The sequence below is a fragment of the Phocoena phocoena genome, chromosome 18 (genome assembly GCF_963924675.1).
Source record: "Phocoena phocoena chromosome 18, mPhoPho1.1, whole genome shotgun sequence".
NCBI classification, from domain to species: Eukaryota; Metazoa; Chordata; class Mammalia; order Artiodactyla; family Phocoenidae; genus Phocoena; species Phocoena phocoena.
The window spans coordinates 21,702,726-21,846,904 of record NC_089236.1 but is presented as its reverse complement, the minus strand read 5'-3'; the positions used below and the strand labels follow the sequence as shown (position 1 = coordinate 21,846,904).

The window sequence follows — 144,179 nt, the reverse complement described above, 5'->3', positions numbered from 1 at the left end:
AAATAAACCCATACATACATGAACAACTGATTTATGACAAAGGAGCAAAGAAAATATAATGGAGAAAGGATAGTCTCTTCAATAAATGGTGTTGAGAAAACTGTACAGCCACATGCAAAAGAATGAAACTAGACCACTATCTCACACCAGACACAAAAATAAACTACCTCAAACTGGAATACTACTCAGCCCTAAAAAAAATTAAATCTTGCCATTTGCAACAACATGATGGACCTTGAGAATATTACGCTGAGTGAAATAAGTCAGACAGAGAAAGACAAATACTGTATGACTTCACTCATATGTGGAATTGAAAACAAAACAAAACAGACAAACAAGCAAAAAAACAAAATAAATGTCCAAATCATACCAAACAAAAACAAACACATAGAGGAAGGGGAGTGGGGGGGGGAAATTGGTAAAGGGGGTCAATTGTATGATGACAGATGGAAACTAAACTTTTGATGATGAGCACGTTCTAATGTATGCAGAAGTTGAAATATAACACTGTACACATAAAACATGTTATAAACCATTAAAAACAAACAAATAAATAAGGCCCTGGGGTCTTGGATCCTGCGCCCCAGGCTTGTGCAGTAGCTCACACCAGTTACATTCACTTCCATGTCTTTCGCAATTGCTATGTGTGTAAGCACGTGAATGGCTTTTAGCTGTACTGATTTAGGTGTTACTGGTACTGAGTTTCTCGCCTCTCCATAAGAATCAGGGTTACCCTCAAACGGCCCCATTTTTAGAGAGGGTCTCCCGGCAGTCTCTCTGGGGCAGCCAGCAGCAACAGGACACACACTGCTGGAAAAGTACCATTTCTCCCCTGGCTGGATGGCCAAGGACCCAGTGTTCCCGGAAGCCACTGGCTGCTAGAATAATATCAGATCCCTTCTCTGCAGCCCGATGACCACCTGCTTGGCCTTGGGTGGTAGGAAACTGTAACCCTAAATCTGCTCTTTGGCTGGAAGTTCTCATCTTTCTTTCCACTGGGTCTCAGGAGGACGGCAGACACCACTGCAGCTTTCTCATGTCTTACTTGTATGTCGTGTGTCTGTGCTCCCCGTGCAGAGGGAAGCCCCTCCTGGTTCACCCGGGGACCAGGAGTCAGGTTTCAATCAGATAGGCATGAAGACAAATGGCACATACCTTTCTTCCCTAAAGTGGCACAAAGCTCCCTAAGAAGAGGCCAAGTGGGTGGGGCTAAACTTTGGTACTCCTATACTTCTTAGTCATGTGGGGAGGCCACTTACAGGTGAGTTTGTTGTGGGGAATAGGAAATGGAAAGCTATTTGAAGTAAGATGTAGGTAACGCTCTACAACTTACCTCCCAGCCTCAGGTCACAGACCCACAGCTTTCCACTCCATCTCCGTGTGCCTTGTCCTTAACTCAAAACCACAAAGCACATGTGCACACCAGGTGTGCTGGCTGTCCCAAAAGACTCTGAATGAATATGAGATTATTCAGACCTCGCCACCTGTCTCAGCTAGGATTCCCCAGAAAGTAGACTCTGAGGCAGAGGGCTCAGATGCTTCAAAACTCTGTTAGGGAGTATAATCTTCTAAGGATTATAGGAAGCAAGATGGAGGGAGAAGAGGGGAGGGTCAATTTAAGGATATCAGTCACTGAGTTGCCTACCAGTCACTAAGTGCAAGATGGCTATATATGTGGCATTCATTCAAATATATTTCTTTAATACTCATTAAACCCCAGGTATTATGCAAAAAGCTATAGAGTTTGTCCCTGTCCTCAAAGAGAAATCATGCAAACAGCATCTAAAGTCCGCGCATGTTAGTGTGGGGAGGGGGGAGAGTTTATTTATCAGCTCTTGCCTCCCACTGGTCGAAGGTGAGCCGCAAAGGGCACTGACTCTCCCACGCTTCCAGCTTGCCCTTGTGTGTGGGCACCAGGCAGGTCTCATGGAAGCATCAGCAGGGATGCCCTGTGTGGGGAGGTGAGAGGTGACTGGTGTGCATATAGGCGAAGGACTGCTGGACCCACCCGAAGTCCACAGGAGCCCATGTGCCATGGCACTGGGACAAGAGACAGGAAAGGCCAAAAGGATCTGAAACTCCAGCCACGGGAAGAGTTAGAAGGACGGGATTGTAGCAACTGTCTGCAACTCCACATTGGGACCTCTAGAGCTCTGTGTCTCAGTGGCAGCCAGCGCAATGTCAAAGGGCCGGACTGTCCTAAAGACACGGAAGTGACGGCAAGCACATACCAAGTCAGGGAAGTGAATGGGATTTCACAGGCCGCCAGGATCTTCTAAAAACATTCTATGCTCTGATTCATAATCCACATCCTCCCCCGTTTGGGAACTCAGCAAAATCACAGCCCCCTCTCTTCCAGGGGAGGCAAGCAACAAGGAAGCCTTACAAGTTTGCAGTCTATGTTCAAGTCCCAGGTCTGCCACCTACTGGCTTTAGGACCTTCTGCAAGATTCCTAAACTCCCCCAGCCTCAGTTTCTCCACCTGTCAAAGGGGAAATGGAGATATCAAATGAGAGCAATTCAATGTCATGTTTAGCTGGTTCCTGGCGCACGATAAATTCTGCATAAATAGAAGCTACTGTGGTTACAAGGCCACCAAACTCTGCGTGCCTCCAGAAATATCCTGTTTCTCTGGGGGAAATTAGGATGGTATGACACTCTGAAAGGGTCCTAAAGCCTGAAATATATCAACAACTGTTGCTATTTTAACACCCATGGGAGCAAAGAGAAAACTTGGCAACAGCAAAATGGCCTAAAAGAGAAATAAAATCAAGTAGTAAAATTAGCATCCCATTCCATCTTCACTCCAGGGCACAAGTTCTCCCTAGCCCCCCAAGAGTGAGTCAGTTCTGGCAGAAGAGAAATGAATTCATCCTAAAAGAATTTGTTATTCTTTCCCCACTAATCCTTCTCTTTCAGACTCAGTGTTTCAGCCTTGAGGTGGATGCTTGTGAATGACTACTTAGGCTTATAAAAAAAGGTCCTGTGTGCTTAAGTTTCCGTAAGCAGATGTACTCTACCCTAAATGCTCCCACTTCACTTTGCTTGAGACTCTTCTTACAGCTTTTTTCTTGCAGGTCTATTGCTGATCAGACTTTAGCACTCTATTAGTCCCCCAAATGTCTGTGGAGTCTCAAATTTGTGCCAGACCCTGCGCTGGCCTTGGGGATAAAAAGGTGAGTCTCTAGGGGAAAACTGCTTAGACGGGGAAACACATCACAGGACAGGTGAGCACAGAGGTTCAAGCATTTGTTCATCAGATATTACTGAGCACTTATCAAGCCCAAGTGATGTGCTAAAAGCTATAGACTTGATGCCTGACCTCCAGAAGCTTGCCATCTGGAAAAGGAGACTGACAAAAAGCAGACGGTTACCATACAAGGAGACTGACAGTGTGAATGGGAGAACACACCAACATGCCCTTTCTAGATTACTCCAGGGGTCTACACCAAGCTGCACTGCAATTGAAGCCGCCCTACGCTCAACTACAAGACACCCCTCAATCTTCCTGTCTCTGGGTATCCTTCAAACCACTCCTCTCACTTCAATGACATTTTTATGTTTATCAGATAGGGCATAAGTTTTTTAAGGGTTGAAAAGCATTCCTCTACAAGATTCTTTCCTGTCTAGCTTAAAAGCCACCAAGCTGGATTACCAAAATGTCTCAGCGCCCAGTACCGTAAGGTCTAGAAAAGCGGGTGAGTTTCTTCCACCTCACAGAAGGCGTGCCTAGTAAATTTCCTATTTCCGGCCCCAAAACTACCTCTTCCCTGGTGATGACAGTGGGAAAGCCCACTCCCTTCAGTGGACACCTCCACTCCACGCTAAGCCTATATCAGTCTAAGTAATACTCATGCAGTGGTGGAAACGAAGGGTGTGTCCCTATCTCCCTAAATTAGCAAAACATTACCAAAGGAACGGACAGCTCTTTTCCTAATTTTATAAACTTTTTGTTGATATACAATATACCTAGAGAAAACTGCACAAATCATAAGGCATATCTGGATGAATTATCTCAAAGGAATACCCCCCCTCCCATGACAACTACATACGTCAACAGCTGTGTTTTCCATTTTAATATGTTTTAAAGTCTAGATTATTCTAGATTCGGAGGACCAGTGCATGTTTGCCAAACCCAGTCCAACTCTTTGTTATGGCCCCTTCTCCAGCATAAGGCCAAGGTGATGTCAGCATGCCCTTCCCGTGGTCTTGGGGTCTCAGCTCCTTGTGTCCTGCAGGCAACTGAGCCAGACCTAACACACACAGCACCCTGTGCATGCACAGCACAGGGTGGGTCCACAGGTGGAAAGGAAGCCCTGTCCCAAAGGAAACATGGGCTGCAGAGATACACCTCTGCCCACCACAAAGACAGCCTTTATATACCGTTATACAGAGCAGCACGTCACTGCTCTGGCTTCTCAAGTTAACAGCCCAGTCAGGTGGATCTCCCTAAAAAAGCAATGGTTTCCATCAAAGGCACAGTCAAGATCCTACCTCGTGCACGAGCAAAAGCAGCTCAGAGCACTGAAATGCTCTTTTCCCCATCTCAAACGTCTCAAAGACCTGCCATTAAATTCCACTTTCCCCCGGAGGGCTCTGAAAGAAGGATGCTTCTGTCCAGCATGTGGCCAAGGACGGAGAGCTTCACCAGGAGATGGGGGCAGCGGAAAAGCCATCTCACTGGGACACTGGGACAAGCTGCTATCTCCACAAACAAGCTCTTCCCTTCAAAATCAGCTCAAACTCCATCTCTGCTCTGCCTTCTGTGCCCACTCCAAGGGCCGCATCTGGGATTTGTCATCTACTTTCTCACGTGCCATACCGTCACACTTGCCCTGGCACCTGATGGCCATCTAGGGCTCAGATAAAATAATTCACACCAAAGACCTCTTAAACATCAACTGGTGTCAGACACTGGGTCAGGAGCTAGGAATACAAAGAAAAATATGCCTAGGATAGCTAACTGACCAGATCAAGGGGAAATATCATTAACAAATGCAAAAAACAAAGAAGCAAAAAAAACTTTAAACTGGTCACTTGCTCCCATTTACGTCTCACCTGAAATCCTAGTCTTCTGTTTGCAACATTATAATTCTCTCCAGTGGTGACTAATTGTGGCGTCACAAAGGATTCTAACTCTAGTTGAGGAATAAGCAGTAGAAGGAGAGGAAAGATTCTGTTTCCATGTCAGGGTTTCTGGCAAATTTGTTTTCAGAGGCGCAAAATAGACCGTCCACTTTTGCGGTACGCGGGCCTCCCACTACTGTGGCCTCTCTCGTTGCGGAACACAGGCTCCGGACGCACAGGCTCAGCGTCCGTGGCTCACGGGCCCAGCCGCTCCGCGGCATGTGAGATCTTCCCGGACCGGGGCACGAACCCGTGTCCCCTGCATCGGCAGGTGGACTCTCAACCACTGCGCCACCAGGGAAGCCCTAGACTGTCCACTTTATTCTCACATTTGATGATAACAAGAATGTCTCACATCTCTTGAGTTTCTTGGTGAGTACTTCACTGAGTACTTCTTCTCATATGTGATCCTGGTAGAAAGATGCCTTTCTGCATCTTGAGGCTTGTATCCTCTGCTCTCAGGCACCCAGAAAAAAAAGTCTCTTTCCCCAAAGTTCCCAGAAGTTCTGGAATGTTGTCTCCCCTGCCTCTGACTGGCCTGTGTCCATTGCTGAGCCAACCACGGAGGACAGTACAGCAGTCACATTCCCCGTCAGCTCCACCCAAACCACAAAGACAGTGAATGCAGGATAGCGAGTTTCTCAAGGAAAATCAGGATGCTACTTCCTACCAGAGGGAGGTGGAAAGGAAACAAGAGATGTCTATTGAAGGGTGAAATCCGCAGCCTAGCCTAGGCCCCCATCAGTTGCAACAGAGGTTAAAAATAAGTCATCATATGATACATAAATATCATATACATAAATACATAAATATACATATGATAAGTAAAGAAGCCCCCAGACTCAGAGCCCTGTCTCCCATCTTCTTTTATTTTTTTTTAAGATTTTTTTTGATGTGGACTATTTTTTAAAGTCTTTATTGCATTTTTTACAATGTTGCTTCTGTTTTATGTTTTGGATTTTTGGCTGTGAGGCATGTGGGATCTTAGCTCCCCGACCAGGGATCGAACCCACACCCCCCGCACTAGAAGACGAAGTCAACCACTGGACTGCCAGGGAAGTCCCCCCCTTTTTCTTTTTTAAAGATTTTTTTGACGTGGGCCATTTTTTAAAGTCTTTATTGAATTTGTTACAATATTGCTTGTCTCCCACCTTCTGTGAAGCTTGGCGTTTCATCCACAATACAGACCTGAACATTCATCTAAAAAAATTAAGACACAGTTTGATGTAGTAGAACAGGGTTTCTCAACTTCCTCACTATTGACCTGGGACTGGATAATTCTTGGCTGTAAGAGGTCTGTTATGGGCATTGTAGGATGTGTAGCAGCATCCCTGGTCTCTACGCACTAGACCCTATCCCCGACCCACCCCCAGCTGTGAAATTAAAAATGTCTCCAGACATTGCCAAATGCTTCCTGAGAGGCAAAATCGGCTCCCAGTTAAAAGCCACCATGTTAGAAGGCATGAGGACAGAAAAGAAGGGTTTTCAAAACTCACCAGGAAGGACAAACCCAAGTCATCTGGTCCAGCTGGGTCCCTCTGCAGCCCTGGGGCCTGCCCAGTTGGAATTCTGGGCAGGAGAATTGGGTTCTCTGGACACTAGGTGCCAGAGACAGAGATTTTCCAGTCCTCTTTCAAAACTTTGCTCAGAGCTGGCCTCAGAGGGGCCAGGGTCTCCCCTCTAGTTCAAGTTTCATGTAGTCATAAATCTTACCCCTTACTGAGCACCTACTGCATACAAGGCACCACTGGGTGCTTATATGTATACATTTTCTCACTTTGTCACCACATCAACATTCCAATACAGATGTTAGCTTCACATCACAGAGGAGGAAAGTGAAGCTCTGAGAAATTAGCTGCCCCCAAATCACACTTAGTGAACACTAAAGCTGGGATGCAAAACTGTCTGGCAGAGTCCAGAGTCCCCACCTTTTCTAATACGCTTTGCGGCCTCCCTGCATGTCCACTTGTTACCAAAAGCGGGGTCCGGTTGCTCTCCACTCAAAAGCCAATAAAGAGGCAAGGTTGGTATAAAGGAAAGTTTGCTTTATTTCGGATGCTGACAAACGGGGGGATGGGGGGCGGAGCAGACACCTGTCCAAAGGCCAACTCCCCCCAACTGACAATCAGGGGCAAGAGCTTTTATAGACGGAAGGAGGGGGCTCCATGCAGAAACAGCACAGCCAGCTCTGACAGTCACCTTGATGTTGGTCATGTGGTGGTCTGACGAGCATCATCTTGATTGTTTTAAGTACAATTAACCTTCAGCTCCAGGGCCGGTTTGTTCCCATTTCCTTGAGGACAGTTTTCGGAATCGTGGCAGCTTATGTCATGGCTACAGTCTGGTCATCAAGTAGTTAACTTCTTCCACCTGATGGGGGTTTCAGTATCTACAACAGCTCACAGGATACGGCTCAGAATATTATCTACAGCCCTTGAGGAGGAACTAAAGGTCCTTGACTTTGCTTCGCAACTAAACTAGTATTATTTGGTCTCGTTTGACTGTTTTCCTTTGTTACTGCACTTCCTCACTTGTCTGATTAAACTTATTCTTTGGCTAAACTTTTTCTCAGACAAAAGGCAGGCTGAGGACATGGGGGGCAAGGACCACAGGGTCCTGCTCTGTTTCACACTCCTGATGGCTTTCTGCAGCCAAGCTCCCGTGACTTACCATTTCTATTCCAGTTTCTCTTTTCTTTGAGACATTATTTTATATTTTGTCTCATTCTTCTTCCTGCGCTCTGGGTTTCCACTCTGAGAGTTTAATCGCTTCATCTCTACAGGTCTAACGGAACAAAGGAACTGAATAACAGTAACTATTGCTCACCCTTAGGTGAATGACTGTACTTAACTATTCTCTTGAATATTTGGTCATTTTAGAGATTGGTTTCATGACTTAATTCTGTCTGAATTTAAGTTTATCATTTTAAAGACCTCATAGTATGATGAAGGGGCCTATGTTTGAGACTCAGAAGACCTGGGTTTTCCTTTTGACCCTGCTACAAACTTGCTGTGTGACCTTGGGAAACTGATTCAGTGTCTCTGAATCTCAAATTGGGTGCCTAGATTTATTCATCTACAAGAACTCTTCTAGCAATTTGATAAAGGCACTAAATCTAAAATTAATTCCACGGCCATTTAAAAAGTCTGAAATATTTAGAATAGGTTTCAGATAGGTAGCAAGTACTGTTTCTCCGGGAGGTGGCCGGAGAGAGTCCCACCGTGCGGAATAACAGCTCACAGCTGACTTCAGCTGTGTTCCGTGAGGACAGAGAAGGCAGCAGACCTGTGTCACCTGAGTCTCGAGAGAAAATGTCATTAAAAATGCATGCCCAGGCTGCAGGAGGACACCTAGTGAATTAGTGATGGCCCTCAGATGTCTGCGTTGCATGGTGATGGTGAGACAGGAGGCGGGGCCCTGAGTGAGGCCCAGCGGAGGATGGGTGTAAACAGAGCACCCAGCTCAGAAGCCCTCCAGCCTGGTTCTGGGTGTAGCCACGGCACGGAAGGCGCCACCTCCGAGTTTTAGGTGAACACGATTCATTTGGCAGGAGAAGCAGGGCAAGCACGGTGCCTCTCACACCACCAGAGCGTGCACTGGCCAAGCCTCCAGCCTTCCGTCTCCCAGGCTGCTGGCTGCCCAGAAAACAGTGGCACTGTGGTCAAAACGGGGAGCCCCAGAGCAGGAAGGGGGACCCTGCAGAGATGACAGAGTGGCCTGAACCCCTGCCAGGAGCCATAGACCTTTCAGGCCAGGAGGGAGTTTGTACAGTGGATGCCCCCTTCCTCCTCAGAGGGAGTCTCCAATGGATCCCCACAGCTGAAGAATTAGAAACCCACTGAGCTGGGGGAACCCACCCGAGCTTCGTAGTAAAGGTGGTCTGAGAGCTTGAGAAGAAAACCTCCAGGGAGTGGCCAGGGAAAGGAGCCCCTTTCTCTCTCTGCCCATGCCAGGTGCCATGTGCCAGGTACCAGGTGTACTACTGTTGGGGGGACGGCCCAGAGGATGCTGGGGAAACACCCAGTGCCTCCCCTGGCCCCTCAAGTCCTGGGCAGATACAGAGGCCAAATAGGTAAGGACAGGCTTCTGCCCTGGTCCTGTGGACAGCAGCGGAGATGAGGACACAGCTCAGAGAAGAATTTAGCATAAGGGGAGGGAGAAGTTTGTCCTTGGGCTGCAGGCTGGGCAGTGTGTCTGGGAGACCCTGGTCACCGAGGTTGGGAAGTGGACACATCCAGCCAGAGGTAGACAGAAGACTTGGAGCTCAGGGGTCATGCATTTGGGGTCATCAGAGAGCAGGAAGGAGCTGACACTTGGAGGGTGGATGAGTATGCAGAGCAGAAATGTGTAGACTGAGCAGAAAACACCATTTTAAAATGTCTTTTGTGGAGAGGCTGGGTTTCCTGAGCCAGGTCACTTTTGAGTTATTAGAAAGTGCAGAGGTGGGCTTCCCTGGTGGCGCAGTGGTTGAGAATCTGCCTGCCGATGCAGGGGACACAGGTTCGAGCCCTGGTCTGGGAGGATCCCACATGCCGCAGAGCAACTGGGCCCGTGAACCACAACTACTGAGCCTGCGCGTCTGGAGCCTGTGCTCCGCAACAAGAGAGGCCGCCATAGTGAGAGGCCCGCACACCGCGATGAAGAGTAGCCCCCGCTTGCCGCAACTAGAGAAAGCCCTCGCACAGAAACGAAGACCCAACACAGCAAAAATTAATTAATTAATTAATAGAAAGTGCAGTGGTGATGATCACCACACATAAACTTCACATAACTTTAAAGTCACAATTAAAAGAACAGTCACAGGACTTCTCAGTGGGTAAGACGCCGAGCTCCCAACACGGGGGACCTGGGTTCGATCCCTGGTTAGGGAACTAGATCCCATGTGCATGCCGCAACTAAGAGTCTGCATGCCACAAATAAAGATCCCTCGTGCCACAACTAAGACCCGGTGCAGCCAAAATAAATAAAATTTTAAAAAATAATAAAAGAAGAGTCAGCAGTCCTCCTCGGCACCACCCAAGCTTTTACAGATAGTTGTGCTGAGAAAGCTTCCTCGGCAACTCCAGGCTGAATGCACGCCTCCTCCATCCACTGGAAGCGTGCCTCAGCTATCTCACCCAGAGAGGGCAGGAACTTCATCGGCTCGGTTTACCCTTGTACCCTAAGTGCTAGAACAGTCTCTAGCACATGGATGACACTCAGTAACTGTTTGATAAATGAATGAATGATTTACTCAGCAGTCTTTCTAGTAAAGAGTAGACCCCCTTTAAAAAAATCATTTCTATATCCAAAGCCCCTATACCAGTGCTTGACACACAGTAGGTGCTAAATAAATGTTTTTGAATAAAGTGAAAGTTTCCAATGCCAACAGCAGGCAATATTTGCTCCCTGGCTGCCCTGGGAATCATTTACACAACACCTCCACACCACCACCACCCATCCCTCACCTAAAATTTAGATGAATTTCTGAGTTGTTCTCTAGACAAGCAATACAGTCACTTCTTCTCTAAAAATGTGTGTGCAAACCTTTTTTCTTTTTCTTTGTTGTTGTTTTGTTTTGTTTTGGCTAAAAACAAGCCCAGCAAATGTCTAGCCTCCTCTAACAGCAGAAAAATAAACACAGGACATAGTAAGGACATGGCTTAGAGGAAGAGAAAATGGCTACCTGTTTTAGTTAATTTGAGGAGATGATTTTATAAGAAACTTTGTGTATTTGTCAGATTACAAATGAGAGCTTCCAGACCTCATGGTCTCTCTTTGATGATGCTGAACCTCCCGCATCAATCCCCTCAGGAGTAGGCTGGCAGGACGGCACCTTAACCACCAAATCTGCATAATAGACGTAATTGCTACCATCAGGGTGAGTGACAGAAACACTGTCATTAACGATGTGTAATCTTCCTTTTTTGTTTTGGCCTATGGTAAATTAAGATCATTTCCCTGTCCTCTGAAAGGATTCAGCTGTCCTGCTTCTCTTTCTCTCCCCTCCCCCAGCTGCTCCCCTCATCCCTCACTCTTTTGTCCTCCCTCCTATTCCCACACCCATTATCCACTGACTCACCTCCCCCTGTTTTCCTCTGGGATCTGACCAGAAGCCTCCCCCTTTCCCTTTTAATTTAGGTTGTGACATCTCTGGCTAACCTTTATTTAGGAGACTGGGAGCCATTACCCACCACTGCAGAGCGCCGCCCAGCCCTCTAGTCTTGGAATTTGGTCCAAAGGAAGCATCGCTTCCACGTGTGGGCTTCCAGTAGGAAAACTGTTTGGTGCACAGAATTCTTGGCAGTGGTTTTTGGGTGCAGTGGGAACTAAAGTTTAAGTGGTCATGTTTGAAGCCACTCTGGTGGTGGCAAAGCACGGGGCAGAGACCAACTTTTTGCTGCAAATTGATTCCAGTTCTGAAGAACAAGGAGTTCCAGGCAGGAACTAGCAAGCTCCAGCGTTACTAAAAAACTAAAAGCAATAATAAAATTACCATTTGAAGTAGTCTCCTAGGGCTGCGATGACTACCAATTGCCACAAACTGGATAATTTAAAACAACAGAAATTTATTTTCTCACAGTTCTGGAGGCTAGAAGTCCAAAATCAACATACTCTCTTCCAAAGCTTTTGGGGAGGATACTTCCCTGCCTCCGCATAGTTTCTGGAGACACCAGCCATCCTTCATGTTGTCTTGTAGATGCATCACTCCAATCCCTGCCTCCATCTCCACGTGGCCTTCTTCTCAGTGTGTCTCTGTGTTCTCTCCTGTCCTTTAAGGACACCGTCCAGGTTCTTCCCTTGGGGCGCAGTGGTTAAGAATCTTCCCTGGTCCGGGAAGATCCCACATGCTGCGGAGCAACTAAGCCCATGCACCACAACCACTGAGCCTGCGCTCTGGAGCCCACGAGACACAACTACTGAGTCCATGCGCCACAACTACCGAAGCCCACGCACCTAGAGCCCGTGCTCCGCAACAAGAGAAGCCACCGCAATGAGAAACCCGCACACCGCAATGAAGAGCAGCCCTCGCTCACTGCGACTAAAAGAAAGCCCGCGTGCAGCAACGAGGACCCAACACAGCCAAAAATAAATAAACTAATTTTTTTTTAAAAGGACACCGTTCACTGGGGTTAGGATCCACTTTAATCCAGTATGCTCTCATCTGAACTAATCGCACCTGCGAAGACTATTTCCAAATCTGAGATTCCAAGTGGACATGAATCTGGGGAGGACACTATTCAACCCAGTACATGATTTTAAAGACATAGGAAGATATATTTTTTAAAACATTTCTGGATTTCTTCATATTCTCTTGCACATCTTTCAAATACCATCTAGGGGAGAAGGGAAGCAATGAAACAATATAGTATTTTAATTCGGGGGGTTTTTTAATCCCAAAGAGTTCTCACAAAGCTAATTTAAACTTCGGGGCCTCAAGAAGAGCAAATTTCACAACAATCCTCCTTAATGTTTATTTTTCAGATGAATATACACATCTCCTCTTTTTTCAGATGAATATACACATCTCCTTTTTGGAAGAGGGCCTTTCCCTCTCTCGCGTCCCAAATTCAGGGGCTGCTTTAGGGTGCCTCCTTATCAGAAAAGAGAGGTACATGTTGTAAGAACAGCAAAAATATCAACGTGAGATGTGGAAGAAATACCCCTTAGGACTTTCAAAGCCTCATTTTAGAATTAAAACTTATTTGTATAAACATCGTGTGAGATTTTCTTAAATTTTCAAATAGAATTCAGGAAGTAGAACTAAGGTGGCCTTCCTACTACTTAAATTTCCAGTTCCTATGTCCACACAATTACAGTGAAAGAAACAAAGTCAATAACCAAGATACTTCAAGACCAAAAATCTGATTAAAAAAAAAACATAAAAATAGCCTAAACCAATTTTGTTAAAGCATTGGTTCTCAACCAGGAGCAATTTTGCCCCCCCAGGGGACATTCGGTAATATCTGGAGACGTTTTTTTGTTGTCATGCCTGGAGGGGTTCTACTGGCCTCTAGAGACCAGGGATGCCCAGGAAGGCCCTTCACCACAAAGCACGATCTAGCCCCAAACATCAACAGTACCAAGATCGAGAAGCCTTGGTGTAGCACCAAGAATGTCTTTCCGAAACCTTATTTTGATCATGTTTTGTTCCTGCTCAAATGGCTGAACGTTATCTTTGAGAATTCAACCTCCTTGACCTTTAAGACCTTCTAGAACTTACCCCGGTTCCCTTTCCAGCCTTCTCTCACTACTCCCAATATGAACCCTTCTTATCTACTACCTTGAGTCTGCACTTACACTGCTCAAGCCCTTCATAGCTCACCCTACTTTGAAAATGTTTCCCCCTCGCTCAGACTCAAACCTCATCTGTCATTCAAGGACCAGCTCATGACCCCCACTTTCCAGAAACTCGCTGGGACCAGCCCTCTCCTCTCCGTCTCATCTTTCGTCCCTCTGTCCTCACTCAGTACACTCCAGCCACACTGGTCTCCTTGCTGGCCCACTCATACCCCAAGCTCTTTTTCCCCGCTCTCTTCACCTGGCTGGTTGTACGACTGGCTTCTTATTCTTTAGGTTTTAGCTTAAATGTCGTCACCTCAGAATGGCCCTCGCTGAGCTTCCTATTCACTGCCCAATTTCTCTGTCATCACTCTGTTTGGTTCCTTCATGATATTTATCACTACGTAGTATCCTGCCTATTCACAGCCTTGCTTACTTCTTTCCTGTCTTTTTTTTTTTTCACACTAGGATGTGCACTTTGAGGGCAGGAACCTTGACTAGCTTTTCAGCAATATTTCCCAGCCCTTTCACAATGAGTCTGACTCATAATACGTGTTCAGTAAATATTTGTTGACTTAATGGATGAACTCCTGGGCCGGTGTTTTGTTATTGAACTCTTGAGAATCTCTCTCATTCTCAAGACCAGAGTTGCCCCACCCCCATAGTACAGCATGACGCTTTGGGGAAGTTTCTAGTAATTGTGCACTGGATGAATAAGTGCCTGCCACAAATTTAATACTTATAGAGCTTACATCCCAGTAGTTCTAGAGGTAGACTCCGCAATGGACCTGCTTTATAGTTAATTCTAAGTGGCTGAGGGAGGATGCAGGAAGCAGTATTCTGACTGATTAGCCAAATTACGTGATAGCCACTACATTCTCATGAACATTTCAAAATTGCTCCAGTTCTGTTCTATGGCACTAACACGCCTTGCTTATTATCACTGGGCTTCATACTCTTTCTAGGAATAAATTTCCATTGATTTGTTTATCAAAATCCGAGCGGTTCCTTGCTCTGCAAAGACCTGGCAGAGAACTTCTCAATCCCCATTTGATTCTCCTCCCCTGGGGCAGTCGCAAAGGAGAACGAACATTGCACTTACAAGGCATTTTGCCACATTTCCCCCAGTCACCTATGGCAGAGGTGCTAACTATCTCCTGATACTGCTTTTCCTCATGTTTGTAGAATGTTAGTTGGGGTGTTGCCACCCTGGTTAAAGCCCACATGTCCCAGATTCCTTTGCACTGAGGTTTAGCCATGAGACAAAGCTCTGGCCAACGGGATGTGAATGGCAGGTGTGTGTGAGCTTGAAAGGTGAGTGCCTTCCCCTTCTCTCTCTTTTCTTGCTTAAATATGGATTAGGTAGTATCCACCATGCAGATGAGGGCAGTATTCCAAAGATGGCAGAACAAGAAAATGGAAGGCAATTGGGTCAATGACTCCATCACTGCACGCCAGCCATTCATGCTTAGGCTCAGAAGTTTCCATGAGAGAGAACGCTTTCTATCTTGTTTAACTGACTGTTATTTGGGGCCTTGCTCCAAAAGATGACCTGATAGCCTCAACCTTTCCTACCTTCCCCACTAAGAAAGTCAGCAACACCATCCCCGTTTTGCCAAACCAAGATAAAGAGGCGGTGCACCCACGCCATTCAATAAAATCGGCAGAAATGCCAGATTTGAGCCAGTACCTCCTGGGACGTGTTTTTCTCTGCCACTCAAGCTCCTCACTGCTGCCTATCCCTGGCCTTGTCTTAGCTCGTTCCAACCTTGATGTCGCCCATGGGCACCAATCAGGTGGTGCGACACAATCTAAATAAAGGATATTTTGAGAGACCCTGAGCAGGCTTATCTCCAGTCGGCAGTGCTTTTTACATTCCCAGAGGGAACTCACCCCATTCCTTTTTCTCAGCTTTCCCGGAGGTTCCATTTACTGCACAAAGACAGAGCACAGTTCCTTCGACTTAAGGATGCCTCCAGAACTTGTGATCTAAGCCTGCCACTGTGGATTGCTTTCAGGTTATCAGAGAGCCCTGAAATGTGAATACTCTTTGCCAATATCAAAGTGCTTTCCAGTGGTCTCCACTGACCTTCCCCCTTTCACCATTTGTTGAAAATAGATGATCCTAGTGTCCTAAAGTGTTCTCAACGGAAGTAGCCAAGAAAGAAGGTAAGTGAATCAACTTGTTCACGCAACATACATGTGTAGAGCACCTGCTCAGCTGCCATCCTAGACACTGAGAATCCATCAGAGAGCTCCCATTTTAGTAGGGGAGACAGATGAGGAAGGAAACCAGGAGGAACCGAGAAGGAGAGAGAGGAAAAGGGGAGCTAGAACAAGGAGAAGGAAAAGTAGGTTCATATTGTGATGAAAGTGCTATTAAGAAAATACAATGCGGGGGCTTCCCTGGTGGTGCAGTGGTTGAGAGTCCACCTGCCGATGCAGGGGACACGGGTTCGTGCCCCGGTCCGGGAAGATCCCACATACCGCGGAGCGGCTGGGCCCGTGAGCCATGGCCGCTGAGCCTGCGCGTCCGGAGCCTGTGCTCCGCAACGGGAGAGGCCACAACAGTGAGAGGCCGGCGTACCGCAAAAAAAAAAAAAAGAAAATACGATGGGGAGTGGGTCAGGCAGGCCTCTCCCAGAGGAGACTGATTGAGCTGAGGCTTGAATGACACCAAGCCAGTCGTGGGGATAATGATGTGGGGAGGAATTCTGGAAGAGGGAACAGCAGATGCCAATGCCTGGGGGTGGGAACATGCCAAGTTTGTTGAGGGGCAGACAGAAGACCCTTCTTGACTACAGTGACATGAGTGAGGAGGAGAGCATGACGTGGGTTTAGCTCAGGGTCCTTCCAGCTCTCAAAGTCCACACGTGGAGTTGGAAAGTGGGCCTGGAGGTCAGGAAAAGAGGAAATGGGAGGCTCACCCTTAATCAATGTCCTTCCCGTGGAGAGAGGGGCTGAAGAAATCTCTGAACATCTATTTCAATTGTACCCAGTCCCTCACTATCTCAATGTCCTTTAGAGAGGACTCTGCCTGTGTTTACACTTGGACGTGTGGTAACTATGCTGTGATGAGGGTATTGACAATTGAAAGCTTTGCTAAAGCTTGGTGTTAAATGTATCTGCTTCCAACTTCTCCAAAATATGTACCTTCCAGCACAAGCAGAAAGTAAAACTTCCTCTTCTAAGACTAAATACTTAATGGAACAACCCACCATGAAAGTAAGATCTAAAGCCTAAAAAAAGAAGATTCTTGCCTTGAAATCCTGCTTTTCTGCATTTATGACACACTGTGGACCGGATAGCCGCACCTCAGCCTTGAGTGAGTGACCCAAAACAAAGGTTCTGATCAGGTCTCTGGGATGAATGAGATGGGTTCACGTGACTTGCTTTATGCCTTTGGGCCTCAGTTTTATCTTTGAAATGAATATAAATACCTCGAGACTAATGTCAGCTAATTGGTAAGTAGACTCTAGAATCTACCTTTCTCATTTTTGTAAACCATGATGACTTCTGCCTCTCTCTGTAGCATACCTCCCATAATTTCCCAGAAATGACTGCTCACAGGTCTACGGTCACTCCCTCATTGTCTGGGCAGTCAATGGCCATACCATGATAGACAAGATGACCATGGTCCCTGCCTTCAAGAACCTAAGTCTACTGGGGAACACAGACACTGAGCAAGTAATTTCTGGAGTAAGGGCCATGCAGGGGAAATTCAGGTCCCTGTGGAAACAGCCATCTACAATGTCTAGGCCTAAGGCTTGGAGAACTCAACTCTCCTTGAGGGTCGCATCCATCTTGAGAAATTTTTTCTAGCCTTTGAAGACTGTTTTGCTTTGTGATGCACTGGAGAGAATATAGGACCATCTGGTTTTGCTTTCTATCACCTGCCTGAGGTACGCTACCCCATCTTCCTCTATATACACTTTTGAACAGGGTAACAGAAAGTGATGCGGGATAGTGGAAAGACGCGGCATTTGGCCTCAAATGATCTGGGCTCAGATCCCAGCTTGGCCTCTGAGAAGTCCCCACACACTCTGAGGATAATAACTCCTACCCACCCCGCCCCCCAAGGATTATTGTGAGGATCCATGCGATCATTTACATGAAAATGCTTTGCATACTATGGAGCATTATTCTCATGTCAGCTGCTATTTCACAAGTCTTAGCATATTCTGGACTTCAGCTTTCCTGACGCTAATATAGATTCCTGCTATTCTTTTGTGACACCCTTCATTACATGCCCCTCCTTCCATCTTTTGTTTGTGTTCATTTAAAATTAAAGCTCTAACAGCCTTCCCTCACCACCATGTTGGTTCTTTTAGCTGCCTCTTCCTTTTTTTCCTCGTGATATTTTGGAACTGGTGTCATTTAAAGCTTCATAACCTCCCTGGGTCCTTTCACCCTCAAATCCAAATCTCAGACATCACTCTATTTCGCTTACCAACTTGGAAAATCAGAAACCTTTTAGTCCAGATCAAAATGATTGTTCTCAGCCTGATGTCAAGTGTAGCCTCAGCTTCTCCATGAAATCTCTCCCGTTTGGTGGTGGCCCTGGAGGAACTGTATGGAAGCATAGGGGTCAAAATTCCCTTGAGGGGGCTTCCCTGGTGGCGCAGTGGTTGAGAGTCCGCCTACCGATGCAGGGGACGCGGGTTCGTGCCCCGGTCCGGGAAGATCCCACGTGCCGCGGAGCGGCTGGGCCCGTGAGCCATGGCCGCTGAGCCCGCGCGTCCGGAGCCTGTGCTCCGCGACGGGAGAGGCCACAACAGTGAGAGGCCCGCGTACCGCAAAAAAAAAAAAAAAAAAAATTCCCTTGAGGGTCTAATATGGTGGTTCAGAGAACTTAGCAGCTGTTTATCTAGGGACTCCTCCTCATACCCCAGAGTTTTCTTAGGGCTCCCAGACTCACCCCACAACTGGCCTCATCAAACCAAAGAGCTGGGTCTCTGTTCGCTGGTCACCACCACAGCCTCCCAGGCGGTTCTTGGCAGGATGGGGACAAGCTGGCCTGGGAGCAAGTCGTTCCTCCCAGGACCCGCCAGAGGCAGCTCAGGCACGAGCTTCCCTTCCTCGTCCAGACAAGCCGCCACTGACCCTGGTGGCAATCCACCAGCAGCGTCACTGTCCTCTCTGTTCCTAACCATCACCAAGGACTATGCATTCAGGCACTTGGAGTCAGAACAAGAGGGTCCTAATCTTCCACTCAGGAAGTTCCAGCGGTTGCCAGGTGACATCACAGGTGAGGACTGGGGAGAACTCCTGAGGCAGGCAAACAAGGAGACTGTGGATTGATCCAGTGTCTAAGTACAAACACGTGAAAACTCAAGCACACAGAAAGGAAATTAACATCACTTTTTGCCCCACTTCAGTGGAAAAGGAAGCTGGGTAATTGCAGTTCAGATGCAGCTTCTTTATTGGAAGTGTCTTGCTGCCAATGACAATAAACAGGGAAGCAGGTAGGAGGGATGACAAGCCCCTGGGCTGTTGCCATGAGGGGAGGAGCCACCGGTGGTGCCAGCAAGGACGCTGCTATGGCAGCAGCCCTTTCCAAGCTGTGGGCACCTTGGCCGGGGTCCTCAGCCCAAAGTCCACAGCTTGCTTCCCTGACTGAGGCAGTGTGGTTTCTGGAAACACAAAGAAACACACACAAAGGGCAGCCCATTAAAAAGGATGAGGCTCTTGGAGCAAAGAACCAAAGCATGGCGGGGCTGTGGCCACTCCCCAGCTCCCAGACCTCTGCTTTACCAGGTGACAGTAGCTTTCTTCCGAGTGACTTATGAGGAATCCCGGGAGTGTGCATGTGTTTTCAAACAAAGACGCCAGAGCTCTTTGGATACTGTGCAGGACTCAGTCTTTCTTCTTTCTTTCTTTTTTTTTTTTTTAAAACCCTTCTTAATTCAATCTACCCATCTTCCATAGTCATCACCAAATGTCACCGAATCTCCCGTGTCAGATGGAAATAACTACTGTTTGCTTTAAACACAGGTTCGTTTATATGCTGGAATATGACACATCTTAGAAACGGCAAAATCAAGAGGCATTCTGAAAAATAAGCACTAGCAAAAAAAAAAAAAAAAAGTAACTTTATATTGTTCAAAACACTCAACTGGGAAATACCATCGTTTTCACATGCTGCAATTAGAGCCATTAAGTGAACTTCATCTTTGTAATTCTGAGTACTTTTTAAAAGAATGTGTGCCCCCATGGGTTCTGGCAAGGCTGAGGGTATTATCGTTGCTTTGGTGATGATTTCAGAACTGTTTAAGGGTATCTTAGAGTCTTTTAAGAAAGTTTTCCTTTTTTCTTCCCCCTCCCGCCTTTTTTCTTTTTCTTTTTTTTTTGGTTTTATGGAAATATTGACCCATGAGGATTTACTTAAATCCTCCTTGGTTATAGGCCTCCAAAGACAAAGCCATATCCATAGCAACCACAGGCCGCCCAGCAGAAGGGAGAACACATCAGACCCAGAGCATAATAGCTCTGTTTACTGATGACTAAGATCTTGAAAGCACCACTGTACATTCCGACTCCCGGCTCAGGGCAGGACTCCAGGCTGTCCTCACCCTTCAGACTCAGCAATCTATAATCAGAGCCACAGAAAGGGAGAGAAGCCCTTTTCGCAGCCCTTGGGTGTTCCTCCTCCCTAGAAGGGAGGAATGTGCCACTTCTCTCAAGGCCCGGAATGTGCCTGTAGGAAAGGAAATCGCGAACCAGCAGGAGAAGGAGGCGGGGCCAGGGCCAGTCACGTGGGGTGGGGTGCAGCTGCACCCGCTGGAACTTCATGGCCCTTGGGGGGTAGGGGACCTGCCTAGCTGCAGGCCCTCTAAGGCCAGCCGCATGCCGAGGCCACCTCACCTCCGGAGGCAGAGGCACAACCAGCAGTAGCAGGCCCTACTGGAGCCCGGATTCCCAGGTCACAGCCAAGTGTTTCGTGATTTACCCTTTAACCCCGCTTCTTGCACCAGCAGGGCTAATTCCATCAGTCTTTTCCAGGCGCCAACACACATCTGGTAAACACACAAAGCCAAGTAAAGGATTGTGCACACCAAGCACCTCCCCTGCTTTCTGACACACGGACACCAAACAGGAGCTCACACAGCTCCCATCCCGCGGCTGAATCAGTCAAGTCTCTGGCTTGCTAAGAACCCTCAGGCAGCTAGCCATGCCTTCCTTCCAGAAAGTGAGTTCATCAGAGAAACCACCAAAGGGAAAAGAACTCCAGCCCCGAATGCATTAATTTCAACCCCAATCACACCGGAGCCCTCCCTGGGAAGATTTCAGGTGCCCGGACCTGGTGGGGGAGGGGCAGTGGAAGGGGAGAAGCATCGCAGGGCCCAGCGATCCAATCCTCTTCCTGTGCTCCCCCACCCCCGCAGGGTCTCCTGGTAATGGAGAAAGGCCATCCCCACGCACTTAAATTGCAGAAAACTTCTTCCGAGGAGAGAAAGACAGGAGGAACCTGGCGCTTCCTTCGTAGCAGCCTGGGGGTTTTATCTATTTTCTATGCCTGACTTCTACATACATGTTTATTTGAATGTTTTAAAAGTTCCAGATGTTAAAACAGATTGAAAGTCACAGCTCTAGAGACAAGCAAAGGGGATGGAGGGCAGTAGGATGAGAGAGGGTAGGGGAAGGGTTTTGTAATGCTTATTGAACACCTTTATGTTAGTTTATTTGGTCATTCTTTCATTGACCTTATCACATAGGCATTGCATTTGCTATTGGTTTTTAGATGAAGAACTGGGATTTGAAGAAAATACAGAATCCCCCCCCCCCCCCCCCCCCGCCCCACGTCACACGTTGGCAGTAAAATCGATTCCAAGTCTATGTCAAGTTGAAGCTTCGCCCCAGGGCTGTTTGATTCACCCCCAGCTTTATTCCTCTATAAAACTAGTAGCTGTTTACATACGATTACAGATAACAAAATAAAGAAAGCTTACGCTGTCAGCCAAGTTTTGACAAGAAATTCGAAATATTTGTGGCCTCGCAGGCCCCAAATTGAAGCAATCACTGTGACCAAACCTTCGGTGCCAGATTTATTCTAAAAGCTCTCTGCTGAAAAGGGGGACTCTGTTTCTTGTCACCAGTGCCCCTGGTGCTTTTTGTTTTAGATCCCAGTACTTTGGAGATGTTTAGACTGCTCCATTTTTACCATCAAAGAAGAGAGAACCTCATAGAATTGCTAGGAAATGGAGCCAGCTCTCTATATACAGGGAATTGTGCAGTGTCCTTGCCAGAAAGGGAGCATGAGCTCGGGCTATGAGGCGAAGTGGGAAGGATTTGGGAAGGACTCCATTCAGAGCTGTGCGCGGGGCAACCGCTAACTGCATGGAATCAGTTTTTGTGCTCAAAAAGGCTCATGGAAGCAGCCAAGGTTCTTTGACCAGACCTACTGGCTTTTTAAAATTGGGGGCAAAAAAACTGGGTGGGGGGCCAGTTGGGAATCTCGCCAGAAAAGGTTGGCTCTAGCCTCAGCGTCCAGGGCAAACAGAACCAGTGAAGGAATATTGCCCCATGTGCACTGCATCTGATCACTGAGATCATTTTATTCACCAGTGGCTTGTGGCCTAAGCAGAAGTTGGAGAATGAATCCATGATACCACCTTAAAAAAGAATCTTACACTGGCTGCACACTTCATCCCTCAGAACATCTCCAGAAATTGTTGAACTTGTTTGACCTAACTCAGCCCTGGGCAGACCAGGCAAGCAGTTGGTGGTGAAGGAAAGGACAGAGGACCTCGGGTGTCCACAATGGAATTCAACAGCAATGCCAGGGGCGCATATCTACACCTAGTCATCTAAAATTAAACAACCCAACCAAAATAAAGCAAAACAAAAAACCCCCGCACAACCAACTTTAGCCTTGCCTCTCTCTCCCATCACACCGCCTCCCAAAATAGTCACCGAAATACAACTGCTTCTTCCTCTGTCCAGTAGCGGTGGTGGAACAGGGGAACCCTAGATTGTCTCTTCTAGTCTCTCTGTATCCCCTGTACCCGCTACTCCCAAGCCAGTTACCCTCCGCTCACCAGCATCTAACTTCACCTTTACGTCATGTTCCTAGGGATGGTGGCAAAAGTTATTATAATGAAGCTACAGTGCTTAGGCTCCTAATGTTTCTCATTCTCACTTAATTTCTTTTAACTTTCTATTTTGAAATAATTGTCCACTCACAAAAAGCTGCAAAACATTTAAATTTTAATGGTCGTTTATCCAAGAGCTGTAGTCACACTTGCTATGTCCCCCTTCCTACAGGTCTCTGCCCTTTGGGGAACTCAACCTGAGGACAAGAGTCATTGGAGGGCTTCCCTGGTGGTGCAGTGGTTAAGAATCTGCCGGCCAATGCAGGGGACACGGGTTCGAGCCCTGGTCCGGGAAGATCCCACATGCCACGGAGCAAATAAGCCCGTGTGCCACAACTACTGAAGCCGGCGCACCTAGAGCCCGTGCTCCGCAACAAGAGAAGCCACTGCGATGAGAAGTCTGTGCACCGCAACGAAGAGGAACCTCCGCTCGCCGCAACTGGAGGAAGCCCGCATGCAGCAACGAAGACCCAATGCAGCCAAAAATAAAAATAAATAAAATAAATTTATTTTAAAAAAAGTCATTGGAGACTGGAGATTTATGAAGTCTTGCAAGGGGGGGTCTAACTTTCTTGGAAGCAGAATGACTTTCTACATACATATGTCTATGTATATTTATACCACATCTTCAGAAGATCATGTTTAAAAGATAGAGAGCTCTCTCTAAATATCCAAGTTACTATGCTTTTGTTATTGCTGAGCCTAATAGAAATGAATTCTGTTTTCTCTTTTTACTATTTTATTTGTCATATCTGACACTGGCCTCTTCCCAGCTTGTTAAAGTACCTGTTGTTTCTGCTAACCCGCAAATAAGAATTCAAATTATTGTGATTCTTGATATAGAATCTCACTGTGAGAAATCGATCAGGGATTTCCACACCCAGCAGATCAAAACTCCAACTAAAAAAAAATTTTTTTTAAGCCACTCTGATTTTCATTTGCAAAACAGCAATAAGGAAAGGAAGCACTCTGACAAGAGGGAAGTTACCAGATGGAGAAGACTAATGGGACCTAGGTTGTGCGCTTAAAAAGTCTTTAAATGCTAGAGACGAGCTTTCAGTGAACGGTTCACAGTCTTGGTTCACTAAAAGAAATGTCACTTACGGCTAAAATGGCATTTCCCGTGCAAGACCCAGGGCATCCAGGTTTTGTTTTCCGATGAGAAGATGGACCAGCCACATCACCCTGGATGAGGGCATGAATGGGAGGTTAGTGGGCCTGGGGCCTTGTCCCTTCAGTGTCAACCCTGCCCACTGCAGGGGTCAGCCCAGAGCCCATGTCTAAAGGGTGAGAGCACCACGTAGAGGCTCACAAAAGGTTGGATGGCTCTGAAATGCCCTTGTGCTGGGGGTAGCTGAGAGCACACTATAGGGCATCTCATAGCACTCAACCCAAACTCCCAAGCTACATGGATTTACTTGGGGGCGGGGGGGAAGTTCCTGACTATGCTCATGTCAAAAATAATTTGGAAACTTGAAATAAGTACAAGGAAAAAAATTAAATGTAACTGCACCACCCAGAAATAGCTACTGTTAACTTTTTGGTATATTTCCTTCCCGTTTTTAGGTATGTGTGTATTGTCTTCTATACAAAGTTGGACTCAAACTATACATAGAGTTTGGGATTCTGCTTTTTTCTGTGTCATTAGATAATCTTGGCTGTAAATAATCGACTCTACAATATTCCACCATATGGATGTACCGTTTGTTCATTCATTCTCCTATTACAGGACCTTTTTATCATTTCAAGTATTTTTTAATGATAGATGACGCTGTAAGGATAAAAGCATCCTTGTTCATCAATCTATATCTTTGCTCTTCTCTGATTCTTCCCTTGTTGTAGATTTCTGAAAGGATAATAACTAGATAAAAGGAAGAAACATGCTTACGGTTCTTGACGTGTATTACATGCGAAACCGTTTTCCGTGAAATTCGTACCAACCCAGATTTCCAGTGTGTCCCACAATCACACACAAAACACATGCAAGAAACAATGTGCCAACATTAAAGTGCCCAATTTATAAAATAAAATAATTAGTAGCTCAGGGTCTTCGACTGATTCTTCACATAATGTAACAAGATCAGCAGGGACTAGAAATTTTGCAGGCTTTATTAACCAAGACTTATTAATAATAATAATTTAAAAAGACTAACAAGCACCCCAGGGCCCCTGAAAGCTTATATAGTATCTTTGCTCAAATTGGAAAAAGTCACGCCTTTCTCAAGACCCTTTACAAGATGGCAGATAATTTTCTGCCATCTGCCAGAAAATTATCAAAATCTACGATGACTGCAATGGAACTGGAGGCCCTCGGAGCTGCGCAGTGCACATTCGGTGCTCTTGAGATGTGTCACTGCAGGGCTAGAGGTATATGTACAAAAGCGTGTGTCTGTCACTACAGGCTCAATACGCGACAGAATCTCTCACATCTTCCCAAGCACACACTCTCTCTCGACCACACCACTGATTGCAAGAGCCAGGCACCGTTCAGTTAGAAACCCTCTTATCTGCCTGAAAATGACAATTGCCCCAGAGACGTGTGCTTTCACAGGTATTCCAGCCTGGATTGCCTGCGCTCTTCATTTGCTCCATTTAGATGTCCCGGCAGTGCCTCAAAGTTGTCAGAGGAGACAAATCTCATTCTCTCTGCCCCACTTCTCTGTCTCTCTGGGGATGCTTATCATCTTGGGGTTGTCAACAAATCATCCCTTCCCTTCACACCCCACTGCTGAGCTGTTGCCAAATTCTGATTATTCCTCCTTTACTTCCCTTAGTGCAGCACTCTCTCTGCCTCCCTTGAATCCATTAACACCGATCAGGACATTAACGAGCACAGGTTATGGAAAATTACTCCAGCTTCTGTAACTGGCAGGTTCACTGCTCCCGCAGACTCAGTGAACATATTGGATGCTTACAAAATGTCCTGTCTTCCTCTGTACCCTCCCCCTCCCTCCCCAATCTCCTGTATTAGAGCTCAGAATGGAAAACGGCACTCAACAGAGGTACCCAGAGGCAAGAAATAGATGATGGGGTTCTCTGCCTTTGGCAGACAGACTTGCTAGGTTTATACACGAGGGAGTCAGGGTCAAAGGCGATGCAATCGGACTGCTGCAGGTGTTGGATCAACAGAGCTAAAACTCACTGAGGGTGGGGCATGAGGTTCCCCGATAATAACAAGGTGAACTCCCCAGGTCCACTGTCAGACGCTGCAAGATCCAGACAAAATCCTGACAGGCCTCCATTTTCTGCATGCGATTCGGCAGTTTTGCTTTTGAGCTCCCTGTGGAAATCCTAACGCAGGTGACACGCCTCAGATTCACTACGGTTCTGATGAGACAGAGATCTCTAGCATCAAACACTCCTCTAGGGTCCGCTGTTTCCATTTTAAGATGAGAGCATGCCGTGGGACGGCCAGCCAAAAATATGTAGGTCTCAGAGAAAACTGCTAATCCCCATAGCCCCTTCTCGCCCCTCTTTTTTTAAACTTCTCCTTAGGAAGTCTGGAAAAAAGGTGGGAGAGAAGTCAGAGCCATCATAAGCTGCGGCCCTGAACACTTTCCTATGTTTTGTCAAACAGTTTGCGGCCATAACCAGTCCTGTCTCCTTCATTTCCATTGAGAAGAAAACTGGGGGGAAAAAAATGGTTCATAGTAAAGAATTGGGCCTTGGCCAAAGAGAGGTCTGGCATTTGCCCTTGGCTTCTGGGAAGTAATCTATCAAAGACACTCCTACCTGAAAGGAGTGTCTTTGTTTAGGGCGGGGTCTGGCCCTACCGGATAGCTTTAGGGTATCCAGAAAGACCAACTATGTGATTTAGGATGGGAGCTTTGGGTCACGTGTTATCAGGCAGCCTAGAGGATGAGCTCAGCCACGTGGGTGATCCAGCAATCAATCATGCCTACATAATGAAGCCCCAATAAAAACTCAGGTGAGCGTCCCTAGTCGGCAATACTCCATGCCTATTGTCACACATCAATACAGGCTGGGGGTGGGGTAATGCATCCTGACTCCATGGGGAGAGAGGAGAGGATGACAGAAAGTTGTCCCAGACTCTGCCCGGTGTGTCTCTCCCTTTGGCTGATTTCAGCCTGTATCCTTTCCCCATAATAAACCGTAACTGTGAGCGCTACAGCTTTCACTGAGCTTTGTGGGTCCTTCCAGAGCATCATCAAACCTGGGGGTGGTTTTGGTAATGCCCCAAACGTGAGGACGGTGTCCAAAGTGAGGGCAGTCTTGAGGGCTGTGCCTCCAAACTTTGCAGTTTGGCTAACTCCAGGCAAATAGGCTGAAAACAAAGTGTAGTGTGATCTAGGTTGGTCCACAAGGAAACTTTTTTATGACAAAGTTGCCAAATTCTGAAAATGAGGTTATGGAAGCCATTTCAAAGACCTGTTAAACATTCTCATCTTCCCATAAAAGCGTGGTTCGCGCTGACCACAAACAGAGAAACTGGCCACAAGATACTCAAAGCCCCTCGAATCCAGGGAGTCTCACCCTGGCGGTGGAACCCTCTCTATGCTTAAACCTCCAGAGCTTTCCCATAACATTTAGAATGAAATCCAGACTTCTTACCTTATTCATGTGTTTTTGTGTATGCGGAAGATTCCCCAACTAAAATGTAAATCTAGATGGGTGCTGGCCCATAATCGGTGCCTATAATTGTTTGCTGAATGAGTAGCTCAAATAAAAGGAATATAAAAATGCTTATTTTGCCAGCAAGGTTTTATCTCTGGCTTAGTTTTTTTCTTTTTTTTTTTTAATTGAGATATAATTCATATACCATAAAATCCAGGCTTTTACATTCGGGGGTCTTAGTATACTCACAAAGTTATGCAACCATCACCACTATTTAATTTCTCTGGCTTAATTTTAATGCCTGTTCCTCCTTCCTCCCCACCATGCGGTTCTAATGAGGGCTGCCAATCACAATACCCCACGTGCACTGACCATCAAGAGGGTACAGGGCCCAGGCAAGGCCACATTCCTCCCCAGCACTTTCCAAATAAAACTAAGAAAAGAAAGACCTTCCCTCTTAGTTGAAGGAGCTGTGGGAAATAAGTATGGAGCCGGTTGTGCTCAGATCCCTGCCATGTGGAAACAGCTGGTCCATAATAGATGAGAATAAATCTGACACCCGGAGAGACAGAGAGACGGACACTGGTTCTGGTTGTCCCTGAGGCCAGCCACATCACTCCACTTTCCACAGTTTGGTTATATAAGCCAATCATTCTCCCTCAGGCCTGAACTAGTTCCAGTGGCTTTCTGTAACTTGGAACCTAAGATGTTCCTTGAGACAATACAGTCCTTGTCCGGCTCACACATTCCCTCAGCACAGGTTTATTAAGTATTTACTTCATGCAGGGCACTGGCCTGGGAGCACGCACTCTAGCGGGGGGCCATCGCAAGTGTGGTAAATGCAGTGAGAAAGAAACACGCAGACCAAAGCATCTCCCCCACTGTCAGAGAAGCAGGAGAGCCTTCTGGAGGAAATGACATCTAAGTTAAGACCTGAAGTTAGAGAGGAATTGGTATCAGAAGAGAGGTATACAAGATGCTAGGGGGAATCAGAAGATATTCCCATCAGGAGTCTCCCAGCAGGAGAGGTAACAGGAGTCTCCCAGCAGGAGAGGTAAGGGATGCTCTGTGAAGGACTGGACATTTGAATTAAGCCTTAAAGGATGGATAAGATGCAGATATTTAGAGAAAGGACACAGGAGCATTTCAGTAGAGGAAAAATTGAGCAAAGGCCAGATACAGGGCAAAGTGAGAAATTAACTGAAACCTGGGGTGCACAGAGGGAAGCGGTAGAATCAGGTTGTAAAGGTAAGTTGGGAGCACATGGCAGGCCAAAGCCCTGAAGGTGCAGGGGAGCGGCACGCTCAGCTCCACGCTGTGACGGGCAGTAGGATGTGAGATAGAAAAGATGGGTGAGATGGGGGTCAGAGAAACCAGTTCGGTATCTACTGCAGTAGTCCAGGGAACAGATGATCTGCCCAGCACAGTGGCAGGGGAAATAGATAAGAACGTACCTCGCATCACTGAAGAGGTAGAAATGATCAGACTTAACACTGTGATTAGAAGTAGAGAAAGAGGAACTAAACATGATAACGATGACAGTGATGATAATGGTGGTGATGGCAACAAATTGTCATCGGCCCCAAACTGGGCCAAGCACTTTATATGCATTACCTTATCTAATCTTCACAACCTTATAAGGTAGGTCCAATTATTACCCCTATTTTATAGTCTAGGAAACTGAGGAACAGAGAGATGATGTAATTTGCACAGAGATTCTGAATAACACGTTTTTAAAAAAAGGAATCCAGGCAGAAGAGACTCAAGAAGGAGGACAAAGTCATTGCTGCGTAGAATGAGGGTAAGCTGCCTATCTGAGCGAAGCTGAGCCCAAACTTCGGTTTGAATGCATCCCTGCCAGACAGCAATAGTCTTACCTACATTTTCTTCATGAGTACCCAACAAAGTACAAAATCCCAAGGTTTCTTAAGTCTTGACTGCTACCCCATCCACCATGCCTGTCACTCTGTGACAAAAGGAAATTAAATTCATCTGATCAGCTTTGTTTTTCACAAAGCTATGTGGGATGATTACCCAGTACTCTGTGGTCTTCTACGTGTTTGCAGATTGATTTTTTGATTATTTGTTCCAGTGATTTTCCAAGTATTAAGTGTTTTTCCAAGTTGTTCAGCTCTACAACGTGGGTCAGTTAAAAAATTCATATTTGCCTTCCCTTTCCTGTATTAATATGAAGTGTTAATGTTGCAATTATTTAGGAAATTTTTTGCATGCAACATGTATCTCTCAGGGAGCATACATACAAGTCTATGTGACTCTATATACCCATGTGGGTGGGCATAAAGCGATATCTATGCAGACTCCCCCAAAGTTTATGACCATATATAAAAATAAAAGCATACTGAGAACCTATGACTAGTTCAAATATCCCAAATAAAGATCATCACTTTCTAGAAATGTCTGTATGGGGAATTAAAAAAAAATTTTTTTTAACTCAAAACTTCAAACAGGAAAACTGTTACGACCGTGAACACTGACCAAAATCAAGATATGGCAGAATTTTAAAAATTCATCTTCTCAGCACCCGGTGGTGCAGGAGGGAGTGGTTTCAGCCAGGACACCATGAAAGATTCAATTTGGGGGGACAATCTAAAACACAATCTAACAATCTAGAACACAATCTAAAATCCAGTCCTAGGGAATCAGAGGCATAAAATCCGGGACCCAATGCTTCCTGGGTAAAATGAGGAGCTCCATTAAATGACTGCAGAGGGCATTTGCAGCTCAAATAGTCTGTGAATCTAAAGACTGATTAGGAAGGTGATTAATGAAAATTACTGCGAAATGTTCTACAAAAGTACAAGGCTGTAAAATGCCAACTATAACTCGAGCAACCATCTCCCCACAAACTTAAGCTCTTTTCATTTAGTTAAGTATATGTCTATAGAAGTATCTACTATGCTCTGCATCTCTTAATTATTCTATGCATCCAAAGGAAGCTTTTGTCAAATCCGTGAGGCCACAAGTCTATTTTATGGAAATGAACGATTCATAGGATGGTAGATTTAACAGCCTTCATGTGAATGGAACTCACCTGCCATATGAAAGCAAGTTTTAAGACAAACCAAAACCAAAACCACAGCCCCTCAGTGGCAGCCCTCTCCATCAGCCAACTTCCCCCCTTACTCATTTTAGGCCCAGGAGCCCTGAGGACTGCATTGTTCCTTGTTGTTTTCCTAGACCCTAAATAAACTCTAAATAGTCCCTTTATTAAACTCCGTTAAGAATGTCACAGTTTCCTACTGGGCCCCTGGCTGATACAGACATAATAATAATATCTGATAACAAAATAAGGATTAAATTGAGAAAGGCGTGTAAAACATTTATCCTAGTTCATAGTACATGCTCAATAAATATTACTTCTTATTATTATGTTTTTTATTTTCCTATCAATTCTGTCCTACTCGATTCAATAAATGCAGATCACCTGCTGATGATCAATTTCTCCTCCAAGCTCTTTATTTAGGAATTTTGAATAAGCATATATTTAGCCTAGTATTTTTCTCATGAAGGATGGCATTTTTGTGTCCCTTAAAATCCCAAAGGACTTTAAAAAGAGAGCAAATTTCAAACGAAGTCATGTGGATGCCAAGTCTTTTTCACAGCCGTTTCTCAGGGTTAAAGGCAGTCTGGGAACAAATTGGGGAAGCTTCAAAGCGTTCAACACCAGTGGGAAAGAAGTGTGGCTTCTAAATGCCTGGAGAGTTTTCCTAATGGCAAATGGTTGGAGAGGTAAGCAAGCTAAACGATTACAGCAGAGGATGCACTTATTTGGGTAACAGTTGGAAACTGTCTCGTCACACATCAGTACTAAGATTTCTAACTCTAGAGAGCTTATTGAGCCTATCATGAATTCTTGAAGTTTTTTCAACAGAATGTGTCAAATAAATATGTTAGGGCATGAGAAGAAAGTGCTGTTTTTGCCATTGCCTCACTCTTCAATATTTGTAATAACCTAATTTTCTTTTTTCCTCCCTCACCGCCCCCCGGCTTCCTCCCGCAATAACTGGTTTAGTGAGCTCTTTGAATCACAAACACAATCTATTGTACCCTGAACTACTCTGCCCTCAATAGTACGTCTTTTCCGGAAATCTTGCTGTCCTTCTCAAAGGAATGGCTTTAGGCAACTTAAAAGCCCTATAATGTCCTACACTATGGCTTTTCTTTTTCTTTCACAGAAGAGCACTTTTTGGTCATTAGTTCCATATTCACAGTACAAGGAGAAATTACGCAGAAAAACCAGCTGAAACATATATCTTAGCACGGGACCGACTGGCTCCCTGCTCCTCAGATTTAAAGACTTATTTCAAAAGCTAACTTGGCACTGTTCCGAGTTACTTCCTTTCCTCCTGCTTCTGCCAGCGGACCAGGTTTGCGTCGGCTGTGTGCCGAAGCCCGCTCTAGGGCAGACCTTGATTCCCTCCAGCTTCATTCTCTCCTGGCTGCTCTGAAATGGGGTTACAGCGTTTTCTAAAAGCACTAATCTAGTCCCCCCACGCTCTAGTTAAGGGGGGTTTGAATTGCTTTTCTTTTGTCCTAAAAGGTCAGAAGTTCCCACACCGGGAGTCGAACCCGGGCCGCCTGGGTGAAAACCAGGAATCCTAACCGCTAGACCATGTGGGAAACGACGACAACCCGTGCAAATCTAGACAAATTATGTCTTTAGCCTCAGCTTCCTCCCGCCCCGCCTCTTCCGTCAACCTTTGTTAGACCTGCTTCTGCGCATGCGGAGATGCCTTCCGGCCCGCCCTCTATTCTTCCGCGCTATGAGGAGGGCGCTCGAATCTCTTCTTCTTCCACGTTCGCGTCTTTTATGACCTCATCCAGTCTCCTGATTTTTAGACACCACGTATACACCGGTGTAGATTCTAGATTGATGAGTCATTATTCATAATTTCTCACAAGAAATGGGCAGACCACCAAAGGACTGACATTCCTTTGGAAGGACGTAAAAGCGCCTCCGCAGAGGCCGGAGTGGGCTGGGCGCCGGGTCCCTGGCGGCCGCTGACCAGCCGCGGGGTAGCCGCTCGCAGCGCAGCAGACCCGCCTCGGTGCAGCCGGGCAGACCCGCACGCCTGAGGAAACGTACGGGCCGCGTCCCCTGGGCCGCCAAGCCCGGGTGTCCCCAGCGCCCGGGGTGTGTCCCTCTCCCCTCCGCACTGTGCGGGGCCGTACGCAGCCCCCGTCCAGTCCCCAGAAACTTTCCCTTTCCTCTCAAGAAACAAGAGGCAGGGCTGCCTGGAAGCCCGGAACAGTCCAGGTTCTGTTGACTGAACGGTAAAAGGCAGGATTCGTGTCACTGAAAGTAGGCGTTGGTGGTCTGTGAACGTACTTTAAAAAACCGGAGAAAGTCCCTCATTGCCAGCAGGCGTGATTGAGGGAAGGTCCCCGCGGTTTCCCAGCCCGGTCTCGGCTGGAAGCAGCATCTCTCCGGGCACAGTTTCTGCCTTACAACCGGCCCCGTGGATGAGGAAGCACAAAGGGCCAGTTATTCGGGCAGCCGGGGTGGGAGAGCTGCGGTCCCGGTGGCCTCGTGGCGGCTTAAACTACACAGAAGTTGTTTTCGCGAGCGCCGAACACGTGGGAGCCCGCTTAAAAGCTGGTTCTGGTTCCCGTTTACTCCCTCCTCTCTCCCCACCGGCCAAAGGGTCTTAGAAGGTTCCCGCTCTTCCCCTAACCGAGGCTCTCTAAGGCTTCCATTGTGACATTCATCAGCAAGAGTGGAAACAGAAACGGTTCTTACATATGAACACGGATGAAGCTCCCGAAGAGGGAGTCGACATCATCCAGCACCACTGGAACTTCATGAGGTCGCTGAAGGAAAACCACAACCTACCGACTGAAAACCTGCTGTGTGTCAGACACGTGCCAGTATGTTTGCACAGTTAATCTTAGTAGTATACCTGTGAGGTAGGTCTTATGCGCGTCTTTGGGGGCGGGGGGTCCTTCCTGTACGATCTTTGCATCCTCGAACAGTTTCACTTGTTTTTCAGTCAGTGAGACAGCTGCTGCCTTCCTTCTGGGGGGGCATCTGTTTTGGAACAGTAAAGAAAACTCTTCAAAACAACTACAGACTGTCCTACATCTGTGCTTCTCAATCTGAGGGCAGAGATTTCACGTATACCTTTCAGTTTTGTATGTCCACGTGATAATTCTCTTTTAAAAGTACCTTCCCAGTTTTAAAGATAAAAGTTCCCCATGTAACCCATACATTGGACAGGCACCATCCTTAGGATATAACCAGAATGCAGCTTTCCTTGGTCTCTTACTATCCCCGAACTGAAATTGGTTCCATTTTTCCCCTGCCACTGGATGAGAACTTGAGCGGTAACACAGAGCTCTATGGTCACTTTAAATAACAAAGCACAGTCCGGGACAATATCCCATTCAGCAACTCAATCTTCATTCTGGATAGATAGTTCTCCCCCACCACCCATCTTGGGCATGACTTCAGGCTAGGAACGGTGGGGAGCTGGGTCAGGCTCCTAGCAGCTCACCAGATCGAATTTTAGCTTCTCTTTCTAACCCTGCATTCCGTGGCATCACATGGGTAGCCTGAGATGGCCGTGCTGGAGAGTATTTACACCACGGAAATAGGCAGATACTCCAAGGCAGGGCTTTTTACCTTAGAGATGTGTGCTGCTTAAAGAATAGCGGTGTGCTGGTTCAGTATTTACCAACAGACCCGGGGCCAGGGTCTGCTGTCCAGGAATGAGGGTGTGACCCACTTCTCACTTCTTCCTTTGGCCTTCCTCCCTTCCAGGCTCCAAGGCCCTCCAAGATTGGAGCGCAGGGAGGGCAAGGGAAAGGGGGACCAAAACTTGCTACTGGATCGGTACTGGCCAAAGTCAGCTTTCTGGGGCTTCCCCAGTGGCGGCGCAGTGGTTGAGAATCTGCCTGCCAATGCAGGGGACATGGGTTCAAGCCCTGGTCCGGGAAGATCCCACATACCGCGGAGCAAATAAGCCCGTGTGCCCAACTACTGAAGCCCACGCACCCTGGCGCCCACACACCTGAACTACGGAGCCCACGTGCCACAACTACCGAATCCTGTGCGCTCTAGGCCGGTGTGCCGCGACTACTGAGCCTGCGTGATGCAACTACTGAAGCCTGCGCGCCTAGACCCCGTGCTCCCAGAGCCCGTGCTCCACAACAAGGAAAGCCACTGCAATGAGAAGCCCGCGCACCACAGCGAAGAGTAGTCCCCGCTCGCCGCAACTAGAGAAAACACACACGCAGCAACGAAGACCCAAAGCAGCCAAAAAGACAACAAAAAAAGTCAGCGTCCTGCTTTCTGGGCCTGAATGTGTTTTAGGGCTGACTCGTTTTCTCCGTGGCTCTCTGTGAGTTCCCCCGAGGCCTCCCTGCTTGGACCCCTTGGACAGCGTCTCCCAGGAGGCCAGCAGTGACCTCCCAGTGTAGGTCTTACACCAGTGACACCAAGATCACCAGTGCCTTTGTTTAACTGCAGATTCCCAGCCCCACCTGGAGCTTCTGAATGAGGACTTCTAGGAGCAGGGTCTGAACTTTGACAAGCACACCCACCACCACCAAATGATTCTGATGCCACTAGAGTCTGAGAAACACTGAACTACGTGACTCTAAGTTCCCTTCAACCTCTAAAAGACCATGATCCCTGAAGCAAAATTTCCATCATTTCCCTTTCCTGCTCAAAAACCTGAAAGAAAAAAAAAAGGCTCCTAATTGCCTGTTGAGTAAAATCTAAATTCCCTGGCCAAGCCCTCCCAGCTTTCCATAATCCAGCCCTCACATAACCTGAGCCTGCAGAGAGCCTGTTAATATTATCCTCCCGTGCTCCCTCTTCAGAGACTACATTCCAATCACTCTACTGTCTCTGTCCCACTGGCCCCTCATGCTTTCCTGCCCTGATCCCTTTGTTCCACCTCTCTCTGTACCCTCCCCACCCTTCTTCCCACATCTGACCCTGACTCCAAGGCCAGCTCAGCCCCATAAAGCCCTATGGGTTCATCTCCTCTGAGTACCAAAGCACAGGCCTTTAAAAAAATGGTGAGGCAGGCTTATGCCTTGCCACCCTTATTATTTAAGTTATTTAATAGGAAACTGCATGAATAAAAATCAGATTCCATAATCCCCCTGGGAACCCAGTCCTGCACTCACTCATTCTGCCAAGTAGTCCTTCCTTTTATCTAACTTAAATACTTCCTGCTGTACTTCTGTGTGAAAGCTGCCCCCTTTTTAACCAGCAGCATGAACAAAATGTTCCTGGGAGGAGGGGAAAAAAACACAAATTTTTGAGGTTTAGCCAGTAAGTGAGCTGCATTTCTTTAGTTACACACACACACACACACACACACCCACACACACACACACACAAAGCCTCCTTGTTGACACAAGGAACCGCTATTCCTGTTCCCATGCATCTAAGGCTGACTCTCACTGGGCAGCTCTCCCATTTCATCCACCATTTGATACATTTGATCCTGGAAAAAAGCCCCAAATACATTTTACTTGCCGGGCATCTACATTAGCCAAAGCGGTGGGTGCAATTCGGGTCTCCTGCTTGTCAGTCATTTAGGAGCACGAATGGTTTCCATTTCAGTGGGCCCAGGAGTCACCCTTTATAAGGGCATCGAAAATAAGTGCCAATTAAATTCCACTCTCCCAAGGAGAGCTCCGGCCAACACAGACCCAGCCTACGGCATAAAGTTAACCTCAAAGCTCTTTTGGGTAACAGCATCTGGCCCTGCTGACCAGTTGGGGTGTGTTAATCTTCATGGCCTAACACTAGGTTCAATTTCTAAAATTGGATCTGAGCTCAGGAGGCCACTGGGATAACAGAGCTTCCTCGGGGCTTTTTTAGGTTACATAACTCTGCCCTTCACCTCTATCCCGAACCTAGCATCGCCTTCTCGTCCCATGACTCAGGACAAGTACCCTTGAACTCCTGAAACTGGGTTAGGTGCTTGTTCTGTGGGCCCATCCCATCAGTCATCAGGCTGGATGAATTTCCCTGCTTCCCTCTCCACGGTTGACTGTAAGCCCCTGATGGTACAGTCTGGGTCTCATTCTGTTGTCTCCCCAGCTTCTGGCACAGCTCTTGGCAAGAAGAAACTTTTCCTCAGCCAGGTAAAAATATCGTCACAGCGTGGTATCTTTCCTGACACATGAGCCATGCTCAGTAAATGTTTAAGTGGTTGCTTACTTGATTCATTCATTCATTTAGTAATCAATCAATCAGTCGATCCCAGGGGAATAGTCCTGGTTTCCAGCCAGCACCTAAGTGGCAAAGCAACTGACTAAGAGTCTCAGTGGGCCACAATTTCAGTCTCTGAGCAACTACAACATAGAACATGGAACCACATCACTGTCTCCCAGTGTCCTCCCCCACCCCTCACAGACACACTGCTTTCTCCCCACACCTTCCCTTCTTCTGCTCTGATGGCACAAGACAGGGAGAACTTTGTCAGACTGTATTTGAACTCACCCCTATCTGTCTGCTCAGCCCTGGGGCAGAGACGAGCTTTCCTCATTTTTCTGGAGGACCAGACTCTAGACTTATGCAAGGCCAGGTACCCCGTGGCCTGGCACCTAGAAAACTTGCCCAGCATTGTAGTTTCCTGTTCCACATGGCAGTTGCCCAAATATTGAAAGTATGGCCCTCTGAGACTTTCAGTTAGCTTGCTTTGCCACTTAAGTGCTAGGTACAAATCAAGTTGGACCTTGTATGGAAGGTTAAAACTATTTGTGATTCATTTCTGGATTTCCTACCAGCAGTTCTGAGTTGAGTGAGCTTTCAAAACTCGTTTTCTTCTATACCTGGGAGATAATCTGTCTCAATTTTCATCAATAGCTCCATGGCCAGGGATTATGTCAAATTCAGTGCTCATCATGGCACCCAGTATATAAGACAGTGCTTGGTATAAAAAAATAATATCGCATATAGGATTCCCTTATATGCCATACAATTCTAAACACTTGAATATATTAACAATTCTCACAATGACCCGATGAGATAGGTATTAATATTATTACCATTTTACTGATTAGAAAACTGAAACACAGGAAGGTTTCAGTTTTTTGCTAAAAATCTTACAACATATAAATAGTAGAAGCAGGATTCAAATGCAGGCATTTTGTCCCAGAATCTGAACTCTTAATATCAAACTGCCTCTACTATTATACATATTGCATAAAATAGGGGACGGTCACTGATAATAATAATAATGATAATGCCATCAGCAACAATGCATTCTGAGGCCAGATGGAATATTCAACAGAGTGAAGATGTTTGGGGCTCTTCCTAAACCAATGAAAATAAACATTTCGCGATTTAAGACTTCATAGATGCTGACAGAGATGTACCCCTGGTCCCTTCTTCCTCATCATCTAGCCATTTTCAGAAATACCGCTTTCTTCATTGTTATCCAAAAGTAATGTTTTCCCTCTGTCACAGTCTAGGGTTAGAAATCTCGTAACTTTCCCCCCAACCTCTATTCAGAATTATTGCTCACTGTTGATTACCTGGTTCACGGAATCAACAAACAAGGCACGAAGATTCATGAGGCTTAAGACATTCTGCCCTTCTGAAGCTACGGCCTACTTGACATCTACACACGGATGTCTACTGAGCATCTCAAACTTAACGTGTTTAAAACTGAGCCCCAGAGAGTCCACCACTTCCGTTCCCCCAAACCAGCAACTTCTGCAGTCTTCCCATTTCCATTAATGGCCGAAACATTCTCCGGTTGCTCCCACCAAAAATCCTGGAATCACCCTTGATTCCATTTTCTCTCTCATTCTACACCCAATCCCTCAGGAAACCCAACTGGCTCTATCATGAAACTACATAAAGAACTTGATCACTTCTCCCCATTGCTCTGGCCCTGGTCACTATCATCTCTCACCTGGATGACTCAAATGCCGACAAGCTCTCCCATCCCGCAGAGCTTATTCTCAACACTACAGCTAGAGAGATTCTTTAAAAACAAATCAGATCACGTCCCTTAACTCTTCAAAACCCTCAACACCACCCGTCTCACCACACAGAATAGAATCACAAGTCCCAGCGATGATCTACAAGGCCCTACCCCATCCCACTAATTGTACCCCTACCCCCGTGCACGGGGCTCCAGCCACACTACTCTCCTGCCATTCTTCAAATCCTCTAGATATGCTCCCACCTCAGGGCCTCTGCACTGAGTGGGGAGGGAAGAGCTTTCCAGATGGAGGGAACATGTTCATGGCTTGCTCCCTCACCTCCTTCAGGTCCTTTAGAAATTATCATCTCAACGGCACCTTCTCTGTCCACCCAGCTGAAATTTCAGTAACCTGCCTTTTCCGGATTTACGTTTTCTCCTCAGCACTTAGTGACACTTGATCTACTATGTACTTTACGTATTTGCCTTGCTCGTTATCTGTCTTTCCTACCAGAAAACATTTCTGCTGTTTTGTTCACGGCTGTCTCCCCTGCCTTGAACAAAACTTGGAATTTAGTGTGGGCATTCAGTAAATATCTGTCGGCCAAATGAACGAATGAAGACAGAGGACTGCACTGAAGGGCACTCTGAGCGATATGGACAGCAACCGCTGTAAGAATTAAGAGGAAAAAGGTCACTTCTGATAAGGGCAATCACAGAAATGTCAAGGAGGAGGTAGGGTGTGAGCTGGGCTTTTAAAAATGAGGAGGGGGATTCCCTGGTGGCGCAGTGGTTGAGAGTCTGCCTGCCGATGCAGGGGACACGGGTTCGTGACCCGGAGGATCCCACATGCCGCGGAGCGTCTGGGCCCGTAAGCCATGGCCGCTGAGCCTGCGCATCCGAAGCCTATGCTCCGCGACGGGAGAGGCCACAACAGTGAGAGGCCTATGTACCGCAAAAAAAAAAAAAAAAAAAAAAATGAGGAAACTTTGGTAAGTGTAGTGGTGGGGAGAGCCCAGTTGTGAGGTAACAGGAGCAAAACTCCGGAAGCAGGTACATACAAGACATGTGGTAGGGGTACTGCACAGACCAGCGTGCCTGGAATGGGGGTTCCTAGAGGAAGGTAATGCTGAAGAGTTAGGCTGGGGCAACAGAGAAGCCTTGGCATGCAACCCGGGGAACTTGGATGTTGCAAATCAGGATTCCACATCGAATTTTAATTTCCCACTTCATTTGTCCAGGCCGTAATCATAGCTGGCTCCACAACCACGGCATATAAAATACTTCTGTGATGATAGGGCATAAGGAAGGCAAAAAGATTTCTCATCAGCCTCAGAGTAATACCACTCGCTGTTCACAGAACCTGTGTTGCCAGTTAACTTACTGTTGCCAAGAAGAGAGGCAGCTTTGACTCAAACATCTGAAGGCTGGGACCATAGCTTTTAGCAATGCACATGTTAGAGTTGTAAAAAAAAAAAAAATCAAAAACAAACTGGGGAATTTATCTTACAGTCAGTATATTATGATTTCCCATTAGATGTAATGGCCAAGACTCAGCAAATTAGAAAGCAGCTGAACTAAGTATTGTCCCAAACCTTTAAGAAAACGTGATTTTTGGAGGGGGCATTCAGTAGAACATTAACTTCCAAGCAGCTGATAGACAGTTCCCAACAATTAGATACTGCTGAACAATAATAATATCTTTCTTCCCGAGCCATTCTCAGGATAATAAAACTTTTATAAAGAGGACTAGGCTGTAATACTTCCTGAGTGCAGGGTAAGTCAACTACTAATGACTGATCCAAGAAGAGCTGAATATTCCCTTAGCAATGTCCCCTTAAAATTAAAAAGCTATTCAGACTACATCAGGACAGCACTCTCTCCCACCCACTGCCTGTTCCACTGAAGCCCCTGTTCTTTCCACTCTACCTAAAAGGAAACTCTCAACACCATTTCCTAGTGACCCTCAAAAAGCAGATACCCATTGGCATTGCTGTGAATCTATCTTTTTCTGATATTTCTCTGGGCAAAATTCTGAGCAAAGGCCAAACAGTGCTCGTTAAAGTAGAAACAGAAATGCATGGGGGAAGCTATACAGCAGACAAATCAGAACCAGCAGCAGCAATTCTCCTGTGGAATAAATGAAGACCAAGCAAATGAGAAAAACAAAAGCTCTTTGTTCAGAGCTTGCTATAGCAAAGAAGTCAGCCACTGTCACGAGCACTTGGGCAGAGACTCAAAGGCAGGCAGGGAAGTGGGAAAGTTTCATAGGCACCGGACGGCTGCAGGAGGTCTGCCCTGATTGAAGCTGTTGGCCTGGGGAAGCTGGAGTCAGGCTGACTAGAGGCAGAGCATCCTATGTGATTGTGGAGGGGTGAATATTTGGATTTCTCTGATTGGTTCTTTGTTGGGCGTGGAGACGAAATAGGGCAGCTGTCAGTTATTAATCAAGTCCCGGTCATGTGGGCTGATTGCTTCAGAAGCTATTTAGCCTCCTGGGTTCTTACTAGAGATAGCAGACGGACTCCCTACAAGCCTGGCTGGCTTCCTGGGTAGTTTAAGTGTAGACCACGGGTGGGTTTCCCGGGCAGGCTGCTTCAGGCTGCGGGTCAGAGTTCTGTGTTTATCTGTGGCCTGGCCACCGTCCATTTACACACTCAGTCTCTCATTCCCAAGAGGGTTAGCCGTGTCTCATAGTTGTGAAGCTTCTCTTCAGGCCAAGGCACATAATCCAGCTTCTCCTCACTCCTTCCTTCCTCTCGCTGGACTGGGCTCCCCACACGTGGCCCAGCAACAGGGGCTCTTCCCTTCGTCCTCTCTGAAACATCTCTCCTACCTTGCCTGTTTGATCAAGGCTCTCCTTTGCACTCCAAACCACTTTGCCATCACCCGCAGGGCAGTCTCTGATGAAGGGCCTCCCCAGAATGCACCAGTTCCCCTTCTCTCTCTGCCGTGTTCACATGTCATTTATTTATTGACAGGCACGCATACTTATTGTACGGTATTAACATAAATATCAGTGACCTTGTTCGTCTCCCAAGACCGTCCAGGGCCCAGAATAGTGCCACAGCAGAGAGGTGCTTAGTAAATGGTTCTGATGCTTGGTGACCCAAGCTATGCTTTAGGAAAGCAGAGAGCAATTCCAGTCAACTGGTCAGAAGAGTTCCAGGTAACCTGCTTGACCCCAGGTGGTGTCTTTCTCTCCCCGGCCCTCCTTCTTTTTAAATTTAGAAACATAGTAAAGGCATTTCAGAAACATGTGCATCCTCTATTTTTGGAAAAAAAAGTTTCCCCACTGTTTGAGTAGTAAAGTTATTACATATACCTATTTACCCAGATACTGATTAAATTCTCACTTAAATTCTGGCTTCTAAAAGAACAGTCAGGAGAGCCATTATTTGTAAACACCAAATCTTAAAAGTATAAAACTACTCTGTTAATTTTGTAAGTTCTGACCTTTTGCTCCCTGTTCTCTTTATCTTCTCTGAAATCCTCCCTTGGATACAGAAACCCATCACTTCCCTGGAACTCAGTTAAGGACCAGAAAGGATACAAATGGCCCCTGGGATCTTTAGGTGCGGCATGCAGACTCTTAGTTGCAGCATGTGTGCGGGATCTAGTTCCCCAACCAGGGATCGAACCTGGGCCCCCTGCACTGGGAGCGTGGAGTCTTACCCACTGGGCTACCAGGGAAGTCCCGCTTCCCGTTTTATAAATCAGCTCATATAAAATGAAGTCATGTGGACCACAAGTTATGGGTGAGATATAATCGAACCTCTGCGGTGTTCTATCTCTTAAAAGATATGAGTCATTATCAGGGTGTGGGTCAGACATGGGAATTTGCACAAGCTCTATGACAAGCCCATAAAATCATATGTAATCTAATAAAGTTGCCAATGAGCCTGTCTCCCTGGATCATATGAATATGTTTCTTCCTGCCTCCACCTAATGCAGCCCACAAAATAGGCCAGGTAATTGCCCATGCTACCAAGTAATAATACAGGATTTCCAAGTCAGCTGTCCTTGGCTACTCCCTTCCCTGACCGAAAGAAAGATATTAAGTTCAAGATAATGCTGGAGACTCCTCGGGCAATTGCCCAGTTGCCCCCAGGAAACGAATTCCCTCCTCCTGCCTCCTAAACTCTAGTCAAACAGGCTTTTTAAAATCCTGCGCTGGGGCTTCCCTGGTGGCGCAGTGGTTGAGAGTCCGCCTGCCGATGCAAGACACATGGGTTCGTGTCCCGGTCTGGGAAGATCCCACATGCCGCGGAGCGGCTGGGCCCGTGAGCCATGGCCGCTGAGCCTGCGCGTCCGAGGGGACCTAGTACCTCAAAAAATCCTGTGCTGGTTATTTCTCTCCTGTGCTGGTTATTTCTCTCCTGTGCTGGTTATTTCTCTCCTGTGCTCTATGATGCTGGGCCATCACTCTGTAGCTGCGCTCCCTTCACCAGCTGGCTCCCCGTTTGGTTCTGTCAACAGGGGGCACTCGAGGGAGACTATGAAGCTGTTTGCTTCCAGTTCCTGAGCCTGACCACGACCGCACCAAAACTCATCCTAGCTGTTGGTTCCAGGCGCAGCAGTTCCTTCCGAACCAGCATGAGCAGCTCCTCCGCTCCCTGCTCAGAGACACTAGCATGGACACCAGCACCCCCTCACCAGAGGTGTGAGTGCCAGCTCCACAGTCTCCCCTTTAAGCTTTTTTTTTTTTTTTTTGCGGTACGCGGGCCTCTCACTGCTGTGGCCTCTCCCGCTGCGGAGCACAGAAGGGAAGCACCCCCTTTAAGCTTTTGAGGAACCGGTACCAACAAAGTAGGATGTCCTCCAGCCCAGAGGTCTGAGTCAGGGCCCTGCTCCAAGGTTCTAAGTTTCAGAAAATCCCAGCCTCTTACTTGTGTTATCCCAAGCCTCGGGGTGATCACTATTTCCTATAATTCTCACCTCTGCAACAGCTGTGTCCCGTCTTTGCCTTTTTTCTTCCCTAATACCTGTTTTTCTTCCCTAATATAAACAACTCTTTATATTAAGTTCCCTATTAAAACACCTGCTATGGTTTCTGTCTCCTGATTGGACTCTGATACAAGTCCAATAAAGGAACTCATTCAGCCTGATTTCATATCAACACTTCTTTAAGAGCACAGGTGCCGGACTTCCCTGGTGGCTCAGTGGTTAAGAATCCACCTGCCGATGCAGGGGACACGGGTTCGAGCCCTGGCCTGGGAAGATCCCACATGCCGGGGAGCAACTAAGTTCCTGAGCCACAACCACTGAGCCAACGAACCACAACTAGTGAAGCCCATGTGCCTAGATCCCATGCCCCGCAACGAAAGGCCACCACAACGAGAAGCCCGCGCACCGTAACAAAGAGTAGCCCCCGCTCGCCGCAGCTAGAGAAAGCCCGCGTGCAGCAACGAAGACCCAACGCAGCCAAAAATAAATAAATAAATTTATGAAAAAAGAACACAGGTACTGGTTGCTATTTTCCAAGAGGTCTTTATTTATCTCTATTAATTCATGCTCCAAGGGCAGGGACTGGTCCTCAGTTTGAAAGATTCAGAATTGACTATGTCAGCAAATAAAATCAAATCAAATCAGTCTCTGAATCTTTTATAATGTGCAGTGAGCATGTCGGCCCTATGCTCTAGAGAGACAACATCTATTTTCAAGGCTGATTGCTATAGAAAGATTCTTGAAAAGACAGTCCAGAAAAAAGGAAACACAAGAGACCCTAGGAGAACTGTCTCCCAACATTTATCTGAAGCTTGCATATAAACATAGAGCAAAGACAGTTAGTTGGATAATTGAATTGCTTCCATTTCCACACCAGAGATCTATCTACAGGACCTAGAAGAGTTGAGTCTTTGGGCCAGGGTCCCCCTTTCTTATTTAGTGACATTATGTCTCTCTGAATCTAGATTTCTCTAAATTACAGGATACTGATCCCTTTTCTCATTGACACAGAAGTAAGTTGGATATATAAATATTGTTAGTCAAGTCTTCTTCTGGCCAGTAACTAAACCATCCTGTCCCTGTAAAGTGAATGCCTTGTCTGGATGTTACCCATTATGAGATTTAACTATATAGAGAGGACAGTCATATTTGCAAGTAAAGTAGTCCCCGCTTATCCACGGGGGGATGTGTTCCAAGATCCCCAGTGGACACCTGAAACCGTGGATAGTACGAAACCCCATAAATACTATGTTTTTTCCTCTATATGCATACCTATGATAAAGTTTAATTTATGAATTAGGCACAGTAAGAGGATTAACAACAATAACGAATAATAAAATATAACAATTATAACAATAACTGTAATAAAACTTATGTGAATTTGGTCTTTCTCTCGAAGTATCTTACTGTACCGTACTTACCCTTCTTCTTGTGATGATGTGAGATTCTTGTCCAGGCCAGGACAAAGTGAGACAGCATGAGATTTCTTCGCACTACTCAGAGCACTGCACAATTTAAAACTTATGAATTATTTATTTCTGGAATTTTTCATTTAATATGTTTGGACTGTGGTTGACCACAGGTAACTGAAACTGCAGAAAGTGAAACAGTGGAAAAGAGGGGACTACTGTAGCTGGAAATTACCTTACTCTCCCTTGGTACCACCCATCCTCAATCTCAAAGACCACCTTAGAGATCTAGTTTGAGCATAAAATTGCTTTCTGCTGTTTTTCCTCAATATAGTGCTAAGGAAATCTATCTTCTATCTATAAATATCTTTACAGTACACATTGGTTCTTAGAATCTTAGGAGAAAGTAATGCCCTAGGTATTAGTAGACTAAGATTCTTGACCTCCTAGATCAATGTCAAATGTGAGATCATAGCTGATGCCTGACTTATATAGGAAGCAAACAATAAACAGTAGTCGTACTGTCAGGGCTCTGGCAAATAACCAAAACTGAGTACATTTGTGCAAAATAAAGAACTTATTATAAGAATAACAGGGTGTCTTCTAGAAATCCACAGGCAGGAAAGCAGCCAGTTTTGGAATGCCTACCCTGCCTTTGCCTTTCTGTATAACGTGACCCCATTCATTGCCATTCATTCAACTCCTTATGTGCCAGGCACAGTATTTGCAGCTCAAACACAATAGAAAACACAAACTGATAATTTTTTTTTATAGTTTAAGTCCCAGAGCTTACAGTCTAGTGAAGAGAGACAAATCAAATGATCACACAAGTAAATATAAAACTGCAACTTTGGCAATGCTGAGGAAGGCAGGTACATGGTGTGAGTGTGTAAAAAGGGAGGACCTCACCTACTTGGGGAGGTCAGGGAAGGCTTTCCTGAGGAAGTGAGGACTGAGCAGAGGTCCAAGCTGAAACAAGCAATAACAAAATGTTAGAAGAAAGGGAAGAGCTTTCCACGCAGGGAGAGGAGTAAAGGCCTCCTGGCAGGAGGAAGTATGGCTGGAGCTCTATGGCTGGAGAGCAGAGAGATCAGGTGACCTGCCCAAGGTCACAATAAAACCAGGGTCAAAGAATGGGGACTTTAGCCCAGCTTTACACAATGCCTGGGCTATTTCCATTCCAATACCAAGCCACCCTAGTCAGCAAACATCATCTTCTTCCCACTCAAAACTTTCCTTAGGGACAGAGGCTCATCGGTTAATGCTCACTACAAAGGGTAAAAATGACCAAGTAGAACATGAAAAAGAAATGCAAAACTTGAGCCACAGAAACCGAGAACCTTGCCATAGAATACAGTTTGTTGTTTCCTTGTTGAGCTTGACCAGTCGGGGACTGGGGAGCCTTGGGGATTGTCCATGTCAGTAGTACCCAAAGTGTGGTCCCTGGGCCAGTAGCAGCAACAGCACCAGCTCCTGGGAACTTAATAGAATTGCAAATCCTAGGACCCACCGAAGACCTATGAGTCAGAAACTTGGGAGGTAGACCCAGCAATCTGTATTTGAACAAGCAAGACATCCTGCAGGGGCTTCTAATGCACACACAATGGTCTACATCAGAGGTTTCCAAACCTGTCAGACCATACCAATCACCTGAGGAACTTGTTAAAACATTCCTGGGCTATACCACCATATCTACAAAAATCAGAATTTCAGGGTGGGAACCTGTATTCAGATGATCAGCCTGGTGTGGGAGCCACTGGTCTACATCAAAGGAATACAGTATCTAACACGGTGAGCAATTAATTTTCAAATGCCATTTTTCCTTGCTAGGTAATTAAAGACAATAAGCACCACAAGCTCTACAAACCAGACTCAGTACATAATATTTTTTTTAATAAATTTATTTATTTTATTTATCTATTTTTGGCTGCGCTGGGTCTTCGTTGCTGTGCGCAGGCTTTCTCTAGTTGCGGCGAGCGGGGGCTATTCTTCATTGCAGTGCAGCGGCTTCTCATTGCGGTGGCTTCTCTTGTTGAGGAGCACAGGCTCTAGGCGTGTGGGCTTAAGTAGTTGCGGCCATGGGATCAGTAGTTGTGGCTCACAGGCTCTTGAGCGCAGGCTCAGTAGTTGCGGCGTGCGGGCTTAGTTGCTCCACAGCATGTGGGATCTTCCCGGACCAGGGCTCGAACCCGTGTCCCCTCCATTGGCAGGCGGATTCTTAACCACTGTGCCACGAGGGAAGTCCCTCCGTATATAATTTGACTGATAATCTTCTATCTTCTCAGCTCTTTGATTTTAAAACAGTACCTTTCAGAGATTTCTTATTTTGATGAATGTCTCCTTGTCACAGTCTCATATATCATATCCACCAAAAACCATATGAGATCCAATAAGTGCTTACCAAATTGAAACCTTGTTATTTTAGTTGTGGCCAAAATACCTGTTCTTGAATATGTCCCCAAGTTCCAAAATATTCAACAGAAAAGTGCCCAGCCTTGTAACACAAATATGCATCTAATTCAGAGCTTTTTTTTTTTTTCCTGCTTCTGCAAGGAAATAGATTTCTATCATAGTGATTTGGCATTGTTTTAAATAAACATAAAAATAAATATGGAAAGAATTGAGACAATATTGTCTAAAAACAAAAACCAGAAAGTATTTCCAGAGCTGAAACCATAAATGTCATCCTGGATTTATTTTCAAGCAACAGAATTCTCAAGAATCTTAAAATTCTTCCATATCCTGGGATTTATGCAGTTCATCTGCAAATAATATTGACTGGTGTACTGTAGGTAATTTTATATGTCTCAGAAACACTCAAGCAAGACAATGATATATGACTGACTTCCCTCAAGATATAAGAAGGTCACAGTCCCATGAGAAGGGACAAAAAAATGAGTGGTTACTGTAACATAAAAAAAGGCCCCAAGTACTGGTTATCTTCAGATAGTTTAGTGGTTAGGGTCAGCAATCTTTGATTGTGTAAAACCAGAATTTGTGAACTGGCTGCTGCTACCATTCCAATAAAACAAAGAAGTGGGACTTCCCTGGCAGTCCAGTGGTTAAGACTCTGCACTTCCACTGCAGGGGACGTGGGTTTGATCTCTGGTCAGGGAACTAAGATCCCACCTGCCATGCAGCCAAAAAACAAAAAGGAAGAAATTTCAGTAGTTTTAAGAAAATGGAGAAAAGAGCACAGGAAGGAAAAAAGGTAGCCTTGATTAAATAACTCTGCCTTTGAAGATATTAAAAAGAAATATCTAACTGTAAAGTTAATAATAATAGATTGTTTCCTATTATACAGTATCATCTTCAAAGAAAAGAAAAACAGAAACCCTTCTGTAGAGCCCCAAATGTAGAAGGCAGTATCAAGAAGGTAAACCATTTTAACTGTAAGAATAAAGGGATGAGAGCAAAAAAAAAAAAAAGTCTTAAGTTCCTCCTCTGTAGTTCTATAGAATAGGGAATTTTTTTTAAGTAACAAATTCCTATCTCATACTACACACAAAATAAAGACCAAAATATAATATCACAAACATATATTACAAGAAAAAATATATTTTTGTATGACACGGAGCCCCAAAGCCATCAAAGAAAAAGCAATAGATCAAACTTCCCCAAATTAAAATACTAGCAAGAGATTGAAATATTAACAAAAGATTGAGATCCATAACGGAGTGTCTGTACAAATCAAAACGAAAATGTACAAGCAACCAACAGGAAAATAAAGTACTAGAACAGGTAATTCACAGAATACAATGGCCAAAAAAAGGCTTAGCTTCACTAATGTCAGGGGAAAGAAAGCCATTCTCTCACCTGACAGACTAACAAAATTACTGTATCTGCTGTTTGTTGGATGTTCTTGTCCCTCAAAAAGGTCATCGAGGTATAACCTATGTTATATTTGAAAGGCCCAACACTGGGGACCACTCCACTACCGCAGTGAGAGGACCGCCTCTAGGGGTAGGAGGGTTCCAAGGAAAGGCACACGTACCTCCCCAACCAGTGCCATGAGGGGTATGGAGACAGAAGCCTGCGCACCACCCAGTCCTTCTTACAGTCTCACATCCTTCTCACGCACCTGAACGGTAAGCCTCAACCGAACTAGGACGAAATGTTTACTTTTTTTTTTAAACTTTGAAGTCTTTAAGTCTTACATACTGGCACATTTCACGTATCAGCAAAACTAGTAAAAAGGTCTGTAATACACTGGTAAATTCCCATGTACGTGTCAAAGAATAAAATTTCAAAAAGTTGGAAACATAACACAGTAAAGCACGGGTAAAAACAAAGGTTTAACTTATTACCAAAGGACCCTGAAGGGTGACAAAAGAGGATACCAGAAAAGAATGTGGGAATAAGGTCACAAAGTTAGATGCTAAAGTGGTTAATGTCCTACAAGGCTAAACAACTGTAACGTCCTTTCTGCTAGAGAAAAATAGCATGTCACTCCACCAACCAAATAGAGATCACTTGCAGCTTATCAATAATGTGCAAGTTAACATCCGGCTGTACGGAGTCTGGGCCATAATCAATCACAAACAAAAAGTGGCAGTTAGGACTTCCCTGGTGGCGCAGTGGTTAGGAATCCACCTGCCAATGCAGGGGACACGGGTTCGAGCCCTGGTCCAGGAAGATCCCACATGCCGCGGAGCAACTAAGCCCGTGCACCACAACTACTGAGCCCATGTGCTGCAACTACTGAAGCCCGCGCACCTAGAGCCCATGCTCCGCAACAAGAGAAGCCACCAAAACGAAGAGTAGCCCCCGCTCACCACAACTAGAGAAAGCCCACGTGCAGCAACAAAAACCCAACGCAGCCAAAAAAAAGTGGCAGTTAAACGTCAGCATCTAGCATTGTTTGTTAGACAATACTCTAGTACAGTGGTTTCCCAAACATGTCTCAGGACTCTGTCACACGCCTAAAAATTATCCAAGAGCTTTTATTTATGTGAGTTGTATCTACTGATATTCATAGCATTAGAAATTAAAACAAAATTTAAACTTATTAATTCACTTAAAAACAATAAACCATTTACATATTAACATAAATAACATTTTTCCAATACAAAATATATTAGTGAGCTGAGTGGCATCATTTTAAAGCTTTGCAAATCTCTGGGATTTAAAATAACTTATTGATGACAATAATTACAGCGGTTACAGAGACTATATAGCAGGGATAACCAAAGACAGCTAGTAAAAATACAGTAAAAGTCCTGAGAACCACCTGAGTTAATCTCTAAAATCTCATATACATATCCTCAACCCACCACCTTAGAAAATTCTAGGAAACACAAGAATAGCCAAGCACATAGTGATGACAGCATCACACACTGTGTAGCCTTTAGGAGATCTCCACTGTACTCTCATAAAAGAAATGAGAGTGAAAAAGGCAAATAATGTCTTAGGATTAGGAAAATAGTTTCAATATCATAGCTTCCACGAAAGTGTCTTAGACACCCCCAGAGGTCCCTGGACCACACTTTGAGAACCAGTGCTCTAGTATGACACTGAAAGGGCATAAAGTAATCCACTTCTCTTATTTCAAGTTTCAATCCTTTTTAAAACATATTTTTAATAAGAATGTAATTCGATACAGCCTTTTAAAGGTCATTTGATTTTTGATCCTAACGTTCTTTTCCACAGAAGTATCCAGAGGTGCGTACACACACCCATACACACAGAGTGTGTATCACTGTAAACTCAGTAGTGTTCACGGTAGTATCATTAACCTCAGAGAAAAACTGGAAACAAATTTCCCCATTGGGGAATGATTTAAAAAGTGAAAGCATATGTATACATGCATGCATATATATGCATATATTTATATACACATGCACAAATGTTTGTGACATATTGTCAAGTGAAAAAATTTGCAAAGCATTATCTATGATTTTTCCATTTAAACACAAAGTTTATACAAGCATATTTAGATACTTATATGTGTTTTAAATGTCTGGAAATACACACCAAACAGTTAACAGTGGTTCTCTGGGGAATATGAGAAGGGAATAGTTATATACTACTGGATTATTTGAATTTTTACAATGAGCATATTACTTTTGACATTGAAAAACAACAACTAAAAACAAGATAACTAAGAGACTCAGCGACTAAATGCAACGTGGTATCCTGGACTGAACCATCAAAAAGGACATTCTTGGAAAACGAGTAGAATCCAAATAAAGCCTATAGTTCAGCTTCACAAATTAAATAAAAACATAAAAAGAATCAGAACAACATATAGACACTAAACTGCAAATACGTGACCCAGGAAACGATGGCATTCGCTGCTAATAACCAGAGATGACGCTGCCAGAAACTGGAATGTGGAAACCTTCACACAATGGGCGGGAGGTCCTGAAGCGAAGACATCATAGTTTCTCCAGAGTGTGTACAAAGACTTGTTTAAGTCGGCTGGGTACGGAAGATCGATAGAAGACACTTGCTCTGTTATAAGACCCAGAAAGTGTTCCAAGCATGAGCCACAACTGGTGTTTCACAGGAGGCACTGCACTGCAGGGCACAGTCTATGGCAACAGCTGTAAGAAGAGAATTTCAATTTGGGGTCTTTTCTCTGTACATTCTGAGTATCTGTCTTCTTTATTACTCCGTTTATTCACACTTACTGATGTTCTCCTCTTCCAGTTTTTTTTTTTAACATCTTTATTGGAGTATAATTGCTTTACAATGGTGTGTTAGTTTCTGCTTTATAACAAAGTGAATCAGTTACACATATATATATGTTCCCATATCTCCTCCCTCTTGCGTATCCCTCCCTCCCACCCACCCTCCCTATGCCTCCCCTCTAGGTGGTCACAAACCACCTAGCTGATCTTCCAGTTTTGAGGAAGAAATAATAATTTGTTCCCTAAGCCACTCCCAAGCTGCCTCCAGGTATGCTAACAGGAGACTGCTCTGGAGCAAGCCTGCCCTCCAAAGCTCCGCTTCCACCACAGATGAAGTGGCTTATTCCCAGCCTTGTAAAAGAGGCAAACAGTCACTGGACAAAGGAAGTGAATAAGGCAACATTCAAATGCTAATTCAGGGTGTGGGCTGTGGAGGTTAGAAAACCATCAGAAGAAAAACCTCCCTGGGCTGTTCCATCAGTGGGGCTCTCTCCTCCCCTCTCCCTCAGGACTCACTGACCACCTAGCACCCAGCAGCACTGGAGAGCTCTACTGCACAGAGCACCACCATTTCCACATTTAAATTAAAATATTGATATATTGGCCACTTGAGAATTTAAATGTCTGTTTTTTAATGGAAAAGAGGAAGGTGTTAGTGATAGTAAATACAAAAATAGGTTGAGCTTTTAGATATGTCCAAAATATAGTTTTCCAACATGGCACTTTTGATATACAGAACAAGGCACAACATGAAATATAAAGAATGATCTTAACTATGTTATCATAAAAAGTTATAAAAACTTAATTTTTCTGATTGGACAGTTGATGATCTCAAGGAATTAATTTGTAATGATAGGTATCTTTTTTTAAGTTCCTATCTTCTAGAGATGTATGCTAAAATATATAGGGATAAAATAATAAGATGCCTTAGCATTTGCTTCAAAATAATCTCAGGTGGAGTGGGGTAGGGTAGGGTGGGTTGGAATGGGTGAGGTGTAAATGAAAACATGATTGGCAACAAACTGATAAAGTGTTGAAGCTGCACGCACGATGGTTGGGAAGAAGGGTATCATTACATTATTCTCTTTTTACACTTCATATGCTCTTACATGTGCTTGAAATTCTCCAAAATAAAATGCTTTTTAAAAAAGCCACAAAATGGAGGAAAAAAAATTAAACAAAGATGTTTACCCAAAAAACTGAGGACTATAATGAATAAAGAGATTCAATTAAAAGTCTGGATTAAAACAATCAGGGCTTCCCTGGTGGCACAGTGGTTAAGAATCCGCCTGCCAATGCAGGGAACGTGGGTTCGAGCCCTGGTCTGGGAAGATCCCACATCTAAGCCCGTGCACCACAACTACTGAGTCTGCATGCTACAACTAGTGAAGCCCGTGCACCTAGAGCCCGTGCTCCGCAACAAGAGAAGCCACCACAATGAGAAGTCCGCGCACCACAGCGAAGAGTAACTCCCCCTCGTTGCAACTAGAGAACGGCCGCACATAGCAACAAAGACCCAACACAGCCAAAAATAAATAAATTAATTAAAAACAAAAAAAACGATTGACTACTCTCTCCATATGCTCCAAATTCCTTGAAATGATATTTGTAAAAACAACTGAAGATTTACAACAGGGAAGAAATACAAGATAAAGGAGGATATCAGGAAACCAGTGGTTTTGAGAAACTCCTATAAAATGGTTTTCAAAATGTGGTCCCCCCAGACAAACCTCATCAGCATCACCTCAAGCTTGTTAGAAATGCAAATTCTCAGGACACATCCCCACTCCCCTTACTCATAACCTTTGGGGGCAGAGCCCTGCAATCTGGTTTTAACAAGCCCTCCAAGTGATTCTGATGAACCAAAGTTTGAGAACCACTGTAAAACTGATCAGGCTGACAAGAAACAAGAGAGGAAGGCCTCAGCCCAAACCAGCCCTAGAGACAGCAATAAGAAAGGTAAAAGCAATTACAGGGATACTCTAAGCTGAGTCCACAAGTGACAGAAAGCTGGAGGCCTGTAGTTGCAATAGTCAAGTGCTAACCTTGCCCACCTCCAAAACCAAGTGGTTGGTGGGAGTGGGAGATAGTTCTGCCCAGGATTAAACCTCAGATTAAAACCCTTTGTATTTTGGCAAAGAGATGGGAGTGAGGCTCAGACAACAGCCTAGATCTTTTGCCCACTCCCCATCCGTGTATTCTAAAAATTCTGCGTGAACAAGCTCCCTTTTCTCAGTCAAGGTAAACATCTATGGGAGCAAAGAAGGCTTCTACAAATGTGGGAAAAATCCATACCCACTACCAACCCATTAATCAAGTGAATCTCTTTCATATGTAAGAGTGATCTTTTAAGGACAACAAATAGTGATAAAGATAATTAGTAAATTGAACAAACAGAACAACTGACAATCAATGGGGAAAACAAATTCAAGGAATAGAAAATAACATGAAAATTCTAATTGATATCTTTAGAAATGTAAGGGTACTACACCTTTGAAAAAAGCAATTAGAACACGAAAGCAATCTTGACTATTTAAAAACAAATTACTAAACTTAAAAACTAAACAGAAAAGCTAAATGATGTAATGGACATGCTTGAAGAGGGAATTAGTGATCTGGAGGATAACATTTGAAGAAATCTTTCAGAATAGAGCAAAAAGACCAAGACAAATTATATAAATCCAGTGACAGGATCAAGTCAGGAGGTCCCATATTCACTTGATAAGAAGTCTAGAAAAAAAAAAGACAAAATGGAAAGAAAATAAAGAAATCATTTTAGAAATTGCCCTTAGTCTAAGAATGGTACAATTCTTCAGAGTGAAAGGACCATTAGGTAAGCAGAATGAATGACATATATTATATCCCACATACCTGGGTGCATTACTGGTGAAATTTTAGGACTCCAAGCATAAAAAGAAAACCCTGAAAGTTTTTCATGAGGGGGAAAAAATAAGTTTTTACCAATAAATAAAGAGAGAGAATCAGACTGGTGTCTGACTTTTAAGAAGCAATACTGGATGCTAGCAATCATGTTATAGCTTCAAAATTCTGAAGGGAAATGATTTTGAAACTAACACCCTAAACTTTTTTTTAAATTGAAATGAGGATTCAACATTTAATTACTTGATGATATGCTGCAGTAAACCAAAAAACTAACCCTGGGATGAAAGAAAAAGCAGTGAGAAGGAAACAGTGAAACTTATAGCTGTCTAAATAATGATGCATAATATCAAGACACAAACACACACACAGACCAAGATAATAGAGATTAATCTAAAACAAATCTCACATGATTACACCAGGAGAAGAGGTCCAGGTGGGGAAGTGACAGAATGCTAAGGTAACTGACTTAATTGGGAGATGGGTGAAAAATATGGCTACTGATTAACTGTAAATATAGAGAAAAGAGGTAACCCTTAAAGGAACAACAATAGGTTAAATTATTTCTAAAGCACTAAGAGGAAAAACAAGGAGAAAAAAAACCAACAATCAATCAAGCCAATAAAATGGTAAAATAAAAACAAGCAGGATATTCAGAAAATACAAAATACGATGGTAGGAATAGTCCAAACATTTCAACAATTTCAATTAACATGAATGGATTAAACTTCCCAGAAACTCTTAGACTGAACTTCCCTAAAGCTGTTTTGACTACATTAATTGGGGAAAATAGGAGCCAATGCAGAAAGTATTAAGGACAAAAGAGAATATCTCAGTTATAAAAGGCACAGCTCACCAACAGTCACATAATGCTTTCACATCTCAGAAATCAATTCATTAAATGGACAATAAGAATGTAGAAGGTCTGACAATTAACCAGTTGAATCCAAAAAAGAACAGGCAAGTCACCCCTCCCCCGCCATAACTCATAGAATATTTACAGATATTGACTATGCATTCCATAAAGTAGAAACCATACAGGTTACACTCTATCTGCTTGGAAATTTTAAACACATTAAGTAATTCCTGGTTTAAATATAAAGGCCACTGAATCTGAAATTACGCACTAGAAATAAACAACAGTCACCACAGCTTAAGACTGTCAGACACAGCCAACGCAGCACTCAGAGGAGCATTTTCAGTTTTAAGTACATCTATTAGGAAACAAGAAAGATTGAAAATAAAACATTGCACAATATACCTTAAAGCAGTGATTGTCAGCACCCCTGGAGATAGAGTGGTTCTCTGAAAGTAGCCTAGGAGTCTGTGAATTCCTTTATATATTTAAAAGCCTATGGAATTTGCATGCTAACCTGTGATAAAACTGCAGACCAGTCAAAATTTGAATATTAAGTCAGTTTGTAACATTGGTTACTTCATCCATCCTGATGAGACGAACTGGGTTAAGAGTCACATCTTTGAATAATGCAAGGCCTTATTCATTTTTCTATCTTTAATCCATTGAAGTAGTATAAGAACTGAATTAATTAATGAACTGGACAGATAATTTTCCAAAATATGGGGCTCACTGGAGGAATAGAGTAAAGCAGAATAAAAAGGTCTGTATGGTGGTTACCAGGTTGGGAACCACTGGCTTCAGTATGAATCTTAATCTCAGGTCTGTGATGTCACGGTGTTTCGTGCCTGGTGTTCCAGGATTTGGGATGGCATCTTACAGATGCAGAGGAACAAGAGGGCAGAGACCTGCTTACCAGCTTTCTTGCCTTATTTCTTGAAGGCAAGATTCATGGATTTCAATAATAACAATGTCAGATAAAATTAATTTGCCAACTACAACAAGAGACTAATTTATAAAAATCTAGTTCCTTTGGCTGTACGTCAAAAGAGTAGAGCTCTAGCACTAGCTAGCACAAATGACTAGAACATAAGACCAGAACCAAAGATAAAAAGATCTTAGCAGCTATTTATTTAAAACATTTTTAGGGCTTCCCTGGTGGCACAGTGATTGAGAGTCTGCCTGCCGATGCAGGGGACACGGGTTTGTGCCCCGGTCCAGGAGGATCCCACATGCCGCGGAGCAGCTGGGCCCGTGAGCCGTGGCCGCTGCGCCTGCACGTCTGGAGCCTGTGCTCCGCAACGGGAGAGGCCACGACAGTGAGAGAGGCCCGCGTACCGCAAAAAAATTAAAAAAAAAAAAAAAAAACAACATTTTTAGAAGGCTCAATTACTATCTTTACAGGACAAATTTTAATTATTTAAAACTCAGGTACCATGATTTCACAAACTACTGTTTATGCTATAAGAAACTAATTGAACCTCATCAAGTACTATACTTTACATACTTTTTCAAAGGAAAAATTTTTTAAAAGGTCCAATTCTGAACCATACCAAAAAGAAGCACTTCAACTGAATTGAAACACACATAGAGGCCAGATCCGTAATGTTTCAAATGATCAATATTTGTGCTACTTAAATGCCAATAGGTGAATTTCAACATGTCCTTTGAAATAAACAGTGAAAATTAAAATTGCAAGACCTTCTCATTGTATTAATTTGCTCTTTTTGTTTATGTCTAAAACATCCCCCTTTGCTGAAGTTAAAGAATGACTCTTCCTCTCCCGTATTAAAAACAAAATGACTGTATTTCTCTCCCAAACCTATAGCTCTGCTCAGCTGAATTAAAATTTTTTTAAATTTTTTTCTTTACCCCTAAACCAGTACCTTCAATTCTTAACTGGCCCAAGGGCAGACTTCCTTACATGACAGCAATAAACACAAATAAAAAGTAGAATTCTGCCAGCAAATATTATGCATGATCCCAACAATACAGACACAGTCTTAAAAATCAGTTATGTATTTATTTGTATAGAGTCAAAGGAAAGACTTGAAAATCCTACATAATAGCCCATGAGGCTTACAATTTAATTACTAATCCAGTTTAAAAAAAAGAAAAGGTTTTCCTCCACAAACTTGAAGATGTTACTATTTTACATGCTTCAGATATGTGTACTAAAACACCAGACACCTATTCATCTTTAGTTTTTGCAGAAGTAGTATTAAGTCCAAAAAAGTCTTTTTTAATGATGTACCGAACACACTGCAAAATCACATTTCTTTCATGTCGAATGTCTGGAGCTAAAAGCTAAAAAATGATAAATAAAAAGATTAGCTGGTAAATAAAATATATCCAAGAAACACCATCTAAAATAGCATGTGTGCCTTCTCTATATAAAGAACACAGAACAATAAAGATGTGTATTATATTTACTAATTATTTTCCTAAAACACAATGCAAGAATATTTCCTTTTAACCAAAACTATCTAGCTTAAGCACAAATGTTCACATTTGAGATCCTCTCTAGGACTATCAAGCAAAGGACAGGAAAAATAGGTTTAAAAGTCTATAATTCTTTAAATCTAAAAATCATGTCAAACAGGATCCTCCTAAACCCAAATCTATATAAACAGTACAGAAAGTGGTAAGGAGATATGGTAAATATAGTAATAATGAAACTAGCAGTAAAAAATCCTAACACTGCTGGTCTTTCAGAACTTCCCATTTTTGTGTTTACTGTAACTGAAAGAAAGCTGAAAATCCCTGGTATCTAGAATACATAACCAAGGAATTATATGTGATTCGCCAAAAAGATTTAATGTAACTACTCATTTTACTTCTGATGTCATTAATGTAGTTCAGAAACACCCACACAGGACCTTTCAGTGGAAAGATGATTTAATATACCACTTATAAGGTAAACATTAAAAAAATGCAATTTACTTTATATAGCACCAAAATTTACAAAACAGAGTACATTTCAGATCAATTTTTATTAAGAAGCAACTGTGTCTACATGTATTACAACATGTCATAGAGTGTAGTCACAGAACACTTCAGCTACAGCAGAAGCATATATCTGACCAGGCAAAATCAGACTTTGCACAGAATGCCAATAGATAGTTTTACAATTCCACTGAAAATTTCAGAGTATTTCTATCACTCTTAGAAATGAAAGTTTTGGATCTTTGAACAGCTTCGTGTCCATCACTTAGAATCAAAAGAGGCATTGCTTCTTTACAATTTGAAGAAAGATCATAAATTTTTGAGCACATCATGCTGAGAATAAAGCCAATAATGCACAGAATAAACATAAAACCCTTTCTCTCCCTTCAGCCTGCACTGTATTTAGCTGTGCTCTCAATAGGAAAACTTTATAAAGGTCAGTACACTTCAATACCTATTTCTTTACCAACCACTTAAACCTAGATGCCTTTATTTTAAGCAGTTTTGAAAATTGTAATTATTCTACATTTACCAAATATCAGCTATATTTCAAATGCAGCTTCAGAATTAAGATACACAGATAACTCTTCAAGGAGCATATGTCTCTGGAAACCTTAAAATACACACACACAAGCCCAGGAGCTCTATCTTCAAGACACAAGAAGAACACAAAGATCAGAACATAAAGAAAAATCACTTACCATTTCCAGGAGATATGGATGGTGTGTTCTTGGTTCAAATAATGTTTGATAATTGCGATAATTTTTTTTCCTCTTAGGATTTGTGTTTTTGAAACTTTTCTTTTGGCTCTCATACTTGGCTTCTGAGAAATTTCTAACAGTTGCTTTAACATCTTGACTTGGTTTCTTAGGAGTACTGCTATGAAGAACCTGGTCTTCTGCCAGAATGTCTGCTTCAGTCTTGATGGGAGCTTCTAATGTGATGAAAAATAAACACAAAAATAAAAAACAAATTAAAAAACAGGGAAAACTTACAAAGATAACAAAAAAAAACACCCCATAATATTCCCCTTCCCCAGCCATAATACTGGCTAATTATTAGTTAAAACTGAGCATGTACAATGTATTATACAAAATTTTTCAAATTGTGAGCTATGACTGCCAATAATTGAGATTACCACAAAGAACTACAGAAAATGATCCCTATGAAAGAAATAATACCAGATGGAAACTTGGATCTACACAAAGGAATGAAGAGTGCCAGAAAGTCAATATGTGGATAAATACAAAAGACCTTTTTTCTCATTTGAAAAAAATTTTAAAGATAATTGACTATTTAAAACAAAAATAATAATAACAATGTATGTAGGGTTTATAGCATCTATAGAATTAAAATCTAAGATAACAATAGCACAAAGGAAGGGAAGAGGAAAATCTAAGTATATTGCTGTAAGATTCTTGAATTACAGGAATACTTCACTTTACTGTGCTTCGATTTAATGCTCTTCACAGATAGAGCGTTCTGTACAAATTGCAGGTTTGTGGCAACACTGAGCAAGTCTATCAGCACCATTTTTTCAACATCAATTGCTCACTTCATGTCTCTCTGTCACATTTTGGTGATTCAATATTTCAAACTTCATGTCTCTGTCACATTGTGGTGATTCAATATTTCAAACTTTCACTGTTATTAAATTTGTTATAGTCATCTGTAATCAGTGATCTTTGATATTACTATTGTAATTGTTTTGGGTCACCACAAACCATGCCCATAAAAGACAATAAACTTAATTCATAAATATGTATGTTCTGACTGCTTTACCTACCTGCCATTCTCTCATCTCTCTCCTTCTCCGCAGGCCTCCCTATTCCCTGAGACACGATACTGAAATTATGCCAGTTAATAACCGTGCTACAATGGCCTCTGAGTGTTCAAGTGAAAGGAAGTGTCTCACGTTTTTCACTTTAAGTCAAAAGCTGAGACAGGCCAGAAGCTAGGCCTCTTGTACCAGTTAGCCAAGTTGTGAAAGCAAAGGAAAAGTTTTTGAAGGAAATTAAAAGTGCTACTCCAGTGAACACACAAATGATAAGGAAGGGAAACAGCCTTACTGCTGATATGCAGAAAGCTGTAGTGGTCTGGACAGAAGATCAAACCAGCCACAACATTCCCTTAAGGCAAAAGCCTATAATCCAGAGCAAGGCCCTAACTCTCTTCAATTCTATGAAGGCTGAGAGAAGTGAGGAAGCTGCAGAAGAAAGGTCTGAAACTAACAGAGATTTAAAAGAAGCCGTCATCATGACATAAAAGTGTGAGGTGAAGCAGCAAGTGCTGATGTAAAGCTGCAGCAAATTATCCAGAAGACCTAGCTAAGACAATTAACAAAGGTGACTACACTAAACAACAGAGTTTCTATGTAGACGAAACAGCCTTGTATTGGAAGAAGATGCCATCTAGAATTTTCATAGCTAGAGAGGAGAAGACAATGCTTGCCTTTAAAGCTTCAAAGAACAAACTGACTCTCTTGTAAGGGGCTAATGCAGCTGGTGACTTAAAGTTGAAGCCAATGCTCCTTTACCATTCTGAATATCCTAGGGTCCTTAAGAATTACGCTAAATCTACTCTGCCTGTGCTCTATAAATGCAACAACGAAGCCTGGATGACACAGCACATGTTTATGACATGGTTTACCGACTATATCAAGCCTATTGATGAGACCTACTGCTCAGAAAGAGATTCCTTTCAAAATATGACTGCTCACTCCTGGTCACCTAGGAGCTCTGATGGAGATGTACCAGGAGATTCATGTTGTTTTCATGCCTGCTAACACAACACACAGTCTTGTCAAGTTCACATAAACATGTTTTGGGGTATATATGTGTTGGGGTATAAAACGAATCTCAATAAATTGAAAAACTGAAAGCATATAGAATATGTTCTCTGACCATAACAGAAGTAAATAAAATCAATAACAGAAAACTATCTTTAAAAACCCTCCAAAAAATTGGAGCTGAACAACAGACTTCTAAATAACCAGAGTTAAAGGACATATCACAAGAGAAATTAAAAAATATTTTGATATAAATAAAAATGAAAACAAAATGTGTCAAATTTGCGGGATGCAGCTAAAGCAATGCATGGAGGCAAATGTATAGCTCTGAATGCTTCCATTAGAAATGAAAAAAATTTTAAATCACTTATCTAAGTTTCTACTGTAACGAGGTAGAAAGTGAGGAGGAAAGAAAGAGTGAAAGTGTGAAAATCAATTAGAAATAGACAACAGAAAAAAATCAACAAAGCCAGAAGGCAGTTCCTTGAAAAGACTTATAAAATTAATAAACACCTAGCAAGATGATCTGATCAAGAAAAAAAGGGGGAAAAAAAACCCCAATTAATAGTATAAGGAATCAAAGAAGGAACATCACTATAAATCCTACATATAGCACAAGAAAATATCACAAACAACTTTATGCCAATAAACTTGACAATTGGTCAAATTGAAACAAATTCTTTTGAAAAATATAAATTACCAAAATTGGCTCAAGGAGAAAGTAGAAAATCTGAATAGTGCTATACCTATTAAGGAAATTTGATTAATTTAGAATCTTCCCCCAGAGAAAATGCCAGGTACAGATGGCTTCACTACTGAATCCTACAAACAAGAAAAAATTGCTGCAATTCTACACAAACCCTTAAAAGAGGAGGAGGAAACAGATCCCAACTCATCCCAAATTCAGACAAAGCCTATAAGAGAAGAAAAACACAGACTAATATTCCTCAAGAACACAGGTGCAAAAATCCTTAATAAAATATTGGCAAATCAAATCCAGTAATGTATTAAACAGGTAATACACCAATTCCGAGTAGACTTTATCCCAGGAATACAGGGTTGGTTTGACATTTGAAAATCAATCGGTGTATTTCACCATATTGAGGAAAAAAACAACCACCACCATATAATCAGTTGAAAATTCACAAGTATTAAGATAGGAATTCCCTTCTCTCAGCCCCAAATGGTTTTTCTATATTTTTGATTACCATGAATTATAGGCTAATGTGATATAAATAGTTCTATCCTAGACGTCGGGAACTGAGTTCAATTGCCTGGACAAGAGTGTAACAGGCTAATCATATGCCTCAAAACCCTCAATATTCAAGCATTACATAGGACTGAATGTGGAAATTACATTTGAAAGGAAGTACAGGGTAAGTGTTAGAAGCACAGACTCTGTTACAAACTGTTAGGTTCAAATTCTAGATCCAAGACTTCCTAGCTGTGTGACCTTGGAGCAGCTACTTATCTCTGCCTAAATTTCCTCATAAGTAATGGCACCTACTTCATGAGGTTACTGCAATAATTAAATGAGTAAAGCACATTAAACAGTGCCCGAAACAGAGTAAGCACTATATAAGAATTTGCCCTGATAGTGATTTTAATGTGCCTTCAAACTAATGGGGAAAAGAGGAAAAGAAGAGAAATATAACCATAAAACAACGGAGCTAAGAATTCACAAGTGGTTTGCAGAGTTCAAAACTATGGGAATAATAATTAAAGGCAAAAAAGAAAAACTAGGGCACTATTTTCTCTTAAGTCCCTCAATCATAGCCAAACCTGTTTGAAGAAACATAACAATTTTGGGGAGTTGCAAAACTGTGCTTAACTTCTCATATGGCACAAACAAAAACAAAAAACTAACATGCAAGACCCAGGACAGATAAAACGTTTGGAAATACTGCTCACTGAAATTTTCTTTCCTATCTATATCTTAATGATTCGGAAAGCCCCAGAACATAGCCTCTTCTTTTGCTCAGTCTTTCTGGAAGGACCCTTTCCTTGTTTAAAATTCATTCTGGAAAAGCACTATTCATGTTTAAGATCCTCTACACACTTCTATGTTAATTCCTAAGTTAAGACAGGTCTTAAATATGAAAATACGGTCGTTAAAATCTGTGAGAATCAGACTGCTTCTCTCCATTTAGAACCCACTTAAATAAGAAGCCTTCTAGATGCTATTTCATGGTTCAGAGAAGGCTCACTTTATTTCCTTGGTTTATTTACTCTGAAGTCCCTCTGTGTCAATATCCTATCCTATCCTATAGCCCAGAATTAACACTGAAAGCTAGAAATTTGCTAGTGACCTGGATGGCTTAATAAAGCTGAATTCAAATTACATAAAATAATTCTTAAGGCTTAGGAATGTGAAGCAAAGACTTTTTCCTTAAGGCAGGACATTTTAAATAATTAGTCAAAATGAATTCATACAAAATCAAATATATCTTTTAACAGAGAACATCTTCTGTTATGTACTAGAAAAGAAAAGCTATGCATTACTGTGCAGGAAGATAACAAATGCCACACAAAGAAAGACTGTAATGGAAGGCAATATAGTTGGCTTCTTTAGACATTTAAGTCTCTAAACCTAAGCTTTACATCAGCTTTGCCATATACTAGCTCTGCAAACCTACCCTCTTGAAGCTTAAGGGTCTATAAAATGGAGGGTTGAAACCTCAAAGATCCCTTCCAGTTTCCTTCCTTCTAATTTAAAAAATAGTGGCAGCCTCAAAATGAAGACATGAGTATAAAATGTTTTATCTTAGGAATGAGAGAAGAAAGCATTAGTACAGCTTGTTTTTATGGGATTCAGTAATCTGGTAATAGCTTTCTTTGCTATCACCTGTCATAAATACAAATGATAAGCAGGAAATGTAATACGTGTTTAAAGAATAACTTCATCTTCATATCAGTATAATGGAAACAAGAGTAAAGAAATAAATACTGTTTTTCTTAAGATTAAAAAAAAAAATAAGAAGAGGCAACCATCTGCTAAGGAATACTCTGATAAAGCCAAAGTAGTTTATATTTCAAAATTCAACTAGCTTTTAGCCAGCTACCATAGTAAAAGGAAAAAAGGGAAAAAAAATTCCTGTTATAGATAGATCTAAACCTTAACTTTCGTATTAAAGCCCAACTCTTCCTTCAACATCTCAATTACACAAACATTGATTTTCTCTAGCCTAGCCAACATTAAAAGTCCTGCCATCTTCATCCAATTACATTCAAACCTTCCCTTCATCCTACATATTCACTTTTAAGACCCTCTATTCTTGAGTACAGCCCCTACTGTGATTACATATCTGAGACACACACTCATGAATTCTCTCATGGTTGGCTGGTGAAGCCTAGATAAAATGACCATGCAGAGCCAGGTACACAGGCACAGTAGGACACATGCTTATTCACTAAACAAATGCTGGATTACTGATATGAACCTTGGGTTAAGAACTGCCATACTGCCAAGCCTACTTGCAGCTCTTTTAGGTGGCCCTAAAAGAGATGCTAGTGATTGAGCTGGTTTATTATCATCTTTAAAGGTTAAGACATGTATCCTGAACAACGTTAACTTCTCAGAAAGACTATCTGAAGGATTCCCTGTCTCTCAACCTTTAAAGTACATACACAGGCGAATGCAATGCAAGTATAGGGTTACTGTGTTCTCCAAATGAGATAATTTAGGTAAATGAGCTCTATAAAGAGCAATGCCCCATATACATGTAAGGAATGTTATTATCCTCTTTGTCACAAAGGACCTTGCTCCACCTACTAAAGGTGCAAAACATGTTAAGACAAGGGTTCTTGAGAGTAGAGAGAAGTAATTAACCTTCTTCACTATATCTTTTAGAATATTCTTTGATTTCACTATGGATATTATCTCTTCCCCTTCCTATTCTTTTATTATTGTTTGCCCTTTTCTCCTAGAGGAGCAATACATTTCCCCATTTCTCCCACTTCATTTCATCCCATGTTAACTTCTGAATCAAATGAAGAAGGAACCTGAGGATCAAAGAATGTGCATGACACATCTTGTCCTCAGATACATACACATGAAAGGATGCTACTGACGCGTAGCGTACATCAAAGGCAAAAAGCAACGAAACCTAACTGTAACAACTGAGGCCATAACTTACCTTCTGGCTCACTCTCCGACCCCGAGAGGCTGCCATAGCTGCTCATTAGGGAGCACAGGGCTGGTGTCACTTCCTTAGGTATGACAGCACTTTGTGGTTTCTCCTCTTTATCGGACTCTGGAATAGAAAGACCTAAGAGTAAAACTGTATACCAAAAATATCTACAACCATAAGAAGGAAAGCTGACAGCCCCCCACTCCCTCATGTGTTAGTGAAAAGAAAGTAATTTCTGATCATTTCCTCAATCTTCCCAAAAATGAATCCAGGAGACTCGAAAAATTTCCCCTTGGTTTAAATCTTTATGGTCAGATAAGCTATCTACCCCAAAGAGAAAACAGAGGGGCAAATGGAAGCTATACACGACTCAGTTTCTTACCATGCTTCACAGGTTATGGAACTTGGGCCTTCTCTAAATTAACCAGACAGTCTTTGTTATTATTTTATTTTATTTAGGCTATTAATTAACCTTATTAAGGTAGCAGGAAGGCCATAAACTTATTTGACTTCACTGGATTAGGATCACAGACTCTGAAAATTAGATTTATAATAAATAAAATATAAAATATCCACTCTGTTGTTTTTAAGACTGGGTCAGAGGGCACATATAACATTTCAACCATTCTATAGCTGAAGGCACAAAGAGTTCCGCTGAACTGAATCTGCCCAAAATTTTTATTATTTAGAACTTCTAAGAACTTAAGTAAACAAGCCAACTATGAGAATTACCAAGTACTAAGAGCCTGCCAAAGGTAAAGTGTTTGATCAGAGCCCAGTAAGCCTAGCTATAGCCCCCGGACACAACCTATTACATTTATTTTTGGCAGCTCTCAAAATGTATTACATCTATTCTAAACAAGTCAGTAATGCCTGACTGAAGAATGAAGACAGTAAGTAACCTGTCTGTGTAGTGAACCAACTCAACCCACAACCAATATGAAATGTTTCAAGACAGTACTTAACGTTTACCAAGTTAGTCTAAGGGAAACCAAAACATGCCAGTAGGAAACAGGAGGAAACTTTTATGTGAGTATGGAATTACCACCTTCTGGTGGATGAAGTTAAATCCTCTCTCCTCCCCCAATCCACACTTCCCAGCAGCAGCCCCTCCAAACACTGCCCCTTGTCGATTTTTAGCTAACTTATTACCTTTTCTCCTGAATTAATAAAGGGAAAGGAAAATATGCAGTTATATATATATGTGTATATATATATATATATATATATATATATATATATATATATATATAAATAAGTTACTAGTGGATAAAACAGAATCTGCAACAATATTAGTACAGACACTGGTCATCTCATTGTTTGAATGATGATGTACCAAAGTGTAGTATTTCCTTCTAAGACCCAAAGAGAGGCACCAAAAAGTACAATACAGTTGACTATATAATGCTCTTTAAAAGCATGAGCTCATTTAATCCCTATGAAGTATCACCTTCACTATATATTTTTTTTTTTTTTTGGTTGCATTGGATCTTTGTTGCTGCACGTGAGCTTTCTTTAGCTGTGGCGAGCTGGGGCTACTCTTTGTTGCAGTGCGTGGGCTTCTCATCATGGTGGCTTCTCTTGTTGCAGAGCATGGGCTCTCGGAGCGTGAGCTTCAGTAGTTGTGGCTTGTAGGCTCCAGAGCGTAGGCTCAGTAGTTGTGGTGCACGGGCTTAGTTGCTCCGCGGCATGTGGGATCTTCCCGGACCAGGGCTCGAACCCGTGTCCCCTGCCTTGGCAGGCATATTTTTAACCAGTACGCCACCAGGGAAGCCCTGCCTTCATTATTAATTACCGGTGATGAAACCAAAATTCAGAGAATCTGAACTGGATGATCCTTTAGGTAACAAATCTATAGAACACATGGGTCAAATTTAAATTCTAACTATCTGATTCCAAATCCCACTTCTTAACTAGTGGGCTAGAGTATCTCCTATAGATATATAAAGTCCTCTTCTTAAAATTTAGTCACCCTACCAGAATGTCTCTCTGGTCTAGAATGTTAATAAATGTCTTCCAGCTATAGCCCATTTCTCTGTTCCCTTTCAGAGCAAAACCCCAAATAACTATTTATATAATTCACCAGGGAACACCTGGGCCTGAAATTTCCTACAGCTATCTGACACGCTCCAGAATCTACTCCAATCTGCCTTTCAGGCCCACCACACCAGTGAACCTTTTTCTTCCAAGTTCACTGGATTCCTCTGTGTTGCCAAAGAGGAATACTTGTTGGTGCTCATCTTATTTAACTTAGTGATGACATCTGACAGTCCAAGTGACCCTTGAACAACACGGGCTTGAAGCTCATGGGTCCACGTATGCACAGATATCTTTCGATAGTAAATACTACCGAAACTGATCTGCAGTTGGTTGAATCCATGGGTTCGGAACTGTGGATACAGAAGAACTGCATTACATGGAAGGCAGACTACAGGTTACGCTTGAATTTTCGACCATGTGGAGGGCTGGTGCCCCTAACCTCCCAAATTGTTCAAGGGCCAACTGTAGTCATGTTTTACTTTTAAAAACATTTCCTTCACTTGGCTTCCAGAACCCTTTCACTTGGCTCTCCTTTCCCAGTCTCCCTACTAAATTCTCTTCATCGACCGACTTCAAAATTCTTGAATGTCCCTGGGTCCAATCCTCAGCAACCTTTTCTCTTTATGCCTCCTCCTCCTCTTATGATCTCATTTTATCTCAAAGTACTATCTAGATCCTGATAAATCACAAATGTATACCTCCAGCCTTCAATTATCCCCTAAACTCCAGAATAACCTAACTGCTATTCAACATCTCTACTTGGGTATCAAACAGGCACCTCAAAGGTTAACATGTCCAAAAACAAGCACTTGATTTCTCCTCCAAACATGCCTGCCAGTAGTCTCCATCTCAGTAAACGCCAGCTCTTCTTCATGGTTATGCCAAAACCTAGCAATCACCCTTGACTCTCCTCTTTTTCACATACCATATCCAATCTAGCCACAAATACGGTCAGCTCTATTTTGAAGATATATCCAGAATCATACTCCTCCTCATTACTTCACTTCTATAACCCCAGTCCCAGTCAACATTTCCTACCTGGACAGTTCTAGCAGCCTCCTAAAAGGACACCCTGATATGACCCGCCCACCTCTGCAGTCCATTCTCCATCTTAACACATCACATCACCTCTCTGCTCAGCCTCGGAGTAAAGTCCCAAGTCCTCTGCTGCCTACAAGACCCTACTTGATCTGATCCTTCACCACTTTCTTCCTGGCTTACTCCACTCCAATCTTGCTGTTCCCTGAATACACAAAGCATGCTCTCACCATGGGGTGTTCGCACTTGTTGCTTTCTCTGCTTGGAAAACTCTCCCCTCAGGTCTCAGCCCCTAATTTTACTCAGATTTCTTAATGTCGCCTTATCATACAGATGCCATTGCTGATTATATAAAATAGCACACCCCTTTCTCCAATTGCCATTCTCCATCCTTTTCCTTAGCTTTACTCATCGTTATGAAGGATATCAACTCCTACTTACTGCAGCTGCCCCAAGCAGAACGTAAGGTACAGGAGAGAAGGGGTTTGGCTTTGTTCAGTACTGTATCCTCAGAGCCTAGAACAGTACATAAGTGCTCAAGAAATATTTGAAGAACAAACTCTTGCATGAATGAGTTAAGGACAAGTTCAAAAAGGTTAACTGGTACAGAATGACAGAGCTATGCCGAGGTGGTACCACAAAAGAAACCTGATTTTGTCTGGATTCAGAGCTTATTCTTTTTTCTTTTCAATAAAATGATTCCATTTTTCTTAAAAAATCACATACATGTGTATAAGAAAAATACTGATGGATATAAAACAAAATGTGAGCAGTGGCTGTCTGTAAGTTAAGAAAGTAGGTTGTTTTTTATTTTATGCTTTTCAGTTTTTTCCTCACATTTTCTGCATTATTTTTGTAATCAGAAATGAATAGAAGAAGAAAACATAGGCAAATAAAACCTGGAAGAAAGTGTTTCCTCACAATTCAATTCAAGAAGTGGACCACACAGCTTTAACTGGCCTACATATCACCCCTTTCCTGCCTCCCTTTTTCTCTAAACTTTATATTTTGAAACAATTTTAGATTTACACAAATGTTGCAAAGATAGTACCAAGAATTTCCATATACCCTTCACCTAGCTTCCCCTAATATTAACATCTTACAAACCACAGTACATTTACGATAGCTAACAAATTAACATTGGAATAGTACTACTACCTAAACTACAGACGGTAATGTAATTTCATCAGTTTTTCCACTAATGTCCTTTCTCTGTTCTAGGATTCAATCCACCATATCACATCACGTTCAATCACCATGACACCTTGATCTGTGTCTTCTCCAAATCTGTGACAATTTCTCAGTATTTCCTTGCCTTTCATGAACTTGCCTTTCATGAACTTGACTGTTTTAAAGACTACAGGTCAGTTATTGTAGAATACCCCTCAGCTGGGTCTGTCTGATGTTTTCTAATGATTAGACTGAGGTTGTGGATTTTAGGTAGTGACCTTCTCATCATATATCAGGGGGTACATCTCAACCTATCACTGGCGATATTAACCATGATCACTCGGTAGTCTCCACCACGTTACTATTCTGCTCTTTAATTATTCTATTCCTAGAAACAAGTCACTAAGTCCAGCCCACATTCAAGGGGAGGGAAATTAATCTCCACCTCTTGAAGCGAAGAATTTTAGACATACATTAAAACCACAACATGAGTAGTTGGTGTACTCATTACGAGGAGTGTCACAAAGCTCACTACACTTAACTGCCTTCCCAAGGGTAAGAGCTAGGAGTTCATACAAATGAACAGCTCTTTTCCTATTTCGTCCCCCTCAGTTATGTTTTGGGGACCCACCACATGTAATGACACTTTTGGCACTATCAAAACATCCTCTATGGCGACTCTTCATCTCAAAAACAGAAGGCTGTTCACACAGACGCTCAGATCTACTTGGCAGTTCTAATGTAGGCATTTCTAGCAGCCATCTTGGAATGACTATACCATAGGCAGAGCTGATAAAATAATACTCAAGAAACTTCACCCACATTTTAATAAAAGCAGCCAAAACATCTGTCTAAACTAAAAATACCAGTATATTTGCAGCAACATGGATGGACCTAGAGATTGTCATACTGAGTGAAGTAAGTCAGACAGAGAAAGACAAATATCATATGGTATCGCTTATATGTGGAATTTTTAAAGAGTACAAATGAGCTTATTTACAAAACAGAAATAGAGTTTCAGATGTAGAAAACAAACTTATGGTTACAGGGGGGTAAAGGGGGGAGGGATAAATTGGGAGATTGGGATTGACATATACACACTACTATATATAAAATAGATAACTAATAAGGACCTACTGTAGAGCACAGGGAAGTCTACTCAATACTCTGTAATGATCTATATGGGAAAAGAATCTAAAAAAGAGTGGATGTATGTATATGTATAACTGATTCACTTTGCTGTCTACTTGAAACTAACACAACACTGTAAGTCAACTATATTCCAATAAAAATTTAAAAAAAAACAGAAACCATAAAAAATAAAATAACGAAAAAGATCCCTGAGTAATATTTTAAGGTCTTATACAATTTAATATTAACGTGTGTTAAAAATTTTGATGGGCCTAATTTAGGATAATGTTTCTATAATTGAATAAAAATTAAGAAAAAATTTTAAAACTTAAAATAATTAAAACAGCAGTACAAAAATAATAGAAATGAAGATTATAAAATCAAACTTTAAAAGCATTATAAATACCAACTCCAATAGTTTCTTTTACTGTTAAAAAAAGAAAATAGTGATACTTTTCTTAGGGGAAATCTAACCTCTCTCTCTCATACATACACATCATGTTCCCAATGACCAAAAAAAAATTTTTTTAATCTAAAAATTATCACTAGACTATGAGTTTCTTGAAGGCAGGGAAAGACTTCACTGAATTATAGGGCTGAGCAAGCAAAATGTAGGACCTCAGTAAATCCCTATTGAAATGAAAATAACAAAAAACAAACTGCCCTTTGAATGTCTTACCCAACTCTAAACATTAGAAAAAGCTTCTCATCTGGCTTCTTTCTACAACTTATTTCTCTATTTGTGCCACCCTCCTCTCCCCCCAATATTTCCTATTGCCTTTATGGAACAAAGCACAATTATATGCTGTAACCCCAAGAAGATTTAAAAATTCTCACAAAGAAAAAGCTATATATTGAAAAAGTCACTCTAAAAAAATGGGAACTTTGGTTTATAGTTTCCAAACCTCAAAACCAGGTATTTAACAATGGGCATTCATGATTTCTGATGTGCTAGGCCAGCTTACTTTCTTACTTGAATGTCTACCTTTTTAACAACAGAAGCCATCTAGCTTACCTCGAGGCATAGTTATTAGACTGATGTCCCAGTGTTCTATGACAATAGCTATATTTGTTATAATGAATGACTAACAAACTGGATCCTTCCTGTTTTGTGGACACTGAGGCACTTTAGTCAGTGATGCTCAGGACACATTACTGACCAGCTCCTTTCCTTCTAGCCCAGACAATACTTGTTAAAACCACGGGCCAGGAAAGCCATAGAACATGCTGTATTTAAACAAGAGCAGAGCACCACCAAGGAAATCTAGTGACAACAGGCCATACTCAAAACTCATAAGCTGAGAGACTCCAAATGACAGGCTTTCCTTTTGAAACAATGTCAATTCCCAATTTAAAGCATCTGCACAGGGACTTCCCTGGTGGCACAGTGGTTAAGAGGCCACCTGCCAATGCAAGGGACATGGGTTCAATCCCTGGTCCGGGAGGATCCCACATGCCGTGGAGCAGCTGGGCCCGTGTGCCACAACTACTGAGCCTGTGCTCTAGAGCCCGTTAGCCACACTACTGAGCCCGTGCGCCTGGAGCCTGTGCTCCGCAACAAGAGAAGCCACCGCAATGAGAAGCCTGCGCACTGCAACGAAGAGTAGCCTCTGCTCACCACAACTAGAGAAAGCCCACGCGCAGCAGCGGGGACCCAATGCAGCCAAAAATAAATTAATTAATTTAATTTAATTTAAAAATTCTCCATCTTTAAAAATAAATAAACAAAGCATCTGCACAATTAATGAGGGTTCACATACTACCAACTACCATCAAAAAAAGGTGGGCTCAGGCAGTGATTTTCTAAACGTGACATGAGGTTTATAGAGATTCTCAAGAGCTACTATCTTGTCTAAATGTGAATGCTGCTGTCTAGATAAGGTTCTAAGCCCAAAAAAGGCAAAAAATAAAAGAAATTGGGATCTTCATTTTTAAAGTGAGCTTAGTGCTGAAAAGTGTCAACGGCGACATTTGAGCACGAATAGGGCCACGCTGTCACAATGCTGCCCTGCCGACAACCTGAATAACAAGCACAACTGGATCTTAATGAAGGCTGACTGGCTCTGGCCCATGTGAAGAAGCTGCTTCCAAACGAGGTAAAACTGATAAATTGGAAAGTCGAGAATCTGAGATATATACCTAGGGCATGTGAAAAAATGGTACACACGGTTTTCTGTAGCTATACCTGGAGTGGAACACTCTGAAACATTGATTTGGAAAATGTGAAAGTCCAGAAGAAATCCCAGGTAAAGAATAACATAAATTTAAATGGAATCTTTCCTACAAAATTAAGCTACCATAATTTGATTGTTGGTATTCTGATTTCCTCAAAGAACAATATTATAAATTTACAGCTTACTTTTAGGATTTTTATATTCAAGACTTACATTTTCATCTCTGACCCTCAGAATAGCTAAGAGTTTCAACATTAAGCCAAAACAAAATTACTTGCTATCTCTCATTCAACTGCTCGTAGATCTGCCCGAATGCTTTCTACCATGATGAAAGGCATTTAACTATTGTTTCTCAGGTCTAAGGTGTCTCTTGAAGACCTACATAATAGAGGCAAGATATACTCATCTTTTTGTTAGTGTTTCACCAGATTGATACACTGAAACACTTCTTTAAAAATGAGAAAACAGAATCACCCAACCAAAGCTAACAATGCAAAAACAGAGTATTCAGTGCTACAGAATCCTTCAAATGTTCATTTAGAAAATTGCATAAAGGGAAGAATTATGTAATTTTCAAATTAGTAACACTGCTTGTAACAGTAGTCTTCACATTTGTGTTTCAAGTATTTTAATGACATGGAAGTTTATATTTAGGTATAGATTGTATTTCATCATCAAGGTCACAAACTGTAAGTCTGAAGAAGTATGTGGGCTCTCTCCAACATTTTTTGAAGGAAAAAAATATCAGTGCCCAAGAGTAAATTCAGCCCTGGCTCAATGTCTTCCGTCTTTGCCTTGCTAGCAGCAAGGATAAGATGCCTTTTCAAACCTCTCTCCCACATCTCAACTATCCTAGACTCCTACAATATTTTTATTGGCCAAATTCAGACTTCACGTGTAGAGGTAGTATAGTATACTAGGAGCCAGACACCTAAATTCTAATTCTGACTCTGCCATTAATTAGCAGCATGACTAAGGTAAATTACTCACTCTAAGTTCCTTGGTTCGAAAATGGAAGTAGCATCTGTACATACGTAAAACGTTGTCAGGAGGAAAAGAGCTAATATATACAAAGCATTTAGAGCACAGTAAGTATTGGGTTGGCCAAAAAGTTTGTTTGGGTTTTTCTGCAAGATGTTACGGAAAAACCCAAACGAACTTTTTGGCCAACCCAATACCTTACTCAGTAAGTGTTAGTTGGTGCTAAAATAATTTATTATTATTATTCCTACTAAATTTTATCTTGTCACTCTTAGCCCAACATTCCCTTATGCCAAGATCTTTTTCCATCCTGATTTAGTCGATGAAGTAGTTATACCCCTGTTTCTTCCCATCCATAAATTCAGTAATCTGCCACGGGACTTCCCTGGTGGCAGTGGTTAAGAATCGCCTGCCAGTGCAGGGGACATGGGTTTGATCCCTGGTCTGGGAAGATTCCACATGCCGCGGAGCAACTAAGCCCGTGCGCCACAACTACTGAGCCTGCGCTCTAGAGCCCACAAGCCACAACTACTGAAGCCCGCACACCTAGAGCCCGTGCTCTGCAACAAAGAGAAGCCACTGTAATGAGAAGCCCGCACACCGCAATGAAGAGTAGCTCCCACTCGCTGCAACTAGAGAAAGCCTGCAGGCAGCAACGAAGACTCAACACAGCCAAAAATAAATAAATTTATAACATAATCTGTGATTGTCGTAGAAGCCGCTTTCCCCCAAGCCTGCTAGCAAACCTGCAATGTAACATCAGCAACACCCCTTTGCAAAAGAAGAAGCACTAGCAACTGGATAAAGCCTCACATCGTTACTAGAAGGAAAGGTGGTAAAATATTTACATAAACATTTTTATTTTTCAGGAGAGAAATGAAGCCTTAGCGGTATCTTTCTGTGACAGCAACATTTTGGTCCTTTAATTTCTCAACTTATAAGCAAGAGTAAACTTATCTCCTAAATTCTAGAAGGAATTTAAGAAAAAACAATAAACACACATAAATATATTCTATGCTCTGAGGAAGAACAGTATTATTTAAATATATGGAATTCATATTATTTACCCAAAGAGACCATGTTCATGCTGAGCAGCATAAATACTGGCTTCCATTGGAATTCCCGCTTTCTAGGTGGGAAAATTCACATAATGGTGCAAATCTGAATCCACAACATCTATACATTCAAAACAATCTTAAGAAAATTTCCAAGATTATATGATACTAAGGAAATTATCCAATAAATATAATCTTTCTCCCACATTCTGCCTGCCTCATGCATTCATTCCCAAGATTTAGAAAAAATGTCTTAAACAAGATTTTTGACAAAACACTCCTACTAAGAACAAAAGCATCATTCTACCTTTTTACATTTTTTGCCATTAAACTCTCCCCAAACAAGGATGTGAAGAATCAATTTCTGCATCACTGGCTGTACTCTTAAAAACACGGGGTTTTCTTATTTAGCTTACCGGAATCGGTGTTTACCAAAACACCCAGAGGGTCTGAATTTGCCTCGGGTGTACTTTCAGGCTTCGAACCACACAAGGGATTGCCTGACCCAATGGTTGCTCTCTGTCCAGCACGACCATTTTTCCATTTGTGACGTTTGCCAGGACTTCTGATTTTTGCCATCTGTGAATGTCTGGCCATCCCCTTCATCTTGCTGGAGTAAGAAAAATGCAATTCTTAATATAAAAGGCACTGACCTTTCAAGAAAAATTTGAAAAAGATTACTGAATGCAAAAGAAATTTAGCTGTCAATCACCTGTCACCTAGTACATTAAAGAGACCAGAATAAAATAAATTCAATGGCTTCCAAAGTAGAACTTTAAAAGGATAACATACCACAATATACCATACTTTATCAATTCCAAATTGCACATTTCCTCCCATAACGTAATCCCTCTGAAATTGGGCTATGTTGTACAATCAAGAGTATGTGAATTTAATTGGCAGCATTCTTTCATTCCTATTATACATTAAGATAAAATGCTCCTTAGACTTTACAAAGTGCATTAACTCTTATCTCCTTAATTGTAAGTAGCCTTAAAGTTTCTGACACTTTTACAAATATGCTACCTTGTTTCTTGTTTAAACTTCATGGTTCTTATTTAAACTTCATGGTAACTCCTTAAAATAGATTAGACAGGTATTATTCTCTTCACATTACAGGAGGATAAACTTAAAGATCATAGACCAAGCACAATTTCACGGCTAGCTCAAATCAAGCGCCCTCTCAAACCACAGCAATTACTACTCTTAGGAGGAAAACAAATACTTATGTGAGCACATACTTATGTAAAGTATGCATAGGAAAACAAAGACCATTTTAAAAAAAAGGTTCATTACATATACTCTCAATGGACAATAAAACAAAGTAAGAAAATAATACCAAGGCACATAATGATCAAATTGCTCAAAGCTAGTGAAAAAGAGAAAATCTTAAAAGCAGTCAGAGATAAAAGGTATTTTATATAGAGGAACAAAATGACAGCAGATTTCTCTTGGAAACAATGCAAATAAGAAAACAATGGGGCAACATCTTTAAAATACTATAAAATTTTTAGAAAACTGTTAACCTAGAATTACTTATCTAGCAAAAATATCTTTCCAATAGGAAGGTAAAATAAAGATCTTTTCAGACACACAGAGCTGAAAGAAGTCATCTCCAGCAGACCCTCACTACGAGAAATGTTATAGTAAGTCTTTCAGGCAAAAGGAAAATGGTATCAGATGGAAAGATGGATCTATGCTAAAGAATGAGGAGTACCAGGCTTCCCTGGTGGCGCAGTGGTTGAGAGTCTGCCTGCCGATGCAGGGGACACGGGTTCGTGCCCCAGTCCAGGAAGATCCCACGTGCCGCAGAGCGGCTGGGCCTCTGAGCCATGGCCGCTGAGCCCGCACGTCCGGAGGCTGTGCTCCGCAACGGGAGAGGCCACAGCAGTGAGAGGCCAGCGTACCACAAAAAATAATAATAATAAAATAAAATAAAATAAAAATAACTGGCTTGTGTACGTCAAAAGTATTAAGGATAGGGCTTCCCTGGTGGCGCAGTGGTTGAGAGTCCGCCTGCCGATGCAGGGGACACGGGTTCGTGCCCCAGTCTGGGAGGATCCCACATGCTGCGGGGCGGCTGGGCCCTTGAGCCATGGCCGCTGAGCCTGCGCGTCCGGAGCCTGTGCTCCGCAACGGGAGAGGCCACAGCAGTGAGAGGCCCGCGTACCACAAAAAAAAAAAAAAAGAATGAGGAGTACCACAAATAGTAACTATATAGGCACCCCAACCATCAGCTAACAAACCACCAGCTGTGACTAAGGCTTGTCAAGATCACCAGATAACCCCCAGCTGACCCCAGATATCTGAGCAGTTAAGACTATCATATGGAGAAAAAAAAAAAAAAAAGACACCTATTAAGGGTAAAAAGGCAAGCCACAAATTGCAAGACTATATATATCTGCACTACCTATACTCTACGCAAAAAAGGATTTGTATCTAAATAAATAACCGCTACTCATCAAGAAAAGCAACCCAATTAAAAGGTGGTCAATAGCACTTGTGTTTGTTTGATTTCTCGACAAAGACTTCTAGACAGGGGCAAAAATAAATCCTCTTTTGCAACGCAGAACTCACTGTTCAGTATGAGTTTTGATACAGGTAAGAAGGAACATGATACCTAAAAGAGAATCAGGTGATAGGGGTGTACTGATAAACATAAAGATTGCTTCCAGGACTATAGAGCTGATAATTTCCCTCATATCTTAAGCTTTTAAATTATCAGCTGTATTGATTTAGTACTCTAATTTTAATGTTGACATGAAACAAAGATGGCTTCTTTTTTTAAGCTTGTATCTTGAACACAGTGTCTGGAGTTTAAAAAGGTATTGGCATATCCCAATGATCTGTACTGTTCTAGGGTGTGATGGCTTAGGAGTGAATACGATTTGAACCTAACACATTTTTAGAGGATGTCAAATTCAGAAACAAGCAGATCCATCTCCTGACCCTAAACATGGTCCTAAAGTAAATCGCTTGAGGAAATTGGATCCCAAAGATTACAGGTGTGGAATTTTGAAGCGTGTCCTTACTCCCCTGAAGATCAAAGAAGCCCAACTAAAAGAATTGTGGGCTAACATAACAACTCCTTTTTGAAAGGGCTATTTTATCTTGAAGATTATGAGTTTGGAGGAACTAAGGTGATTGGCAGTGGAAAGAATCAGAACACGTGAAATTCCTTAAAAATTTATTGACAAATAATTTTGTCTATGTTACACATAATTTAAAAAAAACGCTTTTAAAAAAATGGTCAAAGACTTGAACTGGCACTTCACAAGAGAATATCGACATGACGGATAAGCATATAAAAAGATGTCCAACATCGTTAGTCACGAGGGAAATGGTATAACATGAAGAAAACGTATAACAATACTATGCATTGACCAGGACACACAGCAATTAGATGCAGAGTCAGTAGGAGTACAAATTAGTACAAGTGTTTTGGAAAACTGTTTGACTACATCTATTATAACTAAATATCTAGTATGACCTAGTGTGTGTGTGTGTGTGTGTGTGTGTGTGTGTGTGTGTGTGTATATGGCCAATGTAAACAAGAAACAAGTACTTATGTCCACAAAAGACACTTAAAAGAATGTTCATAGTAGCTTTATTCATAATAGCCCAAATTGGAAACAACCCAAATGACCAATAGTAGAATGAATATATATTCTCACAATTAAGTTCTATATAGCAACAAGAATGGATTTACAGCTATACACAACAATATGGATGAATCTCACAAGATAATTTTGAGCCACAGAAACTATACGCTAAAGAAGACACATCAATATTATATGATTCCACTTATACAAGGTTCTAAGAACAGGTAAAATAAATTTATGATGATAGAAATCAGAAAAGAGGTGACTTTTGTGGGGAGGCATGGAACTAAGGAGGGCCTAAGAGAGAAACCTTTGTGAGGTAAGACGTTCTATGTATTATTAATGTGTGGAAGTTACATGGGTATGTAGGTATGTGAACGTATATAAATGCATTCAGTTGTACACTCAATACAAAACAAAATGGAAAAAATGCTATGAATGTGAGGCATTGGGGAAAATGGGATGTCTCATATACTGCTGGTGGGAGAGTAAACTACAACAGCTTCTAGGATAGCTATTTGGCAGTCACCTATCAATATTATAAAAACACACGTCTTTTGACTCAGCAAAACCACTTCTAGGAATCCATGCTCAGAAATATCTGCACATGTGTGAAATATATGTACAGGGCAATAATGGCAACTTTTTATTAGTAAAAGATTGGTGAAAACTTAAATGTCTTGTCAACAGAGAACTTCTTTTTTTTAAGAAAAAAAAAAGACCCTTTGGGATATTCTTATGCTTCTTACACACCCTCAGAGAATGAGGAGTCTTGTTTATATGTCAACATAGGACAATCTCCAACTATATTATTTGGCTAAAAAAAGCAAGATGTACAATAGTATCAAAAAAGGAAGGGCTTCCCTGGTGGCACAGTGGTTGAGAGTCCACCTGCCAATGCAGGGGACGTGGGTTCATGCCCTGGTCCGGGAGGATCCCACGTGCCGTGGAGCGGCTGGGCCCGTGAGCCATGGCTGCTGAGCCTGCGCGTCTGGAGCCTGTGCTCCGCAACGGGAGAGGCCACAGCAGTGAGAGGCCCGTGTACCGATACCGCAAAAAAAAAAAAAAAAGGAAAAAAAAGACTATTATCTATGTGCTATATAAAGATGAAATATCTCTAGAAAGATAAAATGGGTTGCCTCTGGGAAGGAGAACTGTTTAGCTAGGATACAAAGACAGAAGAGGCTTGTTACTGTAAATCGTTTTGAAAACCACATAAATGTAGGGTACTACTTATTTTTAAATATAATTAGAAATTTTTAAATAAAAAAGTTACAAAAGCAAATATTTCAGAATTGAAAGTATAGAGGTTTTAGGATTTGGGTGTATGCATTTTTTATTATTTATAAGTACATACATTCATTTAAAATAAGCATTGAGGGTGCAAGCAATTTTAAGGAACTTACCCATACTGTGTCGTTGTCAACACGGCTCCTCTCTTTTCCTTTTCAATTTTTAACTTTTTCTTCCTTTCGATATTAGCCAGAGTTGGGTAATTTCTAGAGAACAATAAAAGTCCATTATGAAAGGGCTTTTAGAGTAAATTTTAATTATGCAATCAAGCAATTGTTGCATTTAACAACTTTTGTTTAACGACTGATGCAGTAAATTGATATAAACTTTTAATTCCTTCTGGAAATATTTTAAGGGTAAAAAAGTAGACTATAACAATGCTACTCAAAGTGTATACCAGCTGCCAGTCCAAACTCTGCTACCAGTCTGTTACCAAGTAAGAAGCTTACAACAGAATTTAAATCAAATATATCATATAACGCGCTGAAACTCATATAGAGTTCATTTATTTGGCACATACCCATAAATACTATAAACAAAAATGTATTTTCTCATGCATCTACCTATGCAAATACATACTAGGAGGTATATCCAAAGTTACCAAGATGAGGAAGAGACAGTTCTTAAAAAAAAAAGCTACAGTCTACCAGGAAGGTTAAGAAAAGCATGGTTATTTCTAAAGACTAGTTATAACAAAAGACAAAATAGTAAGCATCCTAAGGAGTATAAGGGAGGTTGGGAAGGAAAGATCCTATCTAGAGGGAGAAATCCACAAAGGAACATGAAAGACACCGGTCTTAAATGGTGTTAAGAGACAAAAATCTGATGGAAAAGCGTCAGCATGTGCTTTTTTTTTTTTTTTTTTGGCCGCACCACATGGCCTGTGGGATCAACCAGGGATCGAACCCATGCCCCATGCAGTGGAAGCACAGAGTCTTAACCACTGGACTGCCAGGGACCTTTTTTTTCTCTTTTTTGGTCAGAGTGTTCTAAGCAAACAATGCAGACAAACCAAGGCCTCAGAAAGTGTGAGAGAATGGCAAGTGGTTCATTCTTAAAGAAACAGTTACAGGCAATCAGACCAGAAAGGGAGGCTGGGGCCAAAATGTGCCTCGAATGCCAGACGAGAAAGCTATTTTTAATTCAGTGGTGTTGGGGAGCCACTGAAAGTTATGAACAGGGAAAGATATGAACAAGGCAGTGAAAAAAATTAAATCTGACAGCAGCGTGCAAGATGAACTGCTCTGACAAAGCTTTCTTTGTTCCTTAGCACAGTTGTGTGGTGATGGAGGCACCAAACTTTGGGGGTGAGAGGAACAGATACTAGGAGCATAAAAAGCACGAAAGGAGGGGAACACAGACAGCCCTCTGCCACCTAGCCTGGCTGCTCATTAGAGTAAATTTTGAGAAACATCAACACATCATGTTCTGCCATCATTTCGAGGACACTGTCTCTACCCCCCCTTCTTTTTTTAACATCTGCGACTGACTGGGATAGCACAGACAATAGAAGCCCATGGGCTGGGCACACTGGAAGATAAGAATAGAAATGACATTGAGTAAGTGGTGAAGTAATCAGAAAAAGAAAGGCAATGAATTTCAGTGAGGACAGTGCAAAGCAATCCATCCAGCCAAGAAAAATAAACTCCACAAATAAAAGATGATTAATGTACAAGTTATAAATAAACATAAGAGGAAAAGATCAAGGTCACAGGAGATAAAAATCTGACAGGCAGTCAGCACCACATGAGTACAGTTTTGGAAAGCAAACATAATCTAAGGCGATATGAAATGGACTCTGGCACAGGTACAAGTGTGAAATCATCCTCTCATGACACTCAAAGGTGATCAGAAACTCTCAGCTTTGTACTTCTAAACTGAAAAGGAATGTTAAGGAAAAATAAAACTTGGAGGGGATTCAAAAGAGACTCAAAGATGATTAACAGGATGAAAAAATAAAACCTCTGAAGAAAGATGAAAGGAACTAGAACTGTTTGCAGCCTTTAAAAGAGGGAGAGAAGTGACAAAAAATGATCTTACAGAGAAGATGGCAGCCAGCTGTTCTCAACCTGAAGACAAACTACACGGAAGCAGAAATGATGAGGAAAAGGTGATGACTTTCACAGGCACCACAGTGTCTAGACGTGTTAACTCACAGCTAATCAACACTCTTCACACCTCTGAAATTCACTTATTCTTATTCTTAAAAATGTTAAAGAAACACAAAATGTGTTTCTTTAACGTTTTTCTTCTGAGTGTTACAGAGCAACCCTTAACATGTTGGGTCATATGCTAAACATAAAGACTTGGTCCTACAGTGTTTCATGTATAAGCAAGGAGCTATGTAAATGCTTCTCAGTGGTAAGGAATATAAACAGTTTGTTACAGGAAGTGGATTTTAGGTGAGATATAATAAAGAATTCCCTGAATGAGACATCAAGAATGTTGTGGAAACTCCTTTGGTGGAAGTCTTTTAAAACAGCTCACTTCTTCTTTCTGGCTGACTAAAGTGTCACTTTCCTAAAGGTAGGGGATTTTTATATCCCTTCCAAAGTTATAAGATTCTATTTTTCAGTGCTTAAATTATTAAAATTTTCTTGCAAAAGTTATACCATTCTTATTTACATAGAACCTAGAGACTAAAAACTAGGGAAAACAAGGGTACCAGAGAGCAAATTATCCCCCCAAATGGGAAACCAGAAACACAAGACCTAGTTATACATACAACAATGATCAGAAGGCCCTTCCAGCAACATACTAGTGAGACACAAGAATAAGGAAAAGTCTGGATCTTTGATAAAGGACACAGCTCAGGTTTCTGAATTACACAAATCCAGAGAAAACTGTTGAGAAAAATCACAAATTGTGTTACATTGTACAATTGCATACCAATAAAATTTAGTCCAATATCTCCTGGTAGAGAATGGATGTAATAAAGCTATAAAGACTGTGACAAGTGGTATTTTCACAGTTGGTTTCTCTATTTTTATCTGCTAAAATCACTTTTCTCCCTACTTCCATCTTTTCCCAACACCCCAAAAGGAAGTGGCCCTGAAACCGTATGCTCTCTATCTTGCTCTCTTCTCCCTCTTTCATTTCTTACCCCCTCTTTGTCTTCCCCTTGCCTAAGCCTTTAAGCCTCCAGTGACAATCCTTAAGCCCCAGAGTCAATAAATTAGCAACATGGAACCAACCATTATCTTAGCACATCTCATTCTGGTTACCCTTCTCTTTCCTTATACTCAAATCACCACCCACTCCTTGGCTTTTCCCTTAAGCCTCTTCTGTAGAAAAACACAATCCCTCTTTATTCTCCCTGAATCACAGCTACTTCAACACTACTGCATTTTTATTTCAAAGTCTTTCCAAACTTCAAAAAGATGTAGCATTCTTTAGGAGCACAGCCCCTCTGCTGAATTCTGAAAGAACTGGGGACACAGCTGTAAAGCGTTTGCTCAGAGCCACAGTAACTGCAGTATTAAAATAAATAACACAACTACTCCACCTAGTGGACTCCAAATCTGCCGTGAAGTATGTTTCAACATCTCTAAAATAAGAGGTTTGGGAAACGAACCTCTACCACTCATTTTTCCTAATGCCAAATCATACAGCATTTGTACCCGACAGGAATTAAGAAAAAATAACTACCGTTTTTTTTTTGGCTAGGATTTCTTTTTTTGCAGGTTATTAGTGGAAAGCCTTAAAGTTTTTAATTAAACACAACTATGGATGTTTGTCAGAACTATGCATTAAAAAAGAATAAACTTCACCTTCAAATAAATTGGAGGGGGAGGGAAGGGGTGGCACGACCCCTCTCACAAGAAGTCCTGCAAAACAAACTGATTGCCCTGCCTTCCAAAGACGCCAGCTATCCCTTGACCAGACACTGTTATCCCCACACAGCAAAATTTAATGCTTCAGTTGCCTGTGCTCTCACGGCCACCTATGGATATTCTTCCCACATCTCCCATTAGAGTGAGGGTCTTAAAGGCAAGAGTCTACTCCTATCTCTTTTCAGTAAGCTTGGCCATATATAAAACAATCTTTGCCTTACCTCTAATTTCAAGCTAAACTCTTGTCAGGAAGTTATTCAAAGCTATAATGTACATCAACATAAATTCAAAGGTGGCTGAGAGTTCTCGATTACATTACAAAACCAAACTAGTCTTCTACCAGGGACTTTATAGAAACACGTGCTACCTAAGCTAGTTTGCATCTTCAAATGTTAATATTCCTTAAGTTTCTCTAGCCAGTGGAATTTTTTCCTTTAAAGCACTTGTTGCACAAAACCACAAGGTGGCAGAGTTCACGTTCAAATGGGGAAAGCTACTGTAGAAAGTAATGCATTCAAATACAGATCAATTTGGTTTGTCTTGGTGATGATCTGTCCTATGTGGTGAGAATTTATTGTTCAAAACCACAGCAGTTTAAGTACCATTAGTTATATTACTGAATTCCAACTACAGTTATTAATCTGATCAACACTGCCCAATTTCTTTAACAATGACAAAAGTATAGTTTAAAACATAAATTAAAAATATGAATCTCAGCAAGATTTCTCCAACCACTTACTTGTATATACCAAAATAGAATAACACCCATAATAAAAATATTTTCAAGCCCCATTTACATATATCAACATTTATAAACATCCCTTCTACCTATGGCACCATGGGATATAAACATTCACACAAACCATGGTTCTTACATTTCTAAAGCTTGTAATTTATTTTTTTAAAAAAGACACATAAGCAAAAAAGTTCATCAATAGTACCATAATGAGGGGCACATACACTAAGGAGGCAGAGGGGATACCACATTCAAAGAGGAACAAGATACCCCTCTAGGCAGATAAGGAAAAATACTCCCAAAATTTTAGTCTGGCAGGATTTCAGTTGAACTAAAAGCAGTGAGCAGAACTTCAAGGATAGAGAAGGGAGGATTTTCTGGAAGCAGCATGATGAAAACAGAGGTTAAAAGTTCAAAAAACTTGTTTGGGATATGAAAAAGAAGAAAACCAAGTCTGGCTGGGACAAAGAACTCCTATAAGTAATGTGGGATTAATCAGGAAAGATGTGTTAAGCCCACATTACAGTACCCTGACTGTCAGTTCTAAGGTGTTGTTTTCACTGGCATTTTACCTGGCTAAAATAAAATCAGTTTAACAAATTTATTTTTAAATTTTATTCTACATAGTCATCTATGTAACTAAGAAATACATGCATACTAGCGTCTCAATTTGCATGAAAAACGAACAAACACAAAGAGAATAGCCTAACCTCGTTGGTCAAAGTCAATTCCTTCAGTGTGATCAACACTGCTGAGCGCTCCTCTGCAGAGTGTACTTCAGCTGTGTGGTTTTCTTGACTTAGCAACTGAGCCAGGGCTGAGATTTTGCCAGGTGGGTGTAACGAAGGGCAACGGAATGAGGGACCTGAGCTTCTGAGAGTGGTGGAAGTGACTTAAACTTGGCAGAGAAGCAAAGACAGAAGGGGGATGAGAGAAAAAGAAGGTAAAGGGGGTAAGAGGTGGGAGGCTTCAACTAGTCCGGGACCAGGGGACAGTGAGACAGTTGGATGAAATGCAAGGCATGACCAAAGAGGAGTAAGCCCAACTTCAAGATTTCTGGGGCAGAAAGTCCAGGAGATCCACAGGGTGACCGTGAAAGTAAGTGGCAGAAACTGCATGGAGGTAAAGGGCACTGGAAATTGGAAGGTAAAAAGGTGCCAGATGAAACTCTTTACTGTAAGCTGTGAGTCTCAAAAAGTCAGCGGAATTCAAAGGATACACACTTCTGTTGGACCATCTATATATATGCCAAGGGCAGGGTGGTAAAGGCAACTGCAATCCGCCTTGTTAAGAATCACGGAGGAGGGACTTCCCTGGTGGTCCAGGGGTTAAGAGTCCACCTTCCAATGCAGGGGATGTGGGTTCGATTCCTGGTTGGGGAACTAAGATCCCGCATGCCACGGGGCAACTAAGCCTGCACACGGCAACTACTGAGCCTGAGCACTTTAGAGCCCACACGCCGCAACTAGAGAGCCCACATGCCGCAACTACTGAGGCTGTGCGCTCTAAAGCCCGTGCACCACAACTAGAGAGAAGCCCGCATGCAGCAACAAAGAGCCTGCACTCCACAACAAAAGATCCCATGTGCCGCAACGAAGATCCCACTGCCGCAACTAAGACCCAACGCAGCCAAATAAATATATTTTTTTTAAAAAAAGCATGATGGGGGAGGCTGTCAGAGCTGCAGAGGGCTGTGGAGACAGATGGCAGGAAACTCCAAGAAGAAGGGCCAAGGAGCAATCATCTGGAATCCACGTCAAGAGGGCCCTACAAGTCACAAAACCAGTCACTTTTTGTTCTTGTTTTATTTGACCTTTCCACAGCAATCTGCACTGATAATCACATCTTCTTCTTGAAATCCTCCCTTCTACTGGCTTCCACGACAGGTCATATTCTGAGTTTTCTTCTACTTCTCTGGCTCTTGCTCAGCAGGCTTGTTGGTTTTAACTCCCTTTTAGGCTATCTTCCCTTTCCGCTCTACCCTCTCTCTGTGGGGTGTATCTTCTGCATTCATGGTTTCATGATTTTAAAATATCTATCTCCAGCCAGTCTGGTCTGAGTCCCAATGCTTACACAACATCTTCAAATAGACATCTCAGAATCTCCTCATACTCAACGATGTCCTAAATCAACACCTCCAAATGTGATTCTCTTCCAGGATTCCCTGAGGAACAGGCATCACCTTTCACAAAGGTGCTTTCACAGAGGAACTAGGACATCTCCTCAAAACCTCTTTCCTCCTCAACCTCACAACTGTCCAACTACCAAACAGTGCCCATTTTTATGTTCTATATCCACCTAGTTCTGTCCCCACAACTGCCATCTTTCAAAAGCTTCTATCATCTCTTACCTATATTCACGTTCCTATACTCATGTCAATCTGTCTGTGCACTAGCCCCTACCTCCCCTTATTTCTTCCTATTAGGTCTAAGTTCAGCTCAACTGCCCTTTGTCAAGGAACACCCCACTCCTCCAGACTAGATGAGGTCCTTCCTCTTATATGCTGAGAAGGAGGGTAGAGTGGAGGACTGCAGGAGAGTAAAACAGCTAGAGACATAGTAGAACAGAATCACTGAAGCTGGCTACCATTAATTTAATAGTGGGTCCTACTTTCCCAGTTTATATAATGACTTAATTTAAACACTCGTTAGATATAAAAGAACCAAAGTTGGTTAATCAGGAACTCATTTCAGAACTTCCCTATTGCCTTAAGTGAACTCAAAACTTGAGAGATTAAACACCTTACTTAGTTAACTTCTCAGTTGCTTTATAATCATTGCTGACTAATAGCCATCATCATTCTCCTCAAAAGAATTAAACATATACAACAGGGGCTGGCACCACTGAGCTGCAACAACTTCCAACTGACCAAAGTCAGGGCAAAGTACCAGGGAAAAACCTTTGCAGGTAGGCAATTTCCAGTCCATCTAGCAGGATATAATCTTCAATACTGTCATCACCAGCTCTTTAAAAACTAAGTATCAGGAAGGGGAGCTAACTCTTCTTGTTTCATTATTCCTCTGTGCAAAATAGTAAGAAAAAGATACACCCAACAGATAAAAAACAAATAAGCAAAACAAACAGAAAACAAAAAACTAGAGTGAAGTGGAATCATGAGAAGAAAAAAATTGTACCTGTAAAGAAGCCACCTAGAGGAGGCAAGGAGCTTTATATGAACTTCTTCGAATTCTTCACTAAGCCAAATCACGTCATGGTCCCAACTCCTTTGACTTCTAAGTTTGACCATGCAACTGGCTAAGGCTTCTTATCAATGCCAAGACTGGTTCCTCCCATACTGCACCATTTAACGGTAATTCAGTCCACAAATATTTACTCTCCACGTACTAAATCCCAGGTACTGTGCAAAGTGCAGGAGAATCAAAGATGTCTAAGACCAGGGCCACCTATAATATAATGCAACAAACGCTACTGTGTTTCTATTAATAAGCTATGCAGGAAGTAGTGAATAATGCTTTAGGGGAGGTTGGTCCATGGACTGGCAGCCAAGCCACACACTTATGTCAGGGTATAAATCAGCTATGTCCCTAAACAAAATATATTTAGTTCAGCTGACATTTTCTTCTTACCAAGACTTTCTCAATGAAGAAAGTAAGGTATAGATTTATATTCTGGTACAAGTTCCTTACCTTGTTACAGACTAGCATTCTGACAGCATTGAGATAGAGGAAATGAAGAAGAAAATGACAAATCAGGTGACACTTAAGACAGGTCTTAGGACTTCCCTGGTGGTCCAGTGGGTAAGACTCTGCATTCCCAATGCTGGGGACCTGGGTTCAATCCCTGGTCGGGGAACTAGATCCCGCATGCATGCAGCAAGTAAGAAGAAGTCCGCATGCCGTGACTAAGATCCAGCGCAGCCAAAATAAATAAATAAATACATGTTAAACAAAACAAAACAAAACAGGGGGCTTCCCTGGTGGCGCAGTGGTTGAGAGTCCGCCTGCCGATGCAGGGGACACGGGTTCGTGCCCCGTTCCGGGAAGATCCCACATGCCACGGAGCAGCTGGGCCTGTGAGCCATGGCCGCTGAGCCTGCTCATCCGGAGCCTGTGCTCCGCAATAGGAGAGGCCACAACAGTGAGAGGCCCGCACACCGCAAAACAAACAAAACCCAACAGGTCTTACAAGATAAATAAGATTCTGCCGGGAGATAAAGAGGAAAAGGCATTCTAGTATACCCTAATCCTCCTGGTGGCCTAGATTCTTACCCTAGATTATTACATTTGTTAGCCAAGGATGCTCTTAAAATTCTGTTAAATCCATTGAGTCCATGTTGACTGCTGACTGGCTGGACCCAAGTTTACTTTCTTAAGAATTAATTTCCTCTGATTGTCTTTCACCCTCATCTAACTCTTTACACAGTATTAATAATGGATAGCTGCATACACATTTGCTGAATTCTATTTGTTCTCGGTTGCTTCTAAATCTTTACGTTTATGCTGGTTTTCCTCAGAATTACCTTTCAAGCTTTAAGGGCAGTAGCTAACTCTCTCACGTAACACTGCATCATTTCACACAGCTCTTCATATACACACATACAGGGGCTTTAAGCTGAAAACTTTAAGTTGAACGAAGTACAACTTTAACCTGCTGGTTAAAAGTTTTTAAGTATCCTTCTTGACCTGTGAAGGTAACTCTTCCTATCTGAGGCTCTCCTCATGTTTCAATTCCAGAAAAACAGCTATTGACTTAAAAGTGCTGCTGACCATCGTAATAGCTCTGACTTGGTCTTCTGTTTCAGGATGAGGTATCCTGGTCCTAGCCTGAGGCAACAGCATCCTCATGGGATTTTTCATTGGTAGATTCTAGCTAGACATCTTTTAAGCTTTCTTCCCTTATAAGTATAAAGCTACAAGTCACATGGTAAGACTCAAATTTCTTAGACTTTAATTACAGGAAAACATTTCTCGTCTTTTTATGGGTAAGGATAGGCACGTGTGTATCTTGTCACTGCTGTGCTCCCTCTGCCTAGCACACTCCAATCATTCAACAACTTTTTTAAAGTAATCAAAACAATAAACATAACAAAGTATTATACATTTTTTTAAAAAATAGCACTCACCCATCACTGCCTCAGTATTGAATATTTAACAGAGGGGGCATGTAGTGGCTCCCCTCAAAGAGCAAGGTCCCACTATGACATCAGTTATTTATGAAGAGTTCCTGTTAGGTCTACCAAAAGCTACATTCAAATAGCCTCATATAATATAGTTTACAGTCCTATTCCCTACTACCAACGTTATAAGGGAATGCAATGAATCTAAACTGCAATAATAAATACTGTGTGTTTATTAAACGTCAAGTAATGATACTCCCTAAGTCACTATATACCAATTCTGAAGAATGACAAAATTAGGACTGGTCATTTTCCATTGAATATTTGCAACATTATAAAAGACCAAATTTCCATGGGTGGGCCTGAACCAAGATGGTGGAGCAGAAAGGATGTGCTCTCACTCCTTCTTGCGAGAACACCAGAATCACAACTAGCTGCTGGACAATCATTGACAGGAGGACACTGGAACTCACCAAAAAAGATACCCCACATCCAAAGACAAAGGAGAAGCCGCAATGAGACGGTAGCGGGGCGCAATCACAGTAAAATCAAATCCCATAACTGCTGGGTGGTGACTCACAAACTGTAGAACACTTATACCACAGAAGTCCACCCACTGCAGTGAAGGTTCTGAGCCCCACGTGAGGCTTCCCAACCTGGGGGTCCAGCAACAGGAGGAGGAATTCCTAGAGAATCAGACTTTGAAGGCTAGAGGGATTTGATTGCAGGACTTCAACAGGACTGGGGGAAACAGAGACTCCGCTCTTGGAGGGCACACACAAAGTAGTGTGCACATTGGGACCCAGGGGAAGGAGCAGCGACCCCATAGGAGACTGAACCAGACCTACCTGCTAGTGTTGGAGGGTCTCCTGCAGAGGCAGGGGTTGGCTGTGTCTCACCGTGAGGACAAGGACACTGGCAGCAGAAGTTCTGGGAAGTACTCCTTGGCGAGAGCCCTCCCAGAGTCTGTCATTAGCCCCACCAAAGAGCCCAGGTAGGCTCCAGTGTTGGGTTGCCTCAGGCCAAACAACCAACAGGGAGAGAACCCAGCCCCATGCATCAGCAGACAGCAGATTAAAGTTTTACTGAGCTCTGCCCACCAGAGAAACAGCCAGTTCTGCCCACCACCAGTCCCTCCCATCAGGAAACTTACACAAGCCTCCTAGATAGCCTAATCCACCAGAGGGCAGACAGCAGAAGCAAGAAGAACTACAATCCTGCAGCCTGTGGAACAAAAACCACATTCACAGAAAGATAGACAAGATGAAAAGGCAGAGGGCTCTGTACCAGATGAAGGAACAAGATAAAAATCCCAGAAAAACAACTAAGTGAAGTGGAGATAGGCAACCTTCCAGAAAAAGAATTCAGAATAATCATAGTGAAGATGATCCAGGACCTTGGAAAAAGAATGGAGGCAAAGATTGAGAAGATGCAAGAAATGTTTAACAAAGACCAAGAATTAAAGAAGAAACAAACAGAGATGAACATTACAATAACTGAAATGAAAAGTACACTAGAAGGAATCAATAGCAGAATAACTGAGGCAGAAGAACAGATAAATGACCTGGAAGACAGAATGGTGTAATTCACTGTTGTGGAACAGAATAAAGAAAAAAGAATGAAAAGAAATGAAGACAGCCTAAGAGACCACTGGGACAACATTAAACGCAACAACATTCGAATTATAGGGGTCCCAGAAGGAGAAGAGAGAGAGAAAGGACCAGAGGAAATATTTGAAGAAATTAGAGTCGAAAACCTCCCTAACATGGGAAAGGAAATAGCCACCCAAGACCAGGAAGCACAGTGAGTCCCATACAGGATAAACCAAAGGAGAAACATGCCAAGACACAAAGTAATCAAATTGGCAAAAATTAAAGACAAAGAAAAATTATTGAAAGCAGCAAGGGAAAAACAACAAATAACATACAAGGGAACTTGCATAACGTTAACAGCTGACTTAGCAGAAGCTCTACAAGCCAGAAGGGAGTGGCATGATATACTTAAAGTGATGAAAGGGAAGAACCTACAACCAAGATTACTCTACCCAGCAAGGATCTCATTCAGATTCAGCAGAGATATTAAAACCGTTACAGACAAGCAAAAGCTCAGAGAATTCAGAACCACCAAACCAACTTTAAAACAAATGCTAAAGAACTTCTCTAGGCAGGAAACACAAGAGAAGAAAACGGACCTACAAAAACAAACCCAAAACAATTAAGAAAATGGTCATAGGAACATACATATGGATAATTACCTTAAGCGTGAATGGACTAAATGCTCCAACAAAAAGACACAGGCTCCAACCAAAAGACACAGGCTGGATACAAAAATAAGACCCATATATATGCTGTCTACAAGAGACCCACTTCAGACCTAGGGACACACAGACTGAAAGTGAGGGGATGGAAAAAGATAGTCCATGCAAACGGAAATCAAAAGAAAGCTGGAGTAGCAATACTCATACCACATAAAATAGATTTTAAAATAAAGAATGTTACAAGAAACAAGGAAGGACACTACATAATGATCAAGGGATCATTCCAAGAAGATACAACAATTATAAATATACATGCACCCAACATAGGAGCATCTCAATACGTAAGGCAACTGCTAACAGCTATAAAAGAGGAAATCGACAGTAACACAATAATAGTGGGGGACTTTAACACCTCACTTACACGAATGGACAGATCATCCAGTCAGAAAATTAATAAGGAAACACAAGCGTTAGATGACACAATAGACCAGAGAGATTTAATTGATATTTATAGGACATGCCTTCCAAAAACAGCAGATTACACTTTCTTCTCAAGTGCACACGGAACATTCTCCAGGATAGATCACATCTTGGGTCACAAATCAAGCCTCAGTAAATTTAAGAAAATTGAAATCATATCAAGCATCTTTTCAGACCACAACGCTATGAGATTAGAAATCAATTACAGTGAAAAAAACGTAAAAATTACAAACACATGGAGGCTAAACAATACATTACTTAATAACCAAGAGATCACTGAAGAAATCAAAGAGGAAATCAAAAAATACCTAGAGACAAATGACAATGAAAACACGACAATCCAAAACCTATGGGATGCAGCAAAAGCAGTTCTAAGAGGAAAGTTTATAGCAATACAAGCCTACCTCCAGAAACAAGAAAAATCTTAAATAAACAATCTAACCTTACACCTAAATGAACTAGAGAAAGAAGAACAAACAAAACCCAAAGTTAGCAGAAGGAAAGAAATCATAAAGATCAGAGTAGAAATAAATGAAATAGAAACAAAGAAAACACTAGCAAAGATCAATAAAACTAAAAGTTGGTTCTTTGAGAAGATAAACAAAATTGATAAACCATTAGCCAGACTCATCAAGAAAAAGAGGGAGAGGACTCATTAAAATTAGAAATGAAAAAGGAGAAGTTACAACAGACAACGCAGAAATACAAAGCATCCTAAGAGACCACTACAAGCAACTCTATGCCAATAAATGGACAACCTGGAAGAAATGGACAAATTCTTAGAAAGGTATAACCTTCCAAGACTGAACCAGGAAGAAATAGAAAATATGAACAGAACAATCACAAGTAATGAAATTGAAACTGTGATTAAAAATCTTCCAACAAACAAAAGTCCAGGACCAGATGGCTTCACAGGCAAATTCTATCAGACATTTAGAGAAGAGCTATCCCCCACCCTTCTCAAACTCTTCCAAAATATAGCAGAGGGAGGAACACTCCCAAACTCATAATTTGAGGCCACCATCACCCTGATACAAAAACCAGACAAAGATACTCCAAAAAAAGAAAATTACAGACCAATATCACTGATGAATATAGATGCAAAAATCCTCAACAAAATACTAGCAAACAGAATCCAACAACACATTAAAAGGATCATACACCATCATCAAGTGGGATTTACCCCAGGGATGCAAGGATTCTTCAATATACGCAAATCAATCCATGTGTTACACCATATTAACAAAATTGAAGAAGAAAAACCATATGATCATCTCAATAGATGCAGAAAAAGCTTTTGAAAAAATTCAACACCCATTTATGATAAAAACTCTCCAGAAAGTGGGCATAGAGGGAACCTACCTCAACATAATAAAGGCCATATGTGACAAACCCACAGCAAACATCATTCTCAATGGTGAAAAACCGAAAGCATTTCCTCAGGAACAAGATCAGGAAAAAGACAAGGATGTCCACTCTCACCACTATTATTCAACATAGTTTTGGAAGTCCTAGCCATGGCAATCAGAGAAGAAAAAGAAATAAAAGGAATACAAATTGGAAAAGAAGTAAAACTCACTGTTTGCAGATGTCATGATACTATACATAGAGAATCGTAAATATGCCACCAGAAAACTACTAGAGCTAATCAATGAATTTGGTAAAGTTGCAGGATACAAAATTAATGCACAGAAATGTCTTCCATTCCTATACACTAATGATGAAAAATCTGAAAGAGAAATTAAGGAAACACTCCCATTTACCACTGCAACAAAATGGATAAAATACCTAGGAATAAACCTACCTAGGGAGACAAAAGACCTGTATGCAGAAAACTATAAGACACTGATGAAAGAAATTAAAGATTATACCAACAGATGGAGAGATGTACCATGTTCCTGGATTGGAAGAATCAATATTGTGAAAATGACTGTACTACCCAAAGCAATCTACAGATTCAATGCAATCTGTATCAAATTACCAATGGTATTTTTTATAAAACTAGAACAAAAAATCTTAAAATTTGTATGGAGACACAAAAGACCCCAAATAGCCAAAGTGTTGAGGGGAAAAAATGGAGCTGGAGGAATCAGACTCCCTGACTTCAGACTATACTATAAAGCTACAGTAATCAAGACAATATGGTACTGGCAGAAAAACAGAAACATAGAACAAGATAGAAAGCCCAGAGATAAACCCACGCACCTATGGTCAACTAATCTATGACAAAGGAGGCAAGGATATACAATGGAGAAAAGACAGTCTCTTCAATAAGTGGTGCTGGGAAAACTGGACAGCTACATGTAAAAGAATGAAATTAGAACACTCCCTAACACCATACACAAAAATAAACTCAAAATGGATTAGAGACCTAAATGCAAGACCAGACACTATAAAACTCTTTGAGGAAAACACAGGAAGAACACTCTTTGACATAAATCACAGCAAGATCTTTTTTGAGCCACCTCCTAGAGTCATGGAAATAAAAACAAAAATAAACAAATGGGACCTAATGAAACTTAAAAGCTTTTGCACAGCAAAGGAAACCATAAACAAGACGAAAAGACAACCCTCAGAATGGGAGAAAATATCTGCAAACGAATCAACGGACAATGGACTAATCTCCAAAATATATAAACAGCTCATGCAGCTCAATATTAAAAAAACAAACAACCCAATTCAAAAATGGGGAGTAGACCTAAATAGACATTTCTCCAAAGAAGACAATACAGATGGCCAAGAAGCACATGAAAAGTTGCTCAACATCACTAATTATTAGAGAAATGCAAATCAAAACTACAATGAGGTATCACCTCACAGCAGTTAGAATGGGCATCATCAGAAAATCCACAAACAACAAATGCTGGAGAGGGTGTGAAGAAAAGGGAACCCTCTTGCATTGTTGGTGGGAATGTAAATTGATACAGCCACTATGGAGAACAGTATGGAGGCTCCTTAAAAAACTAAAAATAGAATTACCATATGATCCAGCAATCCCACTACTGGGCATATACCCAGAGAAAACCATAATTCAAAAAGACACATGTACCCCAATGTTTACTGCAGCACTATTTACAATAGCCAGGTCATGGAAGCAACCTAAATGCCCATTGACAGATGAATGGATAAAGAAGATGTGGTACATATATACAATGGAATATTACTCAGCCATAAAAAGGAACGAAACTGGGTCATTTGTTGAGACGTGGATGGATCTAGAGACTGTCATACAGAGTGAAGTCAGTCAGAAAGAGAAAAACAAATACCGTATGTTAACGCATGTATGTGGAACCTAGAAAAGTGGTACAGATGAACTGGTTTGCAGGGCAGAAGCTGAGACACAGATGTAGAGAACAAACATATAGACACCAGGGAGGAAAGCCACGGGGGGTGGTGGTGGTGGTGGTGTGATGAATTGGGTGATTGGGATTGACATGTATACACTGATGTGCATAAAATTGATGACTAATAAGAACCTGCTGTATAAAAAAATAAATAAAATTCATTGAGGACTAATAAGAACCTGCTGTATAAAAAAATAAATTAAATATTTTTTAAAATAAATAAATAAAATAAAATAAAATTCAAAAATTTAAATAACAAAAGACGAAATTTCCTTTTTCAAATTGTTCCATAGGGCCAGAACGGTCATTATTTTCAAGTCCTCAGCCTTGCCACAGTAAAAGAAAATTGTTTCACTAGTTCTTAACTCTTTACTCACTTTCTTCTTTCTTCCCTCCATCTTGCAATCTCCTCTGGAGTGTCTAACTTGATTTTCTTCACACCAGGAGCATGCGTCTATGGGGAAAATGTCTGCTGAATATCAAGAAGCGTATTGTATGCTTTTGACTAAATCTCAAGTATTATGGGGGATAATGGAGACTGTGTACCCAAAAGTAAATTTACTAGCAGAGACAATTTTAAAACTAAGCAAGCTTTATCTATCCTTATTATGACTTTTCCTTTAAAGGAAAGAGAAATTTTCTCTTGTCTTTAGATTAGTACTACTGATAAGAAAAAAGTCATAATATCATTTTGGTTACAAAGTAAATGTCACCGAACACTTGATTGATATTAAATACCCAAATGAATTACCTGCCAACCAAAGTTAAGAAAGTTAGCTAGAGAAATAATGAATATACAAAACAATTTGAAACAGCATGGTATAGTAAAACAGAATTTGCCATCATGAAATTCAAGTGCAGGGGTCAGTTCTGAGACCCTGGGCAAATCATTTTACCAATCTGTTAAATAGGGCCAAGATTTATTTACTTTACACAGTGGCTTACAAGGATAAAATTGAATAGTAGATGTAAAAATGCCTTACGGTGTTCTGTGTACAGTGTTCTGTGAATGTTACTCATTAGTAGGCTATGTACATAGAGAGCTATGAAGATAATAAATCAATGAAATAAAAACAGCATGTAACAAACAAACAAAAAAAGAACTTACATTTCTCCAATGGAATTGGACAATCTTCTCATGTGCACTAAAAGAGCAATCTACCTCAGGGCACTGTAAGAATTTTTAAGAAAGGCTACTCAATGTTTTCCATAAAAAATTTATCTTAAAAAAAAAAAAAAAAAAAAAAAATTTATCTTACTACTATATATACAGACATATTCTGGTCATATTACAAAGTATCCCGTCTATGTGCTGTTATCACTGAATACCTAAAACAAAAATCACTCCAAACAGAGTTGCACTCTCTAAGTATATAGTACAGTAATGCATATCATTTACTTCTCCATTTGAGTGAATGCATGACATCAGCAATGTTGTAAAATGTTCTTAATTCCTAAAGTTAAGGGGCACACCTACAAACTGAAAGAGAACCTTTCCAAACTAAGAACTTTCTTTTTAACTTTTTTACTTCTCAAATATCCTGGTTAAAAGTACTTAATAAGGTGTAAACCATCCATAGACAGTGCTGGGCCAAGGCAAATTACACTGTGTGGTTAGTCAAGGGCAGCCTTAAAGGAGAAAGAACTCACAAAGGCGCACGGAGCAACCGGAGGAGAGGCCCAGCCTCTCACAGAGCAGACGAGGCGCATACATACAAACAGCTGCCAGACCTCCCTTCTCTTTTACTGTCATCTCACACTTCCTGAAGCAGTGGGCTTCCCACCCTCAAACTGCAAATCCCAGAGTCACTGTCCCAATTTGGCAAGTCATCTAACAACATTTCTATGGAAACTATAAACTTTTAAGGGAAGGAAATACACCCATTTTGCTAAATAAATATCAGGACAACTAAGAAAACCTACTTTCATATGTTCGGACATGTGTTTATCATACTTCTCTTGATTTTTAAAACCACGATCACAGGTATCACAAAAATAGTGAAAAACTGGTTCCTTTCTTTTCTGCAAACAAAAATGAAGAGGCATTAGGCTATTGGTGAGAACTCTAATCATCAGTAAAAATACAGTACATATTTTGATTTTTCACACAACCCTTACAGGTGGCAAAAACTTCTGAATACATTTTTAATGAAGGGATGATTCTGTTTTTATTTTTAACAAATACATTAGGAAAAGCCAGGCTTGTTAAAAAATTGTAAATCTGAGTAAAGCTAATATAAATTGTGAGTAAATTTAAAATTGGTAATCTAATTAAAACTTAATAGAGCATATGTCAAAATGACCTAAAAATAAATATTCAGGGTAAAATCAATATTTCTTCTTTTAGGAAAAACAAGTGTGCGCGTGCGTGTGTGTATAGTTTAGCTACAGAATGAGAAAAAAAGAACTATTTAGGTAAATATTAGTTTTTTTAAATTCCCAATTTACTATTTTTATGTTTAAACATAAAATAAAAATGATTATTACAATGATAGGCTATATAGGGCCCCAATTGTTCAATGTTGAGATTATGTTAATAAACATACTTTCACAATATTTTGTTAATATTAGTTACATAGTTTTGATGCCAAAATGAAGGGTACTAATCTCATGCTGTAGATTTACTCAATTTATTCTAAACTAATAAAATTATTTACACATCTTAAAAGTTGAAAGACCAGATTATAAGCTACATCAGAATAAAAAAAGCCTATTTTAAGACTCAGTTTCTGAACATAATGAAGGGTTGTTCCTCATTAAAAAAAAAAAAACTTTTAATTTCATCCTTCTCCTCCCAATATGCTAGTAAAATAAATAAATTAAATATATAATATATATTATGTATAACATATATATTATACTTTTGTTTACTTCATTGAAGTTTAATAACATTTACATTTATCTGTAATCATAATTCCCCATTATATTTACTCCTGATACTATACTGAAATGGATTAAATGTTTTCTTTTTCTACAATTTGTCCATTTATTTCTCAAAAAGATTTTGCTTGAAGTTTTTACTTACAGCCAAGACCCTTAAAGATCCTTGTATGCAAGGCTCTGCTGTGTCAATAATGAATGCAAAACACTGAGACAGTTATGATTGAAACACAAGATATGAAACAGTGACATAGGGACCAAAGTGTCACATTCAAGAACATCTTAAAAAATACCCTTTTTTTCTGTTTTCTCCTGGGAGACATGTTGAAGTCATTGACCTTTGCATCATGTTTTCGTGGAAGATAAGAATGTTTAACTGAAAAACAAAATGAGACCCAGAAATGTTTGCAACTATACAATTATTTAAAATTTTGCTACAGAATGTCATAAATGCTTGAGAAAAACAGTGGTAAACTACTTCTAGGCAGAATAGTAATCCAAACAAATTAACAAAGATTAAGACTATTTTACCAAATAAACATTTTTCAAATTAATACATATTGGTAAGATTACATGTCCATAGGTGCTTTTTCCTCTAAGTAAAGGAATGGACAAGCTAACCTGGTAAAATTCCTTGTAGTTATTTCAAACATTAGAAATGTAAACCGGGGACTTCCCTGATGGTCTAATAGTTGACTCTGTGCTCCCAATGCAGGGGGCCTGGGTTCAATCCCTGGTCAGGGAACTAGATCCCACGTGCCGCAACTAAGAGCCCACATGCTGCAACTAAAGATCCCACAGGCCGCAATGAAGATCCCATGTGCCGCAACTAAGGCCCAGCGCAGCCAAATAAATAAATAAATAAAAATATTTTTAAAAAGAAAAAAGAAATGTAAACGGTGCTGGAGCTGAATGGAGCTCTTTCAGCATCAATTTTACATCAGGAAAACAGACCCTTGTGAAATACATTTCTTCTCAAATATTTTTCCTTTCTTATTGCCATGACCCAACTCTGAAACCTCGATCTTTCACCCAGATCACTGTGACTGCCTTCCAGACTGGCTTCCAGTTCCTAAGTCCTCTCTTCCAACAGACCCTGAACACTGACACCACAAAAATAATCCTCCAGTCATCACAACCCTGCTCAAGACCCTAGAAGCAAGTAGCTACTCAGGACTCATCGAAGAGTCCTTCGATGAGATCCCACTTTATTTTTTCACCCTGCTCTTCCCTGTACCTTCCACATACTATGCTTCAGTCACACCAGAACACTGCAACCTTCAGAACTCACCTTACACTGACACCTCTTTGCTTCCACCTAAAAAGTATCTCTTCCAGAATATTAAACATCTCCCAATACACTTCTTCCAAAAGTTTTCCCCAACTTTCTCCATACTCTGAAATCTCCTTTTCTATGCCTCTATCACCAGTCACACTGCATTGTGATTTATATTTATGAACGCATCTCACCTCGCTTGGGACTGTCTTAGGCACATTCATATCCCCAGCATTAGGCATAGAGTAAACACTGATTTGGATTCAACTTAATGTAAATTGAATTGTTCTAAGCGAACAATTGCATGGCTTTAAATATGATCTCTGCTAATGACACCCCGATTTACAGCTCTAGCCACAAACCTCCCCTGAAAGTACAAACTAATAGCTAACAACCAGTTCAGTATCTCTACTTGACACAAATCATATTCCAAACTCAACTCCTGGTCTCCTTTCTATATCTACTCCCTCATCCTTCCACTTGCTTGGCAAAAAACTTTAAGTTATTCTCGTCTCCTCTTTACATCCCACCCCACATCCAATTCCTCAACAAATTATGCTGACCCTACCCTACCTTCAAGATATATCTAGAATCCAACTACTTCTCATCACCTCCTGAGCTCCACCTTGGTCCAAGTCCCCAGTATCTCTCACCAGGTTAACTGCAATACCTTCTTAACTCATCTCCCTTTCCGTCATTTCCAATCAGTAGCCATATTAACCCTTTGAAAACATAAATCAAAGCATGCCACTCTCCTGAACTAAACATATCATAACAGTAGAAGTCCCACGATCTACAAGGCCCTCTTCCTCTATTGCCTACGACTCCACCCCAGGCTCAGTCCTTTCTTGCCTCACTGGGTTCCATTCTGATCTATAGCTTCTGCCTCCAGGTCTTTGCACTTGCAGGTCCCTCTGCCTGTACCGCTATCCCCCAGATACATGCTCTGCTCTGATCCCTCACCTCCCTGAAGTCTTTGCTCCCATGTCACCTTACGTACGACTGACACTGACATTTAAAACTGCACTGCCTGTCACTCTGCTCTCTCTCCATAGCACTCACTGCCTTCTAATACACCCTGCTTTCTTTTGTTTATTGTCTGTCTTCCTACACCAGGAGATTTAAGCTCAAAATAAGGATATTTGTATGTTTTGTTCACTGCTATATCTCCCCTTCCTGGTTCATAGTTGGAATTCAATAAATAATTAAACTGAATGAACAGGCAGGAAAAACATAACTGGAACGAACTGTGAGACATTAATGACCAGACTCCAAGAGTGCAAGGCAGTATCAGAAGGGGAGAGAGCAACAAGGGTGGAAAAGGAGAGGGAAGAAGGGAAAAGGAAAGGTAAGGGGTGGTACAGAGAGGAGTAACAACTTACCCGGAGTGTTGTGGGGCTGCCGATGCCAAGGAAAAACACCAGGAGACTGTGTCCAGTACCATGATGTTGAAGCCTGGAAATTCCAGGAAGGCTGGCCATTGAGTTGACGCTGAGAATCAAGGGGGGACTGAGCGTCGAAAGGGGGCTGTGCCCCGGGAAGAATCTGGGCGTCAAAGGGGGGAGGCGCCTCGGGGAGGCTCTGGGCCTCCGCGGGGGGCTGCGCGTCTGAGGAAGGTTCGGACCCTCCTGCGGGAAGCGACGAAGGCGGTGGTGGCGGCGCCGGCAGCATCGCCCAGAACATCCAGTTGTCCGGCAGCGAGGCACCGTCCCTCAGAGGCTCCAAAGAGGGGGTCACCTCGGGAGCTGAAAACCACCCCGTGCGAGTCACGCAACCACTTGCCTGTTCACCCATGCCATCCGCCTAGCAGGGAAGCCAGCGTGCGAATGTGGAGCAAGCCTTAGGCGTCACTTCCGTTATCGCTAATGAGACAGGTCAGCCAATCACAGGCTGCTACGTCATTGGTAGGGGCCGGAAAAGCTTCCCTCATTTTCTGCGTATGGCGGGCTACCTCACGGCGATTTGACTCGGCGTGGATACACCTCTGTGCGGGACCAGTGTCTGCCACCGCGGATGGCGAGGGATCTTATCGGGCCGGCATTGCCTCCCGGCTTCAAGGCCAGCGGGTCAGCGGAGGACGAGGAGCGGGACCCCAGCCCCGGTAAGCGGCGGCATGTCCCCTGCCCGCCAGGCCCTCCCACCCCGTCTCTGGCCCGGCCCAGTTCTCAGAGTACTGGTCCCGAGGCCCGGGAGGGCGGAGGAGTGGCGAGTGGGCGCGGCCCCACCCGAGCTAACTTTCCTTCCCAAGCGTGGCCGTGGGGGCTGTAGAAACGAGCTTTGGCCTAGTAATCATTATCACCAAGAAGTATTCGCATTTAGTTCTCGATGGGCTGGACGCTGTGCTAAACGATCGATGCACATTCAGTGATTTAATACTCTTGGCCACTGTATAAGGTAAAGATTATTATTTCGTGTTGCAAATGGGGACACTGAGGCCCAGGCTGTTGCGCATACCACACAGTTAGTTAAGTGGTGGAGCCCGACTTAGAGCGAAGCCCGTACTCCGAACCTCTGTGCCTTCTTGCCTTCTAACGTGCAACGAATGTCCTTGGCTCTTGCAGAAGATGCTCTGCGCCCTAGCCCCCGACCTGCCTTCCTAGCCTCTCGTCCTGTCCTGACACACACGGCTCAGAGCTCAAACCAATCCGAGTTTCTGCGCAGTTCTTCAATTCTCTAGGCTTCTTCGGCTCTCGCCCTGCTCTTCTTGATGTACCTGACAAACTCCCACCTCATCCTTCAAGCCCTAACTTCAGTGTCACCTCAGTGTGGAAGGCTTTCCACACTCTCCCAAGCATTGTCACGCCCTCCTCTTTACCCACGGGCTTTTTGCCTACTTACTTACGTCACATATTTAATACACTGTTTTCAAATAACTTGCTGACATATCTGTCTCCACCATTGCACTATAGTCTTCTAGCCTTAACACATAGCAGGCACCTCGTATTTGCCAAATAAATGCTTCTCTTCTCAGACTCCTCCGTGATGAGTATCCATCTCCTTTCACATTTGTACTAATTTGTAGCCTGGGACTGACTGAAGTTGGCAAAGAGCAAAGCTGGAAGAATAACTCCTCCATTTCTGAATCTAATTTGCATTCTTTGACTGCCCAGAGGCCGTGTTTCCACCTAGAGGTTTCTTTCCAGGTCTTGTTTCTGCTATAGCTGTTAAAAAGTTAGGCTTTTATTTTAGCAAGGAAGGTTCCATTCAACTAAGGTTGAAGAAAAGTGGGGTTAACCAAACTTTTTATTTAGCACACAGGTCTGAGATGGACCAAATTAATTTTATTTGAATACTCTGGAAAATTGAGTGCTGGGAAATGTCCCCTGAGATCATGTTAAAAACTCGGGGGTGCAGATGTTTTCTCAAGACCAGTCTACATACTCCAGACACTGCTTTGTGTAAGCTGAGTGGAGCCTGGGCTCTTTTGACTCTGACTTTATTCTCCTCATCTGCGGCAACCTTCACACCACTCATCCCAGCCACATTTGCAGTCACACACTGGATCCTATTCCACCTCTGAAAACTTTTTTTTTGTGGGGGGGGGGGGCGTACTTTGCAGCTTATAGGATCTTAGTCCCCTGACCAGGGATTGAACCCGGGCCCTTGGCAGTGAGATCATGGAGTCCTAACCACTGGACCGCCAGAGAATTCCCCCATCTCTGAAAATTTAAATTCAGATCTTATTCTCAGCCAGAACCCCTTATTCATCCATCATTCTTACTCAGTTACTCTCATTACATTTTTTTTATTTTTTATTTTTGTTTTTAGTCTCATTGAGCCATGTGATCTCTGCCTCAGTCTGTTTTGGCCTTAAATTTCCTTTAATGACTTCTGTCCCTGCTCAACTTAGCCTCCATGGTCCGTCCATTCATGCCTTCTCTTGCCAGTGTTTTCAGCTGCCTTATCCCATTTGGCATTCTGTTAAACCCATCTAGCAAAAACTCAGCCCTGGATCAGTCCAGTTGTTCACCCCTGATGAGCCCACACCCAGGCTTCCAAGTGCTGCTAGAAGAAACCTCACCCCTCCACAGGCTAATGCTGCTAAAAACTATAGTCTCCTCCCTGGCTGGGTCCACAGTTCTGCCCAGCCATCCTCAGACGTTTCCCCACGCAGGTCTCTTCCCCCATGATCAACCATGGCTTTTTAAAACCTTCTCTTTCTTCTTTACACTCTCTCTCCATCTACTTCACAGAAAAAGTAGATGCCATCTTAAGAGAACTTCCTCACTTTTCTGGCACAGTACCTAAAAACTTTCCCAAACCTCTAACCAACTCTTTCGTCTTCCCTTTGATTATAATGCAAGAGGGGAACTACCACCTTCCAAGGCTAATCCTTCCATTTTTACTCGGAACCCCTTCCCTCACTAGTCCTGGGCGCTCCTTGCCCTTAGCATTTAACCAGAACATTCAAATCGTTCCCATCTTCGTGAAGACTACTCCACATCCCCCAGTAGCTACTCTTCTTTCTCTCTGACCAACTCTGGATCCTCCCCATTTTCTCCTTAACCCACTGCATTCTGGCTTCTGTTCTTGCCAATCCACGGAGACCACTCTCACCAATTTCACTGTGGAAATAAATGAAGACCACCCACCAATCGTCTCAGCACCTTTTTGCTAAATTCAAGGCACCCTTTTCAGTCCTGACCTCGTTTGACCTCACAGCCACATTTCCCCCTGGTGATCCCTCCTTCTCTCTTCTCTTGGTTCCAGCCACTCTGAACACATTTCTAGATGTGCCAGGCCCTTAGGCTTTCAATTCTTTGCAGATGCTTTTCCCTCTGCCTGGACCACTCTTCCTCCAATCCACACTCCCTTTGCCCAGCTAACTCAATCTCATCTTTTAGCCTCAGCCCAACCATCATGTTTGTTTGTTTTTAATTTATTTATTTATTTATTTTTGGCTGTGTTGGGTCCTCATTGCTGAGCGGGGGGGGCGGGGCTACTCTTCGTTGCGGTGCGCGGGCTTCTCATTGCAGTGACTTCTCTTGTTGCGGAGCATGGTCTCTAGGCGCACGGGTTTCAGTAGTTGTGGCACACGGGTTTAGTATTTGTGGCACACGGGCTCTAGAACACAGGCTCAGTAGTTGTGGCGCACAGGCTCTAGAGCACAGACTCAGTAGTTGTGGCGCACAGGCTTAGTTGCTCCACGGCATGTGGGATCTTCCAGGACCAAGGCTCAAACCCTTGTCCCCTGCATCAGCAGGCAGATTCTTAGCCACTGCGCCACTGACGTCACTACCTACTCCCATCAAAAGACGGTTGGGGCTTCCCTGGTGGTGCAGTGGTTGAGAGTCCGCCTGCCGATGCAGGGAACATGGGTTCGTGCCCCGGTCCGGGAAGATCCCACATGCCACGGAGCAGCTGGGCCCGTGAGCCATGGCCGCTGAGCCTGCGCGTCTGGAGCCTGTGCTCCGCAACAGGAGAGGCCACAACAGGGAGAGGCCCATATACCACACACACACACAAAAAAAGACAGTTGGATGCTCCTTATTGACATTTCCATGACTTAATCCTGTCACAGGATCAGCTAGCTTTTCCTGAACCAGATAGTAAATATTTTAGACTTTGCCAGTCAACAGGCAAAATCAAGATTATTATAAAAATATGTATATAACAAGAGAGCAAAACAAATTTCCACAAATCTTTATTGTTGAAATTCAAAATATAATATAACAGTATAATTTTTTTGCAGTTTAAGTCTACTAATGAGAAGAATGGAACTGCTTTGGAGGGAATAACGTTTTGTTTAATTGGGGTTCAGAGTCAGTGTTTCCTATTATAATCAATTGCTGATCTATAATGAGATTTAATGTGCTTTATACTTAGTACTTCTTTTTGTATGCATAATTCTGTGTGATAGATATTACAAGGGAAATATAATGGAATATATGATATAATCTCTATTTTCATGGAAGTTGTAATCTACTTGTAAAATTACCATTGCAGTAGAAGAGCTACCTTAATGATGCGCATCACTGCTTTAGGAAAGAGATGGAATAGTTCATTATAAATGCCTAAAACAATTTTTTGAGACATTTTATATAGTTCTGAAGAGTGATACCTATAAAAAAAAAAGTGAAGCTAGGGGGCTTCCCTGTTGGTGCAGTGGTTGAGGGTCCGCCTGCCAATGCAGGGGACACGGGTTCAAGCCCTGGTCCGGGAAGATCCCACGTGCCGCGGAGCAACTAAGCCCGTGTGCCACAATGACTGAGCCTGCGCTCTAGAGCCCGTGAGCCACAACTGCTGAGCCCACGTGCCACAACTGCTTAAGCCCGCATGCCTAGAGCCCGTACTCCGCAACAAGAGAAGCCACTGCAACGAGGAGTAGCCCCCGCTCGCCACAACTAGAGAAAAGCCCACGCGCAGCAACAAAGACACCAACGCAGCAAAAAAAAAAAGAAAAGAAAGGAGCTAAAAAGGAAAAAAATACTTCTCTCTTTAATACTTAGGAGCAAGAGGAAGATGGAGAGAGCCAAGAGTGAAATGTAATCCCCTAGGCTCTTTCATGTTAAACTATAACCGCCTAGAATTTTGAAGAAAGGGATATTTATGGAAGGTTGTATGCTCCCTTGCTATATTCTAAAAGGTGCTTTCTCTAGGAATTAGTAGTACATACAAAGATAAACCAGAAATCAGTAAAGGCGTTATTCATTACGGTCAGAAGTCAGGTATAATCTCCACTTATAGTTGGGGAACATTTACAAACGAAGACATAACTGTTCTTCCGTCTTAAACAGCAGTTGGAGATATGAATTTTATCTTTTAATTCTTATTGTTTTCCTCTTTTTGCTCATTGATTGTTCTTTTCTAGGCATGCCGTATTACCAGTTTAGCTTTTTTTAAAATATATAAATTTATTTATTTTTGTCTGCTTCGGGTCTTTGTCGCTGGGCGTGGGCTTTCTCTAGTGCAGCGAGCGGGGGCTGCTCTTCGTTGCGGTGCGCAGGCCTCTCATTGCTGTGGCCTCTCTTGTTGAGGAGCACGGGCTCTAGGCATGTGGGCTCCAGAGCACAGGCTCAGCAGTTGTGACGCACGGGCTCTAGAGCGCAGGTTCAGTAGTTGTGGCACATGGGCTTAGTTGCTCCGTGGCATGTGGGATCTTCCCAGACCAGGACTCGAACCCGTGTCCCCTACATTGGCAGGCAGATTCTTAACCACTGCGCCACCAGGGAAGCCCCAGTTTAGCATTTATTTTCTATAATTCCTTCCTTTATTTAATGATACATGGGAGAATGTAGAAAAATGCATCCAGTTTTTTAAGGTAAAAGTTTGGATTTTTGAAGTCAATTTGTTGTGTATTGAGTACTTGTTCTATGGTAATACAACAAGGAGCAATAGGAAAAGAATTTCAGAAATAGACCAGTGGTTCCAACACTGAGCCTGCTTTCTCCCCTGAGTTTTATATTAATATACCCAAGTACCACTGATCATACCACTGAAATTTCTAATGGGCATGTTAAACTGAAGGTGTGAAAAACAAGCTCTTAGCTCTTCCCCCAAACATGCTTCCCTCCTAGTCTTCTCCATATTAGAGAATAGCATTACCATCCTCCTGGCTAGCTAATCAGGCCAGAAACCTACGACATCCTCAATTCCTTTTTGGCTCTCACTTCTCACATCAACACCATTAGCAAATCCTGCTTCTTCAAAGCAGTTGCACATCAAACCATTTCATATCAGCTTTCTAACTCATCTCCCTTACTCCTGATTCCCTATTGACCACAAGCTGAGTTTTTTGTTTTCGTTTTTGTTTTAATAAAAAAGCTAATTCAGATTATATCTCTCCAGACTCAAAACCTTGCAGTGACTGCCTGTTATAACTAAAATCCAAACTCAATTACCACAGCCTATGCTCACATTTATGGAGTGCCTGCTGTATGCCAGATACAGTGTTATATGCTTTTCAGGTATAATATGTATTCTTCACAACAGCCCTATGAGATTGGAACTACTGTTAACCTCACTTTACAGATTAAGAGATTAACACAGGAAGGTTAAATAATATCCAGATCACACAGCTAGGAAGTGGCTGAGCTGGAATTCACAGCTGGAGTCTGGCCCCAAAGCATATGGTGTGGCCCCTTTGAACCATCCAGTTTTGTCTTGTCACTTTGCTTACTTTGCTCTAGCCACACAGGCCTTTTTGTCCCTCAAGCACATCAAGCTTGTTCTCTCCATAGGACTTTCACACTAGTGATTCCTCTATCTAGAATGTTCTTCCCTCAGATTGTTGCATGACCACTGTCATCATTTAAGTCTCCCTACAAATGTCTTCTCAGGGGAACCTTCCCTGACCTCTGTCTTTAAAATTACCCTCCCACATATTCACAGTCACCTTTTTTTATTTGTTTCTTTTTTAAGTTGTTTCTCTAGAAGTACTTACTCAATAAATATTTGTTGAATGGATGGATGTTGACTTTGTTGAATGTTGTTTAATATAACGGTTAAGAGGTTCATATCCTAGCTCCACTATTTAGTTGTGTAAAATTGGGCAAGTTACTGTCTCTCTGCCTCAGTTTCCTCATCTGTAAGCTAGAAGTAATACTGCTTTCCTAATAACGTTGTTGTCAGAATTAAATAGGGAAATGTGTGTAAATCTCTTTTAAGTTTTTGTTGTTATTAATACTGAAGGAATAGCATACCTGGGAAGCTCTTTGGAAAATCATATTTCCAGGCCCTACTCCAGGCCAACTAAGTCAGAATCTCTGGGGCAAGGGCCCAGGAATCTCTTTTTTAAAAATATTTTGGCAAGTCTGATAAACACCCAGGCTTGGGAAGTATGTCAGTAGAGTTTTAGCATCACTGCTGAGGATCGACATAGACAGTTGTGTCTGTGTGACATCATACAATGACATCATGCAATAATTTATAATTTTGCTAAGTCATGAAGTGAAAGCAGTTCACTATGGTGAGTGGGCACAGAACACCCTTACCTCTTCCTTGGCATCTGCATCCCAATGTGACCTCATTCTCTTCTCTGAATCTCTACTCGTAAGCAGGAGAATTTAGAGTGCCTCTACTTTTGTTTCTGCTTGGAAAATCATCTCAAACAGAAAGCTAACTGAGAAGTATGGTAATACCAATAAAGGTATTTTTAAGTGGTGATTCTTAGTCAGAAACCAGAATGGATAATTTTGATTTTTACCATGTTAGACTGTGGAATGGCAAATTTGTTGTTTGGTTAGCTCCGTGATATAAATATTGTCTACCATACGCTGTCCATAAGGAAAAAACAAAATCATGAAACCATTTTGGCAGTTGCACCAACCAAAATTGCAACCAATGCAAAAATTGCAAGATGTCAGGCAAATTATGTTCTATTGCTATATTTATAAGTTTGGGTGTTAAAGCTTTTGTGAATCTCGTAGTTAACACTGTGTAAGACATGATTTCTGCCTTCCTGGAGTTGGAAAGACAAGCCCACTGTACACAACAGGAACAAATGAGATTAAAGTCCGTAATAAATGATAGCCAGCCAGTGCTAAGAATTTCAGAAAAGAAAGTGTGAAATGTCAGCTAGGGAGTTCATTGAAACAGTTGTGGCTACTTATGACATACACAAGACATCTTCTTTAGTTGCAGGACCAGCTCTGCCCCCTAATTATAAAAGCAGTAGTTCAAAGTCATCAGACAGCGACGAGGACAGTAGTTCTTTGTCTGAAGAAGGAAATCAGGAATCTGAAGAAGATGACACTGGTCCAACTGCAAGGTGAGTCACTTATTACATTAAATGGTAAACCAATCTTCCAATCTGGTGTACACTGGCTAGAACAGAGAGCTAGTAAGGGGATATCATAACCTGCATTTATATAGCACAGGAAGAAATTACTTCATATGGCATTTCCTCATGAACTACCTTTCAGAAAGAAATTTATTTTAGTAGTATATAGCTCTGGAGATATCTAGAATTTCAATAAAAGTCTTATATAAAGGAATTTTCCTTAAGGTATTATTGAAGTGATTAAATATTCTAAATAAACCATACATCATCTTTTTAAAATTATGTATGCAGGGAACTCCCTGGTGGTCCAGTGCTTAGGACTCCGTGCTTCCAATGCAGGGGGCACAGGTTTGATCCCTGGTTGGGCAACTAAGATCCCACAAGCCGCACAACCAAAAAAAAGAATATGCTTTAAAAAAAAATTATGTATGCAGTATGTGCTTTTTGTTTAAGTAAATGAATGATTCCCTCTGACCTAGCCTTACTCACCACAGGTCGATGTAAATAAGAAGTCAAATCTTTGTTTATTATTGGATAGCAAGGTCTTTTTTAAAGCATTTTAATGAGTAAGAGACAGAAGTAGCAACTTAAAGCCTTTACTTAAGTGAATTTGAAAACCAGTGCCATAAACTTTTTGCTCAAAAATATCTAGCAAGTAGAGTATTTGAAACTTCATTGAATGGACTCTTAACACAGAAGATATAGAAAATTGATATATTACTGCTGTAAAGAAGTAACCAATCTCTATTTTTAGACCATAAGTGAATTTCAAGAAAAGATTAGTATAAGATCTGTGGTAGATTTTTTTTCTTATTTGGCAAGATTATTTTATTGTTTCAGTGTTTGTACAACTAGTTGAAGTTAATGTTCTTTTAAAAATGGAAATTTCTCTATGAAGAAAATTTTGACATACATGCATAAAATTACACTACTGTGTTTTCAGAAAACAGAGGAGAAATCAGGATGACGATGATGATGATGAAGGGTTTTTTGGACCAGCCCTTCCTCCTGGATTTAAAAAGCAGGATGATTCTCCTCCAAGGTGGTAATGTGTACTACTTCCTGCCAGTCTTTTCTAGTGTCCGTTAATTCATTAAAGAGTTGTCTGAAATTGTTTTTTAACTTAATGTGTTTATATAACATTTGAAATAAATTTGAAGTAAAAATAACTAATTTTAAAATTTATATAAGGAAAATAATTATTTACACGTTTATGACACTATATTTTATAATTCATAAAAAAATTCCACATCTCTTATTTGATACTCACAAGAGCATTCTGTGGCAGGCTGGGTGAAACATGACCCTTCTTCCCTATTTTTTTTTAAACAAGTAAGGTTGCACACACAGTGGTACACCTGGGGCTGGAATCCTGGTGTTTGACTTCTAATTCAGACGTCTTCTTAATTATTTATTGAAAGAATAGACAAATCCCTAAGTACCAAGTTACACAGTTAACTTCACTGAACCTCAAATTTGTCATCTGTGGAATAAGATAGCAACACGTACCTTACAGAATTGTCGTGGTGATTGAGATTTCATATTTATATATATATATATATATACATGTGTGATTCTTATATAGTGCCTGGCACAGAATAAACAGATAGTAAATACTGATTCCTATTTTCTCGGAATTATAAAATATTTAACTGCTGAATATGAAATTGCACACCATATTGTTTATAATTCATAACATTGTATCCCAGTATGCAAGAACAAGTAGAAAAGGCTGTTGTACATTTTATATTCAGAAGTTATAATCACACTTGTCAGCTTCTAAGTTTTATATAACTTTTGGGGAGTAACTGCCTCTGACTTCAACTCAAAAAACACTTTTTGTTGCGAATGTAGTCAGTTTCTGTAATGGCGTCAGCAAGTAAAGGGATGCTCATTGAGGAAAAGAAAGAAGAAAGAAGAGGAATAGGCAGTCCACTGCCTGTTTTTGTATGGCCCCGAGCTAAGAATGATCTTTAGGGGGTCATTAAAATACAAAGATGAATATGCAACAAAGACCAAATGTGGCCCTCAGAGCCTAAAATTTCCTGTCTGGGTTTTTATGGGAAATTTGCTGACTACTGGGAAATAACATTCCTTTCAAGAAAATAGATTTTTAGATACATAGCGATTTCTTTCTATTTTGACAATAGTAAAATATATGTTTGAAATAAACAGGTGGAAGCATATATTGGAGGCAAAACCTCATACACGTCCACAGCATGTGCCGTGGTTATGTTCCTTTACTATACTTTAAGATTTTATGTGTTAGTGGTTTTATCCTCACAAATTCCCTGAAGCCAGAGAATTGTGCTGTAATTGCATTTGTAGATCTGCTAAAAACTGTACTCAGAAAAAAACCCATACAGCACTTCCTTATACTTTATAAATGATAACTAATTTGATCTAACAATGCCACACTTCCGCATTTTTCATTTGCAAAATTGTTTTGGTTCATAGCAGTTTTATGAACCAAGGCAAGAGGTAATTAAGTGGCCAGGATCAGACCCCAGACCTTGTGACTCTAGTACTATTTTTGTCCTACCGGGAAACCTGTCTGTAAGACTCTAATTGAACATAGTGCAATCTGGAAAATTCAGCTTAGGGCATCAGTGCCATCTTGGTTGGTAACATTTGCACAGGGACATCTCTGGAAAAAAACAAAGAATGGAGAAAATTAACAGTATGAAAGAGAGTAGAAAATATCGTTCTTCTTTTGTTTTTTCCATACATAAAGTAGGACTTTTTCTTTTTAAGGCCTAGAATTTAGGCAGTTTTCTCTTTTGAATGGATGTCTGTTCCCTCAGAATGTGGCAGTAGGGCAGCTAGAAAGAAAATGAACTTTGGCATCAGATAGACCAGGGTTCAAACTCCAGCTCTGCCACCTACTAGTTCATGTTGTCCTTGGGTGTTATTTTGCTCAGATAGAAAATGGAGTGACTTATACCAACCAGGGTTTTTTGAAGGAAACAGAAAAGTACTGGTTGAAATGTGGTTAGCATACTACCTTTTCCTTTATATACAGGTCTTAAATGAACTATTTTCCTTCTTATATGCTTCCACATCATTATTGGATTGTTAGAATGGTGTTTAGGTTTTTATACTGCCTTGGCACACATAACCATAAATTACTAACATCTGTTGTATGCATTTGCTACGTATGTCCTTAGAACCCAATTTATACTTAAGTAGTTCTGACTATAAATATAATGCCACTAAGGTATTTTTCAGTGGACGGTGAATATCAAAACTGAAAGCCAAGGCACAAAATGAAAAAGATCTTCACAGGCTTTAGTCCACATAAAAGTCCACATAATAAGGACTTTTTTTTTTAAGTTATTATTTTTATTTAACATAGTTCTTTTAGGAAGTGGGTATACACCATTGCCACAAAGATTGAGAATTACTGGTTTAGCATCTAATCGTTGACTAACAAATAGAAAGTTAAAATACCAAAAATTAGATTTTTATTTTTATGATGCTCGGTGAAAAAATACTAGGTTATAGAGTAAAAATAATATGTTGAATAAGATTCTCATTTTCAACATTTGTTATTATCTGGCTTTTTATTATTTGTGTGAGCTTTTATTCTGAAAGCTGACTTTTTAAAGTCAAGGAGAATGATAAAGGTATATTTTATTTTTCAGACCTATAATAGGTCCTGCATTACCACCTGGTTTTCTTAAATCTGCACAGAAAAGTGACAAAGGCAGAGATGATCCGAGACAAGTATCATCGTATTTCAACTCTGAGGTTTGGAACTTTTTCTATTAAAGAATAAGATGTAAGAAACTCAAGACTTTACATAGGAATAACTACAATCATTTGACTCAGTCATATTCAAACTAATTTAGGATTGTAGCTAGGTAGATGAAATCAAAAGCTGTCATAGACCTGAGATTCTGTTAGAAAAATAGCAAGGCAAATTACATGTGACAGGGTGTTACCTATTCATGCTTCTCATCCTTGAAGGGAAGCTTTAAAGTACTAGAAACTAGAACATGATGCAAAGTTTAAAGAATCACTGTGATTTGATCCAGAAGAGAACAAGCTAAGAAAATTTTTAATAGTGAAATAATTATTATAAAATATTGAAATTAACTTTCTCCTACCCAGCTCTCATACCATTGTATAACAAGGGCACTAGTGGATACATGATGTTTTGAAAAGAAAGAGCAAGTAATTTTGGAGTCAAGGAGGAAGCCTATATTCTTACAGAGGACCAGTCCTTAACAAAAGCTGAGATTTGCAGAATACTTTATAATTTGTAATGCATTTTTCCCATATATGCATTTGCAGCTTCTCCAAAGCCTTATGAAATAATCATGATCTGTATCTTAGAGATGATAAAAGCCAGAGAAACTGGGTAACTTAACTCCAAATCACAATTTCTACTTATCAAAAGTCAAAGCTCAAACCCAGTTCTTAGGATTTTATATCACCTGTTCAGTCTGCTAATCTACAGTGATTAATTCATGCTGAAGATTAGCAGACTGAGCAGGTGGTAATAAATTCAAATACTCCTGTGCATCTCCACTGAGAATTCAGCAATTCCACTGAAGTTGTTACTAAAGGAAATATATAATGCAGTGGTTAAGCTCATGAACTCCAGAGTCATTTACTCATTCTTTCAGCAGATGTTTATAAAACACCTACAGTGTGTCAGGCCCTTAGAGAAATCAGTCTGACAACAAATTCTGTTGTTCCCACCTTCAAAAACGTCCAGAATCCAGCCACTTCTGCTGCTACCCTGATCCCAGTCAGCATCATATTTCACTTCTTTCATTGGTCTTCGTATCTTAGCCTTTGTTCCTCCACTACCTCTTCTCAACACAGCAGCTGGAGTGGCCCAGATAAAACAAAGTCAGATCATGTCATTGACGCTCAAAACCATCAATTTGCTCCTCCTCTGTCTGCATTCAAGCCAAAGTCCTTAAGGCCCTTATAGGCCTTATAGAGCCTTAAGGCCCTCTATAATCTGGCCTCCATTAGCTCCCCGATTTTCTCTCTAATTTTGGTCTGACCACACTGAGCTCCTTGCTCCTTAAATATGACAGACAGGCTCCTATTCCTGAGCCTTGATACTTGCTATCCAAGTCTCTCCAAAATGGTTTTCCCCTAGATACTTTAAGTTGGCTTGCTTACCATCAGCTAGAGTGCTTTTAGCTGCTAATAACAAAAAATCCAACTCACAATGAAACGTAGTCTTAACCTTGTTAGTTAACAAATTGGTTGTTTATATAATTTCCTGGGTGGCCTGTAATCTGTATTCCCCAAATAAGAAAAATGTGTTTCATACCTAAGAAGAGGTCTAGAGGAAGGGTCATTACAGGGTTGGTAAATTCAACAGACTAATGAGATCATCCAGGGCCCAGTTTTTTATGTCTTCTCTATCATTTACAGTATGTTAATTCCTCTTAGGCTGACCAAGTGCTGAGATTAACATGCAGATGGCAGTGTCCAGACATAGGGTCCCTATCCAGTGCCCCCTTTTTAGAGAGAGGAAAACCTTTCCAGGTGTCCTGTAGACCTCTCCTCACATTTCTTTGGCCAAAGTTGAATCATATGCCATGCTCAAGCCAATTAGTTGGCCAAGAGGAATGAGACCAAAGTGATTGGCTTAGAATTATCAGCATTTTTACCCAGGAATTAGAGAAGGTTCCAGTTTCCTGAGAAGCACATGGTTCCAAAGAAAATGAACAAAACGAATAAAACACAGGCTTCTCTTAGCAATAGAGTAGTTATTGGTTGGAGCTGTTACAATCCCTATCTGAAAGACAAACCAAGGCCTAGAAAGATTAAATAATATGCTTGACAATCTTGAGAAAGAAAAACAGAGCTGGAGGAATCAGGCTCCAGACTTCAGACTATACTACAAAGCTACAGTAATCAAGACAGTATGGTACTGGCACAAAAACAGAAATATAGATCAATGGAACAGGAGAGAAAACCCAGAGATAAAGCCACACACATATGGTCACCTTATTTCTGATACAGGAGGCAAGGATACACAGTGGAGAAAAGACACCCTCTTCAATAAGTGCTGTTGGGAAAACTGGACAGCTACATGTAAAAGAATGAAATTAGAACACTCCCTAACACCACACACAAAAACAAACTCAAAATGGGTTAAAGACCTAAATGTAAGGCCAGACAGTATAAAATTCTTAGAGGAAAACATAGGCAGAACACTCTATGATATAAATCACAGCAAGATCCTTTTTGACCCACCTCTTAGAGAAATGGAAATGAAGACAAAAATAAACAAATGGGACCTAATGAAACTTCAAAGCTTTTGCACAGCAAAGGAAACCATAAAGAAGACAAAAAGACAGCCCTCAGAATGGGAGAAAATATTTGCAAACGAAGCAACTGACAAAGGATTAATCTCCAAAATTTACAAGCAGCTCATGCATGCAGCTCAGTATCAAAAAAACAAACAACCCAATCCAAAAATGAGCAGGAGACCTAAATAGACATTTCTCCAAAGAAGATATACAGATTGCCAGCAAACACATGAAAGAATGTTCAACATCACTAATCATTTGAGAAATGCAAATCAAAACTGCAAAGAGGTATTACCCCACAACAAGTCAGAATGGCCATCATCAAAAAATCTACAAACAATAAATGCTGGAGAGGATGTGGAGAAAAGGGAACCTTCTTGCACTGCTGGTGGGAATGTAAATTGATACAGCCATTATGGAGAACAGTATGGAGGTTCCTTAAAAAACTAAAAATAGAACTACCATATGACCCAGCAATCCCACTACTGGGCACATACCCTGAGAAAACCATAATTCAGAAAGAGTCGCGTACCACAATGTTCATTGCAGCTCTATTTACAATAGCCAGGACATGGAAGCAACCTACGTGTCCATCAACAGATGAATGGATAAAGAAGATGTGGCACATATATACAATGGAATATTACTCAGCCATAAAAAGAAATGAATTTGAGTTATTTGTAATGAGGTGTAGTGAGTTATTTGTAGTGAGTGTGGCACATATATACAATGGAATATTACTCAGCCATAAAAAGAAATGAAATTGAGTTATTTGTAGTGAGGAAATGAAATTGAGTTATTTGTATTTTTAACATCTTTATTGGAGTATAATTGCTTTACAATGGTGTGTTAGTTTCTGCTTTATAACAAAGTGAATCAGCTATACATATACATATATCCCCATATCTCCTCTCTCTTGCATCTCCCTCCCACCCTCCCTATCCCACCCCTCTAGGTGGTCACAAAGCACTGAGCTCGTCTCCCTGTGCCATGCGGCTGCTTCCCACCATCTGTTTTACAGTTGGTAGTGTATATATGTCCATGCCACTCTCTCACTTCGTCCCAGCTTACCCTTCCCCGTCCCTGTGTCCTCAAGTCCATTCTTTACGTCTCCGTCTTTATTCCTGTCCTGCCCCTAGGTTCTTCAGAACCTTTTTTTTTTTTTTAAGATTCCATATATATGTGTTAGCATATGGTATTTGTTTTTCTCTTTCTGACTTACTTCACTCTGTATGACAGTCTTTAGATCCAGCCACGTCTCTACAAATGACCCAATTTCGTTCCTTTTTATGGCTGAGTAATATTCCATTGTATATATGTACCACATCTTCTTTATCCATTCATCTGTCAGTGGGCATTTAGGTTGCTTCCATGACCTGGCTATTGTAAATAGTGCTACAATGAACATTGGGATGCATGTGTCTTTTTGAATTATGGTTGTCTCTGGGTATATGCCTGGTAGTGGGATTGCTGGGTCATATGGTAATTCTATTTTTAGTTTTTTAAGGAACCTCCATACTGTTCTCCATAATGGCTGTATCAATATACATTCCCACCAACAGTGCAAGAGGGTTCCTTTTTCTCCACACCCTCTCCAGCATTTATTGTTTGTAGATTTTCTGATGATGCCCATTCTAACTGGTGTGAGGTGATCTGTCATGGTAGTTTTGATTTGCATTTCTCTAATAATTAGTGATGCTGAGCAGCTTTTTGTGTGCTTCTTGGCCATCTGTATGTCTTCTTTGGAGAAAGAAGGGGCTATTTAGGTCTTCTTCTATTTAGGTCTTCTCCCCATTTTTGGATTGGGTTGTTTGTTTTTTAAATATGAGCTGCATGAGCTGTTTATATATTTTGGAGATTAATCCATTGTCCGTTGATTCGTTTGCAAATATTTTCCCCCATTCTGAGGGTTGTCTTTTGGTCTTGCTTATGGTTTCCTTTGCTGTGCAAAAGCTTTTAAGTTTCATTAGGTCCCATTTGTTTATTTTTGTTTTTATTTCCATGACTCTAGGAGGTGGCTCACAAAAGATCTTGCTGTGATTTATGTCAAAGAGTGTTCTTCCTGTGTTTTCCTCTATGAGTTTTATACTGTCCGGTCTTTCATTTAGGTCTCTAATCCATTTTGAGTTTATTTTTGTGTATGGTGTTAGAGAGTGTTCTAATTTCATTCTTTTACATGTAGCTGTCCAGTTTTCCCAGCACCACTTATTGAAGAGGCTGTCTTTTCTCCATTGTATATCCTTGCCTCCTTTGTCATAGATTAGTTGACCATAGGTGCGTGGGTTTATCTCTGGGCTTTCTATCTTGTTCTATGTTTCTCTTTTTGTGCCAGTACTATATTGTCTTGATTACTGTAGCTTTGTAGTATAGTCTGAAGTCAGGGAGTCTGATTCCTCCAGCTCTGTTTTTTTCCCTCAAGACTGCTTTGGCTATTAGGGGTCTTTTGTGTCTGACAAGGACTGTTTTAAACCCAAGTGCATATAGCATCTAACACAGTCTTACATGAAAACCCTTTAATAATATGATTTACTAATGGGACTTCCCTGGTGGCTCAGTGGTTAAGAATCCGCCTGCCAATGCAGGGTACATGGGTTCGAGCCCTGGTCCAGGAAGGTCCCACATGCCACAGAGCAGCTAAGCCCATATGCCACAATTACTGCGCCTGCATTCTAGAACCCGTGTGCACCGCAACTACTGAGCCCATGTGCTGCAACTAATGAAGCCCACATACCTAGAGCCCGTGCTCCGCAACAGGAGAATCCACCTCCATGAGAAGCCCATGCACCGCAACGAGGAGTGGCCCCCACTAGCTACAACTAGAGAAAGCCCATACACCGCATTGAAGACCCAGCACAGCCAAAAAGAAAATTAAAATCACTGTTCTTTAAAAAAATTAACTTAAAAAAATGATTTACTAAGAACTACTTGAATTCAATTATTGGATTACTGTTGTGTCTTTGGGGTAATGAGAGAAATTCTTTGGGAACCAAATTAACTCGTTCGGGCCAGTATTTTGTAAGGCTTTGCACAGCATTTCTGTTTCAGTGGACTGTACTAAATCATGAAGGCTGATACAGCTTCCAAGAATGTCTTATTTGTGTGCATCTTATTCCAAAGAGCTCTTTCTGTACCAGGAAAGAAAATGGTTTCAACTTGTGTCATCTCTGATGAATCATTAATAATTCTCTGGAATATTACAGAGAAATTGTGAGGCCCCATCTATGTCCATCAGGAAGAGGACTGAGATGAGTTAATGAGCTCTGCCGTGGACATAGGGAAGAGGTGAGACAGTCCACAGCCCCTGGATTTGTCATTTTTGTATGGTGCTCTTGAGGAAGGCACAGGAAGGGTGCTCAGTGATTAGCCAGCAACACAGTGTTTTCTTTTTGTTCTGTTTCTAGGTTATCAGTCACAGTTAAATTTTAAGTAATTTAGGATCATTTTCTTATTTCAGAAGGAAACAGGTAGCAGTGAAGAGGAGGACATTATTGGGCCAATGCCTGCCAAAGGACCAGTTAACTCTAGTGTTACGACAGAGTTTGAAAAAAGGGCCCAGAGAATGAAAGAAAAACTGACTAAAGGAGACAATGTAAGTTTTAAATACATAGTACACTTTTCTCTGAGAAATTGACCAAATATATTAAAAAATCTCAATTTTAAAAATGGACATTAAAAAAATGTATATGTACATATGTTAAGTGTATAAAAATTTAGGCTCTAGGTAATTCAGAAGCTATAAAAGGAAAAGAGTAGAAATTTTGCCTACTTAAAAATTTCTGTATGACAAAAGATAACATTAAGTCAAAGGAACAATAAATTAGATAAAAGTATTCATAACATATATGACCAAAAAAAAAAAAAAAAAGTCTATTAAATCCTTTCTCTTAAAGTCTGTTAAATAACTTTCAAGCCTCAGTTGAGAAGCATAGTCACTTATACAGTATTCTACACATATACACACATACGTGTGCACACACGCACACATATACACATTTTCCAAGGCTACTTTTTTTTATTTTACTTTTTATTTCTCTTAAAGGATTCATCTAAAACAATTACAAGAGACTCTTGGATGACTGAGCTTCCTCCGGAGCTGAAAAACTTTGGTCTTGGGCCTAGAACTTTCAAGAGAAGAGCTGATGACAAATCTGGAGATCGATCAGTCTGGACAGATATGCCAGCTGACAGGGAAAGGAAAGCTAAGGTGAGAGGGTTTGTTTGTTCCTGTATTTTTGTCCTTGTTGACTCTATTTTGAAAAAATAGGAGGCAGAATTATTTAAGAGTACTGTTTTTAAAATTATGATTCCAAAGGGAAAAGATTTCCCCTGAAGGAAAGTGAAAAGAAAGTGAGGCCAGTTGCTTCCTGTGTATTTACTTACTATTTCCCGATAAATTGTCTCATCTAAATCTCAAGAGAACCTGGAGACATAGGTTTACTGACCTCATTTTATGAAGGGAGACACTATCCTCTATGAGATCACCTTTTCTGGAATTAAATGCTGGTAAGTCATGAACAGTAATTCCCTTCTAGACCTTTCTGACTCCAAATCCCCTGGTCTTTATACATCATACTATCCATGAAAATTTCTTTTAAAATGTCTTGAACAAGCCAAGGCACAGATTAACCTAGCAAGTTAAGTGATACACAGGGACTACCTCTGAAAATAACAGTAGCTCAAGTGCAGTAAACTTCATATTACTGTAAAGATAGGCAAAAAGCCCTTTCATTAATATATTGAATAATTTAATTTAAAAATACCCACAAAAGTATGCATAAAATATTATTGTCAGATTTTCTTTTCTTGGATCTCTCCATTTATTATGAAATATTCCATTGTAAGTTAGGGGTCCGACCAGTGTCCTCAGCACTAACTCCTTAAATTCACTCCATCCCAAAGTTTCGGTTTCCTTGAGATGTCCCATTCCAATCTTAAATGCTTGACTAATTGGCACCTTATGATTATAGCTTTATCAGTTCTGACTTAAATTCACGCCCCTAACTCTGTTTATCTTGTTCATCAGTACCTAGAATTATGAGGATTTCCGTCTTCATTCTATAACTGTAAATTGAATATCTCCTCTGCCAGGTATTCTGTTTGGTCACAGGTAATAGAAAAAGCTCCTTATGGCACTTTCATTTTAGTGGAGAATTGGTTGTGAAATAGTGTCATTCTTAACATGTGGATGATATGTGGCAATCTCCACATTTCAGCAGAATATGTGGCAAAATCATAAGTTCTCCTTTGCCCAGAGGATTCAAGGAAATCTGAGAGTTGTAACAGAAAGGTGAGGTGAACCAACACACCTGAGGGCAGAAGAGACAACAGAAGATACGGTATAGAAGCGAGCCACACACCGTGAATGACTAGTGTTGGAACGCCTGTCTGCTCTTTCTTAACTGGTCTTCTATAAAAATAACACACTGACGTTTTTTATAATTTAGCCTTTAAGATTGTCTCCAAAAAGACATTTAATCCCCTTGCTTACATGGACTTTTTATTTGTGCTTTTTTCAGTCCTTGTGTTCCTCATTGTATGTGAGTAGATGTCTAGCCTACAACCAGATATGCAGGGAGTCTTCCTCAAAGAAAAATACCACAGAAAAACGGAACAAACAGAAACTAGCCAGTTTGAACTCAGGTGATTTTAGGCCCTATGACTGAGTTCTTTAGATCTAGTCATTCTTTTCAGGGCTGAAAGTGTTTTGTTCTGTGTTTACAACAGGCTCCCAAAGGGATGACTAATACCCCTTAAATTTTATGTGACACTGTATTACAGCGTATAATACCACAGACTTATATTTGTGGTACAAATTATATAGTGTCACAGAGCTGTCCTATATAAAGGTCATGACTAATTTTTGATTTTTGTAACAGATCTTAGTCAAGTTTCCTTTTTTATCTCTCTCCAAATTACCTTTTTGTAGATTTTCTCCACCACTTCATCTTACTTTTTTATATTTGATTCCCCAGCTTTCATCTCTCATATCACTAATGTTCACACATTCACTTAACCAACATGCCCAAATGAAGTAAGATTGCTTTTTAGAAAGAAATGGCAGTGTTATGCATAAATTAATTGAATAAGATCTGTTATGTTCTCTTTTCCCAGTCTTGACTAGATTTACTAACTCTTAACTGGTCAGGTTTTCACCTCCATCTTACCAGAACATCATTTTTTCTCTTAATATTTACAAGTAAAAGAATCTTTCTGGGGAAATTTTTATGAAAAAAGAAATGAGCTACTCGTATGTTTTTTAACATACTTTATTTATTAAGTACAATGTTGTTTTAGTCCATCATTAAGGTAAAAATAGTGTGGGGACCTCCTTGGCTTTCTTAAGCAAACAGTAACAGTATAAAAACATGCTTTGTGGAAAGTGGTTTTCAGTTGATTTTATATGGGCCTTCTTCTTTCCTGGCTGGGACTATATTCTCCAGAATACTTTTTTTTTCCTAACTAAAATTTATTAGAAATTTACCTAAGTATTTCACTTGTGTGTGTGTGTGCTATGGTAAATGGTATTTCTTTTTAAATTTCAAATTCTAATTGTTCATTGCTGGTATATTTTGTATGTTGACCTAGCATCCTGCAGCTTTGCTACACTTATGCTTACTAATGCCAAGAGTTTTTTAATAGATTCTTTGGCATTTTCTACATTGCCAGTCATGTCCTCTGTGAATAAAGATAGTTTTATTTTTATTTTTTCTGTACCCCATTTATTTCTTTTTATTTTTTTTCCCTCAAGAGTGCTTTTCCTAGCTTTGAAAACAGATAATATAAGATTTCTTTTTAAGCCTTATTTTCTCTTCTACGTTTCATTATTGTTTGTCATTCTCATCTCTGAGTTTGATAAAATCCATTTATTTGATTGGTTAGAGGTTTTTTGGGGTTTTTTCTTGTTTTCAGGCAAATGTTAGAGTAGGACACTAACAGATCCCTTATCAAGTATATTGACATTTCTAGTGGGAAGAGATTCAACGGGCCTGGCTTCGTTTAGTCTCCTATTATTCAATCTGAGTTAAAATAATAGTATTTCTTTTTTATTTTCTCTTAATTATATGGTTTAGTAGTGTGTTTTCTGTGTTCGTTCCTCAGGAGACACCAGAAGCAAGAAAGTCATTCAGTAACAAGGATGAAGAACATATATTGACAGGAATGGAAAAGAGATTGGCCGAGCAGGTATCCGCATACAATGTAAGTCAGGGGATAAAATATATGGCCTTTCATTTTTTCCCATCTTTTAATGCTCTTCTCATTTTTTCTCTTTTTCTTGTTTCTCTTTCTTAGTCTTCCTTTTCATCTCAGTCTTTTTCTATACATCTGTTCTGAAAAATACTCTTGTGTGTATGTGTATATGTGTGTGTGTGTGTAGTCCTTTAGGTTTTTTTAATGCATCTCATAACATTTTCAGTTCACTTTTTACTTAAGTCATATATCAGAAATTCAATTCCTAGAGATGGGTAGCACATGATTATAAAGTAAGAGCCCTACTAACTCCTAGAGAGCCCAATTCATACATTTTAAATTGTAAGCTGATTTGGAATGTTTGATGTAATGATTTAAATATGGGAGAAAATATAAATCTATATAAATATAAAAATTAAAATATGGTTCAATTTAAATTTGTAAACTAAACAGTCAGTATTCATTGGGCATATTATTATTTTGTAATAGTCTCTTACTCATAAAAAAAACAAAAACAAAAAAACCACTAGTGTTCCAGCTCAAAGAATAAATGTAAACCATTGAACCCTTTGGTCCCTGAAAGGTATTCAGGAAAATTACCTTCTGTTCCTAGCGTATTAGTTCATGAAAATTTCCATAAGCATTAAAAATATAGTTAGCATGATTCATTGGGCGTATATAGACCAGTACCATAAACAGTGAAGCATACATGAAACATAGTTGGAAACTGACCAGAAATCCAACCCAAATGGAACATCTTTGAAAACTGACCAGCCCAAAGTCAAGTCTCAACAAAATTGAAAGAATCACCATCATTCAGGCACCACAAAGAATTTAAATTAAACTTCAGAATAACTTAAAAGCCCTACACAACTGGAAATTAGAAAATTCAAAATTTAAACTTTACATCAAAGAAGACATGATGATGGAATACCTAAACCTGAATGATAAAAAAATATTCAGTACAACATATCAAAATGTGTGAGATGTAATATAAAGTGGCACTTAGAGGCAAAATTTATAGCTGTAATGAGTTATGTTAGGAAGGAAGAATAGCTGAAAATTAATGAGCTGGGCCTTTTTCCAAACAGGTATTTCTTATAAAACTAAACGAACACCTACCCTATGACCCTGCAACTCCACCCCTGGGTGTTTATGTAAGACAGATGAAAACATGTTTTCGCAGACTCGAGCATGCTTCACTCATAATAGCTTCAAAAAGACTTATACAGGAATGTTCATAGAAGCTTTATTCATAATAGCTAAATACTTCAAGCAACCCAGCTGTCCATCAGTAAGAGAAAGAAAAAGCCAAACTGTGTTCATAGTAAAATACTACTCGGCAATAAAAAGGAACAAATTACAAATAAATGCAACAACGTGGATTAATCTCAAAGTCATTATGCTGAGCGAAGGGAGTCTTACACAAGACTTCCTACCCAAGTACTACTGTATGATTCCATTTATATGAAGCGCTACAATAAGCAAAATGAATCTATGGTTGGAAAAAAAACAGAATAGTTGTTGTTGGAGTGGGATTGTGGAGACGGACTAGGAAGGGGCATACAGAGCTTTCTGAGGTGATAGAAATACGTTCCAGAAATTGCTAGGAGTTTGAATTGTAAAACTCAGTGAATGTAGTATTAAGATTTGTGCATTTCATTGTATGTAAATTTACTTTAAAAGAAAAAATTGTAAACAAATATTGAACTCTGGTTAGTGAAATCATGCTGAAATACTAGGGATACGTGTAGCAGTGTCTGTAATTTATTTCAAAACACATCCAAAAACTTAGCATTCTAATCTTATGCTGGAATTTTGGTTACTTATGAGATATAGTTTTCAAAATATTAATATAGTCTTAAGACTAAACCACCGTATAACTCTTAGTATTGCTAAATTGAACTCTTTAAAATATTACCATGAAGGCAAAATAAAAAGCAAACAACTAGAATCTTAGCATGAATTTTCAAAAACTGCTGAAAAACTCGCCCATTCAAAATAAATTGCCCTGGCTTTTTGCAAATTAATATAAAACCTACACATTTTTGTTAAATGATTAAATTTGGTAAATCAGCAAACCAGTCATTTAGCAAATTGATCTCTACATGAATTGGCTTTTGGTGTGATTTTTGTTACTTACTTAAACCTTATAATGATCTATTAACAAAAAATTATTATTAATGATCTCTCAACTGTCAACTCTCTCTCAACTTTGATTTTTTTTCACATTGGTCTTTTTTTTTTGCATTCAGAACGGCTAGACATTTAATAACTCCTCAGCTGAGGACCGTTTTCCATCTTTTCTCCAAAGGTCACAAGCTGGCAGCATTGCCACCCTACTGGATACTGAGGGACAGGGTAAAGAGAGTGAGGAGGGGCTATAGTGCCCTGACTCTCCAGCCCTCCTGAACAGGGCTTATTTTCTCATTCTCACTTTCCAAATCTGTATAATGGGAATAATAACATTTAATTTATAGAGATGTTGTGGAGATTACAATATAGTATGTGCTGAGTAAATTGAATACTTAACATGTCTTGACTGATTCTTTTTTTTTTTTTTTTTTTTTTGGCTGCGTCGGGTCTTTGTTGCTGCGCGCAGGCTTTCTCTAGTTGCAGTGAGCGGGGGCTACTCTTCAAAGCGGTGCGCAGGCTTCTCGTTGAGGTGGCTTCTCTTGTTGCGGAGCACGGGCTCTAGGTGCACAGGCTTAGTAGTTGTGGCTCGCGGGCTCTGGAGCGCAGGCTCAATAGTTGTGGCTCACGTGTTTAGTTGCTCCACGGCATGTGGGATCTTCCCAGACCAGGGCTCGAACCCATGTCCCCTGCATTGGCAGGCGGATTCTTAACCACTGCTCCACCAGGGAAGTCCCTTGACTGGTTCTTATGAACCCCGCCACACTACTAAATCCTTTGTATTCATTAGATTACTTAACTCCTACCTCATCCAAATATTTAGACATTATTACTATTATGATTTATTATCTTACAGCTGAGAAATTGAGGCTTAAATAACTTGCCTAATGTCACCAGTGTTGAAAATGTCAGCACCATCATTGCTAACCAGATTCTTCCAAATGCAGAAATTTAGTTCTAAACTGTTTCTCCCTGCTATGTGTATTGATAGGTTCTTTTTTCTTAGCAACATTTGATTTTTTTTCACCTCCAGTTTTCATTTAAAATAAAAAATTCGAAAGCACTTAACTTGCAAATCAATTTGTTTCCTAAAGACTTCACCAAGATTTATGAAATGACCAATTTATGAAATGAGAGGGATTGAAAACATGGAAATAGTGCTAATTCAAATAAATATTTACTAATTCAGCATCCAGATAGAGCTCAATGTATAGGAAATAGCAACCACATAACTTAACTGATAAAGTCAGATCTCATTGTCAAATCAGACAGGTGATTGAGACTGACTTTCTGTGAGAAAGTCTGACTCCATTTCTCTGTTCAAATAGATGTGATTATGATCATTCCTATGACACTTCTGAATTGTAACGTAGGTGGGTAGGTGCCATGAGTTTGTCTTCTGATAAAATAAGAAACTGCCACCTTCATCGTTTCTTACCAGTTATTTTGCTTTTACTGAGCTCTCCTCATGTCTTTGCTCTCAAATATATTCTCTGACAGGAGGCAGGGCCTGGAAGAGATGTGGTTGTTAAGCAAAAATTGTCTTTTCTTTCATTGCCCCATTCTGCAGTATATCTGAATTCAGAACATTCCAACAAGAGCCCAACTACCCATTCCGAAAGGACATTACGCTCTTAAGAGAAATATGTTTGAGACACAAAAGGACACAAAGCCTCCTGGGTTTACAGTTCCTTGATTAGAAGAGGTTTCATTCATACAGTATTTCAGGTTTTTTATTTGTTGCTCTGGAGACTTGCTGTCCAAGACAACATTCCGTAATAAGATTCTGAAAGGCCTCTCCTTTGTTAAATGGGAAAGGGCTATAATGAAAGGGGAGACATCCTCACGAGATGCATTACCAGGCAAGTCAGCTTTAAGTGAGGCTAAGAAGTTGAGAATCATGAGTAGGTAACGTTGAAATTCTCCATGCCTTCATACCCCGTGGAATCCACTCCGTGTGGCCCCCAGGGATACATATATCACAGTTTGATGGCTGCTGGTCTGTACTACCTGCATCTACTCCTGCATCCCACTCCCTGCTTCTCCAATCCAGGGCTGTTCTGTCTTTTAGTTTAACCAATACCGAAAGGTCTGTAAAGAATCTCCAATTTACGAAACCAGTTGACTTTGTTCAGGCCTCATCCTACTAGATATATTTGAAAATGTGAAACTAATATGTTGTAAATCAGCTATACTTCAATTTAAGAAAAAGGAAAAGAAAAAGAAAATGTGAGCACGTACCCCAGCTAAAAAGAAAGAAAATGAAGGAGATAAAGCTGAAAGGACAAAAATTCTCTTGGCACACAGACTATGCCAGCTTTTCCTGCACCGGCCTTGGATCTTGTCATCTCTGCGCCGTGGTTGTTCTGCTTTGCACTTGCTTTAGCTTCAGCCTGGCAGTGCCCGTCTCTTCAGTTCCACCCGTTCAGGGTTCACGGACCAGCCCGTCCATGAAGCTTTAACCGGGCTCCCAAGTGAGAAAGTAATTGCTCTTCTTTCTCACCTGTGTTCTTGGTTCAGACTCATGTTGACTAATCACACAATGATTTTCATGATGGTTATTTAAACATCAGTTTACTCTCCGTCTTGCTCTTTTTTTATTGTGGCATATAGTTGGTAGATACCGTCATTTTGGTCTAATTGAATTTGCCTCTGATAACACATTTTCTTCAGAGATGCTGTCTTAGATTTGGAAAAACCTATTGGGTTTGTAAATAGCCCTCCTTCATGTTTACCATTACTACTTCATTCTTTTGTTTCATGATTATATTCTGTCAATGATCTATATAAGATTTTTCTTTCTACTGTCTTGCTCTCCCCAGGAATCAAAAAGGCCAGAATCTCTTATGGACATTCATCAGAAAAAACTAAAGAATAAGGCTGCTGAAGATAAAAATAAGCCCCAAGAAAGAATACCATTTAACCGTGATACGGATCTCAAAGTTCATCGGTTTGATGAAGCTCAGAAAAAAGCCCTGATAAAGAAATCTAGGGAACTAAACACCAGGTTTTCACATGGCAAAGGCAATATGTTTTTATAAGTAAGTATATTTCAGTGAGGTATATTTTCGTACTGATAAATTTGAACTTTTCTAAATACTGTTATATATAACTGTGTAAAAATTTATTTCCTTTTATAATAAAGTAGATTATAAACCTGCAGATCTTTATTTTCTAAGTAAACTGTGAGGTTTGAAAATTCAGCCTTGTGGAATAAAAAATGTTGTATACTGGGAAAGTAGACTTGTCCTCATAATAACCTAACAGGGCATTACTATTCAAAATGCTGAAATAAAAGCTTCTCATTTGTGAGACATGGCAAAGGAAAGTGTGGTGTGAAGCTTGGGTAAATATGCATGCTTTATTAAAGAATGAGGTTTGCTAGCAGTCTTTTTATGTTAAACAAGATCACAAAAGATGTTCATTGCTTTTGAAATGTTCTCTGTAAGTTAAGGTTCAAAACCGTTACATCATTCATACATAGCCCGAACTGACAAGGGTTCATAATGGTGATTACATAAAAGCTAAGGTTGCTTCTTAAAATCTTTGTGATTTTTAATTGTATGAAACCTACATCAATATTAAAATGTGACTTTCAGGGAAAATACGGTTAAAGTGAGAAATATTTTCCAACTTACTGAATTTTCTTATTCTTACTTCAGGGGGATTTCCCTGTGCAATGAAGAAGAGTTGAAGAATACTCTTTTTTTCTGTCTGTCCATCTTTCTTCCTTTATTTTGAGTTTCTTAAGATTAGAGGATTGCTTTAGTCTTACAAACCACACGTCCTTTAAAGTCACGTAGAAATATGAAATCAGTGTGTCTTACGTAGAGTAGAATTTTATGTGTCTTTGGCTTCTGAGGAAATGTGAGCTTTTCTTCAAATAACTTTTTTGAGGATTCCCCCCCTCCCCGCCACTCCCTAATTTTTGTGCTGTCTCACAAGTGCCCAGTTAAGATCTGGTCAGGACCATCCACTGAGTCTCTCCCACAGCTCAGACCCCCTCATCAGATATTATGAACTTGTCCTGAGTGAGTGTGTCAGGTCCTCACAGTGAATCCCTGAATTTGAAATTGTTTGGGTTTCCCTCTAAACTGCAGCCAGTGAATACACAACATTTACTTGAAAATAGAGGGTATGGAGGTTTTGTCCATTTTGTTATCAATTTGCTTGTTGCAGCAATCAGGGCTTTTTATTTGTGGTTTGGATTTTTTGGTTTGTTCGTTTCTAAGTCAGAAAGAGGGACCTCTGCATTATTTCATGTGCGAAGGAAAAACTGTTTTGATTTTTCCAACTTTAGTAAGTATTTCTAGGGAAGGCAATCTGAGGGACAAGAGAACACCATTAGCTGTTCCCAGTGTGAAGTCTGAGACCTGGTCTCTGTGATCTCCACCAAAGCTTTCTAAGTCTTTAACCTGCTTTGGGATGATCTGACTTGATTCATTTATATTTAACATGCTTTAGCTAATTTACTGGGGACAGATCTTTTATATCACTCATAAGTAACTTTTAAAAAAAATCAAACTCATAATCCCTGAATACAAAAATGGAAATGGAAACTAATCAAAACCACCCTGATGTAAGCTGGGACGAAGTGAGAGAGTAGCATTGACATATATACACTACCAAATGTAAAATAGATGGCTAGTGGGAAGCAGCTGCATAGCACAGGGAGATCAGCTCGATGCTTTGTGACCACCCAGAGGGGTGGGATGGGGGGGTGGGAGGGAGATGCAAGAGGGAGGAGATATGGGGATATATGTATATGTATAGCTGATTCACTTTGTTATACAGCAGAAACTGACACAACACTGTAAAGCAATTATACTCCAATAAAGATGTTAAAAAAAAACAAAACACTGATGGAGTATTGTAGTATTGTAAGTTTGTGATGCTTTAAGCACTGCCCCTTAAGATATTAAACAAAACTCTTAATAGTTAAAGCTTAAATTCAAATTCTGGAAGTTATATTTTCTTATAGATTAATCCCAATTGTTCTGCTAGTTCTGTGCTCTAGTTTTGATGAAGCACACGGTTTTAATGAAAAAAGATTCTGAGTCCTAGCTCATCTAGGCTTCATGAAAACTGAATAAACTGTTCAATCAAATTATGTGACAGATTTTTCTCCTGATCATAGAAGTACAATGATCTTCCATAACTGTAACCTACTCAGAGTGTTACTATTTGTAAGATGAATTTTTCTCCTAAGCAAATTGAAAAAGTCTAGTCTAAGCAGATTGAACAGAGCTACCTTTTGACCAAAGATGTCATTTTTAGTGGATATTTTCTGAACACAAAACTTTGTACAGGAGCATCTATTACTTTCATTAATTTTGTTATGATTTTTTTCCCTGACGAAAGGAATAAATGTTTTCTAATTCCTCATCCTTATGTAAATTCCTAATATATATTTTTGAGAAGTTTTGGTATCTTTAATGTAAAAGTGTCATCTTTGGATACTTATTTTTGCTTTGCTTTCCTTACCTGAAGGTAGATAGGGATATTTCTCTAGTATGTATTTACTATTTCTTCCATCACCCTTGGAATGTCTGTGACCTTAACAAAAGGGAGAAAATATTAATACTTTCCATGAGTGACCACCTCACATGGTACCTCAGGTCTAATGCTCTCTCATGCCACCCTGAGGACAGTTTTAACGAAATGTGAGGCCGAGCCAGAGGTTTTTGCCCCATGGAGAGACCAAACCCAATATAACAACATTGACAATAAAAGAAGAAAGTAGCTAGCTGAACAGGATGGACAGGTGGTCTTCATTTTATTCCCTTCCCTCTTCCAAAGCCGCAAAAGGCCTGGTAAATCAATTCTCCTCTCCATTTGGCAGAAAATTGGGATTGTTGACATTTTCTGCTAAGAACTTTTTAATTTTCTGTACTTCTTGGCCAAATTTTGTAGAGCTGTGACCTCTTTTGAAACTTAAAAATGAAGAAAAAAGAACAACACTAAGTTCAAAGAAGGGAGCAGACATTTTAACATTCTTTACTGTTTGGTGAAGGTGACATTTAAGTTCATTGTCCCTGAAATTATTGTGTTCAGCTGTCTAAATTGTCATCTCAGGTAGATTTTGATGCTTCAAACAATAACATCATTACTGGTAAATAAATGGCTTTAGCAAGTGGGGGAATTGGGAGGGGAGACAAAAGGTGAGAGGTGGTAGCTACACCCATAATAAGGCTGTCTCATCCAATAAATTTTTTTGTATTGGGAAAAATATCATAAACTAAGCCCTATGCCAAAAAAGAGAAAGAAAAGAAAAGCTACAGTTTTCTAAGAATTTTTTATCTTGTTCAGATGTAGCAGCTACTTGACATTTATCACTTGAACATTTTATGGTTCTTTGAATTAATGATTTTTTTTAGAAGTAAGGTTGGGCTTTAGATGGTACTGAGGCCTACCTGCTCCAGAACAGATTAACAGTTATCATATAAATTATTTGATCCTGAAACATCTTGGCACTTTTTGTTTCTTATATAGGGTGGATAATGTTAACATTATATATTACTTAGAAACGTATGACCGTGGGAGATAGTTTTTAGACTATTTACAGGAGCCCTTATCACTTCTCTTCACTTTTTCCATGGCAATGACAAGTATCGTTCACAAAAAAGTCTGTTGAGTTGTGTACCTAAGAGGAATAGCCAACATGGGGGAAGTAGCTAGGATAGTACCCATGTAACATCAGTACCAAGGCTTCTACTTCAGACTGTTAAATTTTTTTACTTTGGCTTTTGACACCATCATGTCATTTTAGTCTGCAGTTACAAAAGGTCGTGCATTTCCTATTATAGGAGAGGTATATTTTTTTGCAGCTTAAATATTTAACCGTGACTAGAGTATGTACAAAATTAAAAAGCTATACACTGCCCCTTTCAATCTTTTCATTTTGAACTTTATAATTAAAAGACTGTTTTTAGAAAAGAATTCCTGAGGTGTGATTTTTTTCTATGTATGAATAAAGTTGCATCTGTATCTGAGAAGTTGTCGTCTTTTATTTTTGTTTTGTTTCTTTTAATATTATTAGCTTATCTGAAGCAGGCAATGTGCATAAAGAGAATATCCTGTAAAGATTTATTATTCTAACCAACCAGATCATTGTGGGCTGTTGTGGGTTAAAAAAAAGTCTTTCACTCCAACTCACTTGCCAGATTTTCATTACCCCAGTATAACTACAAATATAAACTATTTAGAAACACAAGACAGACAAATTGGAAATGCTCTTAAGAGGACCATGGCACAAGAGGGGCTGGCACTGGATTTGTAACCAATATTCCATTTTTATTTGACAGTTGGTGGGTTTTTTCTGGATTGGTTGATTATGAGATTTTACGTTTTTTTGTTTTGGGTTTGTTTGGTTTTTTTCCGTTTTTCTACTTCTCGAATTCTTTCAGGAAGCATGTATTCTTTTATAATTCCAGGGGAAATGAACCTCTTTTTTTTTTTTAAGTCCCAATTTTGTGTTATATAGGATCAGAGTTAGAAACCGAATTACTAAGGAGACAGGACTTGGGATTTCTCTCTATTTTTAAAAAATTTTTATTTTATATTAGAGTATAGTTGAGTAACAATGTGTTAGTTTCAGGTGTACAGCAAAGTGATTCAGTTATACATATACATATATCTGTTCTTTTTCAAATTCTTTTCCCATTTAGGTTATTACAGAATATTTCTCTCTTCCTTAACTGGGGAAGTGACCAAAGAGATACTTTGCAATACAAAAGCTGAGCATTAAATGATAGGAATCTGGACATACAGGATCCAAGGAAAGAAAGCCCTTGAGTTTTCAGATCAGTTCCCTATAATAAGTATTTCTTAAGGAGATAATGTGTTTGTTCATTCAGTAAACATTTGTTAAATACCCGGGTGTGTCCTAGGTGCTAAGAACACAGTGGTGAACCAGACATTCGTAGTCCTCGTCCATGAGAGGAGGTTCTGTGCTAGTCACTACAGAGTGTTCACAGGTAAGTAACGCAGATTCCCTGCCTCGTGAGACGTGGGAGAGCAGAAGATCTCAGTAAAAAAGACCAAGTAAGTGTATATCATGATGACTATAGCTAATACTGCTGTATGGTGTATAGGGAAGTTAAGAGAGTAAATCCTAAGAATGCGCATCACAAGGAGAAATTTTTTTTTTCTTTTTATTGTGTCTATATGAGAAGATGGAAAAAAAAAAAAAAGATGGATGTTAGCTCAACCTGTTGTATCATTTAACAATATGTAAATCAAACCATTGTGCTGTCCACCGTAAACTCATACAGTGATATATGTCAATTCTCCATAAAACTGGGGGGGACGCCACAAACTGTGGTTAGTGTTATAAAGAAAACAGGGTAATGGGACAATCCAACAGGTAATTGAGGATGGAAATCCTACCTGAGTAAGGTGATAAGGAAAATCTATCTGAAGAGATGTTATTTAAGCTGAAACCTAAAAAAGTGACAAGCTAGCAGTTTGAAAAATGACTTGTTAGCAAATCAGGTCTGGCTGCTCGCTGCTCAGTCAATAACTCGAGAGAGAGGCAAATGTCGCGAGAAAGGAAAGCTGCTCTTTTAATCAGAACGCTGGCGATCTGGCGAGATTGTGGACTCAGTGTCCCCCTGAAACCACCTCCAAAGATTCTGCTCAGTCAGGAAAGTTTTTAAACGGAGAAAGGGAAGTAACCTCAATCATTGAGATGGGGGGTCAGAGTCGTCCCCATCCCGCTCTGTGCAGGCCCGTCGTGCAGGCTTATATGTGCTGTCTTGTTCACACAGTTGGCTTCACACGGTTTGTTCGTGAGATTACTGAAGGGGAAGCTAGGGAAGAGATCTGATCATCTGTTAATTATGTTTTCTTCATTTCTACTTTGATCCATGGAAAGAACAGGTTAGGCAAGGTATCGTGTGATCAAAAAATTGAAAGGTGTGCTGGGACCCGAGTTGAGTAGAGCACGGGGCTGCTGGGTTTAAGGTAAGTGATAAGACAAAAGGGGCCTCCTGCAGAGACCCCTTTCCTGCAACCAGCCCTTTCCTGCCAAAAGGTGCTTGCAGACCACGTATGCAAAAACCCTGAAGCATTCGTTCTTTGGTGTTTGAAGAATCGCACCAGTGTCGGCGGTGTACAGTGAGAAATACGCGTAGGGTTGGTCCCTGTGCCAGCAGATACTAGGAAGCCCATGTAACTGCAATTAACCCAGTTTTAGAAGGTAAAAGGAGCCTCCCAAAGGAGAGTGGCTCTTGGTCAAGTCATAAACATCGCACAGGAGTTGGCCTGATGCATCCTAACATCAAAGATCTACCTTACTGGCCTTGCAGAATTTCCTAAACATATCTGAATTCATACCTTAGGGCCTTGCTCTGAAAACCTGTATGAATCCTCACTAATAACGGTCATCAGTTATCAGAATATTAGTACATTGAACTCCTGCCTGTACTTTATCACCAAACCTGCAATTATTTAAGTAGAGCTGTTAGCATTTTTTTTTTCAGAATTTGTTATAAATGATTGTTCATTTCCTCCTCTTAGGCCTAATTATTGAGGATTATATACAGCCTTTTTAAGAGCTAAATAACACCAGATGGATTCCATAGATATCGATTGCTATCAATCAGTTAATTAATTAATTGATAGCAATTAATCTTTAGAATTCCAGGACATGGCAGAACCTTTTCATTTGGGTACTGGAGAATACAGTAGACCTGTTTCTTAATTTGAGTAAGCCTTGAACCACCTCCATCAGAATCACCTGGGGAGCTTGTTTAGATGCAGATTCCCAAACCCACCCCTGTTGAATGGGGATCTTTGAGGTTACAGTCAGGAAATCTCCATTTTTAACAATTATCCCCTGTTATTGTTTGTCAGCTCAAGTTTGAGAATCACCGCACTTATCATATATGTTCCTCTAAACACTCCCCTCTCCCTTGTTGATGCGTTCCACTTTCCTATATTAAATATTCTTAAATACATAGTCATTTTATGTTACATGGTTATAATCACCAGTACTGATAATACTTGCATTATGAGGAGTGGATTATCATTTCTCTTGAGTGAATTGATGCTTAAAAGTTTTCATTCTTGAAACATTTTTTACCAGCCAGGTGCTACAGGGTTTAAGATTATACTGTCAGTGGTAATTCAGTCTAATTTCATTAGACTTTGCCTTCTCTTGGGCGCCTTTTAAAATGGGAGAGTTCCTGGGAGCAATAGTTAGGTTATAAGATCCTTGTCCCTGGCTGCCTGGGTCCCTGTGATATCACTGAATGCCCTGGAAGTACAGAACATTGAAAGGGTTAGGGGGCTCAATGGGATGCTAAAGATGAACTTCAGAGTGGGTGCCTTGTGACTGTTTTCCTTGGGGGAATTAATCAGTGAATGTTACTGAAGTATTTTAAAGTCTTAGGTAACTGCTTTGGCAGCTAAGGTATTATTTGAACTAAGCTAGCAAATACACTTTTAGATATCAGTTTCTGCATTTGCTAATAAAAGATGACTATAGATAATGGCAAACAGCAAAGGTACATGATTGTATTAAGACTGAAAAATGTCCAGAACCTAAGCTAGAATATTGAAAAGCATTTCGAAGCTCATTTTCAAGTCTCTCTGATCACCTCCTTTCCACTGTGTAGCCCTTTATAGAACTTCCATTTGGTTTCCTTAGGATGGGTTAATGTTGGCTGAACAGACCATATGATCAGGTATTTTGTCCTAAAGTTTTCTCTTTACATAATCAGTGCTCTGAGGTAAAAATAAACTTGCTCCTTTTATCACTGGACAGAAAGGAAGAAATGGAGTTGCCTATGAATATAACTTAGGATGATTTTTATCTTTTTGAGTAATGCTGAAAGCAACACATCTTGCTCCCCTAAGAATACATAATACTGTAATACCTCATCCGCACTATACATTTAAAGAAAGCAGTTTATTAACCTGAGGTTGCTACTTTTTACAACAGGTACAGACATAATTAATTTGACACTGGCCAGAAAAATCAATCTAGAAATTGTACCCAATTTTCAGTCTTCATCTTAACTGGACACGTTATGGTCTTTTAAATGTCTTTTTTTCCCAACAGCCTTGTACACTGGTTAATAAAATTGTCATACTTGGAAACTGAGACTCTTAGAGTTAAAAATGTTTGCCAGTCAAACTGGTTTGTCAATAAAGACAAGATTAGGACTCACCCTATCAACGTATAAGATGTCAGTTGACCCATTCATAATACTGTGGTCCTTCTAAGAAAACATGAAAAGATGGATTCAGAGCATTTACTTTTACCATCTAATCATAAAGAGCTTTTTAAAAAAATCACATTTATATTCTTTTTTTTAAATAAATTTATTTATTTTTTAATTTTTGGCTGCGTTGGGCCTTCATGGCTGCGTGCAGGCTTTCTCTAGTTGTGGCGAGCAGGGGCTACTCTTCGTTGCGGTGCGTGAGCTCTAGGCACGTGGGCTTCAGTAGTTGTGGTACACAGGCTCAGTGGTTGTAGCTCGCGGGCTCTAGAGTGCAGGCTCAGTAGTTGTGGCACATGGGCTTAGTTGCTCTGTGGCATGTGGGATCTTCCCGGACTAGGGATCTAACCCATGTCCCCTGCATTGGCAGGCAGATTCTTAACCACTGCGCCACCAGGGAAGTCCTTATATTCTTTCTAATTAGTGCATATCAATATGCAGAAGGACTGCATCTTTAGTTCAGCATTTATCAGAACTGAGTAATCCCTAGGTTTAGAGGGATGAGGGTGATAGTTGAACAAACATGGTGTGGACCAATTTAGACAACAAAATCCTCTAGGTCAATGTTTTTGAAACTTCAGTGTTCATCAGAATCCCCTGAGAGCTTATTAAAAATGTAGATGCCCTCGCCTCATTATCAGAGATTTTGATTCTGTCTGTAGGTTTTGGTGTGGGCTCAGGCATCTGTTTTTGGCGAGCTCCCCAGGTAATTCTGATGCACTCCGAAGTGTAAGAACCAAACCTGGTTTGGTCCAAACGTGGCATATTAAGATTTCTAGAATCAAAAAAGTCAGATTGCTGTTATGCTGTGGCCACTGAGCCTCTTGATTCAAAGAACAGAAGGCAAAACTCATTTCCCAGCTTCCCTTGCTGATAGAGCACAAGTATGTGGCATGGGCTCAGCCAATCAGATGTACCCACATAGGACTGGGATTCCAAGGAGAGAAAAGTAAAGAAGCAGACATTCCCAGAATCATCTTGTGGTGGAGGTGGCTAGATTTTCAACAGCAGCAGAGGTGGCATTTCTGGTACCCAGCCCCAAGCATCACTGTTGTGACCCGCCATGTTGGAGGCCTGTGATGTGGTATGGAACGGTGGTAACACTGGAGCATTGCAGTGAGGTTGGACATATCCCTGTTTATACAGCTTCCAGACGTGCTTAAACTGGCCAGGTATATTATTTTGTTTGCAACTAAGAGCTCTGGGTAACATCAGGGAGTTATACTCTGCTAGTTAAGAGCGGAAATTTTGGAGACAGCATCTTGGTATCAAATCCTGGCACTGCCACTAGCTGTGTAAACTTGAGAAAGTTTCTTAACCTATCTCTGCTCTAATTTGTCTTAAAATGGGGGCACTGATACCTCATAGGGTGTTACAAGGAGTACATGAGATGACACACTTAAGGAATTAGCACAAAATCCAGCAATAAATGCTGGTTATCATTATTGTAGACCCGTGGATAACAGACCCACTCATTTCTTATGACCTCAGAAAATTCCTAGATTTTTCAGGACTCTTGGCAGCAAGTGGTAGAAACCTAGCTCAAACTGGCTTAAGCAAAAAAAGATAACCCCGGCTTGAGGTACAACTGGATGTGGATGCCCAGTTCATGTCACCAGGATTCTGTCCCTGTCCCCCAGCCTGCTTCCTTTGTGTGGACTTCATCTTTAGGTGGGCTTCCCAGGTGGTGACAGGCAGAGATAGCAGCCCCTCTAAACTGACATCCTACCAGCTTAGCAACCACTGAAAAGAAGGCCTCTCTTTCCCACTAGTTCCAGCCAATAATGCCCAAGGACTAAGGCTAACTGGCTCTAGGGACCAGCTTTGGTCACTTGTTTACCCCTGAATCAATCATATGGTCAGGAGGTCACCCAATAGCCCAGGCTGGTTCACATCTCTACCTTTGAAGCCAAAGCGTGGGTTAAACCTGATCTAAACCACACAGGCTGAGAACTTGGGAGGGTAGCTCCCTAAAAGAAAGTGAAAGTGCTGTAACTGGAAACAAGGTAACCATGTGCTACAAAGGACAAAACATCTGATGCTTGCAATAGCCCCCATCTCATTTTTTATTCCCACCAATTTGTTAATGAGAATACCAGTGTTTTGTTTACAAAAATGGGATATAATCCATCTACCTGTCTATTCCCCCCAGGTTCACCTTTGTGAACACCCCCCCCCTTTGCTTTTGGCCATGCTGCACGGCTTGTGGAATCTTTGTTCCCCAACCAGGGATCAAACCCAGGCCCTCTGCAGTGAGGGTGCAAAGTCCTAACCACTGGACCACCAGGAAATTCCCTTTTTGGCTTGTTTGTTTTTTTCTTTTTTGTGAATCTCCTTTTCATTAGGTAGCTTCTACCAGTTCTCCTGGTTATGAATCTTTGTGTGGGAGGTTTGGGGAGGGAACAAGCACACATTGACCTGCTTTAGAGATGACTTAGTGTCGGTAGGTTCTGCCCAGTAAGACAGCACTGCTTGTCCCCTGCTTATTTGGTTCTGTGAAATCCTCTGACATCAAGAAGTACATTTAGCACAAAGTAGGTAAGAAATGAGGGGCTTCCCTGGTGGCACAGTGGTTGGGCGTCCGCCAGCCGATGCAGGGGACACGGGTTCGTGCCCCGGTCTGGGAAGATCCCACATGCCGCGGAGCGGCTGGGCCTGTGAGCCATGGCCGCTGAGCCTGCGCGTCCGGAGCCTGTGCTCCATGGCGGGAGAGGCCACGGCGGTGAGAGGCCCGCGTACTGCAAAAAAAAAAAAAAAAAAGAAATGAGGCTGTCATAGTTTATTCACCACATTCTGCTGCCATGTATAAATCACAACACAACTCAAGATGGTTTACTTAGCCTTTCCATTTACAAACAAGACAAGGAAAAAGAAGAGAAGGAAATGAAAAAATACATAAAGGATTGCCAGCTTCAACCCAAGCAATAGCGAGGAAGCCTACCTGCCATTGCCAGTTTATCGTGTATCTTGATAGAAGGTGTCCAATATCTGAGGCAGCCCTCGAGAGGTGTTAGCCAAAGTTGGGGCCACACACTCCCAAATCACGAAAGTAGGAGGAAACAGGAAGGGGAGTAGGAGATTCTCAGATTTACCTCTTGAGCATCTGTAGAGCTGGATCTGGAGGAGTGCCAGAGGCAAGTGTCATGGGCTGGATAGTGGCCCCAAAAGGCATGTCCACCCGGAACCTCAGAATGTGACCTTATTTGGAAGAAGGATCTTTGCAGATATAACTAAATGAAGGATCTCAGGATGAGATCATCCTGGATTTGGGTTGGGCCCTACATCCAGTGACTGGTATCCCTACAAGAGAAAGGAAAGGGAGATTTAAGACACAAAGACACACCGAGAAGAAGGCCACGGGAAGATGGAGACAGAGATTGAAGTTTTGTTGCCACAAGCCAAGGCACTCTACAAGCTACTAGAAGCTGGAAGAGACAAAGAAGGATTCTCCCCTAGAGCCTTCTGACACTTCGATTTCACACTTCCAGCCTCCACAACTGTGAGAGATAAATTCTAAGTTACAAAGTTTGTGGTAGTTTTTTTTTGCGGCAACCCTAGGAAACTAATGTAACAAGACAGGAAGCAAATTCGCCTTCGCTTCATCAAGCCAAAGATGAGGCCTAGTGTTAGCAACTTCTCATCAGCAGTCATCATTGGTTGAGGACATGGTGGCCAGTAGATTTGTCAGATGCTCTGAGGGTTCTGGCCTCCATGCATAATGGTTCCCTAGGAGAAACTGGAGGGATTGTTACCAAAAGAAAATATATTCTGGGCAGGCAAAAATTTGAAAAAACAAAAAAACACTACAATCAGTAAAAGGCCTGATATGGAGTACTTAGAAATGGATTTTTTAAAAGAGAAGTATTGTTAAGTGAAGGTAGTTCATTAATAAATTGTTATTTAAAATTAGCAATCAGATATGTTGCCATAGTACTGCTGGCCTCCTATACATGGCAATTAGATCATGTGTAAATGTATCTTTCTAAAGAGAAAAAAGGTAGAATATTTTTCCTTACATAGGTAACTTTCTAAATGAGCTTTGTTTGTACTGCCTTACAAGCAGTTAAGGTTCAGTGTGGGTAGTAATGACATTAATTTAGGCGATGATAATACAAATTATACTTACTAGAGTATGAGCTTTGAGTTCTTAGTTACAAGGCAGAACAGGGTTCAGGAGTCATTCAGACCAACTCAATGTGTAGCTATAGCCCCCAAAAGCTAGTAGAGTATTGGATAATATAAGAGAGAAAAGAAATACAAGAAAAAGTTGTACTGCTTCCTGTTCTAGTTTCTATACCTCAAGGAAAGAACTCAATAGAGAAGAAGGAAGTCTACAGAAGGAGAACTAAATTAAGTCCTGTGTACAAATATTTATTGAGCTCCCACAATGTTTGAGCCCCTGGTCTAGGGATGCAGAAATGATTAAGATGTGGTCCTCAACTTCACAGCCTAAAGGGAAAGACAGATACAGAGAAATAGCTGTGGTAATGCAGCTCAGCAAGTTCAGGACAGACATGCACACAGGACACCAGGAGATCACAAAGGAGACAGCAGGACCTACCAAGGTTGAGCTGAGAGCAAAACAGACAGAGAGCAACACAGGGGCTTGGGTGGTGGTGCTGTTATGTGTGTTTGGGATTGAGAGCGACCAGTTTGAAAGGAAAGACAGTGGAAGGGAGAGATGGGGAGCTAAGAGAAAATAATCTCGCTGAAAGGGGGGAGTTAAAGGATGATGAATAGTGATTGGCCTTAGAGAAACAGGAAGAGAGGTCCACATCCTCTGAAAGTAGAGAGAAGGAAATGAGGGCAGTTACGGGTATCAATAGGTTTTAGGTAAAGTTCAGAAGAATAAGGGAGATTATTCCTGGCATCCTCAATTTGCTGAAATCAAGGTTTTTCTAACCTTTGGGTGTGTTGAAAATATGATGAACACTCTGGATGTTTCACCTCTTAAAAATGTACATTACACAGATTCTTACATATAATTTCAGTTTCCCAACCTTTGAATCCCAACCATGGACTCTGGATAGAAAACCTGCATCCCACCCAGAAGAGACAGGTCATTTGCTCAGAGGAAGGGGTCAGGGGCTGGCAGGTTTGGTATAAACCCTGAGGGCAAAGGATATGCTCCTACACAGAGACCAGTGAAAGATGAGTCATGGCGTTGATCCATGTTGGGATGTTAAGAGAAGTGGAATCCCAGGTGGGAACGCAAGCGATTAACACACATTCCAGACTGAATGGGGAGGAAAAGAGGCCTCGAGGAGACGGACAAACTGGGAGGGGGCTCTGTGAGCTGGAAGGGAAGATGCCTCACGTCATGCAAAAAACTTACTGGGGAAATTCCCAGCACGCACTCCCCTGCCGGAGGTGGACCCGCGATCAGTGCTTTGGAGCTGCCGTAAATTGCCCTGTTGTCCCCTCATGGCCCATTTATGCCTCCTCTGCACATCTGCACCACCTGCTTCTCCCTCCACATACAAACTTGCTCAAGTCTCTCCCCTACTTAAAAACAAAACAGCAACAATGAACCTTCCTTCAAGGACAAGGTCGCCCAAAACAATCCCTGTGTGTGATACGCCCGCAAATTTTTGTTGAATACGTGGGCGCGTGAAAGGAGCTCAAAGCAATAATTGGAGTCCACCACCTTTTATTCCCACTTCATTCTCATCTTTCTCTCCCCTGTTTTCTTCTCTCATTCCCCTCTCTGGGCACCACCCCGGCTCCATTCCTCTGTCCCTCTCCAATTTTACTCCTTCCCAGCCTCTGTCCCAGAACTGCCACTGGCAGCCAGGGGTGCCTCAGGACTGGAGGCTGCTTGGCCCATCTTGGGGAGGTTAAGCTAACAGAGGGCAAAAAGGATGGTAAAGAAGAGGCCTCCTAAACCAGCCCAGGCTTGGGGAGGAGCCCCCAGGCCCAGGACTTCTGAATGGTCAGAAGAGGTCTTTCTCCCACTGCTTAATGGATTCACTTTGGGTTTCTTGGGAGCAGGGGAAGATGTAGAAAAAGGGCAGTTACCTCTTCAGGAAGAATATAAATGGTCCCAGTTGTATAGTATTTGTCAGTAGTTTTTTTTCTGGAAAATTCAAACACACCAAGAGAAAAACTTATTTAAATAAAATACTTTGAAAAATGAAAAAAAAAAAAAGACAAGGTCACAAATGGAATTAAAGCTCACATGTCATAGAAAGTTTTGAAAGAGACACAAATATAAAGAAGGCATTTCAGATCAGCTGGTTGAGGGACTTCCCTGGCCGTCCAGTGGTTAAGACTTCTCACTCCCAATGCGGACCCCGGGTTCGATCCCTGGTCAGGGGACTAGAGCCCGCATGCTGCAACTAAGAGTCTGCAGCTAAAGATCCTGCACGCGGCAACAAAGATCCCACGTGCCTCACCTAAGACCCGGCGCAGCTAAATAAATAAATATTTTTTTAAAAAATCTCAAATCAGCTGTGGCAGAGGGTGGCATAGATTACTCAATAAATGATGTTGAGACTCTTGTGTAGACACGTGGGGGAAGAGATAAGTTGGATCTCTCACACTGTAGATCAAAACGAATTCCAGAAATATTAAATATGTATATGTAAAAAATGAAACCCTAAAAATACTGGAAGGAAATGTAAGAGAATTTATTTTAATAATCTCAGAATGGGCAAGGACTGCTTAAGGATAACATAACATCCAGAAGCCCTAAAATAAAAGACTGATAAATTGGACTATACTAAAGAAAAATTCTGCATAGAAAACACAGTCAAAAGACAAATGGGGCTTCCTCGGTGGCGCAGTGGTTTAGAGTCCGCCTGCCGGTGCAGGCGACACAAGTTCATGCCCCAGTCCGGGAGGATCCCATGTGCCGCGGAGTGGCTGGGCCCGTGAGCCATGACCACTGAGCCTGCACGTCCGGAGACTGTGCTCCGCAACAGGAGAGGCCACAACAGTGAGAGGCCCGCGTACTGCAAAAAAAAAAAAAAAATACAAATGAATTTTTGCAACTCACATCACAGACAAAAGCCTGATTTCCTTAGCATTTGAATATCTGATAAAAGTCAATAAGAAAAATTCGAACAAGAAAAAAAAAATCAGCAAGCCTATTGGGCAAAGGATATGAACTCATGAGTCACACAAAAAAAACAGTTCTTAAATATATGAAAAGAAACTCAACCTTACTCATAAAAACGAAATGCAAATTAAAGCTACAATGAGAAATCACTTTTCAACTAATAGATTAGCAGAAGTCAAAAAATGTTAAAACACCCTGTGTCGGCAAAGCTGGTGGGAAATTCATTCTCTCATACATTGTTGGGAGGAATGGAATTTGATGTGGCCTCTTTGGCAATTTGTTGATATTCATAAAAATTACATACAACAGAACCTTAATTCCACTGCTAGGAATTTATTCTACAAATATACTGACATAAGTGTAGAATGACATGTCATTTTTTATTGAGCATTCTTTGTAATAGCAAGAAATTAATGCTCATCAATAGGGGACTGGTTGTAAATAAATTGTTGCCTTCGTTCTATGAAACATAACACTGCTGTTTAAAAGAATCAGTTGGGGGCTTCCCTGGTGGCACAGTGGTTTAGAATCCACCTGCCAATGCAGGAGACACAGGTTCGAGCCCTGGTCCAGGAAGATCCCACGTGCCGCGGAGCAACTAAGCCCGTGCGCCACAACTACTGAGCCTGCACTCTAGAGCCTGTGCTCCACAACAAGAGAAGCCACCGCAATGAGAAGCCCGTGCACCACAGTGAAGAGTAGCCTCCGCGCACAGCAACGAAGACCCAACGCAGCCAAAAATAAGTAAATAAATAAATAAATTTTAAAATAATAATAGTAGGGCTTCCCTGGTGGCGCAGTGGTTGAGAGTCCGCCTGCCGATGCAGGGGACACGGGTTCGTGCCCCGGTCCGGGAGGATCCCACATGCCGTGGAGCAGCTGGGCCCGTGAGCCATGGCCGCTGAGCCTGTGCGTCCTGAGCCTGTGCTCCGCAACGGGAGAGGCCACAACAGTGAGAGGCCCGCATACCACAAAAAAAACAAAACAAAACAAATGACTTTTGTAACATACAAGCTTGATTATATCACTGCCCTACTTAAATCTTTCAATGACTCCATAGCCTTCAGATTAAGGTGCCATGTCTTCTAATGGGCTCCCAAAGCCCTTGGCACTAGGGGGAGGGCGAGCGGTGTCTGTGCCTTCCTCCTCATCTGTATTTGTGCCACTCTGCGTGCGTGCGTGCCCACACACACACACACACACACACACACACCACCCTCTGCCCAGTGAACAGCCTGGACCTCCCAGGAGGTGCCTGTCACCTCTGCACCAGATGCCCCATAACTGTCAGCTGATGATGCTGTGTTGTCTGTTATTGACAGCTTCTCAGGTTTGGGTCTTTGTAGTTGCTTCTGACTGCAGAGCTGCTTTGAAGGTAGCAACATATGAACCCAGATAGAGACAAATGTTGCTACATTTTATACTCTATTTTGATAACAGAAACCCCTATTTGATGAAATATTGTCATTTTTTTAAATCTTGCAACCTTGAGGGACAGCATCCTTGAACATCCAGCTTACAACGTCTTCTATCTCGATAACTTACACAGCTTCCCCAGCCAGTGGGTCCCTCCTTCTGCCATTCTCCCATAGCTCTTTGTACTGTTAGGAGCTGTTCGCTTATTTTGTCCCCTCCCTATAC

General features: G+C 41.3%; 2 protein-coding genes and 2 non-coding genes across 7 annotated transcripts; 2 read left to right on the top strand and 2 right to left on the bottom strand.

Annotated features, from left to right (window-relative positions):
• Positions 1–31,625: 31,625 nt before the first annotated feature.
• Positions 31,626–31,697, bottom strand: TRNAE-UUC (transfer RNA glutamic acid (anticodon UUC)). Its single transcript has one exon. It is a non-coding gene; the product is annotated as a tRNA-Glu (tRNA).
• Positions 31,698–56,637: 24,940 nt separating this feature from the next.
• NUFIP1 (nuclear FMR1 interacting protein 1) lies at positions 56,638–100,752 on the bottom strand. The gene is made up of 10 exons (XM_065896232.1): positions 100,310–100,752; positions 97,945–98,027; positions 96,695–96,793; positions 95,880–95,942; positions 95,149–95,225; positions 79,158–79,250; positions 74,566–74,759; positions 64,567–64,683; positions 58,344–58,576; positions 56,638–57,003 (listed from the first exon to the last, which is right to left on the bottom strand). The coding sequence occupies exons 1-10, from the start codon at positions 100,719–100,721 to the stop codon at positions 56,887–56,889; spliced, it is 1,488 nt and encodes a 495-aa protein (XP_065752304.1). The 5' UTR covers positions 100,722–100,752; the 3' UTR covers positions 56,638–56,886.
• On the top strand, positions 76,645–76,765 carry LOC136137919 (small nucleolar RNA SNORA40). The gene has a single exon (XR_010656776.1). It is a non-coding gene; the product is annotated as a small nucleolar RNA SNORA40 (small nucleolar RNA).
• Positions 100,753–100,940: 188 nt separating the features above from the next.
• GPALPP1 (GPALPP motifs containing 1) lies at positions 100,941–127,294 on the top strand. Of its 4 annotated transcripts, none has more exons than XM_065896080.1 (8): positions 100,941–101,028; positions 108,510–108,636; positions 109,592–109,690; positions 112,293–112,374; positions 118,387–118,521; positions 118,972–119,136; positions 122,031–122,129; positions 127,076–127,294. In XM_065896080.1, the coding sequence occupies exons 1-8, from the start codon at positions 100,941–100,943 to the stop codon at positions 127,292–127,294; spliced, it is 1,014 nt and encodes a 337-aa protein (XP_065752152.1). The 4 variants fall into 4 exon arrangements, with proteins under 4 accessions (XP_065752152.1, XP_065752151.1, XP_065752150.1 ...); XM_065896079.1 differs by having other exon boundaries at positions 108,504–108,636; XM_065896078.1 differs by having other exon boundaries at positions 108,504–108,636; positions 112,293–112,398; positions 118,390–118,521.
• Positions 127,295–144,179: the final 16,885 nt, after the last annotated feature.

Excerpts from the sequence above, each read along its gene's own strand:
- NUFIP1 (XM_065896232.1), bottom strand. The coding sequence starts at position 100,721 with ATGGGTGAACAGGCAAGTGGTTGCGTGACTCGCACGGGGTGGTTTTCA. Across the intron at positions 95,943-96,694 it reads ACATGTCCGAACATATGAAA|TGCCCTGAGGTAGATTGCTC; the intron begins GTAGGTTTTCTT and ends AAATTCTTACAG. Across the intron at positions 57,004-58,343 it reads ATCCATATCTCCTGGAAATG|CTTTTAGCTCCAGACATTCG; the intron begins GTAAGTGATTTT and ends ATCATTTTTTAG.
- GPALPP1 (XM_065896077.1), top strand. The coding sequence starts at position 100,941 with ATGGCGAGGGATCTTATCGGGCCGGCATTGCCTCCCGGCTTCAAGGCC. Across the intron at positions 112,399-118,386 it reads CATCGTATTTCAACTCTGAG|AAGGAAACAGGTAGCAGTGA; the intron begins GTTTGGAACTTT and ends TTCTTATTTCAG. Across the intron at positions 118,522-118,971 it reads AACTGACTAAAGGAGACAAT|GATTCATCTAAAACAATTAC; the intron begins GTAAGTTTTAAA and ends TTTCTCTTAAAG.